The sequence below is a fragment of the Urtica dioica genome, chromosome 7 (genome assembly GCF_054948205.1).
Source record: "Urtica dioica subsp. dioica isolate 48M chromosome 7, U.dioica_male_clone48M_v1_H2, whole genome shotgun sequence".
Lineage (NCBI taxonomy): Eukaryota > Viridiplantae > Streptophyta > Magnoliopsida > Rosales > Urticaceae > Urtica > Urtica dioica.
The window spans coordinates 42,773,258-42,912,682 of NC_142762.1; the positions used below are offsets into that span (position 1 = coordinate 42,773,258).

The following is a 139,425-nucleotide window of genomic DNA, read 5'->3' on the forward strand; positions in this document are numbered from 1 at the left end:
TGTTCTAATTAATAAGATTAAAATTAATAATTTTTTCTTCAACCAGCACTCATATATATATATATATATATATATATATATATATATATACAAAATTACAAATAAGACTGCAGTATCTCTTGAAGATTATTGTTGAATGAAAAACATAATTATGTGAACTTGTTTTCCGTGAGATATATACTTTATTTGTTGATTAAGCTTTTTCTGTACGTATCACAAAGTATTCCCTCTAATTATATACATCGAAAAAAATATTATTTTATATATCAATATAAACTGAATGTATGTGGTGTGCATTGCTTTTTTTCAATTGTTATTGGTCCGATGCTTTATTGTTTGTTGACGGTCACTTTACCAGCATGCAGGTGATTCTCAGAATTTAGGTGGTCACTTTATCTCCCGAGATATCTCTAAAGTAAGAATAGTAAATCACACATATACCCCTAATATTTCACCCAGATTTTACTTTACGGCCTTCCATGTTGAAATCTATCACCTTTGGCCAGATTTTAAAAAACAATCTCATCAATTAAATTCTGAAACTAACAAAACCTTGACTATTTCTTGGCTAACCTGAAAAGAAGTGAATACGCCATAATTATAGCACATATATTTTTTTAATAATTATAGTTTTCTCTGAGTATAAGTTATAACAGATTTAGCCAAAAACGATTATTGTTCCTCATTTACTCTATATAAATTTATCCCTTATTTTAATTTTATTGATTTATTATTATTAAAAGGGCTATTTATAAGCCTAAATGGCTTAAATTATAAGAAAGGTAAATAAAATTCAAATTTTAAGAAAGTTGAAAGGTATATCACAAACACGATGATAATTAAAAAAAAAAAAAAATTATGGATTACCAATCGTTTCAAGTAACATGTAACTTTACCATCGCATTTTAGGGGACCTTCTTCGAATCAAATTACACTATAGAAAAATGGACTAAAACAATGTCGATCAAAGATTCGATGGTACAAAAGCCGTATTTAAAAAAAATATGGATTATATATTTAAACATAAAGCTATAAAAAAAATTCATTGGTAACGAGGTCAACCAAATTTGATTTGGACGATGGAGACGGACTAGCAATGATGAAGATGATGACAACTTTGGGCTATGGACGGCGGCCACAAATTAAATAATCAAGAATATACCACTTGTGAAAAATTTGACGGAAACTGGCGAAAACAAGGAGAAGGATAAAAAACACACATTCATGCACATCGAGAGTCCTCCGCTGGTCCATATTTTAAATTGGAATACTCTTAATTCGCTAAGATCCCTAAGAGATACGACGATACTAAACATTTAAAACCTTCGGCTTTTTATTTGTTTACTAAGTGGGTAGAAGTTCAATTTCAAAGTAATTCTTAAAAAAAATAGACACATGTTTATAAATTAAAAAATTATCTAGTTTCTTTTTTTATTTTAAAATTCATCAATATTAGATTTTGTATTTATCACGGTTAATTTAAAATACACTATGTATAAAAAAAAATCTTAACCGGTTTTAAAATAATCACGTCGTCGATATTCTAATTGTTACTAAATATATTAAAAATTGAGATCTAGATCATGAGTTATACATTTTTGTAGAATTCTCGAGGAGAGAGAATCGACAATAAATTAATTTATAAAATCTGTGAATATTAACTTCAGTATATCTTGAGAATAGAACTTGTGTTCAAACTTCTTATTTTGCTTTTCTTAAGAGCAATAATCTAGTGTTCGGTTCTTTTATAGTATTATTTATTCTCTGTGTATTTGCATGGAGTTTCAATTTTTTTAACTTCCTTTTTATTAGTTGTTAAATAAACAAAAGTTTGTTTTAAAAAAAAGTATTAGATGTAACATATGCAAGGAAGGAAACTTCAGTGGCACGCAAAATCCGTCATTTATCCCAAATAAAAATAGATGTATGATCCACAACTTTCCGATTTGAAAATTCAGTGATAAAAAAGAAAAGTTGAGTCTCTATATGCTTTCATATCTTACCACTTTATTTTTTTTGCTATATTTGGGAATAAAAGTAATTGATCTAGTTGTTACCAATGGCTTATAAAAAATATCAATATGCTTTATAAGATATAAAATGCTATGTTTATTTTGGAGAGTGCTTCAAATCAGTAAATAATTCGGAACTGATATATAAAATTATAAATGCTACATTGAAGTGAGGAAAATTGTTAGCTTTGATTAATTTTAAATGGGGTTATTTTTAATTTATTAGGTTATAAATAGATAATTCGTTGAAGGTTAAACAAGGGTAGACCGATCATTATGAAATACCAGCTTTAGGATAAAGATTAATCGATTTAACTCCGCTAACATTAGGTAGGGCTAAAAAGAATAAAGGGTGCTTTGACTACTTAGTTTTTTTTTTAGAATCGTGAAATAGCCGACGTTTTAGTAATATTTGCTGATTAATAAATCTTCGATGCATCAAGATAAAATTGCCTTTATTTTTTCCCTTCATTTATTGCCAAAAATAAATTAAATATTGAAAAGAATTTTATAATTTATTTATACCTAAATATACTCTCTCTCTCTCTCTCTCTCTCTCTCTCTCTCTCTCTCTCTCTCTCTCTCTCTCTCCGTCACATTTTTAGCTATGACGGATATTAAAAACAACAGCATCGTAATTGATAGTCGGTAATAACTGTTAATATGTGTCTACCAAAAACTATTAACAATTATTATAGACTATTAATTGAAGTTTTAATATTTTTGACCTTTCCATGGCGAAAAATGTGACGAAAAAAAGAGAGAGAGATAATGTAAGTGAAAAAAGAGATCTATGTAACTGAGATCCTAATAATTAAAAATTTAGAATAATAAATTGAGTTTTTTTAATTTCAAAAATAAATAATTAACTAATAAGGACAATAATGGTATAAATCGTGTGGCATATCAGCCTGTTAGTTATTTGTTTAATATTTTTTAAAATTTTTACTATAATAAATTCTCACGTTTGAAGTGGTCTAGTTAGTGATAATAGAACTTTTTAACAGCAATAAATGAAAATTATTATTCTAACCTTTTAACCACTTTTACTGCTTTGTACGTAATAATTTATAGTGTTATATATTTATATTATTTCTTATAAGTACATTAAATAAGTTTGAAAAATCATTCATTAAAAATTTTCTGTTAGTTTAGGAACTTATTCATGTAGGTAGTTATTGATTCCTCTGTGTGATGTTTTTATTATTTTGGTAAAATTTTATGCTGTTCAAAATTTCGCACAATTAATTAGTTAATTATATTTGCGTTATTTTGTCGCTTGTTCTTTTTCACGTGAATAAAACTAAAAAATATCCACATATGTTATTTAGATATTAATAAGGACAGTGTAGCAAAATAGCCAAAATGAAACTATGAAATTTATTTTTAGCATACGTTTACACTTTTTAGGAAAATAACCAACAGTTTTATGTGACAATAATTAAGGTCTGATTTGCTTTTATTTATTAACAAACTTGTCATTTTCTCTCTCCTACTTTTTTCTACATTTTTTTTTACATAAAAACTTCAAAAAACCACATCTATCTCATATGAACTCGAAATTGAGTGATTCCAAATGCTACGGATTCGTGACGCCGAGATCTTCAAAAATACATTGTGTTTGATGAAAAATCATGTTTAATATCATAGTTGTAGAAAAATCACGTTACTACCTTAAATATGAAAATAACTGAAATTTTTTGAAAATATCAAAAAATAAATGGAAACGTAAATATGATGCATTAAACATAATTTTTCATCAAACACAATAGGTCTATTTTTGAAGATCTCGACGCCACGAATTTGTAGGATCTAAAATCACTCAATTTCGAGTTCATATGAGAAAGATACGAATTTTTGAAGTTTTTATGCAAAAAAATAAGAGAGAGAAAGTGACGAATTTGTTAATAAATAAGGGCAAATCAGACCTTAATTATTGCCACATAAATCATTTGACTATATCCCTAAAAATTGTCAAACATAGGCTAGATCCAAAATGACATATTTAAAGTGGACTAATTAGTTACAAATCTCTATTAATAAATATAATCGGATTGCCTTAATTATAACAAACCCGTTCACTCTCTTGATTTTTGTTCTTCATCGATAACCAAGTATGAGAATTAAGTTTCAATCTCTGCGCGTATTATACTGTCAGAGACTTGATCGTAACGTGTGTTTACATTTATTTAATTGAGAAGATATTCAAGATATGGTTGTGTAGAAGAGAGAGGGATCGATGTTATGAGAGAAGTTTATATTACACTTCATTGGAAGTCAGGGGAGACGAGTATTGAAGATGGAGTCTGCAAATTTTATTCATTGTATCTCTGATTAATTATAGTGAATTGTTTTGTACCATCGGACATACACCACCTTTGAGATTAGGTGTTTCGTCACTAAATTGATTACCAATTTGGCGTTCTTCATTATTTTTCTACCTTGTTTATTGTTTGTTTTATTTGTCTCAAACAAGTTTAATAATTTTATTAATTATTGTTCTATGATAATGACTACAGGATATAGAAGTAATAGAACCAAAGCGACTTAACACTTTGACAAAAAAAATATTTTTAACTAAGAAACCTCACGTATATTATATGTAATATATTAATATTGACACAACTCCAATTTGAATACGCATATTATAAAATAATTCCAAGGATATTCAAAGATATACAACGTAGAAATTGGCAATAATATTGCCTAGCTAGATAAGTTTTTATTTCAATTACCAGTTAACTAAATATTCGTCTAATCATTGCTAATTGGCAACTTCCCCACCACACACATACATACTAAATATACTACGTATTAAACGCTCGTCTTGTTCTTTAATAACTAGCCTCCTTTATTTCAATTTTCAAAATTAAAACAAAAGGAATTTATACTTTGCAAAAGTTCAATCTTCAAACTATAAAGTACCACGTTGATAAATCATAAATTATTAGTAGCTAGGCTAAACCTAAGTACATATATCATTCTCTCGAATATATAAGTTAAGTCTCCACTATCACCTTAAAAAAATACATTAATTGTTTAAGCATTTATTAATTCAGCTACTAATCATAAGATCATGCTAAAACTTTTGACTATAGTGCTCTATATATATATATATATAAAGTGGGTTACTCCATGACCCACTTTGTGCTCTGCACGTAGTAATTAATCGTACTCATTATTGAGCCTAACGAATCCGCTTAGGTACTTCGTTTTGTCTTTGTTTTTGTATTATCTATTCAACCATGTTCATATATTCACATATAAAGCTTAGTTTATTATTAGCTTGAGGCTCATTAATTCTCTAAAGCGCGTGTGCCCTCACCATTTTAATCTGATCACTACTTTTCATAATTATTTAAACCTTTTATTATGTTTTGAGACGTCTTCTCCAAAATTCCACAACGTACATTCTTAGAAAACAAAAAATACAGCTAGAAACTCAGAAAAACACATGAAATATGACATTTGGATACCGCAAAATATACAAAATATAAAATAAATATAAATGATTTCGTTTTCAATGGACTTCGATCGAGAAAATAGTGTAAATTGAGCAATAATGACACATTTTGTGAAAGAGAAACAGTGTACTACAAATTTGATCAACGGTAAGTCTATGTTAGAGATAAAAGAGATGAGCATTATATTGGTGTTGGTTGATAAGCGAGGGTTAGAAGTGTTCCAACTTGATCATTATAATTAAGCTCAAAAGTATTACATTAAACATCATGCACAGTGGTAGCAATTCACAACCGTAGCTTTTATGTTTCAATTTACCTCATCTATCCACCAAATGTTTCAATGAAAGTCGAATTCTCTTGCGTGATAAATGAACGAGAGAATCAATTAATATATAATTAGCAGATTGTGTAAATTCACTCGGTTTTTATCATAATAAATGTCACGTAATGGTTGTCATAAATCAACGAACACATGATATGGGATTTTTCTCCAAATACCAAATCAAAGCAAACGTAGGTTAGGGTCGACGTATCTCTTGTAGGTTAGATCTTGCAAATAATTTTACGATATTAAGATCTTTTTAGCTCTAATTAGTTATTGCGAGTCAACAACTTAATCTCCTCCATTCTATACTCATCGATCAAAATCAAATCCCGGAAAATAAACCACATATTTATTTAAACAACAAAACTGACAAACATATAAAATAGTTAGTTTAGTAGGGAATGTTTTTTTTACTTACTCCCCCAAGAATGATAAATCATTCTTGTTTTTGGAAGAATGATATATGATATACGTACTAGAAAGCATGTTTAGAATTTTTTTTTTTTTTTACCCCTAGTGATATTCTCCATAAATTTTGTTTAAATTCATAGTATGATTGATTGAGTATGATGCAAGGATTAAAAAAAACTATTTTCTACCCATATAATATTTTTGAAAAGAAAAATATTATTTCTGAAAGTTCGGAGAAAACTGCAAGGGGTGGTGCAACAATTTACACAATCTATTTTCTAATTGGTGAGAAGTGAGGTAGCCTTTAATTAAGACGGTATTTTGAACAGACTCAAATTTGTTTTTTTTAGAGAGCTTGAAAAAAGGATTCTAGTAGCTAAAGATATTTTTAGTACAAAAAAAAGAGAAGTATGATTAAACTATAGTCTATTTACACATGTGGTCCTAAGAAAGCTTCATCAATGTCTTCCACCCCAAAGCCAAACCGTCATCTCTACTATTTTTTTTTTTTTTTTTTTTTTTTGTATTTTTAGCATTGAAAAATCAATTAGAGAGCATGTCCAAGCAGCGATGGCACTTCAAGGGAGTGAATGAACACATCCCTCACCAAATAATCATAGGGACCGATTTATTTGGTTTCATAATGTCACTTCTTTTTCCTTTTGAATTTAGGACCACCACTATAGTTTGTGAATTTTTGTCAACAACTCTTCTCATTACTTCACTTTATGACAATTTAAATAGCGAGTTATATGAATCCCTAACCAAGTAATTGGCATGCGTCCCAAACATTACTAAAAAGGAGGTATTAAAATCTTATAATTCGGTACCTCAACCGAATAATCTTAAGATAAAATTATTGACACACATATTTGTTTGTATTATAATTGCAATTGACAACCCTATTTGTCCCTAATCTAGCTAGCTTCCGAGGAATAATCACACTTAGTAATTGAATTTTTATAGGCAACAATAATAAAAACTAATTTAATAAAAACATAAATATTTCTCTTGGTTGTTGGAAACTTGGGATTGACACGGTTGGTGATGGAGGGAGAGCTTCCGCAAAGATTCAAGATAAAAGGGCTAAAATGCAAAATGAAAAAATAAATGCCAAAAAAAAGGGAAGGAGAGGAAAGCAAAGCGCTTTAATGGGTTCACTTTCTCTATTCCCATGGGCGAAGATCTGCCTTTCCTTTACCATCACAAACCTCTCTTTCATAAATCTTGCTTGTCATTGCGATCTCGAATCTTTCATTTTCCTCTCTCTTTTTCTTTTTTCCCTCCCTTCAATCAAACTGTTGTGTCAGAATCTATCTGAATGTTTTTGATCATCAAAGAATTAACGCATCCCCATACAACCCCTTCTTTTTCAGATATCAAGAACTTTTTTTTTTCCCTCTCTTTCTTTCCCTCTCTCCCTTTGAAACACTCACCCTGAAACTGAACGATATAGCAGAACCATGTCTTTGTTTTTTTTTTTGCTAGGAAGAACCATTTCTTTAACGGTACTACGAGGAAATATAAAATAAATGCAAAATAATAAATTAATTAAAATATAAAGTTCATAACCAAACCCACCGATTTGGACTTCCTTCACATAAAGATATACCGTTGGGTGTCGTCACAAGCTTTACCGTAGAAACATTTTACAAATGCTCAACGTCCTTCAACTCAATATCATATCATAACATATCATTTCAATCACATCACATCATACGATCATAAACATAAGTAAAATAAATGAATTCAACTTCCTTCTTTCGTATCATGTACAGAAGCAACATAAGCAATATTAAAAACTACCGATTTGACATATATATATATATATATAAATATATCCACATGCATGGGAGAGCGCAAATTTCTCTGTATCGAAAACATATTCGATCAAAATAATAAGGAAAAGAACACAAAGATATGTGTTTATTTCTACATCAAAACAAGCTTTAATACTGCTAATTAAGCAAATAAAAAGAACTAATTAGAAAATGGCGCGATTTCTATGAACACGAGTGGTCTCATACACAGGAAGTTCTTCTTGATACCTAACCGCTAGGTGATCGAGCTCGAAGAGATCGGAGCTCGAACAGCTCGCTGAATCATCATCGTCGTCTTCCTCTTCTCCGGCGACACTTCTGTTAGATTTAAGCCTGACAACTTCCTCTTTGGCGCCAAATTTATCTCTGAAGATCATTTGCTCGTTCTTCAACTGGTTCTGCTTGTACGCCCTCAGAAACTCCCTCGCCGTTGTCTCCGAGCCGTTTCCAGACCGGAATCTTAGACTCGAATCCTCCGCCTTCGCCGCCGTAGATCGGCAGTTCGTCGGTATCTTCCGGCGATCATCCCGGAGAGACTTGTGACCGCAAGGCTGAGAATCTTCGCCGACAATCACGCTCACAGGATAGAACCGGACCGATCTCTGAGGCGCACCGCCGAAGCTCCGGAGCCTCTCGCGCGTCGACGGCGAGTTCTTGCTTAGGCACGATCTGGAGAACGATGACGCCGAAGAGCAGGTCGTGCTGCTCGGAATCTCTCGAAACGACGGCGCCGCCGTAGTTGCGGCGGCGGCGCTCTTCGCGCCGCCGTTTTTGAACAGAGAGTTTAAGAAGCTCGCGAGCTTGCCTCCAGGAGAGATCGGCTGTTTCACCTTCTTCAGGTTGTCGTAGATCTTCAAGGCTCGGGATTTGGACTTAATTAGGGTTTCGTCGTCGTACTCGCCGCCGTGTGGTCTGTAGCAGGATCGATTTCCGGCGGCGCGAAGTTCGATTTTCTTTTTCTCCGGAACGGCAGTGCGGACCGGAGGCATAGGCTTGGCGGTGCCGAACATTGACTCCGTGTCCGACGACGAGAATCCGCCGGAGCTTGAATCGGAGGAGCTCGATGTGGAGCTGAAGAAAATAGCTTCGTTATTAGCGTCGTTGTATTTCTTCACGGATTCGGAGTTTTGGCGGTACTGTCTCCGCCGCTGCGCTGCGACGGCGTTCTCGCCAATTTTCCGGTCCATCCATTTCTCGATCAAGCAAGCTCTGCGTAAACTAGATGTTTCCTCGTCATCTTCTAATTCTTCATCTGCCTCCTCTTTTCTCCCGAATCCTCTGTTTCCGTAGCTTTTGCTCTGTTTCTTCTTCACCATTGTTTCCTTAAAGAACTTGAATTCGTCGCCGGTCTTCTGTGCGTCGTCGTCGATCGATCGGTAGATTTCCTCGAGGAGGCTCGAAGAGAACGAAGGACTTTCCTTCTCGTACCTCTCGAACCTGCCTTCTTTGCGCAGCGTTTTCTCGTGCCTCTGCATTCTCGTCGCTGCGAAAAATGATTACGAGTGAAGTGTTTGTTTCCTTGCAGATAGCAGATTGTGATTTTGCTTTCGGTTCTCTGTTTTCAAGGCCTCAAAGTGATACGAAATTAGTGAACTAGAGACAAATGTGAAAGAAGATATAATTTTTGTTTTGTGTTCTTTGGGAATGAACGAGCGAAGGAAAAAGATAAAAAGAAGGTTTCGGAGAGAGAGAGAGAGAATTGATTAGTAATGAGAGCACAAATGCACGCCTTGAAGTTGAAGCGAAGAGAGGAGAGAGGACCTTTTATACAAGGTTTCCACTATTTCACACGCGCGCGTGCGATTTCATTCCGCTACAAAACGACAGTCTGTCGATCTGATTACGTGGCAACAACCACGTGGATTTTTGTTTCCGGGTTTACCCCTGCATCTTTGTCCTTCCTTTTATCGAGGATTTAAGCCGTTGATTGATCTGAAGCGTACGCAAGGTTTCTATCCAGTGCGACCGTGACCACCAGAGATCGCGCTGCAATAATAGCGGGTCCAAATGTCGGCATGAGATTCGGATATTTTTTTGCTCCTAATTTATCGAAATCCCTAAATGTGCGATAATAGTCTCACTCTTTGTATATGTAATATGACAGTGTCAAAATTTAATTAGAGAGCATTAATGTTGTTTAGTAGTATAAATACATTTGACCTATGATGGCGGAAGAAATTTGAGGTAGATATACACTACTACTACATTTATTTTGATCAACTTTGGTTGAAACCATTAATAATTTCTTTGTGGTAAATAACTAGATCTCAGTAATAATTGTCACACACTTACTATGGTTCAGCTGAGCTCGTTATGTTTTTGTCGTATTCTTGCCGTGTAGCTGCTCTAGCATCGGCCCAAACCGTCGATTAGATTCAAGATCAGATTTTATATAATATTAGTAGAAAACGACGAAATACGAACAAATATTAATAATAAAAGGGAATTAAATTAGCTATCCCCAACAAACGAAGATGGAATTTGTGTTCTATATATGATAGGTCAATGTTGAAAGAATAAAGAAGGCAACTGTTTTTTTTTTTTTTTTTTTTTTTTTTCATGTTCGTCGTTTTTAGGTTTAATCAACGTTCTTTAATGAGCTGCGCTGGCGAATTGCAGTTGAATATAGTATTGCGAGTACGTAACCGATTTATAATCCAATGGAATTGAATCATAATGCTACGACAATAGAAGCAAATATATAATATAAGAATGATGCTATATGTATAGCTTAAATTTAATTTGTGTATTTTGGTCACCGCGTTTTTAGTATTAATATTATTTAAAAATAGAGACTTGACTTGCATAAAACATACGCTGTCAACAACTAAAATAGATATATCTTTTTTTTTTTTTTTCTTCTGAACAATATTTACTAGAAAGAAATTATAAATTACGTACACGAGTCAAACCACGCACTTCACCGCTCAATATGTGAAGTGTTTTATTCCATATATAGAATGTATCCATTTAATCTTTATATATAAATCATATAACTAATGAATACCGTAAACAAATTACGTTAGTTTAATTGGTGAAATTTAGGAAAGTAGCCTAGTAGTTTCCGCAGTTGAGAACGTTTATGAGTTTGACACAAAAAAATCTAAGCTGGCCAGTATAATTGATATTTCAAGAGCAACTCTAATACGGAAGTTAATTTTTTTTTTTTTTTTAAAAGAAGAGGAAATAGAATCTTAATAAGGAAATTGTTTGGTTGACATTAACTACAGTGAAAAGTGACGTGGGTATTTTCAAATTCGAAAAGTAGAAGCTCTTAGCTAATTATGAAACTCAGAATACTACTATTTTTTTTTTACCTTCGGTAAATTTCAAAAATATCCAAGAGCGCCTTAAAATAGTCTTTAGCTTTATCTCAAGTGCTGTTGGAATATTTTATTGTAAATGCTAATTTGCATATTTAGCCGCCATGAGTTTGTATTTTATTGTACAGGCTATCTTATTGTACAGGCTAATTTATCACCAAATCGACCAGCAACGAAGCCATGATTTGCCTTCAAGTGGGCTAAATATAAATTCGTACAAGGTCGGAGCTAAGAAAATCATTTTTTCTATTACAAAAAACTCTAATATTAAGTAATTTTTCTTAAATTTATCATTGAAGTTATAAGCTGTATTTGTTTTTTAAAATAAATTATGGGGAGGAATTATTTTTAAAAAAAGTTAAGAGGCTAAAGCCCCCTAGAGTGGATTTAGCTTCGTCCTTGGAATCGACTATATTTAGGTTTATAAAAAAAAATTATGTGATCGTACAACCTTTAAAATTTAAGGATAATTAATTAACCTTTTTTATTCCTTATTTGAATTGTCACATTAATTATGAATTAACCACAACCTACAAGTTCATGGAAAAAGTAGACGCGGCATATTGATTACGGTATCACAATGCAGAACCTTATATTTACAACAAGATATATGGTTGTGTGTACCTTACTACCTTAGTTACTTTACAAATCAATCAGACAAGCCTATATATGTACATAATTGCTATTCTATTAGAAAATAATCAAACAACAAGATATATGCTTTTGTGTCCTGCTGCGATGATCATGCTTCCTCAATATAATAAATACAATTAATCCTTATTATCATTCAGTACTAATTTAGTTGTACCGTTTCGTACGTAGTATTGTTTTCACACATACTCATTCGATTAATTACCTTACATTTACTATACATTTCTATCCACTCATTATGTGCTATTTGATAGAGCAACAAAAGCTTATATACAATATAATGTAAGTTATATAATATATATATATATATATATATATATATATATATGTGTGTGTGTGTGTGTGTGGATCGACACGAGAGCTATCTAAAATAGCCCCACACACCGCCACTGAAAGTAACTGAACCAAAACCAATCTGAACACTGTTCTGAGAACTTATTATAGCCAATTCCATGAAACCCTATGTATAGATGCATATATTATACACATTACATATGCACATTCATGGCACCATATAAATTGGCAGTGTACTCATAACTACTGTGCCCTAGTTGATGCAAAACAAACAGCATTATTAACTATGCTGAAAAGGATTGCCCTTTTGGAATGACTCTTACAATCAATAAATCATATATCCAAATAACAAACCCCACCAAAAAAAAAAAATATACATTACTCACTCCTTTGCCTCCAAAAACCTTGCCAACATCACATGATTTTCCAAGCATTGGTTCTCTAATGCTTACATACATACATATATGGCCATCCCTAGACACTCGCTATGATTCTTTCAACCCCCATTAACTCTTTATGCAACCCCCATTTAGTGGTAAAGTTAAAGAGTGTGACGCAGAAAGGTCAATTGATGATTTAATAATAATAATAAAACAAAAAAATTTACCATTGGGTTAAAATTTAATATAGGGTTTGAGAATGATTATGATCCTATGTGTACTTCCTCCGAAAATCTGATGGGATGGGTCGGCTTACTATTTGGTGGGACCAGTGTCTAGGGTTTGTGGTCTTGCATGGAAACAAAGCATTTGATAGTGTGTTATTGTGTATTGGTCCTATTGGAGGAATCGGTGCACTTTCCTTGTATAGTGACCCACGTAGCTTTTAATTCTTGGCCTTGCGTGTAAACCTTCAAGGAGTCCCGGTTGATATCGGCAATAAATATATCATATTTCACTCGTTTTCACCTGATTTATTATTATTCCGGGATAGGCAATGGAATGATCTATTTTGAATTATTCTACGTAAATATATATCTTTTTTTTTCATGCAATAGTTTACCCCTACTATAATTATCCGAGATCTCAACTGATCGAGTAAGGCCATGCAGTACATAAAAATGGAAGGATTTACTTGCATATTTTTTTACAATTTTTGGAAGTGCTTACGTAGTTTTTTGTAGTAAAAAAAAAAATCAAATTACGTACACGGACACATCCCCAATAATGCCGGTAGTTATTTATGAGTCTCGCTATGGTACAAGTAGTGGTTGTTTCATGAATGGAAAGATGTTCATTATTATGAGCCGTACGTGGTTTCTGATCAATATACATAAAAGTTACTATTTTTCATCCTTCGGTAATAAAATAACACTCATTACTTGTTCGATATCTTAAAAGAAAATCAGATGGTATTATATTTTCAAAGTCAATAGCAGCTCACTGGACCACATCTCTCTCAGCTGCAAATATTAAAAAAAAAAAAGAATTATTAAAGATGACTAGTTGGATATAATTTGAATGCCTTACCAGCTATATTATTTATACGTAACAAAACGATAGTAAACGATGAAATTCAATTTTTTATAACACAGTATTTTGATTATCAAAATTTACATGACATCATCATAGTAGTTTTTTTTTTCCGAGTCCTGAGAAGAAATAATAAAGAAAGGACTTAGCTGAGCTCGTTGGTGGTGGGATTAATTAGTTGAATAAAATTATGATAAGATGTTGAGAATGAACGGTCAGATCAGCGTGGGACCCACGTGAGAGGAGAGTGTGGAGTGGCACGTGAACCATTAACTAAAATACTCACTATTTGTCTTGTTTCACTGCTCACCCACTCCCTCTGACACGTGCGCTTATGGGGTTGTACAATTTTCTCCTCTGTTTCCATATATTATTATTTTATTGTTTTTTTTTTTCATTTTCAGTGCACGTCCTCATTTAATCAAGTTGATTACGCTTTGGCGACATTTTGTTTAAGAGCATTCATAATTTATGAATATGAAGATTTCAAACTTGGGCGTGAATCTAGGACAATCGCAGTTAACGTGTTATAGTTAGGTTAAGTTAGTTGTATAACTTGTGCACATTTTACTAAATTTCTTATCTTGAAACACGTAATCGCAAAACTTCAATTTATGATATGTATTGCTGATAATACTGATTAAAGAAAAAAAAAACAGCGAATGCTTAAACACTCAAGTATTTACGTTGGTCGCCTCTATAAAAAATAAAAAAAATAAAAAAAAATCGAATACTATATATATATATATATTTTTTGTGTGATTAGATAGGTGTTGATCATATAATAAATTAAGAACTTCTTGTCTTATTTAGACTACCGATTAGACTTTTGTTTAGTTTTAAAAAAATTGAGTCCATTTTCTTCAATAAATAAAATGTAAAATGGATTTTAAATTTTGACATGACTTTTCCTTAATACTGTTAACGAGACATAATAAATACATATCCCAGTTATACTATACTGTATTTTTTTCCCTTAGAATAGTTAGTTTTTCTGGTGTAATTTAATATCAATAGAGTAGGTTGAAGAGTTGTTTTCTTCATCTACAAGTCTTAACAACGACTCTACGATTTAATGAAGTGCCAGCCAAGCCAACAATTCCTTATTATTGACTAAACTCGTAGAAAGAAAAGAGCTTCTGATTAATAATAAGTCCTTTTTGAAATTCCAAGGTACAATATGTGAGCTACTGAATTCAATAAACAAAAAGCAATTCAAGGACGACGTCGTAGTAGTGGTGGATGTGGGTCCCACAAAAGGGGAACAGAGAGTCTCTTGTCTTGACCAGGAAAATAAAAAGAGGTGATGAGAAATGAGACCTCCGATGAAAGGCATTAATTGATTCTTCCGGGTGGGTGGGTCCCACAATCCCCGGCGTGCCCACGTGAACATGCATGGGCGTACATGCTTATTAGCTTCTCAGCACGGTTATATAGTTTTGCACCGTGTTCGGTGGGAAGGGAATGAAAATTGATAGGGAAATAATTAGGTATGAGGGGATTATAACTTCTATTTTGGGAAGACTTGATGAATAATATTTTTTTTGGAGGGGTTAATATTGAAAATAAGTATAATAATACTGGAAAACGACTTTAATTTTTATATTTCCCAAAAAAGTAATATAATAAGAAAACTCTTCTGTATTCAATTTTATAATATAATAACCACCGATACGGTTATCTCTAAAGTAACGATTCACATTTACGTGCTTTATCGTAAATTGAATATTACTATATTATTTAAATTTACCTTTTGTTGTGATCGTACTCTATAAATATCACAGTTATTTCAAATGTTGTGCGTCACTCTTTAAAATATTGATAAGGAGTGGGAAAGTGCAAATGTGACTGTTTGTCGTCGTTGATCTCAGAAGCGCATGATAGATTGTCGTAATTTTTCATGCAAGCGGACACGTGGCACAGGCTTTGGGTTCAGTTTTTCATATATACCCGTCAGAATCAGAGTCCCCTGAGCTGTGACGCGTGCTCAGCGTGTCGCACGTGCGTTCGTGGAAGTCTCTTTCATCACGTGCATGGCATGCCATGCCTGGGTTTTTTGCTTTGCCCTAGTTCCAACGTCTCTCTCAGTGACTCATTTTGGCTCGTGCCCTATCCGTTGGAAACTTCAAGAGACCCCCAAAAAAACGTTCATGGCCTACTTGAAAACGTTGATCAGCCCAAAATACAATGTCACTGGACATATACTTCAACTCAAACACTCCTCATTCATGCCCTGAAATTCAATATCGTACCATCGCTATGAGTGAACACATTTGGGTTCTCATCTCATGGGGTTGTTGTGCTCATTTATTGAGTCTTCTTTTTTTATCAAGTTGTGGGCTTTTGTCTTTGACTCATTAGAGATAAGAAAGTATACAATTATATCTTCCTCATCAGCATAGGAATTTGGAACTGATTTTCCTACATGATTAGTCGCATAAGAATGAATCAGTGTCGGTTTCATAATTATGTAACATTTTACATGACATATTCATTCAGACCAGTTTCTTTAGCACACACAAACTGTTTACACTAGTCTAATCAGCCACAAACACTTTGGACCCACCCTGTAAAATAATAAACTCCCATTACTCATTTTCAATAATATCTGTGGAGTTTGAGCTCGTTGACTTTAAACTATCTTTTCATGAATAACACCGCAACGAGACATGAAATGAAATAGTAAACCCAAATCCAAGTAGAGAAGATTGAACAACTTCCTCATGAACTATAGGTAAGTGCCAAAATGAGCCGTGTGAAGCACGCGCTGGGGCTGAGGATGGTGAAGCGGTCGTGGGAGGATGGGCGGCGGCGAAGACGGTTCCGCCGCACAGGGCGAGACCGAGGCGGCCGATGACTCATCGGCGGAGATTATGAGGCGGCAAACCCAAATCAGATGAAGAAGAGAGAGAGAGAGAGAGAGAGTGTCGAGTAAATTGGAGTTCTATATTTATTTTAATTTTATGAATTTGTTTTATTTATTTTGTAAGATTACAAATTTGCCCCAATTTAATAGGCACGTGACACGCACACGCAAAATTTAACTGACGGATTGAGAAAAATTTAGACGGAAGGACCAAAACGAAAAGATATTAAAGTTTAAACACCATTCAATCAGATTTTAGAGTCCAGGGACCGAAGTGACACAGTCGCCATAGTACAGGGTTAACAGTGTCATTTATTCTATCTTAAAAGCTTTCCACAACATACTAACACAATCTCTCCTTTAAACTTGGCCTCTTGAAAGTAAGCTCATTCTTGTTGGTTCAGCCTTTGCACATCAACCAACTGGTAGAGATCGCCTCGCCGTTGCTTCTGCAGAGGCAGGTTTGTCCTGGTAATTTTTAATTTATAAATAAAGAAAAAGAAAAAATGTTAGCCATTACATAGAGGTTTAAGCACCAGAAACAGTGAACAGCCATTGATTGATTAAAAGACATTTGCTAATCACCTTCTAGTCTCGAGAATCGAATAATCAATCTCTGCAATGACCACAGCTTCTTCATGTTCAGTAGTAGCCAGAACTTCTCCAAACTGTCACAGACAAGGTTTAACCAGCCCAAGGTTATGTTCATAACATCATAGTCTCTCCAAAGAGTACAAGCACGGTGATAAAAAGAGGCGGCCCGAGGGAATAAGGACAAGTTGGATAACCAAACCCAGGCTTAATCTTTCAGTTTTAGTTGCTTCTGTTCTGTAAAATAAACTGTGATTCTCGGATAGGAGAACCAACGGTTCTCTTGAATTACCCAGACCATCATTTAACCCTGTCTAATATACTTTTGATAATTTATTGTCTATCAATATATTAAGAATTTAATTCCTATCAAGCAGTAGATTTTAAATAAAATACGATATGGACAGGTATTTTTGTATTTATTGCAATATCATCGAAAGGACATACATTAGCGACTTCGGACTTTTGAGAGGTTTGTGCTCTCTGATTTTTTCCTCACTCTAATCTCTATGCTACTCCATAATTACCTCTTATTGTTCTTATACCCTCAATATCCAGTACCTAACAATCTAACATAATAACTGACTTACAGGGCCAACGAGGGTGGAGTGACCCCAAGCCACGTAACCAGCTCCAGAATCTCGAGCAGGTGAGCAAGTCGCTACATACAACTGACATTTCAAACCAATAACTATTTAGGTCACTCAAGCAAAAATATGTATCTTTTTTTTTTATTTTAGTTTATAGGAGTGACTAATTTTCTGAAAAAGATAGTATTAGTATCCTCCTAAAAATTGCAAGTAACAATGCAAAAGCAGAATATCGGTTATTATCACCTGATTATCTGTAGCCCTGCACATGACAGAGAAAGGGAAAATCAAATAAGAATGATAAATAAGAGCACGGATAAAATCATCTTGATCTCATAAAATCCCTATAAGAACGATTATTATCCTTTTTTCCATGTGCTTTTAGTAAGATTAAAAAATAAACACGTGGCAAAACAATTTCCAAAAGGGAGCATGATACCCAATAAGCCACCAAAAGTTTAAGAATTGCTAGATAGCCAACCTTTTGTAAATATTTTGTAAATAGTCACCTCAACTTATTTACGGCACTCAAAAAGAAAAATGCCCAAAAACATTCCCGCCTATTTTGGGCTTTTCTGTCTTTTTGAGTGTCGTAAATAAATTGAGGTGGCTATTTACAGAAAATTTTCAAAAAGTTAACTATTATACAAAACGCTATAAATCAAATGGTTATATAGCTAAAAGACCCTTTTTTTTCTAAAATAATTATATTTTTCTTACTTGTTCCTTCGGTAAACTCGAAGTTCTAAACATATATATATATATATATATATATATATCGATATTCTAAAACTAAATACTCTCCTTTCTGTGTCTTTCATGAGGAAAGTTGGTGATGGAATTCGTTATCAGAAAAGTTACTGCTTTCCCTGTAGTCAATTCTCATTTTCTATATACTTTTGATATTTCTTCTAATAACACTCGATCAAAATGGTCAACAGACCCCTCTTCCAAACTCTCGGTTGTTGTAAACAGACTCTTCCATCACAAAAAATAATTTCAACACCCTCCTCTATAAGAAGATGTCGGAAATGGTCAATAGTAGCCAAAATCGAATAAGTGCTTCATCGAAGAAGAGGAATGGTCAGCACAACCATATATTCTTTAAACTACTCTATGCCAATTTGGCTTCATGCCAGTTGATTTTTTTAAAGAATTTTCTGTCTCGGACCTAATTCGCAACCGGTTCACTGTTCTCGGCTACTGGCAGAGAGTTTTATATATTATAAATGAAAATGATGTTTCTATTAAAAAAAAATTATAAGAATGACCTGGCTCTCTGTAGTAATTCCCAATGCAATGGTCCGGTTGTCATGTTAAAAGCCCCCGGATAGCACAGCAAGTGAGCACCTGATCCCAAAAAAAATTTCACGTTGTCAAAAATCATTAACGAGCTGTTTTAGATAACCAAAGCAATCGATGTAGAGTAATAATAAATATTTCAAAAAATCGCACCTCTTGAGGCGTAAAGCATCGCCAATTCCTGAAACCGAAGGTCGTAGCAGATACCAATGCCGATCCTCCCAACATCTGCTCTCAAAACTCACTTTCCGATCAGTTAGCTCAAAAGAAAATCGCACTGCTTTTATTTTTTCTAGTAATGGAGAGCAAGATGGTCTGATGAACCTGTGTCAACTATCGTGGGACTGTGACCGGCGGTCAGAGTCTTCGATTCTATAAACGTAATCTTCCCCGGGATGTCAATGTCAAAAAGATGTATCTATGTGAAATCAATCCGATTATGAATCCAATGATCACTCAGGGAAAAAAAAAAAGGATAAATCTAAATTTACCTTCCTGTGCTTAGCTTTGAGCTCCCCATCAGCACCAAAGACACAGCAAGCATTGTATATCCGATCCCCACATCGCTCAGGAATAGACCCACCAACAATGGTGATTCCAAAATGACGAGCAGCTTCGGAGAGCATGGCCGTCGAGGGAGACGCGTCGCCTCCGGCCTCGATATCTTCCGCGTAAACGGGAAAGCAATCGTTCGAATAAGGACTGTTCCAAATTTCCTGTCACACAAATACTTAAACCCTAATTCCTTGACAGTTCGTTCCCCTAATGCCAAACAACTAATACACCAATCACTCTAGTCAATTCGCTCATCAGATTGTAATAAGAGACATACACAAAAAGAATCCCCAATACTTCCTATCACACATATATCAAACCCTGTCAAACAACTAATCAACCAATCACTCTAGTCAATTCGCTATCAGAGACACACATAACAAGAATCCCTAAAAAAAAAAGAAGAGTAAAACTGACGGGAAGAAGAACGAGCTTGGCGCCAGAAGAAGCAGCTTCGTTGATGGCCTTGCGAGCGTGTTGGATATTCCTCGCCTTGTCCGGAGTCACCGAAAGCTGACAAAGCCCGATCTTGAACTGAAAAAAGAAAAAAGAAAACCAGAAACACGCTCAGTGACTCAACGATGAGAGGAGACGATGGGAAGGAATGAGAAGTTGCCTGGGTGATGGGAGGGGCGGGCGAGGGAAGAGCCGGTGGGACCCGGGCGAGTTCGGGGGTGTACGAGGAAGCCATGGCTGTGAGAGAGCGAGGTTTTTGGGGCAAGTTCGGGATTCGAATGCGATGGGTGATCGAGAAGGGTGTGAGGATCGTCGAAGGTGAGCTGCGAGAGAGGGTGAGATTCTTGGAGCTTAGCGCCGATGATATCGCTGCTCTCATTTCACTCACTTTCTTTTCACCCAATTTTCTTTCTATCTTTATTTTATTTTATTTTTTTACTTTCCAGGCTTGACTCCGTTTGTGATGAGCTGACTTTCAAGATATTCTGGTTTACTAATGGTGGAGGTCGAGGGTTTTTAATTCACTTTTCCCTACTCACATCTCATGTGCTTGTACTTCGAAATTGTGGTAACTCTATTGTATATTATTATTAAACATTTACTTCATTTTAATACTTTTTGTCCAATAATTGAGGTAAAGCTTACTATTATTTCTAAAATTAGTTAAAAAGAAGAAGATCAAATCAATCTAAAACGGTTTAAAAAAATTAAATCAAATTAGACTAAATAGGAAAGAAAAAAATCGGAACCGACCAAATCGATAAAAATGATCCAATTTAATTTAGACTGTTTCAGACCATTTAAACTGTTGAAGACCATTTTTAATTTGAATACAAATCGGACCGGATCATTTATAAATATAAATAATATCAGACCGGATCATTTATAAATACAAATAATATCGGACCGGACCAATAAAATTGTATTTTTTAAATTCATATTTTGGTCCAAAAATCAGTGATCAAATCTAATTTACAGTGTCACCAAAAATCAATGTTACATCCACGTAACAAGAAATAGACATCAAATTAACAATACCCAAATTGATATCCACGTAATTATATAACAATATATCTCCTAAAAGATATAAATAATTAACTAAATACATAAAATAAAATAAAATAAAATTAAAAGACTCAAAATCGATGAAAGATAATAGTGTATCTTTAAAATACGGACCAATCTTTGCATCTGATTATAGATTTTAGATTATTGGATAGATAATTTTAAGTCCAAAGCCGAGAATAAGCTTAGACGTAGAGCCTAGAGTAATAGCCTAGAAATTGTTTGAAGAATAATATAGCATCTTCACGAGGTATTTATGTAATTTTTATCCTAAATTAAAATATAATAGAAAAGCTCAAATCCAATTAAGAGTAGACGAACAATAATTGTGAAATAAGTTTGGTCAATCGGTAAAAATAAAATTGGTTAATTTTAAAGTCGCTATGCTAAATAATTTCTTCAGTCAAATTCGGGTAATTTATCCAATTTCCTCTGTAACAAATCCGCGACCATTAAATTTATTTCTACAACACTTTCTTATCTCTATGAGAGAGCTCAAACATTTGTCCAATCTGGGAGTGACATGGAAGGTGGTGGTACGTACAACCCTCGAACGGTCGATGAATTTTTTAGAGATTTCAAAGGTTGGTAATTTCGTTTTTTTTTTTACCCTCCATTTTCCCTTTATAATTTTTTTTTTGTTCCTTCTCCTATTTCAGAAGTAGAAGAGTTCTACCAACAGTTCGAATTACAACGATCACAATTAAAAAAAAAAAAAAAAAAAAAAAAAATCAACCGTCGCTTTGTCCTGCCCAACGGTAATTAACTGTCTCTCGCGCCCAAACATATATATATATCGTCATTTCCTTATTCAGAACAACAATAACAACAACAAAAAAAAACTTCCTAAACCACCGATCAACTTCCCAAAATTCGTTCTTCTGCAATCAAACTACACTCCATTCATATCCCTCTGCGGCGGCGCTTAATCTCCACGCGCCGTCGCCGTAGGGCACAATAACTTAGAACCCAAGGCAATGGGCGACCACGAGGCTTTCTTCGGCACCAACCCCGTCCCGTCCCTCGACGACCTCTTCACCGCCCCAGCGCCTGCGCCGCCGGAGTTTCCGCCGGCACTGGGCGACTTGGACTTGTCCGGCGACTTCCGGTCGGTCTGGAATTCGCTCGGCGAGGCCGGTCCCTCGTCTTTTCCGGCGGAGAACGGCGACGGCTTGGTCGGAGATCAGACCACGATTCAAGCCTGGCACGCTCCTACTTTCAATTGCAACTACTGTCAAGTTCTCAGGACAATCATTCATGTTCACTATGGTGAGAGACATAAATATATAAATATACGTCTCATTACCTAAAAATTCCCTCGCTAATTATAATCTATTTCTCAATGGTTTTTTTTTTTACAAAGGATACAACCATCACATGAAACTGGAAATCCACGGAGGATTGGGAGTGATAAGCCACGCGATATTGGAGAAGAAGATCGCCTCGGACACTCAGTTCGAAACTCTCGAGTAATTAATTAATTAATTAATAAACTATTTCGTTTCCATATTTTTGAATTCGCGTCGATTGATAAACCCGAATGGAAAATCAGTTTCAGCGAGAAGAGCACAGGGGATGTGAAGCAGATTCTGGGGCAGTACTGCTGGGAGAGAAGCGAAGAGGGTTACATCAATATCTCCAACGACCCTTTGTCGCTCTTCTACGAGGCTCTCTGCGCCGGCGATCATCAGAATGATATTAATATTCCGGCGCAGCCACAACCACAACAAGGGATGGACCAGCCGGGGAACGGGAATAGGAATAGGAGGCCGAGGAATAACAACAATAATGATAATAATAATGTCAGAGTTCCGCTTTCAGAACAGGTTGGGTGGTAAATTGGACCTGCGCTTGGGTTTAATTAACTTAATTTAATTTAATTTGATGGGATAATTAATGTGGTTGTGGCGGTGAATGTGGGACTAGTACCGCAGAGGAAGAGGACGGCGACGCTGACGGTGAAGGAGCTGAGCAAGTTCTTCCATTTGGCGTTGGCCGACGCAGCAAAGAGCTTGGAAGTCTGTTCCACAGTTTTGAAAAAGATTTGCCGCCGAGATGGGATCCCTAGATGGCCTTATAGAAAGGTTCTTATATTTTTTTTTATACTTTAAGTTTGTTTTTCATGTAGACGAAATAAAAAGGGTTAAATTGAAATGTGTGTGTGTGTGTGTTTTTTTTTGGCGGTTGATAGGTGGATAGTGTGAAGAAGAAAATCGAGGCGCTGCAGCAGAATTTGTGCTCGAGACATGCTGCGGTTAGGGCTGAGGCTCGAGAGAAGATCAATAAGCTCCGACAAGAAGCCGCCGCCGCCTGCGGTGGATTTCTTGTTTTGTGATATACTTTTTTTTTTTTTTTTGGTACCATTTTGTTTTTCTAGGCAAAACTAGTCATTATTATTATATTTTTTTTAGTTACTTCAGGCGAAACTTGAATATTGTTATACTTCTACCCTAAAAACATAACATTATTTTTAGAAATAGGATCTGTATTGTAGATGATTTTGTGTGTAGATGATTTTGTGTGAGTAGGATTTTGCAATTTTTATTTGAGCTACTATGAAAAATCAAAGTACCTTTGGATGGTGGAGTAACAATTTTTATTTCAGCTATTGTGAAAAATTCAGAAGTCTTTGACGAATCATTAACGGGCTTCATATAAGCACTATCCTTTTTTTTTATAATATTTTAATTTTTATATATACCTGGGAGTTATTTATTTGCACGATAATTTTTTGTATTTATTATTATTTTCGTTTAGTCAAGTCAACGTCCTCTTGCGGGAATATATATTAAATGAGAAATTTCATTAAGTGGGCTTAATAAGCCATTAAATATCTAAATTAGACCCTAATATTGAAAAATATCCCAAAATGGACTTTGGTACCATAATCGGACAAAAATACCCTTATACTCTCTCATTTGAACTCATTCTCTTCGAATCTCTCTGTCACTCGCTCACTTCAAAACAAAAAAAAAACAAAAAAAAAACAAAAAACTCTACGATCGTGTACGAGGGCATACGACGGCATACGATCGTGTACGAGGGCATACGAGTCGGTACGATAGAGAACGATGGCGGACGGTGGAAATGCGTCGAGATCCGGTGGCGGTGACGGACAGAAATCCCGAGCTTCAAAACCAAGTAAAAAGGTAAGTTTTCATGAAATTTCTTGTTAAACTTCGTTGAAAATAGTTAGAATAGGGTTTAGGACTTAGTTATTACATGATTTGAGTTGATTTGAGGTGATTTGGGTCGGATTTAGATTGTTAGGGTTTGAAATTAGGGCCAGTGTACGATGAGATTGATGCATCGTACGATGTCGTACGATGCTGTACGATGTCGTACGATGAAATTCATAGAGCTCTACGATGCGATACGATGGTGTACGATGGGTTTATGTTTTCTAAAAAATTGTCGTACGACTCTGTACGATGTCGTACGATGCGGTACGATGCTATACGATGATTTTTTAAAAAACTTTAATTTCTTGTTTTACGATGACATACGATGCTGTACGATGCTATACGATGATTTCTTTAAAAAATTTAATTTCTTGTTTTACGATGATATACGATGTTGTACGATGCTATACGATGATATTTTTAAAAAATTTAATTTCTTGTTTTACGATGATATACGATGCTGTACGATGCTATACGATGATTTCTTTAAAAAATTTAATTTCTTGTTTTATGATGATATACGATGTTGTACGATGCTATACGATGATTTTTTTAAAAATGAAAGAGATCCCCGTATGCGCGGCGCGCGGTCTCGGGAAATTGAATTGTGATTCTGATTTAATTTTGTTGTTTTTTTAGGACAATTTAAACTACATATACAACGTCTCATTCCCGGGGCGTATCACGTACGGTGGGACGGGGATCTTGAAGCTTGTACGGAGTAGATTCGATGAGCTCGGGATAAAAGAACGAATCCTCGGGACTCCGTTCGAGCAATTTTTTACGGAGAGCGAGCTTGGTTTCTCACCGGTGCTCGTACATACTCTCCTTCAGAAGAAGATCGAGGCGACGGTACGGGGGGAGATACATTTTGGTATCGGAGGCAAACGAGTACGATTTGGACGCCTCGAGTACGCACTCGTCTCGGGGATGACTTATGAAGACGGTCCGACCAAAGCCGAACAAGACGAGCGAAAGAACGATGGATTGATCACGGATCACTTGAACGGCGTTGCCGGAAGCAAGTTGAGCGCGTTGATCAACGCGTTCACCATATGTCGAAGCCCTGACGCTGCGTTCAAGCTCGGGCTGCTCGTATTCGTCTATGGGTATCTTCTGGGGCAGCCGGCCAACAAAGCCATCGAAGAAAGGTGGCAGAAATTTCTATACATCGTTCAAGACCTCCCCTTCTTCTTCAAGATGCCTTGGGGAAATTTGAGTTGGGCAGAGACGTATTCCAGCCTGTCGGTGAACCTACGGCGTTATCACGAGACGTTGCAAAAGAAGTTGAAGGACAAGCCGGATGTGGCACAGAAAGAGGCCAAGTACACATTGACGGGTAATCTCCATACCCTTCATTACTGGGCGTACGAGGCTATCCCAGAGATCGGGATGAGGTTCGGGTCGAACCAGGGGATTCGTGTGCCCCGGATGCACTCGTGGTCTAGTAATGTGCTCATAATGGGCAAAGACATCGAGGCGGTCTTGAATAAAAAAACGGTAACTTTTTATTATTTATCGTTTATTAATGTATTTTACATTATTTTGGAATATTGGTAACGTTTATTAATGTATTGTAGGTGGGTGTTCTTCAAATGCTGAGACCAAGGGCACCAGAGAAAGAAATGTTCACTCTCCTCGAGACACAGACGAGCAAATGTCTGTATCCCATAGACGTCGAGGGAGAAGATGCGACGGAGCCGCGAGACATCGAAGAAGAAATAGATCGAGTCGCGACTGTTGCAGAAGATGCCATCGTCGGAGACTCCGACGACGAACACGTGTCAGACACTCCACGTGTTCGTCTTGCTAGTCCGACCACTCCCGCAATGGGATCGAGGCCCACAGCGACCTCTCGCGCCGACATTCCCGAGGCCTTTGTCATAACACGGGAATGTGAGAAGAAATGCGAGCTTCCCAAGAACAACTGCGAGCATCTCAAGAACAACTGCTAGCATCCCAAAAACGAATGATTCAGTCACAAGGGATAGTCTTACGTTCTCTTTGCACGACCGGCCGTAGAGTTGAGCGCATGAGTGTTAGACAGGTTAGATTTTGTGACAAGTTTAAATCAATTTAACGTTTTAGAGTTGAGTTTAAATTTAATTTAACGTTTTAAAGTTGAGTTTAAATTTAATTTAACGTTTTAGAGTTAAGTTTAAATATAATTTAACGTTTTAAAGTAGAGTTTAAATTTAATTTAACGTTTTAAAGTTGAGTTTAAATTTAATTTAACGTTTTAGAGTTAAGTTTAAATATAATTTAACGTTTTAAAGTAGAGTTTAAATTTAATTTAACGTTTTAAAGTTGAGTTTAAATTTAATTTAACGTTTTAGAGTTAAGTTTAAATATAATTTAACGTTTTAGAGTTAAGTTTAAATATAATTTAACGTTTTAGAGTTAAGTTTAAAATTTAGAGTTGAGTTTAAATTTTATTTTAACGTTTTAGAGTTAAGTTTAAATTTTTGTGACAAGTTTAAATTTTGTGACATATTTTATTACTTTGACTTTCAGCTTTCTATGTGGAAGAGGCTGAACATTTTGTTCGAGGACGCAACGGGCTTGCCTGGGGGTGAAATTCCCACGACCCAAGCTGATGGTCGTAAACGCCAGACCCCTCCTCCTCCTCCTCCTCCGGCGGCTAGTCAAAAGCCGGCGTCTCCATCGCATGAGGCAGAGCCGTCTTCTACGCATCGCGACTCATCGAAGAAGTCAGAGCCGTCTTCTACGCATCGCGAGTCATCGAAGAAGTCGAAGAAGCCGTCTTCAACGCATCGCGAGTCGTCGAAGCGATCGGAGATCAGGCCGGTGACTTCTCCCAGGTTGTCGACGTCTTCGTCGAGTCCTCGTAGAGAAGACATTTCGGATAAGCTACGCCCGCTCACAACTCCTCTAAGGAAAAGACAGAAGGCACAGCTTACTCCGTCACGTCCAGATCAGCAAGTGCGACAGAAGACGTCGCGTTGGGCCGAATTCACTGATCCGACGAGGCCCAAGTATTTGGAAAAGCCGATCCCCAAGTTCAAGCCGTTGAAAGACGCGAAGCAAAAAGAGTTTGATAATTTCGTTAAGTGGGTGCGGATAAAAAAGTGGGACGGCAAGTTCATGGAGTCTGTTCGACTGAAGACGTGCGACGGAGACACGATATTGACAGAAACCAGATGGCTACATGATTCGGTACGTTATTATATAATTTCACTTTCCCTATCAATTTAAAATAACGCTATATGTTTCTAATGTCTCAGCATATTGATGCTATGATTCACATGGTTCGGGCTCGCCAACGAGCTCTTGACGGATATCGGCAAGACGTCCGAATCATGGATTGTCGGTGGATCCAGCACGTGTACGGCCGATTCAGAACGGAAGAAGCGAACATCAACAAGGCCATCGAGCTGGGAGCAGAGCCCGAACCCGTGGACTGGGACATGAGGGCAACTATTAGCCCGATGACTGGGTATAGGGACACCGATATTTTGCCTTGGGATGGTGCTCGCAAGATCCTGTTCGTCGTGAACTTCCAGAACATTCATTGGTTCACATTTCGGATCGACATCGAGGCCTGGACAATTACCGTCCTCGACTGCCAAAAGGATCTCATGCAGTCGTCGAACCATCAAAAGGACTTCACTGAGCTGATGGAGGTACGTAAAATGTTATGTTATTCACAATTATTACCTTAGAGCAACAATTAATTAAATTATAAGGGTTACTTAACATTGTTAAAATGTTTATTATTCAGACTTGGAGTCGAGCATTTGCTAGGATTGTGGCCATAGGTTGTTTCTTCAAGAACCATCCCCACTCTTACCGGGAGACTGAGCATGGTGAAATTAAGTTCACTAACCTGACGTGGATCGTCGATGACAAGGTCCCACAATGTGCATACAGGTAAACATATTCTTTTAAAAAAAAAAATTTGACTACTTAATTGAACTTTTTTTGACAACTTTTAAACAATTATCTTTTTATTGACAAGTTATTTTACAAGTTTGTTTATTTTTACAAGTTCGTTTAAAAAAGTTTTTTTTACTAGTTAATTGAACTTTTTTTTGACAAGTTTTAAACAATTATGTTTTTATTGACAAGTTATTTTAGAAGTTTGGTTTTTTTTTTACAAGTTTTTTGACAAGTTTATTGAACTTTTTTTTTACAATTATGTTTTTATTGACAAGTTTTAAACAATTATGTTTATATTGACAATTTATGTTTTTAAACAATTAGTTAATTGAACTTTTTTTTTCAAGTTATGTTTCAACTTTTTTTGACAATTTCTTTTACTTATTCTTGTGTTGTAGCGGTGATTGCGGGATGTTCGCACTGAAGTATGTCGAGCACCTAGTACTGAACGAATCATTTGACACTCTTCAAAGTGTCAATATGAGAACGTTCAGGAAGAAATGGTGCGTGGACTTATTCTACAACCACCTTATCCCGTGATTTTGTATTTTTGGATGTTTATTTTTTATGTTTTTGGTTTTATATGTAATAGTACCTTATAAACATATTATCGAGATGATTTGTTGACTATTGATTGAATATGTTTTTTATTGTACCTTATAAACATGTAATTCAATGAAAGAGATTCACAAAAAAAAAACATAAAAAATTCACACATTCACAAAGGGTTTAGAACTCGAGACATTTGTGGACGAAAACGAGTCTTGGGACAAAAGCGAGATGAGATCTTCGTCGTTCTCACAGAGTTGAATTGCGAAAAGGTCCATGAGACGGATGACACTCCATTAAATAAAAGTCTAAAGTTAAAGTAAACGTCTTTGACATGACACAGAGTAAACGGTCACTCAAATAAACGTTAAAGTTTTAAACTTAAAAATAAAAATAACACAAAGTCTAAAGTTTTAATCCCTCCAAGTGCATGTTTTTTTGTTATGTCCCCTACCACCACATTTCCCGCATTTTCGCTGGACGACAATCTTTTCGCCTTGAGATGGGTATCGATTAATTCTTCTTCTTCCTTGTTTACTTTTCTTCGGTCGACCGGCTTGCTTCTTTTCAACGGGTTCCGAAACTTTCATGTTTTTTATCTCATCCGGGACATCCCATTGATCTTCATTGCCAACCGGATATATGACTTCCTTGTACATCTCAATCCACGTCTCCTTCAAATAAAAGTCACTGCATAACGAGTACACGTCCACGCTTCGATGTTGGGCTGCTGCGATAGAATGCTCGCACGGGATATTCAATTGTTGTGGTAGTCCGCAAGTGCATCTCTTCGCCATAAGGTCTACATCGAAATCACCTCTTACGTCTTTGACATGACATTCATATAGACTAAGTCCGTACGCATTGACAAACTGTGCCTTATTATTTAGCTGTGCGAGATCATTTTGCCACGTTGGTGTCAATTTTGTGTTCAACTTGTTCGCTATCTCTTCTCGTTCAAAAAACCAAGTTTGGAGTGTGAATCGAATAAACTCGAGCAACGTCGTAATGGGAAACGTCCTCGCATTCCTTGTTTTGTTGTTGAAGCTTTCTGCGTTGTTGCTCGTCATTAGGTCGTACCTATATAAAACATACTTGATTTATATAATCAACGACATAAAAAATTCAGTACAAAAGAAGTTCTAGACTCTTACCGTTTTCCAGGAAAGAAAGCTCTGGCCCACCGATCGACACCAACTTCTTCGAGATACTTTGCCATCTCGACATCCTTACGTCTCAACTGTCTAAAATTAGCTTCGAATGTTGTTTTACTGAAGGCGTAAGCCGCATCGTAAAGTTCAAAGCGACAATGATATGTCTTGAACTTGTGTTGGACATTCAGTTGTAAATGATGGTAACATGCTCCGTGAGGGATACCAGGAAACACAACCTCGACACCATGTATGATGCTAACGTGGCGATCGGATATGAACGCCAAATTAGGTACGTCTTCACCGATAGCTTCTCGCAATCTTCTCAAAAACCAAATCCAAGAAGCATGACACTCGCTATCTACAACTCCGAATGCAAGTGGATATAATTGTGAATTCGCATCCATTGCAATTGCGCAAAGCAACTGTCCCCCGTATTTTGTCTTCAGAAATGCACCGTCCAATGCTATGACCGGCCGACATGCTTTGAAGCCTCTACGACACGCCCCAATGGAAAAGAAAGCATACTTGAATTTGTCACCGTCTTGCACAAAGTCTGTTAACGTCCCAGGATTCTTTTGCTTCAACATGTACAGCCAAGACGGTAACTTCTGGTACGATTGTTCCGGCGTACCCCGCACGTACCCAATAGCTTTCTCCCTGGATCTCCAAGCTTTCAAATACGATATGTTCACACCCCATCTTGTCTTCACTTCTTCCCTGACGTTATGCGCCGAATACTCCGCCATAGAGTTAATTGAGTACTTGTCTTTAAATACGTGACCGATGACCCATGGTGCCGCTCCTCGATGGCCCTCTGTTCGAACAACACGCCCACATGAGTGTTTACCCTCGTACGACGTAATCTCCCACATCTCAGACCACTGCACGACACCCCTCAACCTCCATATGCATCTCTCGTTTTTGCATAGAACATACCATCTCTTTTTCGAAGAAGATTTCACTCTAAATTCGAAATTATGTTTCAACGCGTACAAGTGGATATGTTTCTTCAGTTCATGTTTGTTTTCAAATTGCTGCCCAATATATATTTCTTCTGAGCTACCTGTTACTTTCAAAGGTTAGTTAAACAATATGTGGTTTCATATTATACTTGAATCTCATTTGAATCCACTTAAATTACCTGTAGAAGAATGACTTGGATAATGACTCGGGTTTTCCTTCACAACATCATCGGCGCTGAACTCGGGTGCTTTCCATGAATAAGGAACGATAGGTGATCCGATCATCGGAGGCTCACGCTGACATTGACCCGATGGTTCACAATGACCCGTTGGTACCGTAAACGTTTCCACAAATTCTTCATATTCTTCGGGATTGGCGAATTCTTCAAATTCTTCACCTCTACCATTGTTATCTCCGTCATATCCATCACTATTCTCTTCATCACCATCGCTACCTTCGTTTTCATCATCTTCGCCACCTTCGTTTTCATCACCTTCGCCATCTTCGTATTCATCACCATTGTGTCCATCATCTTCGTCACTGTTGTGATTACAATCTCTATCACGCCTGTATACTTCGTCACCGTTTCCGGCACCCTTGTACTCGTTAAACAAGTCATCACAGCCACCGTCTTTGTTTTCAATTATAGGATCATTTTGTCGATCCTCGATAACAAGAGTATTCCGTCTCTTCTTCGGTTCATTGCGAGACACCATTCCAACTTCCACATCTTTCCCTTTACATACTCCTCGATACGCAATAGGTGCAATGACCTCGATCTGTTTCGGTACCAAACTTACACAGAGTGGAAATCTATTACGATATTTGTGCTTCATAAAATGCGAAACATCACCAGTGTCCTTCAATACGGCAGGACCTACTGGAATTGTACCGACTGCGTATGGGACTTCGAGTTTTAAATCGAACGCGAATCTGTCTAACTTGAACTTCTCGTATAAGAAATCTACTAACTCCGTGTACGTTACCTCTTTCGGAATTACGAATGCACGAAATTCTGCATTGGTGAAAACTCATTGGTGTCCTTCCTTCTCCCAAGTGCCGTTAATCATGACAAAAACTGCAAAAAACAGTCAAACTATGCAAAATAAGCTTCTATATCGTACATCATCGTACAGCATCGTATACCATCGTACACCATCGTACAGAATCGTACATCATCTTACAGAAAGGCATCGTACGGCATCGTACAGCATCATACAGAACGCAATTTTTATTCTAAATTTCATCGTACAAAAATTTAAATTTCATCGTACATCATCGTATACCATCGTACAAACAAGTTAAACCCAGATTTTGGACTTTGTTTTCAGATCTGATCGATTTTTTTTGCTACATTCTATCATATACAATCATAAACTTTGTAAAAATGATTAAGTTAGTAATCTTACCCATGATTCTTTTGAAACCCGCTTAAGTAGAGAGGATTTGAGTGGATTTGAGTGGATTTGAAAGAGTTTGAGCGAGTGATAAAGTGAGAGTGAGAGGGAAAGGCTCGTTCAAATGAGCTGATATAGTCACATGGGCATTTTTGTCCATTTTCGGTACAAAAGTCCATATTTAGATATTTTTAAACATTAGGGTCTAATCTTGATATTTAATGGCTTATTAAGCCCACTTAATGAAATTTCTCTATTAAATCCTTTCGGAATCTCGGATACATTGCATGCCTACTTTTTTTTTAATGCAAAAAAAAGGAGTAGTTTCTGAGAATGGTTTCAAGTTTTGTTTTTTATTTTTTTATGACTAAAAAATCAAATTTAATATAATGAAGTTGGGCCTCCTATAAAATAGATTGAAGTTGCTTAGTTCTTTTGTTAGAGGGTCGCTGGATACTCCAAAATGTTCGAACGAGATACGAAATTTATTGTGGGATCATAAAATGTCTATGACCATTGACCAACTACTAAAATATATCGTACTAGTTATAGTATCTTTGTGTATAATAGTTTATAGCTTTGTTGCTACGATGTTGCTTCAAAATGTATGGCTTAATACAGTTCGAATCTACCTTTTCTATAATTTATGAATTTCTACCGTAGGCTGACTCTGTTGTCATTAACTAAGACTTCGTCATTATACAACTACCAATATATATCGCATTTGCATTTTACATTGCTTTACTTATTTACAATGACAATCATATCAATTTTTTATTCTCAAATAATTTATGTAAGGTTTTACGATTTGTTGTTTGAATGTCACCGATGAGAACTCGAGGGTCATAAGTATACAAATCTAAACTAGGCTTTCGCTAGAGAGCTATTCAGCGAGAGAAATTTCACGTCAATACGCTTCTCGATGTATATCATTATTAATACACATATAACACTTAGGCCTTATTTGTTATGAGTGAAATATGGTGGATGAGGTAACATGTATGAATTAAACTATTAAAAATTAATTCACTGGTGCTTGGTTAAGAGGAGGAAAAGCAAGAGGAAGAGAATAAGAAAATATTGATATTCCATTAGAGAAATTTCATTTTATAGACCTAAAATTTAACAAAATATCGGGATTAGACCTCACACTTTAAAAATATCTAAAAATGGATTTTTGTCCCAATTTCGGACACAAATACCCTTTTGAACAAATATACTCATTTTACATGAGATATCTTCTCAATCCTTCATTCGATCTTTAACGCTCGATTCCGATGAGATATAACTAAATTCAATGAGATATGAGAGAATCCGACGAGCTATGATAACATAGAATGACCAAATTTCACGTGAATTTGACTTTTTCCGCTTAAAATGTCCAAAAAATATGAATTTTATCGTATAACATCGTACATTATCGTATGGCATCGTACGATGCCTTACGATGCGATAAGATACATTATAATTATAATATACGATAAAATTCATACACATTATAATGTACGATGCCGTACGATGCGATACGATGCGATACGATACATTATAATTATAATGTACGATAAAATTCATACACATTATAATGTATGATGCCGTACGATGTTGTACGATGTCGTACGATGCGATACGATGCCGTACGATGAGATACAATGTGAAACCCTCAAAATCGAAAACTGGACCATCGAAAATTCTAATCCTAGCGCAACCAATTCGAAGATGAAAAGAATTGTGATGAAAATGATTTGAAAATGAGAGAAAAATATGGGTTATTTGAATCAGGGGTATTTTGGTCCAAAATGTGTCCAAAAGTCCAATTACATATATTTTTAAAATGTGAGGTCTAATCCCGATATTTTGTTAAATTTTAGATCTATAAAATGAAATTTCTCTTCTATTAGGCACACCAAAATAATCCCTTCCAAATTTGATGAAGCAAGACGGATGGAAACCAAAAATTTACTATTATAAATATATCATTAATATGCAAAAAGATTGAGTTTCATATTCAAATGAACCCACAACCGTAAGAAAGTAAATTTTTTAGTCATGGCCCTATAAAAATAAAAATTTAGATAGGATCCTACAAGATAACCTTTTTTCAAAATCGGATGCGAAAATTTTCTTATATCCGGCTTAGGTAGGTACACAAAGGTGTTTTTACTTTCAAAATATAGAAAATCGAATAGAGATTTACTCCTTACTCAGTTTCCAAATAAAATCAAGATTTTTATTTTTATTTTATTAATTCTTAGTTTTTTTTATTAGATTTCGGATAGTTTAAATGGGAATATAGTAATTTTTAATACAATAAGCAAATTTATTTTTTTGCTCATAATACAATAAGCAATCATCATTACTCTCTATTTTTAGTTTAACAAACAAATAATTCTAGTATTTCCTCACATTATACCAATCAATTTTTTTAAAACTTTAGAATTCATTACATTCGTTTCTTTCTCTTCTATCAAACTTTCATTAAAAAAATAGCTCTTTTAGATAATTATGAATATTTCAGTTCAAGAAGTACAATTTTATTTTAGTTTTCTCTTATTAAGTTTTTGTTTTTTTTTTCCCATAAATATTTTATTTTTTTTAATACATTTAAATGGCGTTTTAATAATAAAATAGAAAATTTCTATATTTGGGGGGGGGGGGGGGGGGGGGGGGGGGGGTGGTGTGGTGTCTTCGGGCCCAAAACCCAAATCTAATCGGATTTTGGTACTCTATCAAATACGGTTAATTAATCCATTTTCTCCCGATTCAAATCCGCGACCACTTTCTTTTAACTCTGTGTGAGAGAGAGGTCAAATATTTTTCCAATCTTTCCCTCCTTTTATACAATTGTTTCTCTCTCTACCTTCTTGTCGATCTTCTCAAGCTCTCTCTCTCTCTATCTGGGTTTCGGAGAGTGACATGGACGGTGGTGGAACGTACAACCCTCGAACGGTCGACGAGGTTTTTAGGGATTTCAAAGGTCGCAGAGCCGGCATGATTAGGGCTCTCACTACCGGTAACTTCGCTGTTTTTTTCTTCTTCTCTTAATTTTCCTCGCGAATTTTCGTTTTGCCTACTTTTTAGTTTATTTTTGTTTATTTTTTCTTCCTATGTTTCAGATGTCGAAGAGTTCTACCAGCAGTGCGATCCTGGTCTGAGTTTTTCCTTCTTCTTTTTATATTTTGAACAATTTTCGTGTTAATTTGTGTTCTTCATGGAATTTTTTTTTTATTTTATAAGAAAATTTTAGAGAGAAGAAAGTGAGAGCAGGGTTGTGGGGTTTCGGAATTTCAAGGTGTTAAAATGCATTTACAATTAAACCCAACGAACCTACTGTCTTACCCCTTTCACATTCTGAAAGTAATGGTTTTTTTTTACTATCCTATAAATGTTGTGGGTTTGCTTATACTATTGCGATTTCAATTTTGCATTTAGTTCAATTGTGGTCATTCTTTTTTCCAGGACTTTATTTCGTGTGGTAATTCAAACATGCATGCTTTACCCATTTATAGAATAAAATAAAGAAACACGCTTTGAGTTTTATAATTTTTTATATTTTTATATGACGTTTTTCTGACTCAATTGTTTTCTGGGATGAATTCTGTTGGAGCTTGTTTCACGTCAAATGAAAGGTTGAAATCGGATGATTTACTCGTGTGTATTTGTGTCATTATGTTGAATGTTGTATCAAGTTATGTTATATCAGACAACAAGTTGAATGCTTTTTTTTTTTTTTTTTTTTTTTTTTTTTTTTTTTCACGAACTGTATTGGAAATTCAGCTATAAATAAAGTTGAATGCCTTTTTTTTATTAAACCCAGAGTGTTATTGAAATGCAATATGTAATCGTAAAGGGTTTCGTATTTTCAAGTGAAGAGTACTTATGATACACATTTTGGAATAATGCCTGAACTATATGTGTGTGGTGTTTGTTGACAGAGAAGGAAAACCTTTGTCTTTATGGGTTTCCGAGCGAGCAGTGGGAAGTGAATCTTCCGGCGGAGGAGGTTCCGCCGGAGCTCCCTGAGCCGGCGCTGGGAATCAACTTTGCCAGAGACGGAATGCAAGAGAAAGATTGGCTCTCCCTCGTCGCCGTCCACAGCGATGCCTGGCTCCTCGCCGTTGCCTTTTATTTCGGTGCCAGATTCGGCTTCGACAAGGCTGATAGGTTTCTCTCTCTCTCTCTCTCTCTCTCTCTATATATATATATATATATATATATATATACAGAACAACAATATCTGACACTCTTTTGCTTCCGCAGGAAACGGCTGTTTAACTTAATAAACGACCTTCCAACGATATTCGAGATCGTGACGGGAATAGCCAAGAAGCCAGTCAAAGAGAAATCGTCGAACTCAAACCACGGGAGCAACAAATCGAAGTCAACCTCAACCAACAAGGTAGTCATTCAATCAATCAATTAGTCGTTGTAATCAATCTCATATGACTGAAAGTTTGTTTGTTTGTTTTGTTTGTTTGTTTTTTTTTTTTTTCCTTTCCTCGAAATCTAGCGCGTGTTGGAATCTCAGGCCAAGTTTGCGAAGGCTTCGATGCCGGCGAAGGACGAGGACGAAGACGGGGCGGACGAGGAGGACGACGAAGAGCACGGAGAGACTCTGTGCGGAGCTTGCGGAGAGAACTACGCTACCGACGAGTTTTGGATCTGCTGCGATATCTGCGAGAAGTGGTTCCATGGGAAGTGTGTGAAGATCACCCCGGCTCGGGCAGAGCATATCAAGCAGTACAAATGCCCTTCTTGCAGCAACAAGAGAGTTCGACCCTGAAACCCCGTCTCTCTCTCTCTCTCTCGCTCTCTCTCTCTCTCTCTCTCTCTGTGATGATTGACTTCTAATTGTCTAGGTTGTCAGTTTTTTGTGCCTGTAATTTTAGGATTTTAATCGCTCTATGGTACAATGACTCTAGGTTGGGATATTTGGCTGTCCAGTTATTATTATTTTTTGGGTTTCTTATGTATTTGCCTTGCTATGTTAGGATATTTATAATCAATGTCAGGTTGGGAATCTTTTTGTTTTTTCTTCTCTTTCTCCTGTGTGTTATGTACATGGGAATTGTTATCCATAATGCATAGATTTTGCTCTGTGTAGTTGATGATATACCCATTTGCATATCTTTTCTCACATATTCTATGAGAGCATTATGTTGAATGATAAACCAAGCTCTTTTTCTGGGATCTGATATGGCATGATTTAGTACAGGCCTTTTTGAATAACGACAGAGTTGAAAGATAGAGTCGAACAGAGTGCTTTGTATGCCTATAGGCTACAGTTCATGCTGTGTAACAGAGGGAAAAAAAAGAGGTTTGGAATTTGGGATATATATTGTCTCACTTGGCTCTTCACTAGCGAGCTCGGAGTGACAATTGTTTACGAATCTTACATTTACACACCTTACAGCAATAGATTTTTGTTTATTGTATACCTCGTTAATCACAGTTATTTAAACATCAACATTATATTTATAATAAATGAAGTTTGTAATTGGATAATGACAAAATTGAAAAGGGACCACGTCATTGACCTCGAACTTTTTGTGGAGAAACAAGGTTCAATAATTTAATAAACATAATAGATAGGCAGCCATAGTTATTGGATAACGTGGGTCCCAATCAAGTGTTGGATGCTTCTGAAGTGGCAAACTGGGAAAAGAGTATAATACACTTGGTTGCATAGTTTCAAAGATTAGCAAAGCCTTCATTCACTATTTGGTGGTTCTGTTGTGTTGATTATAAATGATTCTAAAGAAGTTAATTAGCAGTTTCCCTTAAGGGAGAGATTGAGAGAGTGGTCCTCAACTTTTAAACACCGAAAAGCTAAAACAACTTGAGCCATCACAAAGTGAGACAAAGAAATGCGTGTCCTTTTTTTTTTTTTTTTTTTTTTTTTTGGTATGTGTTTGTGTGCGTTATTGGTCACCAGTTTTGTTCCAAACCACTGTTTTCTCTTCTAGTAATTATGGCAAGTGCGTCAATCAGTGGTCCCTTTGATGGATTTTGTTTTTTTTCCAGCCTATGGTTTCCATTTTCCTTTTTTTTTTTTCGTACAGTGACATTCACAATACAAGAGCTCATTCTCTTATCAATTTGCTTCTCGGCCTCAAACTCCTTCAAATACTGGTCTATTTCTTAATATATGCCGAGGATCTGAGATATCTCTTGATATGCACCAAGTGAGCTTTTTTAGGCTAAAAATCTCAACTACGCAGTGTCTCGGGCTATTTAAATCTAAATAACATACACTAACTTTGGTGCCCTGTCATCAGGTGAAAGGTTTTCATGATCCGAACTTCTTGGCATTATTATAAAGAAAGCAGAAAAAAAAAAATCCAAACTGAAAAGCAAAGATATTATCTTTGTTGTTTCATTGCCTCTTCAAACCTTTTGAGGTCAAAGAGCCAATGACCCTTTTGTTGATATTTATGGTACATAACATCATTATTACCATAACACAAAACAGACTAGGAATCATCACAACAACATTCCTTAAAAATACAACTAAATCATCATTATCATCATCATCATCCTAACTAACTCGTTCCTCTAAACCATAATTAATCGCTACTCATGACAGCATACCAAATGCAAGCATAAAGAAAACAACTATACAGATAATCCAAGAAAAGGCATGGATTGAAATTGAATTCAAGAATCACATGTAGTCTTGCTTGGTGGAGAGGCGTTTGAGGAACTCATAGGTGGTGATCATGGTCGTAGCGGACATAGCCATGGAGGCCCATCTCGGGCCCAATCCTCTGTAACAAGCCCAAAGCCCACCTTCGTTGACCAAATTCCTCGCCGTCTGAGCCATAGTCAACGCCCTATTTCCCTCTCCCTCCAAAACCTGAACCCTAGTCTTCACCGTATCCAACGGCATAGTAATCAAAGCCGAAACCCCACTCGCCACCGTGGCACTCACGCCCTGAACCCCGATCCCGGGCCCACCAAACTCCGGCCCAATCACTCGCTGGGCCAGAGAATACGACGCCCACCAAACCGCGTTCGACGGCGCGTAGGTCACAATCGAAGCCCCGAACCCTCGGTACAGTCCTCGAACTCCGTCGGAGCGCGCGATCTTGGCGAAAGCTTCCGCGCCGTTACGGTACTTACCGTGGACCATCAGCCTCTGACTCACCACGTCCACGGGCGTCCACACGAGCTGAGCTGCGACGGCCGAGCTCAGCCCCGCTGCGGCGCTGGAGACCGCGGCGGAGGCGGCGTCGGAGCAGCCGAGCTTCGCCGCGGCGGAGGAGACTCTGGCCTTGGTGACTTCCAGCGCCGCCATGTAGAGTGCCCTGGCTGGGACTGTTCCGGCGAGGGAGGTTCCGAATCCGCGGTAGAATCCGCGGAGGCCTTCGCGGCGGAGGATCGCCGCGCAGGAGATCGGCGTCGGAGAGACTTGTTTCCGGGTTTTGAGGACCACGGCTGGGTAGAGCGCGGCGGAGACGCCGGAGAATAGAGCGGCGCCGAGGATGAAGAACTTTGACTTGTCGAGCATGTGCCAGTCTATCTCCGCCGCCGGGATTCGGATCTCCCGGCCTGAATTTTCCTCCGTCGCCGCGCCGAGACTCATATTCGTCGAAAAAAATAGAAATCCTTTTGAGCTCAGATATGGAAAACCTAATTCTTAAAATTATTCTAATAAGCGTTTATAGGCAATGGTTTTTCGGCTTCTTTCTTTTCCTTAACTGGTTCAGAGATCGAACGTGGGCGACTATGAATGGTTCGACCATTAATTCTCGACGCAAAACGAAGCTGATTCTTTACTTATGACGACGACGATTGAAGTTACTACCGGAGATTGAGGAAGAATATGATTGTAATCATGGCCTCTCATCTTCGCTGATTGAAAACCACGATATTTTGAGATCAGAGATAGAGAGAGTGAGTTATGGAAGCTCTGAGAAGTGAGAGAGAAAAAGGGGGTTATATCATACTATTTACACACAGAAAGCGAAGTGGATTTTTTGGTCGACTGAAAAAAATAAAAAAGTGAAAGAGGACAAGATTTATGGATCGTCGCGTGGAGGGTTTTAATAAGATCGAGGTGAGTGGACACGTGTCGGTTACCATTTCGATTATATTGTTTTCTGTGGGTGACTCACTGTCACTTACCGAGTATTGTTTGCCAGTTTTATTTACTTTTTTATTATCACCATCAATATGGTTGTCTGTTTTTGACATTTTGTGTAACTTTTTTAATTTTATTTATTTATTTATTTATTAATGTCTGTTTTTGTGTACCGTTTTGCAGAAAATCATGTGGATTCTACGTTCTCTCACTTGTATAGCTGCTGGTTTTACTAATTTAGTCCTAGCTTATCCATAAAATAACTTAGTAAAATAGTAACTGTTTTCTATTATTGGATTGGGTCTACATGCTATCTGCCTGAATTCTCGTAACCAGCTATGATAATTAACTTATTAATTTAATGTATTGAGACTTATGAACTCTTTCTTAATTTAGCTTTGTGATTTTTCTTTTCTTATCAAACTTATTAAACTTTGTTCAATAACGAGATCCAAAAAGCGCATGGATATACTAATGATTGTAGGTCCATAATTTATGGGGTCCGACTTATTATATGGGGATTGAAATATTATTGAATCTTGCATCAACTAAGAAAGTATCTATTTTCTCGTTATTTTTATTATGTGTCACCATCAATACAAATGCACGCACCTATGTCTCAATAAATACCTGCATCTATTTGCAGTAGTACCAAACAAACAAAAAAACTTAATTCAACAAATAATTTTATTTATCAGATACTTATTTAAGTATATCTTAAAAGTGTATGTTTGCTCAATGTAACAGCGGTAGATTAGCTTACATTATTTGATGATTCATTTGAGCATCACTAAACTTGTGGATTTCCTTAGTTTGTTTTTCTATAAACTTTATAATATTTGTTCTGAAGATATTTGCGTATAGAACAATGAAACCGGCAAAACAAATTCGTATTTATATCGAAGTAGATGAGACATTCCGAATAGAAATTGAAAAATCTCCATTGAAGAATCTTATAATGGAACTAACGTTCTCAATTACAGATGAATCACAAACATACGACTCTGTGGTGAGAAAGAGATATATAGGGCTATAAGTCTAATATGGTCTAATGCTATTGAGCATCAGATCAGGCTGAGAATAAACGGTCAAGAACCACTTTCATACCTTATTGTCGCATGGTTATGAAAACGACACCCAAAAGATTCTCACAAATATAGACTTGGGCTTGGGCCTGAAGCAGCGATTGGGCTGCACCAAAAAGCATCCTAACAATATTTAAATGATTATTTATTTAGTTATTATAACAAGAGTATAACAAAATGAACAACACTAGAATAACTGGATAAAAAAAATTTGGTAACCCTTTTTTTTCTTCTTAGAATTTACTCAAAATTCTTAAAGGAGAAATTACATGAGTAGTAGTGTTTTTAAAGTGAAATATTTTTAAAATAGTGGGGTGTTTAAAATCCTTTCGAGAATAGTGTTTTTTCAAACAAATTGTAAACAATGAACTAATTTAAATATAGCCCAAAACAGTAAATTAAAATTTTAAATAAATTTAGAAATATAAAAAAAAATGGTTGTCCACAACTTATGTCATTTTTACAATTTTTGTTATCACATTATGCTTAAGATAAAAAAAAAACATGCAACTTAACGATCCCAATTCCCTTGTACCACAACGTTCCTTGCCATATGGAATTATAACAATCCAGTTTGAGCTAATTCCATTGCAGTTTCATCATGATTCTCAGACCAGGTCCAATTCAGAACACCGTTTTTTTGTTGTGAAAAAAGATATTAAATTTCACTATGTTATAGTTTTGTATTATATTTTATGCTATTTTTTTTAATCTAAAACACACATAGCAAAGTCATCAAAGCTTAATAATATTATGACCGAGAGTCATCAGCAATCAAGGAAACAGAGGACATAAAAAAAACGACTAAAATGAGAGCAACGACATTAATGCATTAAAACGACAGTGATAAGGCAAAGGCAAATGTAAGAAGCATCGCCAACGTTCTAGATTATCGTAGAAGAAAGCCAAACCTTCTGAGAGTCTCCTAGAACCTAATATCTCCTACATTTCTCCAGAAACTTCTTCGGTCATCCAATACACCCTTATATATACACACGATCATTCCCTTTCTCTTTCATCACCGATTACAAACAAACAGAAAAAAAAAAAACAAGATCACACAAAACGACAAAAAAAGCAAAGGAAAGATAAAAGAAAATGGATTTCAGAGTGATGGGACTGGAAGCACCTCTCATCTCCACGCTGCAGAACATGATGGACATCGTCGCCGCCGACGACGGAAAGTCAACATCGGTCAACGCGCCGACTCGGAGCTACGTGCGGGACGCGAAGGCCATGGCGGCGACTCCGGCGGACGTGAAGGAGTACCCGAACTCGTACGCGTTCGTGATCGACATGCCGGGCCTCAAGTCCGGCGACATCAAGGTCCAGATCGAGGACGACAATGTCCTCCTCATCGCCGGCGAGCGCCGCCGGGACGACGAGAAGGAGTCCGGCGGGGAAGCCAAGTACGTGAGGATGGAGCGCCGCGTCGGAAAGTTCATGAGGAAGTTCGTGCTGCCGGAGAACGCTAATACCGACGCCATCTCCGCCGTGTGTCAGGACGGAGTGTTGACAGTCACAGTCCAGAAGCTTCCTCCGCCGGAGCCGAAGAAGCCCAAGACCATAGAGGTCAAGATCGCTTAAGGAGTTTCGATTCTTCTTCTGCTTCTTCTTCTGTGAGCGGGTTTGGGAGGTGTGGATGAATCGATGATGAAGTGTTTTTTTTTTTTTTTTTTTTTTTTTCTGAAAGTTAGATCATAAAGTTGAGTGAGTGAATTGTGATTTGATGACATGAGATTTACAGTATCCCCAATCCTGTTGTGGCTTTAAATGTTTTTTATATACTTGTTTGCAATGTAGTCATGATTATCTACTAATCTATGTTTTTGAAATCTTGAATTCGGATTTCTCAAGGGAAAGATTCTTTAATAATCAAGCAAAGTTAGAACAACGGTTAAATAATTAGTTACTACAATTTGTGTGCGCTTAAAACTAATTAAACAGGGCAGGTCAGTTAATAGTACACGCTTTAAGCAGCGCCAATCACATTCTAATACAGTGAAATTCTTGGAATCCCACCATTATGTATTAATCGAATTTTTTTAACGTCGAATGTAAAAGTTAATTGCCTTGATATGCGCATGAAACATGTGTCGTGTGTAAACGTAATCAATGGCGGAGCGAGAAAAAAAATTTAAGAAGGGACACAAAAAAAATTTGAACAGCATTAAAGATACTAAGAGGAGAACCTTCTAACGCGTTCTTTCTATGAAAGCCGTCGACTCTATTTTTGTTTTGAAATACTTTTTCCTGTATTTTCATTTGAAAAAAACATATAACACGCAAAAGATTAGAAGAAAAACTTATTATTTTTAAAAGAATTTAAATGATTTTTTTTAGCACACACATAATATGCATTGATGAATTAAAAAACCCGAACAATGTAAATTGATAATAAACAATGCACACGTATAGCACTTACTTTGTTTAAACTAATAAGGGGAAGAATTGAAATGATGAAAATTAGAAGAAGAAAGAAAAAAAAAAAGAATGATCAGGTGCGTTTGTTTATCAACTCAAAAACTGTTTTTGAGTTTTCAAGAAGTAAAAATAGGAAACAAAACTGGAAAATGTGTTTAGTAAGGTGTTTTTGGAAAAAAATTTCAAAAAATTTTGAAGTTGTTTTGGAAAAAAGTAAACAAAACTGAAAACAAATAAAAGGTGTTTTTGAAAAAAAAATTCTTCTCTTCTCTCCTCTTTCTCCTCATCTTCTCTTTTCATTCTTTCAAAAACAAAAATGAAAACTATACCAAACATTTTTTTTCAGTTTTTTCACTTTCTCAAAAACAAAAATGAAAACTGTACCAAACATCTTTTTGAAAACAACTGCAAAATAATTTTTCAGTACAACTACAAAAATTAGAAAATAGAAAACAAAAACTTTTTGAGTTAACTACCAAACACATAAATATTTGAGGCTTTTGTATAGGAAACACACATATTCACATATAAAACACTTATTTTATTAATGATAAACTAGTAGGTGGAACGGGAAGAGTTGAAAAAGATAAAAATTAAAATAAAAAGAAAATAAAATGATAGATATTTGAGACTTCTGTATAAAAAATGAAAATGATGGAGTTTATTTATTATTTTTTTTGTCACATCATATAATAAAGAATTATTGTCACCTGAAAATATAAATATAATAATAAAAAAGTAATAAAATGACTATTAAAATCGCTGTTTGAGAAAAAAGAAAGGCCGAACTCGTTGAATAGGGGATTCTGTATTCATATAAAAAAAAAACTAACACATAAAAAATTAGAGGCAAAATTTATTATTTTTAATACACAATTCATATATATTAAAAAAATATAATTTTGATACTTTTGTATAAAAAATAAAGATGATGGAGTTGTTTTTGGTGACATCATATATTAAGGAATTATTGATGTTGCAATATTTTCGAACACGCAAGTACACGTGTCGCATAAGTAATATAGATTAGTGAGTACGGATGTCGAACCCCCGAAAACCTGTAAATCCTCATAAACACGCTAAAATAAATAAAAAAACCCCCCCGAAAACTCACTAAATTCAAGTCAAGAAATAGGAGTTTAACACGTATGTAACGCACCTATCAACTGCCACCTGAAAATATAAATATAATAATAAAAGAGGTAAGAAAATGACTTAGAATTGCTGTTTGGGAAAAAAAAAATGATGAAACCGCTGAATAAGGGATTCACACTATCCCCTCAAAGTGCATGTTTTAGCCAAACAATCAACTAGGCTTTTCATGTCTTTGTTAGTAAACATATTGTAATTACTAATATATAATTATTTTTTAATTTTCAATAATTATACTTTATAACTACTAATATTTTTTTAGTCCGAACCAATGGAGACCCATGCACCCATTGATATCCACTTGGCTCTGCCCCTATGTATAATGAGATCTTTTTTTACGTCGAATAAAAATATCTAAAATTGTTTGCACGCTAACATATTTCAAGTTACAACTCCTAAACCATATTTTCTCTCATTTTTTTCTCTTTTAAATTTCAATAGCCTACAACAATTTTCTTTCATTTTATTTTCTATTTTGTTATCTCTCGTTTCCTTGTCTCCATTAACGTTTATAATACCGCACTATTGTTTTCGTTAAGCTTTTTTCCCTTCTATCTCTCTCTTTTTTTTTTCTTACTCTAACTCTAATGTATGTTTTTTGTTTTCCTCTCTTTCGGGAAACCTTGTCCCTGTTTCTATCAACAAGTTTTACTCCGACGAACGTGCACTATATTTTCAGGTAAAGCTGTTATTTATTCAATATTTTCTCTTACTATTTTTTATTTTTTTTATCAAGTTTTCACTTTTTATCTATTTTTTTCTTCTTCTTTTTCTTTCTTCTAGGACTGCCCGTCTTCAGATTTATTTTTATTGTTTTCTTGTGGAAATTACCTAAATATCTTCTTTTCAAATTAAATTCCCCAACTTCTCATTTACTATTTTGTTTTATAAATTATTTTTTACGATATTTTTTTTATCATTGTTTACAATTATATATATTTTTTTTAATTTTATATTCTCATTTCCTGAATTTGATTTGGAATAAAAATCATTTGTTTAAAATAAGATATTTGAAGAAGGTTTGAAAATATGGATTATTTTTTAAATTAATATTAGCGGAATTTCTTTGACATCTTTTGTGGTGCTCTCGAAAACCAACCTCTAATATAATTTCACGTCCATTTCACACCATTGTGGAAAGTTAAGAAAATTAGTTTTTGACCTAATAACTTATTCACTTGTACTTATTTTAAAAATAAATAAAAGGGAAAATGACTCTTAACAGAAGTAGCCGATGGCTGTAAAACGACAAAGTGTGAGAAAAACGACACTATTGCATTGAAGACATTGTGAAAATAAGAAGAAGAAAAAATATTTTCACGCCTAGCACACACAAATATAAAAAAGATATAGCAACATAATTGTAAAAAAAAAAAAGAAAAAAAAAAAAGGAAACATTGCTGTATTGTAATTTGAAGTCAAATGTAAGAAGCAACTCCAACGTTCTAGATTATCGTGGAAGAAAGCCAAACCTTCTGAGAATATCCTAGAACCTTTTTATCTCCTACATTTCTCCAGAAACTTCTTCTCTCGTCTCGTCTAATACACCCGTATAAATACACACGATCATTCTCTTCCTCTCTCATCACCGATTACAAACAAACAGAAAAAAAAAAAAACACTCAAAAAGCAAGATCACACAAAACGACAAAAAAGAAGCCAATGGATTTCAGAGTGATGGGACTGGACGCACCTCTCTTCTCCACGCTCCAGCACATGATGGACATCGCCGCCGCCGACGACGGAAAGTCAACATCAGTCAACGCGCCAACTCGGAGCTACGTGCAGGACGCGAAGGCCATGGCGGCGACTCCGGCGGACGTGAAGGAGTACCCGAACTCGTACGCGTTCGTGATCGACATGCCGGGTCTCAAGTCCAGCGATATTAAGGTCCAGATCGAGGACGACAATGTCCTCCTCATCGCCGGCGAGCGCCGCCGCGACGACGAGAAGGAGTCCGGCGGCGGAGCCAAGTACGTGAGGATGGAGCGCCGCGTCGGAAAGTTCATGAGAAAGTTCGTGCTGCCGGAGAACGCTAATACCGACGCCATCTCCGCCGTGTGTCAGGACGGAGTGTTGACAGTCACAGTCCAGAAGCTTCCTCCGCCGGAGCCAAAGAAGCCCAAGACCATCGAGGTCAAGATCGCTTAAGGAGTTTCGATTCTTCTTCTGTGAGCGGGTTTGGGAATCTGTGGTGTGGATGAATCGATTATAAAGTTGAGTTTGTGAATTTTGGTTTGATGAGATCTTCTCTCAGTTCCTTTTATGCTTCAATGTTATCCAAGCAGTAGTACTTGCAGTAAGAAAAAAACTCTCTATTGTAGTAGTAATTGATCGATGTAGTAGCTGTTTGACGGTAATGAAAAACTAGTTTCCCAGTTCCTTTTTTTTTTTTTTTTTGCTAGCAATGAATAGTTTTCCATTTTCTCCTCATCAATTTTGTTCCCTGAAATTTAAGTCTAAATGAGCACCAACAGAACAAGCAGATAAAAACAACTACATAATTGATTTTACTATGATAGTATTCGTTTTCAAAACCACATTTTATAAATCACCATATTCACTGTATATAACTGATTTTTAACGGAAATTTTATCAAGGTGGGTAATGTATTATAATGTTAAAAAGCTCAGACACTAGAACCAGATCTTAAAATAATGAGAAAAACAAAATCTATTGGAAAGTGGCGGAAACGATTACAAAAGAATTGGAAGATTGTGGATATAAAAGAGAAAAACTCAGTGTCCCATATTTAACCGGAATCTAATAAATTTACTAAAAGCTAGAGGAACAACATTCTCTCTCTTGTTGCGTTTGGAAGCTGAAGAGGAGTCTCCGTTAGTGGCTCTGTTTCTGACGAACAGAGAAATGAAAAAGCCTTCCTTGTCCTCCACCGGATCCGTCCGAAGCAGATTCTCGGCTGCGACGAGCCAGAAAGACAGCCAAATTTTAGATGACAGTGAAAGCTTTTGTGTATCTTTTATATGCTTCAATTATTATAAGATAAACACTCCTACCAAAAGCCTAAGCTTTATATCCTATATCTATATTCATCCCCAGATGTATCACTAATTACTCTGAAAGAGAAATTTCAGATATAAAACCGAATTCGACCCATAATTATACATATAAAATGAGATTTTTCATCTTAAATGACCTCTCTCAACTAAACTACTAGCGATTACGAACTCTAAAGACGTTATTACGACTTACATCCCTGGAAAACTGGAAGACCACGGCGCTGCCACTGCGGGAACGGAGGCTCGAGATGAAATCCGAGTGAAGTTGCGAGAGTCATGACAGAGTTGACGACGTCCTCGTTCTCTGTCTGGTGGACAGAGCAAGTGCTGTACACTACTCTCTCTACCTCTGGAACTGCCATCGAGCGATTTTTTATTTTTTATTTTATCAGGAAAGTTACATCTTTCGCCTACCAAATGCCTGAATCCATTATTTTATTTGTGTGTGAGTGTGTGTGTGTACTTACAAGACAATGCATGTTCCAAGGCTTTTCTCTGAAAACCCGCGAGTTTGTTTAGCCGTCCCTCGTCGCCTCCAATACCTCTATCGTCACCTACGCAATTTGGAGCCGGAGTTAGAAAACTGAACAGGTTTAGAGTTTAGCGAAAACTCTATCACTGGAGTCTGTTTGAAACCGCGCTCATTTTTACTAGTGGAAAATAAGGATCAGCGAATTTCCTTCCCTTCCCTTGAACTCTATAACAACCAGCCTCCTTTCTTTTTACCAAACTATCTCCTAGTTATTATAGATTTAACAACTTTTAACCATTTTATATTTTGACCCCTAATTAGCCATTGATATTTATAAACCGTAGTTGAAGAAACCAGAAGCACACCTGGTGCAGAAGAAGGGAGAAGGTGGTCTAATCTCGTGGAAGCAGTGCCAGATCCGGAGCATGAAGGATCCAAAAGAATTGCTCGAACCTTGAAGTTGGCGAACACGCACGAGTAAGTATCATTGAAACTCGAAAGTGAAATCTGCAGTGGGAATATCTGAGATTACCTTGGAATACGGAGATTCGTTTGGATTTAAGCTTAAGAAATCCCCGTGCAGTACTTGTATATCTACGAAATTATGGTTTAAGGAAGATACAGCAAAGAAATACAGGTAACCTCGAACGAGACCCAAACGGCCCGAGTGCAAGGATACTCGAAGCACCAGATAGTTTAACTGTGTCGTTCAACCGTTTGATCCTGTCTTTGTTCAGTTCACACGCTATGATCTTTCCATTCCCTCTCATCAGAGCAGCAAGGTGAACCGTCTTGTTCCCCGGGGCTGAACATGCATCAAGTACCTTCACAAACACACATATATATATATAACAATGGTAATTGATTGGCTCCACAACTTTCAGTCTATAGGAACTAGTAGAAAAAGAAAAAGTAAATACCGTCCATCCCGGTTCTGGACTTAGGGCCGCTGCTACCATGGAACTCCCCTTTCCCTGCTCAAACAAACGACTATTATAATCACCTTGAGAAGGGAAAAAAAGAAAAAGAAAAAGAAAGACATTGATGCTTGGTACCCAATTTTCGTAATTAGCCATGACAAAGAAACATGAAGTTAGTTTCTCAGTGAACAAGAAACTTATAAAACCGCCATCGACAGTCAGAATCAGATTGCAATTTCTTACTGCAAAACCGTTTTTACTTGTTTCTGTGAACTCGGAATCTCTCTTACTTGCAAGAATATTCTTCCGTTGGTAACAAGACGATGATTGTGCAAATCGGTTCCAGGTGGAAGTACTAGCAAGTCGGGAACCATGTCATCCTTTTGAACCTATGATAAGAAGACATTACCAGATGAATGAAGAACAAGAGTAAAAAAAAATGAATCTTCAAATAGTAGGGAAGAAAAAAAATGACACCGGAAATGATATCTCCAACTCCAGTTTTGCAGATTCAACGTTCATTTTCAGAGTATTTACACGAACATATCGAGGCATCAGCATATCCGCACCTGAAAATATTGTATATGATCACTACTCAGAGTTAAATTATAAACATGAAAGCAAATGATCAGAAAGCCGAGTCTCAATGACTCTCACACGCACCTGGAGTCTGATGAAGAGCTATCAACTCTTGAACGTTCTTCAGCTTTCTCTGCTTCAAAATCGAAGCCACAGCATTGACTAATTCTTCTCTTCGACGCCATAGAAACTTCTCAGCGTCACCGGTGGAAATAACTGACTGCGAATTCACAGAGACACAGATAGATAAGTCCCAGAATCTCAATAGTATTCGATATCAATGGAAAAAAAAAATTGCAATCACCTCGCCGAAGAGAATGTCGTAAGTTATTATGTACATCAATTCCTGTTGCTTCTGCAATGCCAAAAACGCCATTTTTTTTTTCAATTTTTTGTTTAAAGAAAATCAATGCACACAAAGTGTTTGTTGTAATGCTTGAATGAGATTACCTTCCATTTGCTATTGAGTACGTCGGCGGAGTTTAACACTTCCTTTATGACAGGAAGATCTGCAATTTCAGAGAACGTAATAAGAGACCACACAAATTACAACAGCGATTCTCGACTATTTTCGTGGTGGTGATTAGTTATACGTACGCTTTAGGGTTTGACAGACAAGAGCGAAAGTGGCTTTCTTGTTCCTCACGGAGGGACTAAGAACGAGCGACTTGATTGAGCCGACGGCTCGGCGCCGGGCGTCTCCTTGGAGGACGAGCCGTAAGACCTTCGCCGCTTCTCGCCGCGCGAAGTGAGCTGACCTCTCTGCGCCGCCGCCAATTCCGGAACGCAGTTTGGAGGAGTTCTTGGCGGCGGAGGAGGGCTGTTTGGTATGCACCACCATTGCTTAGCCGATACACAGCTTCGGGCTTCTGATTTTTTTTTAGAGAGCTGTGTGTTTTGCTCTTCGAAACTTTCCTAAAAATGATGTCGTTTATGTTGGGGAAACTTGGGCCATGTTTAATATTCCTCTCAAAAACAATTTTTTAGTTTTTGAGTTGAAAAAATTGAAAACAAAAATTGAAAACATGTTTGGTTTAAGTTTTTGGAAAAAAATTTCAAAATTTTTTTAAGTTGTTTTGGAAAAAAGTAAAGAAAACTGAAAACAAATAAAAGGTGTTTTTTAAAAAGAATTTTTTCTCTTCTCTCCTCTTTCTCCTCATCTTTTCTTTTCATTCTTTCAAAAACAAAAATGAAAACTATATCAAACATTTTTTTTTTCAGTTTTTTCACTTTCTCAAAAACAAAAATGAAAACTGTACCAAACAGATTTTTGAAAACAACTACAAAACAGTTTTTCAGTACAACTGCAAAAATTAGAAAACAGAAAATAAAAACTTTTTGAGTTAACTACCAAACACAACCTTGGGTTTCTTTCCATAAGCATAGGATTAATTATAGGCTATCACAAATTTACAATGGTAACACTTCACCGCTCCCTTATTATTTCAAATTGTTATTTTATTTTATTTTTTTATTTTTTGGGAAATCTTATGTCTATTTTTTTTGCTCACATTATTTTTAAAATGAAGATGAACTCGTAATCTTAAAAAAAAATCCACAATAAAAAAATAATCTCTCTCTTTTCCTCTTTTTATTCTTCTTCGCATGTTTTAATTGATGGACAAGCGTATCTAATGTGGATGGATTTTCTACCATGGATTCCATTGGTAACTAAAGAGCATTTTGTTCCCTCTACTACATATCGTTGACGATGCCTTAGAAACGTTCTTTTATTTTGATGATACCGACATAATATATCTTGCCTCTCGAGTTGAGACTCTTCTTGATGAATGTCTCAACCATTACATATTGAAGGTCAAGACTCGCTGCGGTATGATTTCTTCGCAAGACTCGTGTTTCTAATTTATAAATATGGTTACAAAATCTCAAATTGACTTGCTATTTTTTTTTGCTTTTTTATCAAATTGTGTTGTCTCGAAATACATATATTCCTACTCTTCCTTCTCTAATAAGATGAACGTGGTCAAAATATCACAATGGATTCAAAAGAAGGAAATGTCAAACTCTATGCAAGGGAAGTCTCAAATTCGTACACTGGAGTAGGCTCGCCATAAGTCCCAAGGTCTTCAATCCCAACAACAGGTTGCATGAATGCATTCGGACTTGGTGACTCTCATTCACGATACTCGGATATAGGAGATAGCATGTCAGGAACGATCCTTGTTGGATTAACGGCACATCCAATCTCATGGGTGTTTGGAGTTGGAGTTGATCCAACTCGTGGAGAAGAAGGCCCAGCCATTTATCAATCTACATGTGACACTTCACTAACCTCAACCACCAGATTCAATTTCTTCTGGTTAGCTTCGTTCTTTTCTCAAACATATAACATCGCAAGCTTTCATTGTCTCGTATACTTAGCGGTATAAAACCGCCAGCTTCGTGTTTGACGACGATCGAATGCGTTGCAAGAGTCAGCTTCAAACGGGCGTACAATATTTGCATCAAGTTTGGGTAATCCAAGGTAGAAGGCAAACAAAGTGCTAGAGTACCACCCTCTTTGTATATGCCTGATTGGATTCACTTACCGCTATGCTTAGCAAAAATAAATTTTCCTCCACGTCTGCAAATTAGATACAAGTGACCGATTAGTCAAGAAAGTTCAAAATTTCGTGATTGATTTCTCAGATTTCGTGATTCATGTGTCACGAAATCTGCAACATCTAGTAAATCTCATAGTCTAAATCTCACAAACGCAACTTTAGTAAATCACGAAACGATTTGGTAAATCGAAACTTGGTGTACAAAAATTGCACAAAATCGTGACAGAATGACTGGAAGAACTAACCCAAAGCATACCGTGTATTCGACCTCGAGGAAGAAATGAACTAACCCAAAGCTTCTAGCTCGCGAACAAGAGGAAGAGACAAAGTTTTGGAGTTACGCCCAACTTCTGCAATTAGGGAGAAAGAGACGGAGATTGAGGTCGCTAACATCCGGTGAGATTCCGACGATTTCTTCTGATTCAAGAGGGTCGTCAGATTTTTGGCTGAGAAAAGAGAAGAGAGAAGAGAGAAGAGAAGAGAAGGTGTGCAATCAAAGAAAAAATAAAAAATAAAAAAAAAAACGAAAAAAAAGCTCAGACCTAAAGGTTGGGAAGGGATTCAAGAGGGTAAAAAGGTAAGAAAAAATTTATCTTTCCTCATTTTACAAATAGATCTGTCAAATTTTTTATTTTGGTTGAAAATTGGTAAATGCAACCCAAATATTAATATCGCTGTCAATATCTCTATTTAATACTACAAATTTTTAAGTAACTAATCCACTAAAAATTTGTGAATTTATAAATAATTAACCTTTCTTTGATTATAACTATAGATAAAAATCCATTCTTGGATGATAATAACATATATTTAATTCATTTTGCCTCGTTTAGCCCGGAAATGATAAAATTTGGATTATTACATTTCGAAGCCCTATTATTCACTTTGATAAATTAAAATGAATTAAATTAATTATTATACCACTAACCATTCTATTCTTTCCTTAAGGATTTATCTAAGTACATCAAATTAATTATTATAAAAAATTCATAAAAATGAATTTCGGCCAAACGTTTTAATTTATGACCTTCATGTTCGCAATTGATAACTTTAGTATGTAAATTAAGTTGAAAAACATAATACGGTAAATTAAGCAACATTATTTTTTTTAAGTTATTCTACAGTTAGGCTAAAAAGTTAATATATGGATCCAAACAATTCACCTGTGTAACTCTTCCTATTATTTATTTATATTATAAGAATAAAGGATTATTTATTTAAGTTTAGTATAAATGTATTTTTCAATAATATATTGCTTTTTATTATTTGCATGAGTTTAGTATATTATAAGCAACATTATTTTTTTTTAAAGTTATTCTACAGTTAGGCTAAAAAGTTAATATATGGATCCAAACAATTCACCTGTGTAACTCTTCCTATTATTTATTTATATTATAAGAATAAAGGATTATTTATTTAAGTTTAGTATAAATGTATTTTTCAATAATATATTGCTTTTTATTATTTGCATGTAAATATAATTTTATTTATCCAGTTTTGTTGTCCCATATTGATAAAAAAAAAATGAATTTGATTTTTTTGTGTATAATATAATACGAAACATAATGTAAAGTTTCAAATAAAACTGTAAAAATAAGATATTTTCAAGTTGAAGGTAACAAATTATGGGCTACGAATTTTGGTCCAAGTTGACTTCAAATTCAAATTTGTCTTTCAAACTCTAAACCCTGTTTCATTTCTTCAAAACATTCTCTTCGCCGATTCTTCAACGTTTCGCTGATTCTTCAAAACATTTTCTTCGCCGATTTTTCAAAACATTCTCTTCGCCGATTCTTCAATGTTTCGCTGATTCTTCAAAACATTCAATTCTGATTTTTCTATGTTTCGTTGATTCTTCAAAATATTCTCTCCGTCGATTCTTCAAAACATTCTCTTCGCCGATTCTTAAAACATTCCTTTCTGATTCTTCAAAACATTCTCTTCGTCGTCATATTCTTGAAACCATCCCGTTTCTTCAGGTTTCTTCAAACCATGCCTCACAAACATACAACTGTAAATCACAACCTTGTGGCTCGTCCGAACCCTCTCGCATGCAGTTTGTCATTATGCTTCAACACGTGTTAGAAGAGGCACAGTTATACAAGATGTCCAACAACATCTTTTACACCTGGGATGGACTTTCTACAAAGTCATGTATAAGGGGTGTCATATGTATACAAGTACATACCGGTCGGAGAGGGAAGACTGTATACGTCCCTTCTAAAGGTCTGTGACATGCTTGTCGCCACTGGAAGGGTTGGGAAATCCCAAATTTTAAGCTTAATTAAAAGGTTAAAATATTGGTGTTCGAGTGACGTTAGTATTTTTTTTTACATAAAGTAGTAGTGAATGATTTATTTATGTGGTAGTTTTTTAAGTTTTATTATTTTATGTGTACTTTAGAATGTTTTTAAATTTTAATGTACTCTTTAGATTATAAAATATGGATATAATATATAAGTTATATATTATAAATAAGTTATGTGTGTATATATATACATACTTTGCATATATTATTATTTAAATATATATATATATATATTATAGTTATAAATTAAAGATAATGTGCACATAAGTAATATATATATATATATATATATATATTACATTATTTTATATAATATAATATAACATAATATTAAGTAATACATACGTTACTTTCAACGCATGTGTATATGTTTTTATAATAATAATAATAATAATAATAATAATAATAATAATAATAATAAGAAGAGTAGAAGTAGGATTATGTTTGAACTTTTAGGGTTTGGACTTTTAGGGTTTAATCAAACTTTATATATAACGTCAAATCTTTTTTTTAACGTTTTTTCTCAGTCCTCTCTCTCCCCTTTTCTTCTTATTCTTGGAAATTCGTAGCTCTAATTAGGAAACTAAATCCTTGAAAACAAATAGGTATGTATTTCTTCTGTCTGGTTCGGATTCAATAAAAATTGTTTCTTAAAACGCTTACTATGGTTTCAAAAATCGTTATTTTGCATCGATTCTTTTTGGAAAAGTTAGGTTTAAATGTATTTTATCTAAATCCTTAATCAAAAAATATTTTTATGAGATACAAAATATTTTCTGATTATTTTCAAATCAGTGCGTAGACCTAATTCGCTGGTCTGACTTATTCCCGATTTTCAGACTTTAAAACGTTTACTGTGGATTCAAAAAATTTTATTTTGCGTTGATTCTTTTTGGAAACGCTAGTTTTACATGTCTTCTTTTTAAAAAAGTAATCGAAAAATATTTTCATGCTATACATAATATTTTTTTGATTATTTTACGATCGATCCGGAGACCAGTTTTTTACAAGTTTTTAAAGTAAGATGTTATACTTGTTTTATTTTTAAGAAATATTTAAATGATGTTTTTGGCTGTGATTCCTTTACAAAAAGTGTTCAAATTTATCTTTTATAGTTACCCTTTTTTTACATAATTTTTTACAGATTTTTATTTTTTCCCTCGGAACCCTAGTAGCCAATGGTATTTTAGTAATTTCACGTTGAGTGTCGTTTATGAAAATTTCCAGAATCTAAAGTATGTCTTGAAATTCGTTTCTAAGCTGATCCCCGAAAATATTTTCCGTTCCATTAGGATACGAGCCGCTTAGCTTTTCCGAGTTGTCTAGTTTTTCCGAGCCGTCCACGACCAACGGTCGTACTTTCCGATATCTAGGTGAGAATAATTTCATTGCAACACAGATTAGTTCAAAATAAAATACGATAAGTATGTGATCTGTATGAGTTAATAATACTTTTTTTTTAATTGTTATTGTGTGATTGTTTGACATATGTGTGGTATTGTATGATATGATATGATAAATTATGAAGGGCAAACTAGCAACGTAGCCTTTTTGAAACGTGGTATTTAAGATGTAGCCCACGTTTGATAAATTTTGTAATCTAGCCATTTACTGAAATTTATGACTATGAAATAACGAATATACCCTTGTGTGGTTTAAATGAGTGAAAATAAAACAGTAGCTAACGTTTGAGTCCTACTAATAAGAAAGTCAACAACATCATCTGGCTTAGTACACGCTTGGATTCAAATTTGAATATTTAAAAGGAAAATCATTAATGAATATAATATAAGAAACAAATTAAATATTGATTAAAATAAGTAACTTGTGAATCGTCAATAAATTTTCGTTAATTTTTATTTATGCGTGTAATGAATAAACGAAAATAAACCAAAATAAATAGGCTAGATATTCAACCGACTTTTAAACAAATGATAAACATGTAAATTGTTAAATGACTAATAAAAGCCACGTCATCAATTGTGGCTATGTTTGAAACTTAGCTGAAACGTTGGCTAGATTGCAATTTCCATGTTTCAAGTGGCTTAGTCCATATAATTTTTCAATTATGAATGATATGGCATGTGTGCTGAGTTTATGATATGATATGGTATAGTATGTTATGTAATGATATGATATGTTATGTGATGATACGTTCTAAATTAAAATATTTATATCATATTCTTATTTCTAGTCATGTTATCATGTATATTTTATGTCATACGTCATTCATGCGTGTAACGAAAAAAAAAAGTGAAAAGATAAAGATAAGCAAGAGAGTCGTACTGCCTCGAGCTACGGAGGTCTTAAGGAGAATTTATCGAGCCGACTTATGGGCCCAAATGGGGAAATTTCTCGGGCCGAGGCCCTAATATGTTTATTAGTTAGAGCAAAGTGTGAAACCTTGCAACCCCATATATTTGTCTCTAAAGTGCGCGCTGAAATATGTACGACTACCCTAGGGGCACCCCGAACTAAAATTTGATAGAATCAAGAAAAGAAATATCAAGTCACCAATATTCATACACTCTTGGAGTTCACAAAGTTGTTCTCCCTTTCCCATGTTAGACTTTCTTCTCTCCTATTATATTAGGCTCCACATCTTCTAACAATCTCCCACTTGGAGACTAATCTCATCACGTGTCTCCATTTTGCAGCGGTGTCTCAACTCATCAGGTGATGAGTCCAACTGAAGTCAAGCACAACTTCAGTTTTTCATATGGCACTGACTTCCTCAACATGTCAGCTGGATTCTGACTGCCTGCGATCTTCTCGAGTACTAGCCCCCCATCTTCCAATGCCGATCTGATGAAGTGGTATCGCATCTGTATATGCTTCGTCCGAGCATGATACACCGGGTTCTTTGCCAACTGAATGGCACTCTGGCTATCATTGTATAACACATTCCCATCGTGGTCTTGATCCAGCTCGCGCAGAAACGTTTACAGCCATATCATCTCATTCGTGGCCTCGATGATGGCTACGTACTCCGCCTCGTAGCTCGACAAGGCAACAATCTTCTGCAACCTCGATACCCAGCAGATAGCCATCCCTCCGAACGTGTAGACGTATCCAGACGTTCTCTTCCTGTTGTCGACGTCACCACCATTGTCAATGTGAATTGTTGTGAAAATTGAATAAAAATCGGGTGTATTTATAGTGATGAAAGTGTAAAAAAATTAATTAATTTCGAACCTTAAACTGTAAAAAAACAGACAACTTTTTTCAGCCTTTGATGCCCAAACGGTAATAAAATGAATGACTGAGATTGGCCAAAAAAATTTAAAGTCTAACGTTCACATTTAAACGGTATTCATCTCCTCTTATCGTCTTCCGCGTGCAAAGCCCCACTTCTATCAAGTGTCGGAAGCACTCTGCCAATTTTCGTGCTTGTCGGAAGCGGTACTTTCATGAGTCCCAAAAAGTGACGCGGCAGTGATATTACCGTTAAGTACTGTTCCAAAAATCCATGATGAAACTTGATATTTGGCTAAGTAAATAGCCTTTTGTCTGTCACAGTTCACAATGATCTAATCTTGTTTGAAACCTAGCCCTCAGTGGCCTAAATTATGGCCATGAACCGTATTTGATAATGCTACTGCTAACTGAGAAGTAGATTTCCAACATTTTATATATAAAAATAACAAAGAACAAAGGAACATAGACTCAAAACTCCAAATGAAACCTCGTCTTCCACAGGGAACTCCAAATAATTGCTCCAAATCAATGTCACCGTCTCCGAACAAAATCTGCGTTCGAACCACCAGAGCGACATTGGGGATCCTCAATCGGAGAGTGTTTCTGATAGGACTCCCCCGTCACTAGACCTAATAGTTAGAGAAATATCAATAATGGGTCTCTACTTTAAAAATATATGAAAATGTACTTTTATTCTTATTTCGAACAAACATACCATTTAAACTTAATCTCTCTCTCTCTCTCTCTCTCTCTCTCTCTCTCTCTCTCTCTCTCTCTCCGCATTGACATATTACAATAGGCCCAATTTCAATTAAATTTAGGTTTTTATTTTGAAGCTATGTTCCTTTGAGAAATTAACAGACTCAATTGTCATAAAGTTTGAAAGAGAGAAGCATTAGACAACAATCTCAACCCAGCCTTTGTCCTCGACGATACAGTTTTAGAATTCCGTCTTAATTCCGTCGTAAGAGCACAATATAGTTGTCTTTTTAAATTTTTGCTATTACTATGTAAGCTACTTGAAATGTGTGGATTTTATTTTAACCAACATTTTATTAATAAACAATAGCCATCATGCTAACATCACATATTTTTATACCCTTATTTTTATGGGCATTTAAGCAAAGTTTTCTTTTTAAATTTTTGCTATTACAAAAAAGCCATAGTTTTACATAAATAACCAATGTGTTCATTTAATTAATTTTTTTTTTGTCTAAATTACCCTTCAGAATTTCGAATTAAAAACTAATTCATATTGAAGATATTTTTTTATAATTTACTTTAAATTCGAAATCAAATATTTAATTTAGTAATGAAAATATTTATTACACACATAGATATTTGGGGGATTAAAAGTGATTTCTTGTTTGACCAATTAATTTGGAAGAGTTATAAATACACTACAGAAACCAATGAGATGAAGAGGCTGCTATTGTTTTTCTATTTGCATTTTTTTTGTTAATGTTTTTTTGCTTAACATTGAAATTGTGGATTGTGATGATAAAGTGTGCATAATTGATATATATATATATATATATATATATATATATATATATATATATATATATATATATTTGTCTTCATTTAGTATACATTTTTTTTTCTTGTTATGTCTTCAACAGGTATACAAAATTGTTATACATTTTTGTTATTTGTTTTTATTTATTCAGTATTATTATTATTATTTTTTTCCGATATACAAATTTGTCCAGTTGATTTCTTGATCTTCATACTGATGAGTGCGTTTTTTACGTACAAATCGCTTGTTCCCATACTTGAATCGAAGCGAATCCTTAAGTGTTTTTGATATATTTTATGTTTTTTTATTTGTTATTATAGGTTTTCATGATCTAAAAGTGTTTTGAGGGCAATGGAGCAACTTTGTGATGATTTGAAGATTTTTCGGACGAGTTAGAGCTAATCAAGAAACATGGCGTCTTCTTCTGCATGATTTGAGATTCTGAAGTGATGATTCTGGATAGATTCTTTCCACCATTGGATAGAGCTATCTCTTAGCTTTCCAACACATATTTATTTGCGAAAATCGGACATCGGAGCAAGAAGATACGGCCAAAACAAAGAGAGTGTGCGCGTCCGGAAGCATCCTCGCGCCGCGAGGAAAAAAGTGCGCGCCGCGAGGATCTCCAGACTACCAGTGCGCGCCGCGAGCATTTGACATGCGCGCTGCGCGTTCCTTCGGGTTTTGACGGACTTTCTTTCCATGTTTGATGTTTTTGGGCTATTTGAACCATTCCAAAGGCCCAATATGCTCCGAAAATCACCCATTGACCTATATATTCGACTTTAAGCTCTAAAAAACACATCTTCCCTTTTGTTTAAGTTTCTCTTTTATTGTTTGGTTGTTCTTGAGAGCTTTTGAAATAGGAAAAAAACGTTCTTCAACGGAATTGACAACCCGACGAGTTCTCCTTCTCAGAATTCATTCGTTATTCTTTCTTCTCTTCCTTTATTTATTTTATTGCTCTAAATTATTGTTGAACATCAATTTTATTTAATATGAATTCTATTTTGGTTTCAATCTTTATTTTATTGCTTTTAATTATTCTGTTATGTTTAGCGTTGATTATGAACACCATTAGAGGCTAAGTTTCTTATGGGGTTGCGATGTAGCCGGGATTGATAATGGTTGGGGGGCTTGTTAGGGTTAGATAATTATTGTTTGCTTCATTATTATGGATTGCTTGATATGAATTGTTCCTTATGTTTTCTAATGCTTGATCACCATTAGAGTTGTTATCTAGGATTGTTTAGCTGCTCGAGAGAAAGTAAATAATCGTGCTTTTGTTCATGTCTTCATAGTTGATCCTAGGTTAGAAAATCTAGGCAATTTATGTAATCGTTTGAACTCTTATTTCATTGCGTGTGATTGTTTTAATAGGATTAGATGCCGAGAGGATAATAATCCGTCAATTACATAGGTTTGCTTGAACACTCGAGAGAGGCTAGTGAATAATTTTGATAGAGTGAGATTAGCATCCATAGGAGTAGATTTTGTTGTTCAAACCCGAAACCCCCCGACCTAGTTAGCTCCGGTGAAATCGCGACCCCTACTTTCTCTTCTTGCAAAACTCATATTTAATTCTCTGCTTTAGTTTTATTATTACTCTTGCTGCAAACATCTTCTTAATTTTATTTGGAGTTAATTTGCGTCAAGTTTTAGGAAATCGCTATTTCACTAGTCTCTGTGGATACGATACTCGAATTTACATTCTATATTACTTAAGCGACACACGTTTGCGCGAGTTATTTTGCAACACATACATAACCTCCATTAACTCCAAATAGGTCATAAGTTTCGGTAGTACAACAACTTCAAACCGCACTTCATTGACATACTTCCACTCTTTACCCAATAACCATCATATAAACAACATATGTTCACCCGTGGATCTGTTTGATCTCCACAAACCAACGAAAGATCCACGGGTGCCTTTGTATGAATAGCAACAGAGTTGAAAGATGAAATGGAACATAGTGCCTTTGTATGTCTACAAGCTATAGTTCATGCTGTATTTAACAGAAAGGGGAAAAAATAGAGCTTTAGAATTTGGGATCTATATTGACCACTCTCTCTTCGTGGTGGCCGATTATTCTCTCCCTTCATCTCCCTTAGAATTCGTATTCTAATCCCAAAAACACGACACGATCCGAACTCGTAAATCGGTAGTTGTTGTGAGATGACGAGAGAACCCACACTTTATTACTATTCATTTGGATATTACGGCTCAGAAGATTACGGTGTCATCCATCGGAGATCCAAACGACGAGAGTCCAGTCGTTGTTTCCGAAGATTCAAGACCGGATACCAAAGCTTGAAGATCGAGTAATTGGAGCTCAAAATTGGATCTTGAAGAACTTGATTCGAAGTTTATGTAGCTGAACCCAAACCCGCAAGTATTATGATATCTCATTCATCTCTTATAAATTGGTTGCTTGAATTGCTCTCTAGTGTTTACTACTTATTTAAACAAATCTAGATCATATAATCGTATAATTAATTAGCTAGATAGCATAATTATTTATATTTCGCATGGTTATAGGGTTATGCATTCCCAAAGATTACTTCATGCAAAAGTAATCAACGGCTGAGATTAGAAGATGGTTTTTAATGATTATTTTATCTTGTATAAACGGAAAAAAATTAATAGAATTTTGTTGTAACTCCATTCACCTTATTAGTTGCGAAATCATTAGCAAACACTTAAGTGAATTCTTTGTGTAAGGGAAAATAAATTGGGAAGTGAGTGAGAGTATTGAAAACCTAAAGTGATAGTGATTTTGATCTTCATTGCTGGAGTAGGCACATTACCGAACCAGGGTATACCTTGTGTCATTCACTTTCCACGTTGATTTATTGAGTGTGTCGATTCTGTGGTTGCTTGTGTCTTAAGAAACTCAAGTGGTTCGAGCTTTCATGAGCAAGATTCACAAACACCCAAAATATAGAGCTCAATAGATTTCAGAATATCAATTTCTTCCCAATTCTTCGATATTCTAACAGCGAAACGTCTTTATTTACGGATAGCGATCGGTCTCCTCACGCATAGTAAAATCGGGAAATGATGGGGTAGAAAATTGTGTATAAACAAATTACAAAACTCACACAATCTCTCCATTAAATTCTTCATAACGTATGGAATGGTAACGGTCGGGTCACCGCATTCTTGAAATAAAAGGATATAAATATCACTCATATTGTTTCAATCCTTTTCAGTATTCATATCCGTCTTAGGCACAAAACGTAGACCACGTAGCTTCACCTATTTTATATCTCAATCAGGCCATGACATTGATTCTTCTTGTGTACATACAACATCATTCATATTATCGAGAAAAAAAAATATACTTTGATTATACTAATACACGTAAATTAAAGTACAAAACTTCAACAAAATGATTAATTAATGGATAAAGTGTCATTGTAATATAAGGGTTTATTTAACAATAAACAGATAGTTGATGGTATAATTGTAATCGAGTTGAAACGTAGATTACGGGAGCATCGTTTGACTAAAAATTCAATGGATGCTGATGATAATTTGTCATAACTATATACTTTGGAGTAGTATAAAATTATTTTAATTGTCTATACAATTACATTAAAATAAATATTCGACTTTTAGTATGTTATATTTTTCTCTAAAATGGTATACATAGGGTACAAAGTACAAACGCATTCAAGATCTCCACGGGCCTGGCCGCACCACAAGGTCCAATTGCACCGGGTCCAGCCGCCACACCACCCGGTCCCGGCCCTGGTCCCTGATGAACACCTCTGCCACAGAGTTCAATATTTTGATGGATTGATTCCGATTCTAATTATGAACCATATTCATTGATAACAACATGATGTACAACCTCTAATTCGAAATCACAATTATTTTAGAAGCGTAAATTAACTTTGCCACGACTCAAAATAAAATAATTCGCATTCGGGGCCGCTGAACGTGATGATCATTTAATCATGATGAGGAAGAGGGCCAGGAATTCAACCAAAGATCTACTGGCTTTTCGATGTGGACAATGACGTGAGGAAATTCACAGTAGTCTTTTTTAATTATTAAAAACATGGATGGATTTTCATAATTTATTTTTATTTATTTATTTAACTAGTAGCGAGTAAAATTATCATATAAATCAAATAACGCAAAGTGTCACGTCGACATTATAGGGATTTGTATCATTAATACTAGTATGAAATCTAATTAAGAAAAAAAGCATGAGTTTCAAACAAATAAAAATTAAGACAATAAGCACAAAATTACAAGTTCTTTACTGAGATTGTTAATGTCAATGAGACCGAAAATCCTATCGTGGTTTATCAGTACACCATGCATAAGGATCTTGGCAACCTCACTGCGGAGGTCAGAGGTCACCTTGGAGGACGAGCCGTAAGACTTTTGTCGCAAGTGATCGCCGATTGCTTGCGCCGCCACCATAGCTTCGACGATACATAGCTCGGGGCTTCTGATTTTTGAAAGAGCTGTGATTTGCTCTTCTACATTAAGTTTCTAATTCGAATTTTTTTTTCTTAGGAAAAGGGTCTAATTGAAAAATATACAAGTTTAACATTTGATAATGTTTAAGTTTAACACTCAAATTTGTAAATTCATTGAACATTTTAGCATTTCATAAAAATAAAAATAAATTATACTAAATAGTCAATTGCAATTAATTAATTAAAAAAATAGTTAAAGTTTCAAATTTTTAGCAAAATAATTAAAGTTATATGGTTGGAATTTTTTTATTTATTTATACTATGATTAAAACTTTTGAAAAATTTATATACGTAATTGGTCACTTTCAAAAAATTAAATTCTTGGGTCATTTTTTGTTGTTAAACCTGATATTCGTACATTTTAGCTATTTTATTAATTTTAGATGAATTTTAGCTATTTTATAAACCTATAAATATTGTTTTTGTTGGTTTGCTAAGTGGTTAAGAAGCCCATGCTGTGAATTCATCCCCAAGGAACTCTCAGAAAAGTTAACCGTCGAAATTTGCCTGGAATGCCCTTTGAATAGTTCCCGCTTAGTTCCACATTTCAGTATTTAAAAATATGAAAAAATAGTGATAATTACAATTAATCCCGTAAAATAAAAAATAATTAGACTAAAAAAGAGAAATTATAATTAAATTTTTTAATGGTATCTAGTATAATTTAGTTAGTATTCTACACCACCTCTCAAATAGAGATAGTAGGTTCAATCCTCACTGGTAACAAAATTATCTTAAAAGAAAAATTATTCTTTGCAAATTTTCTGTGTTTATTTGTCAAAATTTTAGTTAGCATATATATATATATTAAAAAAAAAATGAGGTGTCTTCGTCTATAAAAATTCAAGTTTATCTATATAAGTCTATCCCGCTGGTCAAGTACCACATGTAGTTTATTAAATTCTTTCATAAATTTGTTATTTTATGTTATTAACTTTTATTCTATAACTATACTAATTTACCTTTTTTAAAAATTATTTAATTCTCTCTTTGTCATTAGGTAGTTACAACAATTTTTTCATAAATATAATAAAAATATAATATTTTTTAACGACAAATCAATACAAAGTAACACTTTGCACGAAGTTGCAACAGATTCAGATAACTATGTATCAGTGGGACAGATAACTATGTATCAGTGGGGACTAGTCAATATTCATGATATATTATATAAATACATGTGTGTGTAAACTGTCTATATATTGTCCGATTCACATCGACGCATCAGCTGGGCTATCTCCGAAATCACTATCACTTTTGACTTGTATTCGTCTCCGTTGTGAAGGGGTTGGTCATCGCACGAGACCCCGAAAACAACACTCTAAAGTTTATATTGATTCACATTCCAAAATAATACAAATACAAAAAAACTTTAAATAAAAAAGTCGCATATATAATAAACAAAATATATTTTGTAAGATTAAAAAAAAAAAAACCCAAGTCTCCCCTCAAGTCATCCCTACCCCACACCCATATTTATAACACCACGTCGATAAATATTTTATTAATGATATAAGAGCACTTATAATAGTTATATACTTTTACAAAACTACAAACTACCAGTTCTTCTTCCACTCAGAATTTGCCTTTGAAGCTTCCTTATTCTTACGTAGGAAGCTCACCTTTTAAAAGCAGCCATGTCACCAAAATATGAAATATAATCTCTCATTCTCACGTACATATTATATATATATATGGTGGATCGATCATTATATACTTGCTACTACTACTATCTATATATCAATTCTATCTATATATGTAATATAATGATCTTTAGTACTACCACAAAGTACACATCTCTAGATCTTATTAATAATAATAATAATAATAATAATATTAATTATAGCAATCAGTATCTGAACATGTCAAGCGGCTATCACCTCCACCACTCTCCGGACGACAGCTTTCCGGATTTTTCAATGCTCGACGATCTGTGGCTCGATGACGTGCCGGCGGGACCCAGTAGCAGTACTCTTCCGGTGGAGGATGATCATGATCACTCCACCAGCCACGTGATCGGAGGATCTACAAATGCCGAGAGTACGTAATATTAATATGAATCATGATTAATGAATTGTCCTATATGTATGTGTTTGTTCATGGACGAGCCAGAATTTTTATTAATTAGGAGTGCTTATTTTTAAAAAAAAAAAATTCAAAATAGAAGCGGAGCAAAATTTTGTAACTAAATTTTTGAAGATTAAAATGAGAATAGGTGTATTCACATTCAACTCCATTGCGAATCTTTTTTCTTATTTATTTATGTAATTGGATTTTTTTTTAATAAAAAATTATTAGGTAATTAGCTGAAACACTACTTAGTTCAGCTCCTGATCAGTCTTGCCTGTGTGTGTAGTGTAATGATAATTTGTTATATGATTTTTTTTTTTTTTTATAGGAGAAGGGAATGAGAGCGGTAATGATAATATTGGCGGGGCCCGGGGAAGAGACGGAAAGGAGAGAGTGGCGTTCAAGACTCAGTCGGAGGTTGAAATACTCGACGACGGCTTCAAGTGGAGGAAGTACGGCAAGAAGATGGTCAAGAATAGCCCTAATCCCAGGTCGGTCAACTAAGCACTCCAACCGTTGACCTACCTAATCCTATAATATTACCTAATTTAATATACGTTTGATTGCAAATGTAGGAACTATTATCGGTGCTCGATTGAGGGGTGTCCGGTGAAGAAGAGGGTGGAGAGAGACAGAGAGGATCCGAGATTCGTCATCACCACTTACGAGGGAATCCATAACCACCAGAGCTCTAGTTTTCATTAACTAACTCATCTCTCAACTCTCTGGTCAGGTCAACGGGTCAGCGCTCTCGGTTCTCTTTGTATGAACAGAATCATATATAGGGGACCAAGTGCTAATATAATCCGGCCAGAGTATATTTCGATTCTGATCTCAGTTACTTGTAGGATAACTAAGAGACGGTGGCTATATTTTGTTATCTCCGTTTATTTTATTTACAGTTGATTATGATGTATTTTCATGAAATCAGATCACCAGGGGATTTTTCTTATCCTTGCTGCTATTTTTTTTTTTGGGGTCACATAATTGACTGGGGCTATGTTTCTGAGAAGTAGCGCAACAAAAGTAACCATGAATATGGTACCTTGTTTGACAAGAAAGGTATTTTGATTATTCTTCTTATTATTACCATTTTTAGTGCTATAATTCATGTATAATATATGCATCTTTCATGATTGGATCAGAGTCAGAGTCAGTGACCCAATGAAGATTGGGTCAGAGTCAGAGTCAGAGTCAGTTTTATTTGTGTCACATCACGTGGGTCTATAAATTGGGATACAAGTTTCTGCGCAGGTGCAAAAGGAAAGTCTCGTACTTAACAAGTATTTGAAATTTAATCCCCGAGTTCGTTTACCAGTTTACACTACAAAAGTCCTTTATTGGATACATACCTATAAATCCAAATAAATACTATAGAGCCTCTTGACTTTGACTTCCCCTGATTGCCGGCAGATTAGATGTGTGCGCGACAAGTCACCAAATTCAACTGATGACTTGCTAAACAAGCCCAAGGCATGAGTGTATTTTCACCAACCAATCGACAAAGCAAACAAAATCTCACTTTTACATCGTGTAATTTTTACAAATATGATATGTTTTCACTGCGCAAACAAATTTCTATACACACCAGAGCAAACCCTCAAAACTGCGAGCTAAGCTTAGCTGCTAAGCACGAATAAAACATCGGGGTTTCGATCCCGCGAAGCTCCACGCATGTTTGACGATACGCTCCACAAGATATCCCGCGGGAGCGACCCAGCGAATCCCAGCCGGGACGGTCCCACTATCGATTTCGATTTCGAGGCAAACCCAGCCGCGGTGGTTCTGGCCAGGCCACTCGAAAGAAGCCACCGGGCCCCGGATTGGTGCTGCGCCGAGGAACCCCAGAGCTTCTCATCATCGGGGGAAGATAATCTCACGCCGGCTAAGTGGGCCCCAATGGCCCGATACCGAGCCTCCTCGGCTCGCTGCACTTGGATCAGAAGCAGCATTGGAGAGCCCACGGGCTCGTGGTTTCTGAGTGGGTTCAGAAGCTGCACCAAATGGGAAATCGTGAGCTCGTTTCCCATCGCCCAATGGTCGATCAGGATCTTCGACAGAGTGTCACTGGAGTTTCCAGCTTCTAGACTCAGCCACTCGTCTAGGGTCATCGAGAGGCTAACTAAGTCGGTGATGGCTTCGCTCGTGCTTTCGGATCGAGGGAATATGCAAGAAGGAGACTCTTCGGACGACATTTGAGACTGTATTTTCAAGCCTTCCAGAAAAAGGCTCTCGACCTTGTTCACGACCAAGGGAGAGAGGTCTTTTAAGGATGAACATTCCAAAGGTGCTCCGTCAACAAGATAATAATCTGATTCCGGGTCGTTGATCGCTTTCCTGTGAGAGAATTAGGAAAAAAAAACCTCATTTTTAATGCATATTGATATATGAAATGAAAATAACATAGTCAAATAGGGTTTTAAAAAAAAAAATCACAGACCTGAGGTCCGAAGCCGAATCTCGAGCTACTGTGTTGGATGCTACTTGTTTGATGGTCCTTCCCGTGATATCCTCTAACGGAACCAGTTTATTGATTTTTTCGTATAGAGATTCAGCTCCAACTAGTGCCAAATTTTGTACAATTTCCATGACATCGAATCCCATTTTCGCCGGAAGAACAGCTGGATTGGAGACTTGTATGATTAAGTTCCCGCCATTTTTAGCATTCCCGAAGAGTGAAGGATTCATGGACCTCAAAAAGCCTCCGTTCTTCATTTCAACAAAGGAACCAAAGCCTTCTTCGAGTGGAGGTCGCGGGCGTATCTCGTCCGGTGGAAACTCAATCGGACTTCCGAATCCACCCGAATTAGAACGCGGAGAGCGTCCAAAATCGTTCTCGTTCAAGCCCCACTCTCGCATCAGAGCTTCGGTTTCCAAGTCTTCGAGAATCTTGGCATTCCTTCTCGTTAATAATCCACCACCGACCCTTTTGTGTTCCTCTTCAGAGTCGTAAATAACCAGAGACAGCTCCGATTCTTCGACGAGCCAAGGCGATTTTGTTTGAGGAATACGAGACTCCTCATGCTTTGCATCGAAATCGAAAGCAAACTGACCGGATGCTAGAGCCTCTTCTTCGAACTCTCTCAAGAGACGCTCTCTTGGAGACTCTGGATCACGATCGGAACTTGCACGGAACGATCCGCTACCTAGTCCCAGCATTTTAAAGAAATCACTTGCAACACTTTCAGCAACAGCGTCCAAGCTCAGAGACCGCATAGCTGACCTGCTTCTCTTGTACTTCGCTTTGGCATCCACGGGTGTCTTTGGCTCAACACACTCATTTGAACCTATCGGAGACTTCGAGTCCATCGACTCTGAATTCCGGCTATTGAAAACTGAGTCCGTTTCTTCAATGGTCAATCCTTTTGTGGAGTTCTCCATTTCACCTTTCAGAACAATCATTACACCCTCAGATTTGCTATCAAAATCTACTCTATCACCTTTGCTTATTTCATCCACATCAATTCTCTCAATCGCAGCTTGGTCTAATTTCAAGTGTTCATTTTCAGATGTTTCAGTGCCCATTTCAGTAATGCTAAGCTCTGTAATGTCCCAATCATACCCATCAATTTCTTCGGCAGAAATGAAGCCGAGATCAAGCTTCGCCTTGTGCTCCTCTGGTTGTCGAGAATCCGTCTCATCAGAAATGCGCAAACTTCCCTCATCGAGTTTCTGATACAGACAATTTATGGAGCTCGAAAGCTCCAACCCGGTTCTCAGCAGTACTTCGCGGCAAAGCTTTACATCAAGAGACCCGCGTAACAAACCAGACCCGTAATTCAAAGTTCCGGTTACACCATTACCGTTTTCCGGGGAAGATCGGTTGCTTTTCACCGTGTTAAGCAGCTCGGGAAATTCAGAAAAACTATTCGAGCCGGGTAATTTGTCACGCATGACCCAGAACCCAAAACTAACGTTAAGACTAGCGCCTTTAGCTTTCCCCGAAAGGTTAAAGCTCGTGTTCCATTGGCCTCGGCTCTTTTCCCCTTCTAACTCCTCCAAAGAACGGGGCAAGAAGCTTGTGAGATCGACCCATTGCTTCCCGATATCCAGACCCGGAGCTTCGACCACGGACGGGTAAACAAGGAAATGCTTCGACTCGTATTTCACCGGATGGTTGGGACCGCCGTTGCTACCGTAAACCGAGCACCGGGTGATCAAAGTCTCCTCGAATTCGACCACGCCATGGGAGACCTTCGACGAGGAGGTCTGAACCACCTCGTTCTTCCTCTTCCATCGAACACAGAGACTCAGGTCCTCGAAATTCCCGGGAAGTCCTTCAATCGAATGGGCGTGAAGGTAAAACCGACAGTGGAACTTCTTGTCCCCAATGTGAGCGAGAGCCTTCAGTGGCTTCTTCCAATTCCACGCCAAAGACGATTTCTTGTCCTTGTGCAACGAATCTGCTCTAGATATTCTCTGGTTCAGACTCGATTTGGACTCTGATAATCGGACTCTTCCGGTGGATTTAGACCTAGCGTTGCTTGAAGGGCTTTTGTGCAAGTACAGCGCTTTGCTTATTTCCTCAATGTCTCGCAACAACTGTCCGTTATTGGAATCACCGTCTGTGTTGTTACTATTTCTGTACTCCAACTTGTGCAACATGATCTCAACGATCCAATGACTGGTCTTTGCCTAGCGTAAATCACAAAACTTGCATACACAATACGAACAAAGAAAATACAATTCATATATCAATACACTAAGCGTACACAACAAGACTGATTGTGATCGATCATCATACGGAAAAAGAATGCACTAAAAAGATTAACAGAACTAAATAAAGAAAGAACAAATAATCAAGAAATTATTGCAATACTAACCTGTGCTTTCGTGTGATCAAGCGCCACAACTGAGTAAAAGAGAATGCAAGACTGGAATAGAAAGAATATAAAGAAAAGAGAAAGAGAGAATCAAGCCCAGGCTTTGGGTTGGTGATTTCACTACACGAATCACGGAATAAACTTTGTTTTCTCTTTATTCATTCCCGGAATATCATCAAATCACGGACCAAACGCGAATGAAATATAATTGCTGTCTTTATTTTCTTTTAATTTTTTTAATGTTTTTTTTTTTTGTCAGTACCTGGAAAATGCAGCAGAGTGGGTAATTGTCAAAGTTATTCGTATGACTCTGATCACCACGCCGTTTACATACAACGGGTGATAATATTGTGCGCTCAACTCCACCGTAACAAACAAAGGAACAACCACGTGTCGTCTTTTTGAGCTGGTCTCTCAAATCACTACTACAGGCCCAAAACCAAGCCCAAGCCCAAGCCAAACACTACACCTTATCGTCCTTATCGTCACTATCACACTGACGAGATAAATCTTACGCGCGCATTTCTCTCTCAGAAGACTCGGAGAAAACTGGGGTTCGTGAAATCTGATCGAAGCTCGAGAACGAAGACGAAAATGGCGGGGATTTTGAAAGTTCCGTACGACGCGACGGTGAGGCTATCACTGGCTTCGCTAGAGCGGAATCTGCTTCCCGACGCGGTCATCAGGAGGCTGACGCGCTTGCTCTTGACAAGTCGTCTTCGCTCCAGTTACAAGCCTTCGTCGGAGCTCCAAATCGCCGATCTCCTCCGATTCGTACAATGTATCTCTCTCTCTCTCTCTCTCCGTTTCTTCTGACGGATGTTTTTGTGGTGTTATTAGTGTTAAGCCGTTTTTTGGATTAACACTTACGGACACGTGACGTGAGCGGACTTGGCCACGTGTCTTCGAATCTGTGAGATTAGTTATGGAATATTCCTCTTATTAAGTGAAGAATTTGAGAATTGATTTCTCAAGATCTTGGACACTCTTGTAGAGGGAATATAATTTGGCTTGGAGCCTTGGGTTTAGATAGAGAGTAAGCTTCTCTTCTCCCACTCTAAAGAGAATGGAAGTAGATTGTTCCTCTTTTTTGTGTGAAAAGTGGCTTTGATCCTCTTTGTTCTTGATTTCGGTCTCAAAGGTGTTTTTAGAGAGAGAAATAGCTGATTAGAGAATTTTGTATATTCTAGTTAGAGAGAGAAAAAGCCAGCCCTTGACATGAGTTTGTCTTGGGTATTTATAGTGAGGAGGTGAATGTTGGGATCGGGGTAGTCGTCATTTGGCTGTTATTGGAGGGACGGTCCTGTTTGGGAGGGGACGGACGAGATCTACCGAAGGGTCAGGAGGTGTCATACGTCTTGCCAGAGGGTGACGAGACTTGGCGCGTCCTGCTAGGCGGTAGGGAGGCTTGACCCGTCCTGCCAGGGGTGATGAGACGTGACGTGTCCTGCTTGGTCGGGTAGCCTGCCTCGTCCTGTCAGGTGGCTCGCCCCGTCCTGCCAGGGGAGCTCGTCTCGTCCTGCCAGGGGGGACGAGACATGACGTGTCCGGCTTGGCGGTCGGGTGGCTTGTCAGAGACTCCCTCGTCTCGTGGCTCGTCGTCTCGCCGATTGCGTCTCTCCTGTTTATATTTTACGTGTCAGGCTTATCCGTCTCGCCGGGCGATCGGTCGGGGACGCCGTCTCGTGGCCTCACCGAGCGGCCCGTCGGAGACTCCCGCGTCTCGCGGCCACCGCCTCGCCGAGTACGTCTCTCTTGTCCGTCTCGTGGCATGTCTCCTCGCCGAGTACGTCTATCGCCGAGTGGTCTGTCGGAGACCCACGCGTCTCGTGGCTCAGCGCTTCGTTGAGTACGTCTTTCCTGTCCGTCTCGTGGCCTGTCGCCCCGCCAAATATGTCTTTCTTGTCCGTCTCGTGGCGTGTCGCCTCGCCGAGTACGTCTATCCTATCCGTCTCGTGGCGCATCGCCTCGCCGAGTACGTCTATCCTGTCCGTCTCGTGGCGTGTCGCCTCGCCGAGTACGTCTTTCCTGTTCGTCTCGTGGCGTGTCGCCTCGCCGAGTACGTATTTCCTGTCCGTCTCGTGGCGTGTCGCCTCGCCGAGTACGTCTATCATGTCCGTCTCGTAGCTCGTCGCCTCGCCGCATAGTCCATCGGAGACTCGCCCGTCTCGTGGCACGTCGTCTCGCCGAGTGGTCCGTCGGGGACGCTATCTCGTGGCTCTTTGTTCGGGGCTCGTCGACTTCGAACTCCCGGTTTCGTGCTTCGAGGATGCTCATTGACTTTGAACTCGCGACCGACACGGGTCTTCGCGGTGGTCGTGCTCGCCGACCACGTCTTCGCGGTGCTCGCCGACCACGTCTTCGCGGTGGTCTCCGACCGCGTCGTTGCGGTGCTCGCCGGCACGGGTCTTCGCTCGGTTCTCCGGACCGGCCTTCGCGGTGGTCTGCGACCACGTCTTTGCGGTGCTAGCCGGCATGGGTCTTCGCTCGGCTCTCCGGACCGGTCTTCGCGGTGGTCTCCAACCACGTCTTCACGGTGCTCGCCGACCACGTCTTTGCGGTGGTCTCCGACCGTGTCTTTGCGGTGGTCTCCTACCACGTCTTCACGGTGCTCGCCAACCACATCTTCGCGGTGGTCTCCGACCTGTCGGTGGTGTCCGACCGTATCTTTGCGGTGGTCTCCGACCGCGTCTTCACGGTGCTCGCCGACCACATCTTCGCGGTGGTCTCCGACCAATCTTTGCCGTGTTCGCCAATCCCGTCTTCGCGGTGGTCTCCGACCTGTCTTCGCGGTGGTATCCGACCGCGTCTTCGCGGTGCTCGCCGACCACATCTTCGCGGTGGTCTCCGACCGCTCTCTACCGTGCTCGCCGACCACGTCTTCGCGGTGCTCTCCGACCGGTCTTCGCTCGGCTCTCCGGACCGGTCTTCGCGGTGGTCTCTGACCACGTCTTCGCGGTGCTCGTCGGCACGGGTCTTTGCTCGGCTCTCCGGACCGGTCTTCGCGGAGGCTCGTCGACTTCGGACTCACGTCGGTTCACCGGCCACGGACTCGCGGTGGCTGGCCGGCCCACATGTGCTTCGCGATGGTTCGTCGGGACGGAGCTTCGCGGGGCTCGCCGGCCCGGAGGTAGGTGGCGCTTAGTCTCCGGCTCCCGGAGTCGCCGACATGAGGGTCGCCGGAACGTGGTCGGATTCTTGGTGCGGATTCGCCATGGCGCGGTGGCTCGCGGTGTCGACGACGGCTTGTTGTGGCTTTGCTCACGAGTGGGTGTTGAAGAATATTTTATTCTTCTTTTCTTTTTTTCTTCATGGCTGCTGTGTGTGTTGTGCTCTTTGCTGAACTCTGTGTGTTGTGCTCTTGGCTGGAGAGACTTTGAGAGTATTTTTCTCTTTTGCTTTATTTTTGTCTGGTGGTCGTGGGAATGACTCCATGGAGGGCAAGCCAGATTTTTCTTTGCCATTTTCTTTGGCTGGATGTAAGAGTGAATGGGAGAGAATGTCATATTTTATTGTTCTTCTTTATTTTTGTGGCTGCTAGAGCCAATGGGAGAGAGAAAGGGAAAAGTCTTCTTTTTTGGATTTTTTTGTGGCCATCTCCATTTGTTTTCCCCCCGTCCCCTCATCCAATCTTTTCTTTTCCTCTTTATATGTCACGGCCAATCTCAATGAGAAAGATAGGTCAAGCAGGTTTAGGGTTTTGTTTTTTTTTAATTTTGTCAATGGCCCATGCCCATTTGTTTTTGTGGGCTAGAGAAAATCTGACCCAACATTAACCCCCCAGTTTCTCGTGCGACTTGTCGTGCGAGAAATTTAATTGCTCTGGGGAGTCTTTTATTTGTCCTTTTTCTTCAATGGCCATTGTGTGTGCTCTTCTACACTGCGAATGATCTGAACTTGAGCTTTTTGTGGCCGTGCTCATCTGGATCGTGAAGGATCTAACTTTGAGCTTCTTGAAGCAGTGCTCAATGGATCGCGAATGATCTAACTTCATGTTTTTCTTTTCTTGTTGAGTTTTCTCCGAATCGTTGGAGCTGATATGATATGAGCCGCATTTGGTTGGAAAGGAAGATCGAACTCGACTGTGACCCAATTTTTCTGACGACTGATGAAGTGTACTTTGAGTAGTTCAACAACCCGAACCTCTTATAGCTCAAGTTAGTCACCCTTTTGGCTAAGCTCGCTAGTACCTCCTTGGCTGGGGCTTCGCCTTTCTTTGGATTGTCCCGTGCAACTTTGGGTACGGGATGTTACGTTACTTGGTGATGATTTCACCCAAGTCACTTGAAGTTGGGGATCAAGTAGTGAGAGCTAAGCTTCCTATTTCCTTTTGAGAATTAGGACTTCACCTATCTCGGTGCTTCATTGTGCATCGTGAGATGTCTTTTGGATCTCGCCGGATTTCGATTCTCTCTGGCGTTCTTTCGGGCCTTCGCCTCTCCAGCTTTGTGAGATGTCCTTCGGCTTTCGTTGGAGTTTGACTATCTCTTTAGCGTTCTTTTGAGCCTTGGGCTCTCCCGCGTTGTGAGATGTCATTCGACTATCGCCAGGCATTGACTGTCTCTATCGCGTTCTTTTGGGCATTAGCCTCTCTCGCGTCCTGAGATGTCTTTCGGCTTTTGCCGGATTTTGACTGTCTCTATGGCGTCCTTTCAGGCCTTGGCCTCTCCCGCCTTGTGAGATGTCCTTCAGCTTTCGCCGGATTTTGACTGTCTCTCTAGCGTTCTTTTGAGCCTTGAGCTCTCCCGCATTGTGAGATGTCATTCGGCTTTCGCCATGCATTGACTGTCTCTCTCGCGTTCTTTTGGGCCTTAGCCTCTCTCGCATCCTGAGATGTCTTTCGGCTTTCGCCGGATTTTGACTGTCTCTATGGCGTTCTTTCGGGCCTTGGCCTCTCTCGCCATGTGAGATGTCCTTCGGCTTTCGCCGGATTTTGAGTTGGTATGAAAGCTGTTTTTTATGTCTCGCTTGCATCGTGTCGATGCTTATTTGGCGAGTATGGGATTTTTATTATGGAGTGTCACTGTTATCCCTTTAGCTCTTCTTTTAGTCTTTTGTCTTGGTAAGGATTTCGTCGCTGAAAGTTCCTTATTGTGTCACGTGAATGTCTTAGAGCTTTTAGGTGGGGGTTCCTTGTCCTGTCGAGAGTTTCGCCATCACTTCGCAAGATTTCTCGTGTCTCCAAGAGGTGGTCGAGCATTCAGGCGATATACCTTGCACTCGTGGCTCGCTGCCAAGCGTTCATCGTGGTGTGGTGTTTCGCGGTGCTCACGCCGACAAAGTACTCGTCGTGGCTTTCCAGCAAAGGGCTCGCTTTGTGGTGACGCCCCAGGAAATTCGTGGTGCCTCTAAGAACTGGTCGTGGCTCGCCGGTCACCTGCTTTGCGATGGCACCTTCGGACACCCGACTAAGCGGTTTGACATCTGGTGGAGACCTCATTGCCCTAAGTGGAATTTTATTAGATTTTTGTTGAAGTTTTTCTCACGGAGGAAAAAAAAAATAGTTGCTGGTGGAGAGCCCGTGGTTGTTCTCGGGGAGCCCTCCTTCTAGCGCCAAAATGTTAAGCCGTTTTTTGGATTAACACTTACGGACACGTGACGTGAGCGGACTTGGCCACGTGTCTTCGAATCTGTGAGATTAGTTATGGAATATTCCTCTTATTAAGTGAAGAATTTGAGAATTGATTTCTCAAGATCTTGGACACTCTTGTAGAGGGAATATAATTTGGCTTGGAGCCTTGGGTTTAGATAGAGAGTAAGCTTCTCTTCTCCCACTCTAAAGAGAATGGAAGTAGATTGTTCCTCTTTTTTGTGTGAAAAGTGGCTTTGATCCTCTTTGTTCTTGATTTCGGTCTCAAAGGTGTTTTTAGAGAGAGAAATAGCTGATTAGAGAATTTTGTATATTCTAGTTAGAGAGAGAAAAAGCCAGCCCTTGACATGAGTTTGTCTTGGGTATTTATAGTGAGGAGGTGAATGTTGGGATCGGGGTAGTCTCGTCATTTGGCTGTTATTGGAGGGACGGTCCTGTTTGGGAGGGGACGGACGAGATCTACCGAAGGGTCAGGAGGTGTCATACGTCTTGCCAGAGGGTGACGAGACTTGGCGCGTCCTGCTAGGCGGTAGGGAGGCTTGACCCGTCCTGCCAGGGGTGATGAGACGTGACGTGTCCTGCTTGGTCGGGTAGCCTGCCTCGTCCTGTCAGGTGGCTCGCCCCGTCCTGCCAGGGGAGCTCGTCTCGTCCTGCCAGGGGGGACGAGACATGACGTGTCCGGCTTGGCGGTCGGGTGGCTTGTCAGAGACTCCCTCGTCTCGTGGCTCGTCGTCTCGCCGATTGCGTCTCTCCTGTTTATATTTTACGTGTCAGGCTTATCCGTCTCGCCGGGCGATCGGTCGGGGACGCCGTCTCGTGGCCTCACCGAGCGGCCCGTCGGAGACTCCCGCGTCTCGCGGCCACCGCCTCGCCGAGTACGTCTCTCTTGTCCGTCTCGTGGCATGTCTCCTCGCCGAGTACGTCTATCGCCGAGTGGTCTGTCGGAGACCCACGCGTCTCGTGGCTCAGCGCTTCGTTGAGTACGTCTTTCCTGTCCGTCTCGTGGCCTGTCGCCCCGCCAAATATGTCTTTCTTGTCCGTCTCGTGGCGTGTCGCCTCGCCGAGTACGTCTATCCTATCCGTCTCGTGGCGCATCGCCTCGCCGAGTACGTCTATCCTGTCCGTCTCGTGGCGTGTCGCCTCGCCGAGTACGTCTTTCCTGTTCGTCTCGTGGCGTGTCGCCTCGCCGAGTACGTATTTCCTGTCCGTCTCGTGGCGTGTCGCCTCGCCGAGTACGTCTATCATGTCCGTCTCGTAGCTCGTCGCCTCGCCGCATAGTCCATCGGAGACTCGCCCGTCTCGTGGCACGTCGTCTCGCCGAGTGGTCCGTCGGGGACGCTATCTCGTGGCTCTTTGTTCGGGGCTCGTCGACTTCGAACTCCCGGTTTCGTGCTTCGAGGATGCTCATTGACTTTGAACTCGCGACCGACACGGGTCTTCGCGGTGGTCGTGCTCGCCGACCACGTCTTCGCGGTGCTCGCCGACCACGTCTTCGCGGTGGTCTCCGACCGCGTCGTTGCGGTGCTCGCCGGCACGGGTCTTCGCTCGGTTCTCCGGACCGGCCTTCGCGGTGGTCTGCGACCACGTCTTTGCGGTGCTAGCCGGCATGGGTCTTCGCTCGGCTCTCCGGACCGGTCTTCGCGGTGGTCTCCAACCACGTCTTCACGGTGCTCGCCGACCACGTCTTTGCGGTGGTCTCCGACCGTGTCTTTGCGGTGGTCTCCTACCACGTCTTCACGGTGCTCGCCAACCACATCTTCGCGGTGGTCTCCGACCTGTCGGTGGTGTCCGACCGTATCTTTGCGGTGGTCTCCGACCGCGTCTTCACGGTGCTCGCCGACCACATCTTCGCGGTGGTCTCCGACCAATCTTTGCCGTGTTCGCCAATCCCGTCTTCGCGGTGGTCTCCGACCTGTCTTCGCGGTGGTATCCGACCGCGTCTTCGCGGTGCTCGCCGACCACATCTTCGCGGTGGTCTCCGACCGCTCTCTACCGTGCTCGCCGACCACGTCTTCGCGGTGCTCTCCGACCGGTCTTCGCTCGGCTCTCCGGACCGGTCTTCGCGGTGGTCTCTGACCACGTCTTCGCGGTGCTCGTCGGCACGGGTCTTTGCTCGGCTCTCCGGACCGGTCTTCGCGGAGGCTCGTCGACTTCGGACTCACGTCGGTTCACCGGCCACGGACTCGCGGTGGCTGGCCGGCCCACATGTGCTTCGCGATGGTTCGTCGGGACGGAGCTTCGCGGGGCTCGCCGGCCCGGAGGTAGGTGGCGCTTAGTCTCCGGCTCCCGGAGTCGCCGACATGAGGGTCGCCGGAACGTGGTCGGATTCTTGGTGCGGATTCGCCATGGCGCGGTGGCTCGCGGTGTCGACGACGGCTTGTTGTGGCTTTGCTCACGAGTGGGTGTTGAAGAATATTTTATTCTTCTTTTCTTTTTTTCTTCATGGCTGCTGTGTGTGTTGTGCTCTTTGCTGAACTCTGTGTGTTGTGCTCTTGGCTGGAGAGACTTTGAGAGTATTTTTCTCTTTTGCTTTATTTTTGTCTGGTGGTCGTGGGAATGACTCCATGGAGGGCAAGCCAGATTTTTCTTTGCCATTTTCTTTGGCTGGATGTAAGAGTGAATGGGAGAGAATGTCATATTTTATTGTTCTTCTTTATTTTTGTGGCTGCTAGAGCCAATGGGAGAGAGAAAGGGAAAAGTCTTCTTTTTTGGATTTTTTTGTGGCCATCTCCATTTGTTTTCCCCCCGTCCCCTCATCCAATCTTTTCTTTTCCTCTTTATATGTCACGGCCAATCTCAATGAGAAAGATAGGTCAAGCAGGTTTAGGGTTTTGTTTTTTTTTAATTTTGTCAATGGCCCATGCCCATTTGTTTTTGTGGGCTAGAGAAAATCTGACCCAACAATTAGCAGGCACGTAGTCAATTAATTTGTAAAGGAAACTTACATAATAAACCCTGTTGAAAAAATATGCTCAGATTAGTCCCTAAATTATGATTTCTGACTCCGGAGCTGCTTATATCGGTAATCTAATATTAGTTCTATGATGTATATGTTTGAGAAGAGACTGTGAAAAGCGGATGTGTATGTCGATTTTAATGAAATGGGAATTTGGTACTACACTGTAGAAAGCTCTTGTATTCCATTTTTTTATGCCAAAATTCTGAGTCTTGAGTCTTTGATCACAGCGCTGGTAGAGATGCCTATAGCGATAGAGACGGACCAGGCCAAAGCTCAGCATTATGAATTGCCTACGTCGTTCTTCAAGCTGGTGCTCGGAGAAAATCTGAAATACAGGTACTTACTTCTCTCCCATTTATTTCAGTTCGCCATTGCAAACTTTGTGTTTGTTATTCACTGGTTTCTTTTGGAAACTAGTACAGCTGTTGTTACTTCGACGACAAGTCGAGCACATTAGAGGACGCTGAGAAAGCGATGCTGGATCTGTACTGCGAGAGATCGCAGCTGAAGGACGGTCACAGTGTTCTTGATGTTGGGTGTGGTTGGGGTTCGCTCTCGGTGTACATTGCCCAGAAGTTCGGAAACTGCAAGGTCACTGGGATTTGCAATTCTACCACACAGAAAGCTCATATTGACGAGCGATGCCGGTCCGTTGTTTCTGCGTTTTAATCTTTCATTAAGCTCTTCCCAGACTGACTTGGAAAGAACCTCTTTACGCTGTTTTTCTAGGGATTTACAGCTAGAGAATGTGGAGATTATTGTTGCGGATATTACCACATTTGAAATGGAGGGGTCGTATGACAGGATATTATCGATCGAAATGTTCGAGGTAACAATTGCTCTGTGCTTTGTTGTTGTTGATGTAAAACAAATTGTCTTTACTGTTTGTTCGGAATCATAGCACATGAAGAACTATAAGAAACTTCTGAAGAAGATATCGGCGTGGATGAAAGAGGACGGACTTCTATTTGTTCATTATTTCTGCCATAAAACATTTGCTTATCATTTTGAGGTATATATTGCTGAATTATGCTTCACTCCCATGATCATAGAAAATGCTGTTTACAGATACAACACGGTCTATTGTTTACCAAATGTAGGATGAAAGTGAAGATGACTGGATTACTAGGTACTTCTTCACCGGAGGTACAATGCCTTCTTCAAATCTCCTACTGTATTTTCAGGTGATCTTTTCGCTTTTTGTATTTTTATGCGCTTTTGAATTTATTGTTTCCATTTCTTAATGGGAAACAACTTTTTCTCTCAGGACGATGTTTCCATTGTTAATCACTGGCTTGTGAACGGGAAGCATTATGCGCAAACAAGGTAAGGATGAAATCCAAATTTGTGAAAAAAAAACAATAATAATAATATTTATTGTGTAATATAGAAATCACTCAAATTCGAGACCTGTTGAATCTATCCCTGCAGCGAAGAGTGGCTCAAAAGAATGGATCGGAATTCGGCTTCTGTGAAACCAATCATGGAATCGACTTACGGAAAGGATTCGGCTGTGAAGTGGACTGTTTACTGGAGGACATTCTTCATCGCAGTCGCTGAGCTTTTCGGATACAGCAATGGTGAAGAGTGGATGGTTTCTCACTTCCTTTTCAAGAAGAAATGAGAGGCCTAGTTATTAAAGCCTCTGAAAATAAAAAGCTACCTCCTTTGTTGTTTGATGGGTTTTCTCAGTATATTGCTTTTGATTTATATTTGTCATCACTCTATTTCAAGTTCAACACATAAATAAAGTCCTCTATGTGGCAATAAAAAAAAAAGATTTATAGTAACGTAATTCAAAGTAGATTTATTTCAGCAAAGCTTCTACTCTAGATTCCTCAACAAAGTAACGTAACTATTTTGTATAGTAAATAGTAATAACTTTTATGCCGGTAAATCCTGGGTCAAAAACTATTGAGGCACACCATCGTTGGCCGAAGAAGCAGAAGAAGAAGAAGACTCAGCTTGAACTGTAGATCCTTCAGCTTCCAAGAAGCCACTAAAATGCTTGTCTTTCAAATGTTCCTTCCAAACAAAAATTTCAACAATAACAAACTTGGTGAAGCTACGAATGTTTTAAAAACTCTGACTAGTCAAACGAGTATAGAAAAAAACATACAGAGAGGCAAGCTTTGTATTTCTCCCATTCGGAAACGCACTCCTCTTTGTCCCATTGGCCCTTGACAAACTTCTCAGTGTACCACCTGCAATATTTACGAATACCCATTTTACTTCCCAAAAAACGTCAAATCAAACTAGGGCACAACAAGAAGACAAAGCAGACCTGTTGAAGCAATTGTGATATGCGGCTCTGAGATTGTAACACGGAGAGGTTACAGAAGAAGAAGACTCTGCGCTTTTCTTGTCTTTCCTTAGAATCCCCATTTTCTCTGTCCGATAAATATACACTCTCCGACGCCTACCTAACTAATCGTCGCCTTCAATTTGGGCTTCTTTTCTTTGGGCCTCTCATTGGCCTCTCTTTTTTAATCCCGGCCCAAGTTCACATATGACAAATCATTAAAAAAAGATACTCTAGCCAATAGCAAAATTTTTGTTAACTTTGCACGATGTCGAGAACCGGAAGCTTGGGGCTAATCGAGAACTTGACATACTCCTTCTTCTACACGTCTTGAGAACTGGGTGGATCATGAGCCCGACCACAATCGCTCCAACGCTCACCACGAAGAGATTGAGTTTGAGTGACGATGGAGAGAGAGCACGATGCAAATCAGGATCGTCGGATGAATGCACATCATCATCACGACGACGGTCCCGATCGTGATCTTGTAAAGCTGCGAAGCTTCGGTGCATCGTCGTCAGTGTTGTTGGAGAAATTGGAGATCACCAGTATATGTTGCTCCGTCGTCTGTGGTGTGTGTGTGTGTGTGTGTGAGAGAGAGAGAGGGAGCGAGAGAGAGAGAGAGTTTGTAATGTACAATATATACGATTGGAGAGAAAAAAGGGTAATAAATGGATTTTAACGTACAATAAATATGAAGCAAATATTTCAACTAATTTTTTTATTAAAAAATATTTAAACAAAAAAGGGCAAAATCGGAAGAAGAAAAAATGGTTTAATTGTCACATAATCAATATTGGCTATTTAAACAAAAAAAATTTGAAACGTTGACTAGTTTGCAATTTCAACGTTTCACGTGACTTAGTTCATGTAATTTTTCAAAAAAAAAAAAAAAAAAGCGCGCAGACCCTCGAATCTGATAGAGAAGCTGGAGAATGAAGATGACAATTGCGGGGATTTGGAAGATGTCGTACGACACAGTGGTGAGGCTAGCGTTGGGATTGCTGGAATGCGATCTTTTTTCGGACGCGGTTATCCTAAAGCTGCTATGATTTCTCTTGACAAGCCGCCTTCGCTCCGGCTATAAGTTTTCCTATGAGCTTTACATCTCCGACGTTGTAAGTATGTTTAAAATCTAGTCACATTTGGTGACGTGGTCTCATTAATAGAATATAATATTTTACATAATTACCTTTTATATTTAATTTTGGTGAAATAACTACGGCGCCTTTTTTTTATTATTTCTATCCAAATGTAAGATGTAAATGAAGATGACTGGATTACTAGGTACTTCTTCACCGGAGGTAAAATGCCTTCCACGAGCCTCCTGCTATATTTCCAGATGACGTTTTTTATTAATTAGTCTCTTGATTCATTATTGAACTCGAAAAACCATAATTTAATTGCATACTCAATGGTAATGAAATTCTCCTTTCAGAATGATGTTTCGATTGTTAATCATTGGCTTGTGAAAGGGAAGTATTACGCGCAAACGATGTAAGGGTGAAACCAATTTCTGTTGAGACCATTTAGATATTCAGGGCATGTTTGGTTTGAGATAATGAGAGAGGGAATGGAATCATGATTCTTTAAATTGGGTCATTCTAATGTTTGGTTTTAAAATTAAAATAGGAATACTTATTATAATGTAATCCCAATTCACCAATTTTACGTGAATAAACATTCAATAGGGGTATCAGTAGAATGACAAATCCATTCAAGTTTCATACTTACACTCCCCAAATTAGCCTCATTAAACACACACACAAATACATTCCCGATAATAAAGCTAAAGACATAACCCTAGCCCCAACAAAATTGTTCCACTGAGTAAATTCACAGCCACCAAAATCTTTGCCAATCTCCGTCACGGCCGCCGTCCGACGCCTTCTCCGACATCGTCTCTGACGCCGCCCTCCACCAACGTAGTCGTTGGAGTTGCTTCGCCGTTCACCAGGTTTGTTCTCTTTGTACCAAATACATATATCTCTTCTCCGGCGACCATTTTTTCCGACGATATTTCTTTCTTTAGATTGTTGTGTGTTTGAATTGATGTGTGTTGTCTTTGTTGTTGTATTTATATGTATATGTTCTGATTTGTAGAAGATTTTTTTTCTAGCTTTTGCCATTTTTGAATTTGAGTTTCTCTGTTTCTTTCGCCTCCATTAATTCCGGTGAATGTCCATTCCAAATTTTTTTAATTGCTGCTCTTAATTTGTTGATAAGTTAAATGCCCTGTTTTTTTTTTTCTACTTTGATTTCACTTGTCTTAGGATTTATATGATAGTGTGTGACTTTGTTTTTTTTATATCTTTTTTTTATTATCATTTTATATAAAGAAGAACATGTATCTTTGCTTATTTGTGTAATTATTTGTTGTAATTTTCTCAGAATATCAATGCGAATCGTTAAGGAAAATATCAATAACCAATGACGTTGTTCTACTTATTGTAGGATAATGGCTCGATTATCTTTAGTTCAAAGATAAATAATGACTCTTTATTCACAGTGCTTGACCATTTTGCGTAGTGTTGAGTGGTTCTTAAAGTTGTGGGAGACAATGATAAAAGATTATATCACAACCAACTCTCTTAGATGAAAACTTTATTTCCTCGACATAGCTACCAATAGAAAGATTGTTTATGAACTAGTTTATGAGAATGATAACACGTGTAAATACCAAGTTAGATTGAATAGGCAAACCTTCACAAATATGTATATTGCTTGAAACTAGGGGTGGACTAAAAACATATAAGTATGTACAAGTCGATGAGCAAGTGGCTATGCATATATTGGTTCATCATGTTAAGAATAGAGTAATCAAGTTTCAATTTATTAGATCCGGGGAGACGGTTAGTAAGTACTTTCACAATGTTTTGCATGCAATTATTCGATTACATGGAGAGCTGTTGAAAAAACCTGAACCTATATTGGAGAATTCAATCAATGAGAGGTGGAAGGGGTTTAAGGTTTTTTTTTTTAATTTCAAATTTTTTTCCATAAATATTGTAGCTAACTTATATTGTAATTATTTATGTAGAATTGTTTAGGAGCATTAGATGGACATATATTAAGGTGAAAGTCCCTATGATACAAAGACCAAGATATCGTACTCGTAAAGGTGATGTAGCAACAAATGTCTTATGTGTGTGCTCAAATGATATGCTATTTATATACGTATTACCCAGATGGGAGGGATCAGCGGCCGATGGTAGAGTTTTACGTGACACAATATGTAGGAGAAATGGTTTGCAAGTTCCAAATGGTATGTCAATGATCATACATAGTTTATAGTATTCAGTATCGGTTGAAACACCTTATATACCGTAAAATTTTGTTCTCTAGGTCAATATTACCTTGTAGATGCTGGCTATACTAATGGTCCAGGATTTCTCGCTCCATTTCGAGGTCAACACTACCACCTTACTGTTGTCAATGGTGCCCACAAGAAGAGTAGTAGTGTCTATTTATGTACATTTGATGTCATATAGTCTTACGAAGACTCTTGCTTGTAATTGCTTATTCATTAATAAAAAAGTTGAAACGTTCATTCAATCTTCCTTGTCTGAAGCTTTATGATAAAACCATAGTCTTTTTGTCCATAAACAAACTTAACAACTTACGAAGAGACAAATGTAGATTTGCATGAACAAACTCTTCGTAGTTTGCTTAAAACGATATATTCGCAATCTTAGGGTCAAAGGACTATTGACCTCAGTATGATTGTTAGAAGAATCTATGATGTCTGGTTATGAGGCATTGAGAGTTGGGGACTCTATAGTTCTTCTAGGTATCTTCCGAAGGTACTGAATTGACCAGTGCACTTCTAGAGACAATATAAGAACAAACCATTTAACCTCTTATGTCTCGAAGTCACTATGTATGAATTGCATCATGCTTACCTTAATCCTGAAATGAGACATGCCATTTCACACCTTAGTATTCTCATTTGAGAAAGTCAGAGTTCGGACTCACTATGTCATTCCGAACAGGGCCTATTGGTGAAATACTAAGTTGTGAGTATGTCATGAGTAACTTTGTGAAGTTCTCATAGATATGGAATTCATGTACAAGATTGCTGAAATGCAATGTATGTCACCTCATGCTTTGTTCCTTGGAGTGTGAATAAATGAACTGGCCAGTGTCCAAATTGAGTCCTGACTCTTTTGGATGAAACAATGTGACTTGTTAGCTCCTCGTCAATACATTGTTTCTAACTTATTCACAAGCGACAAAGGAGTTGAGGAAATAACAGCTAGAAGGGTAAAATGGTAATTTAGTAAATCCCGACTAGCTGATGACATTCATGAAGGGTAGCATAGATAATATTCAGTGGATCCGCTCATCATAATTAGGTCGAATTCTTGAGTAGAAAATAAATTCATTTGAACCGAGAGATTTTCAGTGTCAGCTCTTTAGTGGAGTCAGTTGGCATTAAGCTAAACTTGGAAAAGGTTTGTGAACTTTTGAGTCCAAGTGTTTAGCTCAAGCTTTGTTCATTTGGGTCCATGAGGTCACTGTCACGAATCACATCGATAGGAATAGTTAAACTGGAAGCTAAGTCAAAACAAGAACGAAAATAGTTAAAAGGGTATTTTTGTCTTTTGAGACAAAGGATGAAATGAATGTCAATAAATTTTTTGACAAGTTCATTTGATGACTTAATGTCACTCGGCCATGACTTGATCATTGGGCCTTGTGAATTAATTTCATTTCATAAGAATTTTATTGAAAATTCTTAATGGGCCTTTTTCATGTTGTCATGAACAAATGGAAAAGCTTCTAGAAGGCCTTTCTAGAGTGTAATAGGCGCCCACTACCCAAAGAGAAAGAGAGTTCCTTTTGTGCATTAATGTATGAAGATACTTGCCAAAAGAAAAAGAGGAAACAAATTTCCTATTCAAGGCAATGGGAATTTCGACCAAGACAAGTCAAGGGAGAAGAAAAATAAAAGAGGAAACAAATCCAAGGTGTCATGAAGGCTTATGTGGCCGTGTGACTTGGATAGGAATGGGAAATAAAGGGTTGCTCATAAAGGCTTGGAAAATAAGAGGAAACTACTTCTTTCCAAGGCCAACCCTTCTCCTATAAATAGGACCCTCATTCCCCTCATTTTATTCATTCCACATAAGTTAGAGATTGAGAGCTTCTCTCTCTAGACCTTGTGGTGGCCGAAATCCTCTCTTTCTATTTTATTTTCGATTTTTCTTGTTTTGGCACCTAGGTCCTCACTCGACCTAGTGTTTAGCTCTGCGACTTCAAGACTCGTTCTTAAGTCATAGTGTTTAAAAGTGCCCACTCACTGATTCCTTCTTTTCGGGTGATTTAGTGATAGAAACTTTCGTGGTTGCTCGAGGTGCCGAGGAAAGAAAGAGAGACGTGCTGCGAGGGGAGACGAGCGTTGCAAACTTTCCACAAGCTTCTTCAAAGTTCAAGCTTCAAGAAAGGTTAGTAAACTTCTAGCTCATATTGGTTTTTAATTACATGTACTTGCACTTGTCTAGGTTAGTAAAAACTGTTTTACTTGTAAAAGAAAATTTTTAAAATTCCGCCGCTTACCGAAGCGTTAATTATTTTCTCAAACCCTAGATCGATTCCAACAAATGGTATCAGAGCTATGGTCAAAGAGATGCATGTACATGTTTTTTAAAATTATGAGCTTGAAAATCGTTTTCGAAAGTTTACTAATTTTGTGACAAGTTAGAATTGTTATCTTAGATTTTTTTTTTTAATTTATTGCTCATGTCTTTAAATTAAAAAGCATGTTGATTTTCTATGAGTTTGGGATGTTTTTAAAACACATTAGAATCAGTTCTAAAAGTTTTTAATTTTTTATATTGAAAAACGTGTTTTAAAGGTTTGAGAAATTTCGGTAAATTTTGTGACTAGTTACTTTGTCTTTCTAGTCTCTTTTATTTACCGTATTCGTTTTATGCTTGTTGTTATTTCTTTTATTCTATGTTATTACCCTGCTAATAAAACACAAATAAAAGCTTTAAGCAACATCTTAAAACGTTCCGTTACACTTGATTCTTTTTCGCACCTAAATAGGACCAAGCTTTAATTTATTTCTTTTTCTTCGAGCTGGAGTAAACCCGCATTAAAAGTGGCATAACTCTCTGCTCAGAAATCGAAATTTAATGATTCTTGAATCAAATTAAAGCTCTGTCTGTCCTCTATCCAATGCCACCGGTTTCGGCTGAAAAGGACATCGGAGCCGCCAGATATGGCGATTTTACTCCGAGGTGCGCGGCTGTCTGAAACTCCAGTTTTTTAGAAATCCGGATTTTCAAACCCCACTACCATGAGTTATAGAACTCTAATGAGAAAATTTTCTTGAGCAAAAATGTTTTTCATATGATTATAAACATGATGTGTAAGATTAAAATGTTTTGATTTTTGAAAGTTTAATTGAAATCGAATTTTTACAAAACTAGTTTGAATTTTGAAAAACCGTTTTCACTTTCAAACTTGAAAATATTTTGTCATCCAAATCAAATAAATTTTCAAAATGTTTTCAAAACTATATCTATATCACATATGTTCAAAATCTATATGCTCTTGAAAATTTGAGTGGGAGGTCTCCTTGTAGACAAGCCGAAAAATAAAAAGATGTGTAATCTCAAAGTTTCAAGTGTTCGAGTGAGTTGAAGTTCACACTTCCCTCACGCACTTTCCCGAAATAGAAAATAGGAAAAGATCGAGTATGTACCTTGTGCCTTTATGCACTAATACTGCTCTGAACATGTCGATCTAGGATTCTCTTCTAGTTGTCCGCTCTGTCGCTCTCTAACTAGGAAATTTGTTTCCGAACTTATAAGAGTCGATGAACCATCTCCAAAAACTAAGTGGGAGGGTTATATTCGTTGTTTGTAACCCGCGATCCCCAACACTAGTGAAAGATGCAATAACGTGGGACTAAGAGCCGCTCTTGCGACCCTCACTTAAATGTGAGTACTCCAAGGCGTTATTGCTTCGATCATTGCTCAATGAGCTACGTCCGAGAGTGATGCAATGATGACAAGGCCTCCCCTTGGGGGATTGTTTTTCAAAGCTGATCTTTTGGACTAAGTGGTTGGTTGCACACTTAGGCTCAATCCCTAGTATCCTCCCTTGAGGCTCTGCGAAAGGATGTGAGTGATGAAACCAATTTAAAAGGTGGCTAGTCAAAATAGATGTATTGACATCTTGGCTTAGCATTAATGATGTGTCATTTACTTATAAATGGAGATTTTTTGCGGCCTTCTCTTGAGGGAGTAAATTATCGTTTGGTTTATAACACCTTTGGATTTTACAAAAGTCTTAATAAAACTTAAATCCTAAACCAAAGACTAATCATAAACTTGTTTCAGCTTATATAGGCAATATGTCTCTCAACCATCTCTCTATCTTTCTTTCCTCGATCAAACTCGAAAACGAAAACTACGTAGATTCGAAACGTAACCTCGACATAAAACCTACCGTTAACAAGCACAAATGGGTACTCACCACCCCGTGTCCTCCTCTGACGAATGATGATTCAACTCAAGAGGACAAAGACGCCTTGGCGGCCTGGCTCTGCTCCGATGAGATTGTGAGGTGCTATATCTTAGCATCAATGAACAATGTGTTACAACAACAACATCGTGACATCGAGACTGCCGCCGACATGCTCACCAATGTCCATGAGATGTTTGTAGGGCAAAGGCGTCAAGCAAGGCAACAAGCAGTCCGACAGTTTATGAACTGTCATATGCAGGCTAGGACTCCTGTTGGAGACTTCATGATACTGATCATCAGTTTTCTGAATAAAATGGAAATCCTAGGATCTGAGATTGATGGGAAGAATATCATAGATATGATCTTAGAAACTCTCCCCGCATCTCTTGATACCTCCAAGATGAACTACTTCATAAACAAGCTAGAGTACACTGTTACCAAGCTTATGAAGGGACTTCACACTGCTGTAGGTCTCACGAAGAGAAAGAGGAATCAAGGAGAGGCACATGCTACTGAGCAAAAAGCCTCCACCTCTGGAACTAAGAAGAGACCTCACAAGGCCGATAAAAAGAACTGTCCTGCCAATCTCAAAGCAAAGGAACATAGTATTGTACTAGTAACCGAAGCATGCTTAGTAGCTGATAATGTATCAACGTGGATTCTTGACTCCGCTGCTACTAACCATATTTGTTGTTCCTTGAATGGTTTCAAGAAAACCAAAAGCTTAGAGGAAGGCGAGTTCTGTTTCAAATGGGGTGATGGGAGCCTGGTGTCTGCGAAGGCTGTGGGATCCGTGACGCTGTGTTTTGAACACCGCACTTTAAACTTGAATCATGTTTATTTTGTTCCTACCTTTGGGAAGAACTTAATATCCGTTGCTCGTCTTCGTGAGCAAGATTATTGTTTAAAGTTCATTAAGAATGGAATTCGTATTTCATTTCCTGATAATTCTTTTGTCACTGATGCATGTATGAAGAATTCTCTTTTTTACATATATCCCACTAAACCTTCTCTCTTAGACACCGAAATAGATAATGATCTAATTAGGGAGCCAAAGAGGATCAAAATTTCTGAATCCTCCAATCTAACAAAATCAACATACCTTTGGCACTTAAGACTTGGTCATATCAGTCTAGATAGGAATAAGAGACTTGTGAGGGACGGTCCACTCCAAGCCTCTGCAATAGGTTCACTACCTACTTGTGAATCCTGCATAGAAGGAAAAATGACTAAGCGACCTTTCTCCGATAAGGGTCGAAGAGCCATTGAGTTGCTGGAACTAATACATTCTGATGTATGTGGTCCGCTCAGCCAACAGGCACGTGGAGGATACGAATACTTCGTTACCTTCACTGATGATTACTCACGATATGGGTTTGTCTATTTGCTCAAACACAAATCCGAGACCGTTAACGTATTTAAGGTCTTTAGGGCTTTAGTGGAAAAGCAAACTGGCAAAGTGATCAAAACCCTTCGATCCGATCGAGGTGGTGAGTATATGTCTGGAGAGTTCGATGACTTTCTTAAAGAAGAAGGTATCGCTTCTCAGCTTACCGCACCTGGCACACCTCAACAAAACGGAGTGTCAGAGAGAAGGAACCGAACTCTAATGGAGATGGTTAGATCAATGATGAGTTATTCATCACTCCCTCTTTCCTTTTGGGAATATGCCCTCGAAACAGCCGCTTACATTCTGAACCAAGTTCCGTCTAAAACGGTTCCTGGTACTCCTTATGAACGATGGACTGGCCGTAAAGTGAATCTTGGCCGCATCCGAATTTGGGGTTGCCCTGCACACGTGCTGAGGCAAAAGACTAGCAAGTTGGCTAGTAGGTCAGAATTGTGCCTGTTTGTAGGATATCCGAAGGAAACCAAAGGTTTTACTTTCTATAGTCCCGAGGACGATAAGACTTTCGTTAGCACGAATGCTCGTTTCCTCGAGGAGAACTTTATGAAAGATGCAAAACCTAGAAGCAAAATCGTGCTTGAAGAAAAGTTGAGTGAGGAAGCTTCTACCTCATCTGTAAGAACTGTTCTTACCCCAACTAAAACACAACCTAACTCATCAAAATCTCGTCAAGTAGTACTTGGACGTAGTGGGAGGGCTACTCAAAAGCCTGACAGGTACATGTCTTATGGAGACTCTCTTGTAGCCGTCTCCGACATGGATGACCCTGTTTCCTATAGCCAAGCGATGGCTTGTTCTGAATCAAACCTTTGGCTTGACGCCATGAAAGTTGAGATGCACTCGATGTATGTCAACAAAGTCTGGAAACTTGTAGACCTTCCTGAAGGGATTAAACCCGTAGGGTGTAAGTGGATATACAAGAAGAAAAGGGGTCCTGATGGGAACGTCGAGACGTTCAAAGCACGACTTGTGGCGAAGGGTTATACCCAACAAGAAGGGATTGACTATGAAGAAACCTTCTCGCCAGTCGCGATGCTTAAATCCATCCGCATACTCCTATCCATAGCTGCAGCTCTCGACTATGAGATCTGGCAAATGGATGTCAAGACAGCCTTTCTGAATGGCAATCTTGACGAGCGCATTTACATGGCTCAACCAGACGGTTTCGTGGATGAAGGTCAAGAGACCAAGGTTTGTGAGTTGCTTAAATCCATTTATGGACTAAAGCAAGCATCTAGGTCATGGAATATTAGATTCGATGAAACTGTAAAGAGCTTCGGCTTTGAACAGTCAATAGATGAGCCTTGTGTTTACAAGTTAATACACGAAGGTAAAGTTGTGTTTTTGGTACTATATGTCGATGATATACTACTCATTGGTAATGACGTGGGTAAGTTATCTGAGGTTAAGGTCTGGCTAGCAAAGCAATTCGATATGAAGGATCTAGGAGAAGCCGCATACATTCTGGGAATCCAAATCTTTCGAGATAGGAAAAACCGGACCCTGTCGCTCTCTCAAGCATCTTATATTGATAAGGTGATGGATCGCTTCTCGATGCAAGACTGCAAGAGGGGTCAAACACCCTTTAGGCATGGAGTTTCACTCTCTAAGGACCAGTCTCCCAAGACTGCACAAGAGATTGAAGATATGAGGAAGATTCCTTACGCCTCTGCCGTAGGAAGCCTCATGTATGCTATGCTTTGCACTAGACCTGACATCTGTTTCGCCGTTGGCGTAGTTAGTCGTTTCCAATCCAACCCTGGACCCGAGCACTGGATTGCTGTTAAGCATGTTCTTAAGTATCTTCGAAGAACTAGGAACTTGATGCTTACATACTCAGGTACTGACCTGACTATGACGGGATATACCGACTCCGATTTTCAAGCGGATAAGGATTCCAGGAAATCCACTTCGGGATCTGTGTTCATCCTTAATGGTGGAGCTGTTGTGTGGATGAGTATTAAGCAATCTTGCATTGCTGACTCCACAATGGAAGCAGAATATGTGGCTGCTTGTGAAGCATCCAAAGAGGCTGTATGGCTTAGAAAATTCCTTAAGTATTTGGAAGTTGTTCCAAACGTCGACGAGCCCATGACCCTTTATTGTGATAATAGTGGGGCTGTCGCTAACTCAAAGGAACCTCGAAGCCATAAGCGCTCTAAGCATATTGAGAGGAAATACCATTTGATTCGAGAGATCGCGCAACGCGGAGACGTGGAGGTGAAGTAGATCTCTGGCAGATCCATTCACCAAGGCCCTAGCGAACATGGTCTTCGACCAACTTCGAGAGGGATTAGGCATGTAGGACTACTCACATCTTCTTTGAGTCAAGTGGGAGTTTGTTGTCAATGGTGCCCACAAGAAGAGTAGTAGTGTCTATTTATGTACATTTGATGTCATATAGTCTTACGAAGACTCTTGCTTGTAATTGCTTATTCATTAATAAAAAAGTTGAAACGTTCATTCAATCTTCCTTGTCTGAAGCTTTATGATAAAACCATAGTCTTTTTGTCCATAAACAAACTTAACAACTTACGAAGAGACAAATGTAGATTTGCATGAACAAACTCTTCGTAGTTTGCTTAAAACGATATATTCGCAATCTTAGGGTCAAAGGACTATTGACCTCAGTATGATTGTTAGAAGAATCTATGATGTCTGGTTATGAGGCATTGAGAGTTGGGGACTCTATAGTTCTTCTAGGTATCTTCCGAAGGTACTGAATTGACCAGTGCACTTCTAGAGACAATATAAGAACAAACCATTTAACCTCTTATGTCTCGAAGTCACTATGTATGAATTGCATCATGCTTACCTTAATCCTGAAATGAGACATGCCATTTCACACCTTAGTATTCTCATTTGAGAAAGTCAGAGTTCGGACTCACTATGTCATTCCGAACAGGGCCTATTGGTGAAATACTAAGTTGTGAGTATGTCATGAGTAACTTTGTGAAGTTCTCATGGATATGGAATTCATGTACAAGATTGCTGAAATGCAATGTATGTCACCTCATGCTTTGTTCCTTGGAGTGTGAATAAATGAACTGGCCAGTGTCCAAATTGAGTCCTGACTCTTTTGGATGAAACAATGTGACTTGTTAGCTCCTCGTTAATACATTGTTTCTAACTTATTCACAAGCGACAAAGGAGTTGAGGAAATAACAGCTAGAAGGGTAAAATGGTAATTTAGTAAATCCCGACTAGCTGATGACATTCATGAAGGGTAGCATAGATAATATTCAGTGGATCCGCTCATCATAATTAGGTCGAATTCTTGAGTAGAAAATAAATTCATTTGAACCGAGAGATTTTCAGTGTCAGCTCTTTAGTGGAGTCAGTTGGCATTAAGCTAAACTTGGAAAAGGTTTGTGAACTTTTGAGTCCAAGTGTTTAGCTCAAGCTTTGTTCATTTGGGTCCATGAGGTCACTGTCACGAATCACATCGATAGGAATAGTTAAACTGGAAGCTAAGTCAAAACAAGAACGAAAATAGTTAAAAGGGTATTTTTGTCTTTTGAGACAAAGGATGAAATGAATGTCAATAAATTTTTTGACAAGTTCATTTGATGACTTAATGTCACTCGGCCATGACTTGATCATTGGGCCTTGTGAATTAATTTCATTTCATAAGAATTTTATTGAAAATTCTTAATGGGCCTTTTTCATGTTGTCATGAACAAATGGAAAAGCTTCTAGAAGGCCTTTCTAGAGTGTAATAGGCGCCCACTACCCAAAGAGAAAGAGAGTTCCTTTTGTGCATTAATGTATGAAGATACTTGCCAAAAGAAAAAGAGGAAACAAATTTCCTATTCAAGGCAATGGGAATTTCGACCAAGACAAGTCAAGGGAGAAGAAAAATAAAAGAGGAAACAAATCCAAGGTGTCATGAAGGCTTATGTGGCCGTGTGACTTGGATAGGAATGGGAAATAAAGGGTTGCTCATAAAGGCTTGGAAAATAAGAGGAAACTACTTCTTTCCAAGGCCAACCCTTCTCCTATAAATAGGACCCTCATTCCCCTCATTTTATTCATTCCACATAAGTTAGAGATTGAGAGCTTCTCTCTCTAGACCTTGTGGTGGCCGAAATCCTCTCTTTCTCTCTTTCTATTTTATTTTCGATTTTTCTTGTTTTGGCACCTAGGTCCTCACTCGACCTAGTGTTTAGCTCTGCGACTTCAAGACTCGTTCTTAAGTCATAGTGTTTAAAAGTGCCCACTCACTGATTCCTTCTTTTCGAGTGATTTAGTGATAGAAACTTTCGTGGTTGCTCGAGGTGCCGAGGAAAGAAAGAGAGACGTGCTGCGAGGGGAGACGAGCGTTGCAAACTTTCCACAAGCTTCTTCAAAGTTCAAGCTTCAAGAAAGGTTAGTAAACTTCTAGCTCATATTGGTTTTTAATTACATGTACTTGCACTTGTCTAGGTTAGTAAAAACTGTTTTACTTGTAAAAGAAAATTTTTAAAATTCCGCCGCTTACCGAAGCGTTAATTATTTTCTCAAACCCTAGATCGATTCCAACACTTACCGTATGGAGAGAAGGACTTCAACCAAATAGTCTTCAAGAATATTTCAATATGAAGCATTTGTCTGCTAGAAATGTCAAAGGTGTTTCGGTGCCATTAGGAATCATTGGACGATTCTTAGGAGTCCTTTTTATCCAATAAAGACTCAAAATCGTATCATATTGGCGTGTTGTCTACTACACAACTTTATTCAAAGAGAAATGTCAGATGATATTCGAAGTGAATAGATTGATATGGAAGAAGATAATATTGAAGATGAAGAAAATATTGATGATGACTTGATAACAAATATTGAGCCATCCGAAGAATGGACGACATGGAGAAATAATTTTGCTAATGAGATGTACAACGAGTGGAGAACACGTATATGAGTAGATTGATAATGACTTATTTGTATTTATAATTATTACACTAGTTTTCTTAATGTTTATGAGTATTTATTTGGTGGTTTTCGGTACTGTTTTGTTTTGCTTGTACATGTATTTATGGTGTTTTGTATCTGAATTTTTCATATAATGCATTTGATTTGTTTCTAGACAGGTTTCTTTATGTGATTGCCATTACTGTTCTTGTTTTTTTTTTCTTTTTAAATGAATTGAATAGGTTTGTTGGTCAAATTTTGCTTTATCATTGATGTGTTGTTCATGTATTTATGGTGTTGATGGATAGGATGACAACTTCAAAAGTAAGAGATCCTGGTCAAAATAAAAGGTTTTGGACCAAAGAAGAAGATAAAGCCTTGATTAACTCCTTGTTGGAGTTACCCGACAGAGGAAAGTACAAGGCCGAGAAAATTTTAAAGCTGGACACTTGAAAGCTCTTGAAATAAAAATGCATAAGAAGATACCCGGATGTGACTTAGAAGCTAATCCGAACATGTGTCAAGGTTGAAGACGTTGAAATCTTACTTTCAAGTCATTCATGAAATGTTGAGTTGACCTAATTGCAGTGGATTCGGATGGGACTCGGAAAAGCAAACCGTTACGGTCGACAAACTCGCATAGGATGCATATCTCCAGGTAGTTTTTAAGTTCATGTGCTACTGTTTGTGGAATTTATAATGGTGTTATCTTAGTAACTTATTTATTTTATATATAAAAAAACAGAGTCACAAGGATGCAGCTCAATTTTGATATAAGCATTTCCCATATTATGATGTTTTCAGCTTGATTTATGGCAAAGATCATGCTACTGAAAAACATTCAGAGGATCTTATAGATGTGGTTTAGGAATTAGAAAGGCATGGAAAAGAAACTAGCAAAGAGAATGATGTTGACGACCATATGGAAGGTGATTTTGTTGACAGTGCTGATAATGTGCAAGGTATGAATGAAGCTCAATCTCTGCATTGATCCACTACACCTCAATCCGAAGGTTCATCTAAGTCGTCTAAGAAAAAGAGAAAAATTTCATAAAGAGAAGATATGTGTGAAGCCCTCAAAGAATCATCTTTGATAATTGCACAAGTCATTGACAAAGCATCTACTCGTTTGAGTAAAGCTATTGGGGAAGACATGAATGAGAAACATATTAACCTTGGCAAAGAATTGGAGAAGAACACGACTATTTCAAGTATGGAGCGTCATAAGATAGCTCGTATGATTATGCAAAATAATGCTCTAGTTTCTTACTTTTTTAGCATTGCAGATGAAGATAAAGATGAATGGGCGAGAGGTCTTCTTGTTGGAGATTTATGAAGTGTCTGCAAAGCTTAAACCTTGGTAGATTTTGGTAAATGAAGTTTGGTTGATAGAAAATATTTATATAGGATATTATGAATTAGATTAGTAGTATGGTTTTGTGGATCTCATAGACTTATTTTGGTACACAGAAGTTGGATGGTGTTATAATTATTGTAATTAAAAGACAATGAATTAGATTAGTGGGATGGTTTTGTGGATCATATTTTGAGCTGAGAAATTTATTTTGGTACACTGAAGTTAAAGTTGGATGATGTTGTAATTATTGTAATTATATATAATGATAATCTGATGATATTATGAATTATATGCATGAGCGTGTAAAGTATTTTAATATTATATATATATATATATATATATACACCAGTATATAGAAAGTAGAATTACCCACTATGTATTATTATATGCGTGAATGCATCTGTGTATATACAAGTATATATACATTTGTATAGTATGTAGCATATACATATGTTATTCTTATACAATTTTTATTTATTAATTTTTTATCTGAATTTTAGTTTTAAAATAAATTAAAAATAAATTTAATAAATTTATTTAGTAATAATAAGGGTAATGTTGTAAAAAAAAAATTTAATTCCATTCTATTCCAATAATAACCAAACATGTTATTGTGTATTCAATAAGTTATTCCAATATGCTTATCAAACAAAATAATCAAGTTTTGAATCTCATTCTTATTAACATTCTCATTCCCATTACACCAGTTCAACAAAACATGCCCTCAGTGCTTGAATTAAAGTCCGAATTAGGAAAGTGACGTGCTGTTTAAGCATCCGATGACGTCGGATACGGAAACGGCGCCGTTTCCTTGGCAAAGGTGAAATCAATATCTATAAAAATGTATCCTCTGTAGGTCGTTCTCACTCTCTAGTTATTTAGTTGCAAAAGTTTAAGCAAAAACCAAAGTAAAAAAAAAATGGATGAGTTCAAAGGCCAGCCTCGGCTCCCGAAATTCGCGGTACCGAAACGGTACGATGTACGGCTCAGACCAGACCTCGTCGCTTGTGAATTTTCCGGTACCGTCTCTGTCGACGTCGATGTTGTCTCCGACACTCGTTTCCTCGTCCTCAACACCGCGGATCTCTCTGTCGTCCCGGGTTCCGTGTCGTTCTCCGGCAAGAACTCGTCTGAGGTATCGTCGTGATATTCCGGTTTTTCACTTTGGCTGTTCGCGCGTGCTTGGGTTGGGATCGCAGGGAAATGATTTTTTTTTTTTTTTTTTTTCGTTGTGGATTTTTTTTTTTCGATCAAGGGTTGGATTTTTTTTGGTGAAGCGTATTTCTGCTCGGATTTCAGACTTTTCTGTTCTACTTTGGACTGGTGTGAAATGTTAGTTGTGAGATTAGAATGAGTACAGATTTCCAATTAGGAAAAAGTTTGCAAGTAATTTTGTTCTTTGGTTTCAAAGATGCCTTTTTTTTTTTGACGAGTTGAATTCTTCGGACAGGTGTCCAAGCCTTCGAAGGTGGAAATTTTCGAAGAAGACGAGATTTTGGTCATGGAATTCGCAGAGTCGCTCACTATAGGTGTCGGAGTTTTGACTATTGAATTTGCAGGGATTTTGAATGACAAAATGAAGGGGTTTTATCGAAGGTAGCACGTCTAAATGCGTTGTTCATATTCTATTCAGTATTTATAGATGAATTGGATTACAATTGTTCTATTGTTACAATTTAAGCGCGAGCTTTAGACTTGCTGATTTTTCTGCACAGTACTTATGAGCATAATGGCGAGAAGAAGAATATGGCAGTGACACAGTTTGAACCAGCTGATGCCCGGAGATGCTTTCCCTGTTGGGATGAGCCTGCTTGCAAAGTATTCCTCTCTTTTTGCGTTTCTTGCCCAAATTTAGGGTTATTGTAGGTTTGCTATTGATGAAGCATTTATCAACTTTCAACCATTTCATGCATATAAATCTGGATTGGGAATTATTTTTTTTTTCTCCTATGGCGCTATACTGAGTGTTTATTATCCCCACGTCTTTACAGGCTATATTCAAAATTACATTAGAGGTGCCGTTAGGATTAGTAGCCCTTTCTAACATGCCGGTTATTGAAGATAAAGTGGATGGACAACTCAGAACAGTCTCGTACCAGGAATCACCAATAATGTCGACATATTTGGTGGCGATCGTTGTCGGTTTGTTTGATTATGTGGAAGACCGTACTTCTGACGGTAAAATCATGCAAAATGTTTACTATCGCATTTCGGAGAGTGAATCTTGTATTTATACTGCCAATTAATTTCACTGCAGGGGTCAATGTTCGAGTGTACTGTCAAGTTGGGAAGTCAAACCAAGGAAAGTTTGCACTACATGTTGCTGTTAAGACACTCGACTTGTACAAAGAGTACGTTTTGTGTTAAAAGAGTGCTCTACAAGCTTCTTGGTCATCCTACAAGCTCTGGTTTTGGTTCTTTCAATCTTTATTTTATTTGACTGATGGAAACACGTCTTCAGATACTTCGAGGTGCCATATCCTTTGCCCAAATTGGATATGATAGCTATTCCAGATTTCGCTGCTGGAGCCATGGAGAACTATGGTTTAGTTACTTACCGCGAAACAGCTTTACTCTTTGATGATCAACATTCTGCAGCTTCTAACAAGCAAAGGGTAAGCATTTGAGACCTAGTCGTTTGCTTACATAGTTAGATATGATCCATTTGTATTAAATGTTTTGTTTTTTTACTTGACCATTTCTGTAAGGTGGCAACTGTTGTAGCCCATGAGCTGGCACATCAATGGTTTGGCAATCTTGTGACGATGGAGTGGTGGACAGATTTATGGCTGAATGAGGGATTTGCAACATGGGTTCGTAATTTTTTTCAAGAAAGCTTCTTTATATGTTGCCTGCTTCACTTGCTAATTTAGAGAATTCTTTAAATGGATAGGTGAGCTATTTAGCTTGCGACAGCTTGTTCCCGGAGTGGAAAGTATGGACTCAGTTTCTTGATGAATCCGTTGGTGGGCTCAGGCTGGATGGACTTGAAGAGTCTCACCCGATTCAGGTGCTTCTTTGTAGATTGAGTTTCAACTATTCAGCTGTACATTTTGGATTGGATATATAACTTTCAGTCAATGTGTGTATGTTTTATTTTATTTTATAATTAATTATTAGTTCTTGTTTTCAGGTGGAGATAGGGCATGCATCAGAGATTGATGAGATCTTTGATGCCATAAGTTATAAAAAAGGTGCTTCTGTTATTAGAATGCTACAGAACTATCTTGGTGCTGAAAAATTTCAGGTTTGTAACAATCAATCTCATGACAAATGTGCCTTATGGGTTACTAATATTCTATTACTACGTGCAATCAGAGGTCACTTGCTTCGTACATCAAAAAGCATGCCTACTCCAATGCAAAGACAGAGGACTTATGGGCTGCCCTTGAGGAAGGATCTGGGGAACCTGTGACAAAGCTGATGAATACCTGGACGAAACAACAAGGATACCCTGTCGTGTCAGTCAGTGTGAAAGATCATAAATTGGAGTTTGAGCAGGTTTATTTTAATGACTTGTTTCTATTGTGTGAACAATAACTATATTTCTTCATGTCTTTTCCCCTCCAATTAGCGAACACTTTATCTTATTTTTTATGTTATGCATTTCAGACTCAGTTTTTGTCTAGTGGCTCCCCCGGGAATGGGAAATGGATTGTCCCAATAACGATAATATGTGGCTCATATGATATCCGCAAAAGTTTCCTGTTAGAAAACGATACCACGACGCTGGACATGAATGAATTCTTGGGTTGCTCAATTTCCAAGGACAGCATTGTTGAGTCTGGAAGTGGAGAAAAATGTGGTGGAAACAGTGCCAAGTGCGGTTGGATAAAACTCAATGTGGACCAGGCTGGTTTCTACAGAGTCAAGTACGATGAGGACCTTGCAGCTAAGCTCAGACATGCAATAGAGAAGAAATATTTGTCAGCATTAGACCGTTTCGGTAAATTTTTATTTCATTTATGCTTACTTTGGATTTATGGAGAGAACAGTGACAGAATTGCATTATGATATTATGTATCAGGCATTTTGGATGATGCATTTGCCCTCTGCATGGCTCGCCAGCAGTCTTTTGTCTCTTTGATTACGTTAATGGGTGCTTACAAGGACGAAACTGAGTATACCGTCCTTTCCAACCTAATCAGTGTATGTCTAAGTCTCAGTCTGTTCTTAGATCAATACATGGTATTTGGATTTAGTTCTCATTTTGTTCCCGACTCATACAGGTAAGTTATAAACTAACAAGGATTGCTGCTGATGCCGTGCCTGAGCTTCTGGGTCTTGTGAAGCAAACTATGATAAATCTTTTCCAAAGCTCTGCCGAGTAAGTTATTTATGGCAGAAGTATATATTTCCTAAGCTAGTGGTAGTGTGAGTGAGTGTGTGTGTGTGTCCAACATATCCATTGCATTTCACGTGTAATCATGCTGAGAAGCTTTGTTGGAGGAACTGTTAGTACGCAATGACGAGCTTGTGAAATCATTATGAAAATTTAATTACTGGCAAATAAGTATGTTAACTCTTACAGAAGTTGGGTCATGAAGGAGTGGGAGCGTTTGGAAAACCGGCCAGAATATTTTCTGTTTGAAAATACGTTATTTTCTTTAACATCACTTACCATACTTCAGGAGGCTTGGCTGGCAGCCTAAATCTGGTGAGAGCCATTTAGATGCGATGCTGAGAGGTGAAATTTTGACAGCTCTTGCCATATTCGGGCATGATCCGACTCTCAATGAAGCCGCTACACGTTTCCATTCATTCCTAGAGGACAGAAATACGCCGCTACTTCCTCCTGATATCAGAAGGGTTTGTATCGAGCAGTGTAAAACAATAGTAACACTGGTAAATGCCCATATTAATGGGGTTTTTTTTTTTTTTTTTTTTTTTTTTGCGGAACGCGCTTTTGCAGGCAGCGTATGTGGGTGTAATGCAGAGAGCCAATGCATCAAACAGATCAGACTATGATTCTCTTCTCAGACTCTACAGAGAGTGTGATTTGAGCCAAGAGAAAACACGCATTTTGAGTAAATATCCGTTGAGATTTGTAACGGATTAATTTCACAAGGATTAGCTTCAACATTTTTTTTCCTTCTTTTATCTATCTTGTAGGTTCATTAGCATCTTGTCCGGATCCTTGTATAGTACAGGAAGTTCTGAACTTTCTGCTCTCTTCTGAGGTAACAATACGCTCAACAGTTTATCTCCAGTCCAGAATCACAAAATTTTATTCGGTGCGCATAATATGAGATATCTAAACCTGAGTGTATTGAGCATTGACTTCACTTCAAATTTGTTCAGGTTCGTAATCAAGACGCCATTATGGGACTTTCTGTTGGCATGGAAGGACGTGAAGTAGCTTGGACATGGTTGAAGGTAAAAATCATTTTTTGTCTGTAAAATAAAAATACACAAAACTTACTCTTTTTTTTTTTTTTTTATTCGAAACCACACATGCCTAAGCACTTGATGATCCAAAATGCAACAATAAATCTCCGTTCAGCCCTTTCATAACCTGCTAGCCTTGGTCTTTTGTAAATACAGTTATTTAAAAAAAAAAAAAAAAAAATTGTTAGCCTTACACCGGTGAATCACCGGGTGTGTTAACAGGGAAAGCCGAAGGCGGTTGCCATCCCTGTCAGGGGAGATGCCAACCATCTCTCCTTTCTAAGAACACTGTAAATACAGTTATAAATGCAAACAAAAATATAAATTGAAATAAACCGAGTAGTAATCGACGAACAATAGAAGTAAAAACATTCCACTTGAAAATGGTGTCATATTTAAGTTCATGGTATTCTTAACAAAAACAAAGTAATTTTTTTTTTAAGATCAGGAATTAAATTACTCCCGATTTATTTCTATTTTTTTTCTAACTTCCAATGTTTGTGATTGTTTAGGAGAACTGGGATTACATCTCAAAGACGTGGGGTTCTGGCTTCTTGATAACTCGTTTTGTCGAAGCAATCGTCTCACCGGTACGTTCTCTTCCTTTTTTTCCTTCTTTATTTTGACTCCATATCAGCGTCTTTAACTTTTCTCTCGTGGCACAGTTTGCTTCGTTTGAGAAGTGCAAGGAAGTAGAGGAAGTGTTTGCAGGGCGTACTATCCCGGCAATGGCTAGAACGTTGAAGCAGAGCATCGAGCGAGTCCGCATCAATGCCAGCTGGGTTCACAGCGTTCAGTACGAGAAAACCCTCGCCGATGCAGTCACTAAGTTGGCCTCTAGGAGTGATCTCTAGAAAATCCTGGCCTTCTCATCATATGAATTGATGACTTGTTTTCTCATTAGACCATGTTTTGGATTCAGCCACAACCACAACAATAGACTTATTTCTCTACTTTCAATTCTGTAAAATTTAGCTATCATCCATTGTAAATAAAAGGCCTGATTCGAGTGAAGAATTAGACAGAATACACTGGTTTGGTGTTAAAAACTGATTGTTCACAAATTATGTGGGTTTGTTTTTTTTCTCATTGCTTTTGCTACAAATACAATACATTATAAAACTACAAATACAATAGTGGTACCTACCATAATTTAATCGTTAATTACACACCAGAGTTCAATCTGCACTGACTTTGTGTCTTTCAAAAAAAAAAAAAAACTAAAAATACAATACAAGTTTAACATATATATATATATATATATATATATATATATATATAATGAAATACATACAAATATACGAGTAAAATGTTATTATACATGCATATATATCTATTAACATATATATATATATATATATATATATCTATTTAAAATATAATTGTTATAATGATTTTTTGTACGAAATAGCCAATTTAAACTAAGTGTTAAGCAAAATAGTCAAAGTTTCATAAGTTAATGCATTATAGTCACTCATAGTGTAAAATACTACAAAAAATTAGCTACGTAAGTCACTTAAACTATATGAATTGTAAATTAGCCAACCTTTGGTAAATACTTTGTAAATAGCCAACTTGCATACGTGGCAACCTATTAACTACCTAAAATATATGTTTAGTTGTGTTAAATAAAGCTTTTATTAATCTGTTAATAAGTTTACTTGGCTATTTACAAGAAATTAACCAAAGGTGGGCTATATCTCAATCCACTATATCCGTGTGGCTATATAACTTAATAACCCAAAATACTAATATATCTTTGATATTCGAGTGAACCCGTTTTTCAGGATTTCAAAATAATTATTCTAGTTGTTCAAAATTTTAATCCACTTTTTTACAATGCACTTTTTATATATACCAAATAGTTTCAAAATTAGTTTCATTGTCAAAATTAGGCAACAAATTTTCAAAAATTTAATCATGCCTTCAGTTTTGTTGATCTATTTCAAAACACACAAACAAGTTACATGATTTCATAAATTTAATTGTGCCTTCGGAATATTTAATTCACCATCTAAACAGGCAACAAAATGTTTGAAGTCTAGCCATCTGCAACGTGAAGGCTACGAAGTATCAAAATATTTAATCTTGCTTCCAAAATATTTAATCTATTCTTCTATGAAGAAGAAGAAGAAGAAGAAGAAGAAGACGAATACATTGATGGTGGTGGTGATGACGATCGACAACGATATTGATGACCATCCATTAAAATTATAGTCAGACAATTTAACTAATTGACGAAATAGCCCAACGTATGCCTATGTCTCCATTATATGATGCATGCGTCATATATTAGTTTTGTCTATATGCCTAATTATGATAGCATTTGAATACTATTTTATGATTTGTAGTGTGTATTTTTAATTAATTTGTTATTTTGAATATGTAGCATTTGAAACCTATTTTATCTTTTGAATTTAGAGACCTATATATATACATATATATTGGATATTTTTAATTATATTTTGTTATATGATTTCCATAGATATATCGGTATACAAGGCCGGCCCTGGGCTAAGGCGAGCTAGGCCCAGGCCTAGGGCCCCATATGTGGATGGGCCCCAAAAATTTACACTTTTTGCCTATTTTTAAGAAAATTTACGTTTTTTACCCTAAAAATTTACACTTTTGGCCCATTTTTTAAAAAAATTACACTTTTTACCATGAAAATTTAATTTTTTATTAGTATTTTAGGGCCCCAAAATATTGATTCGCCTAGGGCCCCCGGTGAGTTTGGGCCGACCCTGTCGGTATATATCATCAATATCATCAGTAGTCGGTATTCAAATTATTATAGGATATCGATAGTCGATATATCAATAAAATCAAAATTTCGGTATCAGTATTTTAGTCTTTGGTCCGGTGTACAAACGACTGCATTATGCATTTAAAAATTACTAATAAAATCTTTTAATATTAAAAATGTTTTTCGTAAAATTCAACGCAAAAATAAAAGAGTGCCATCCAGGTGGGATTTAAAGTAAATTGAATACTACATCTTCATATTTATTGACATTGGAAAGAGCATTGATCATATCCGAAAATAAATAAAGATATATAAAATTATAAGCTTTTTTTTTTTTTTTTTTTGGATTTTCATGCAGATTTTCAACGTGCGTAAAAACATATTTTTAGTAAGAGAGTTGGCTCATTGTCATAAGTTGCATCGCCACTCACACACTCTCTCTCGTCAATTGTGAGAGAAGAAGATGGAGCAATTCAAAGGCCAGTCCAGACTCCCCAAATTCGCTACACCCAAACGCTACGATGTACGACTCTCACCAGACCTCGTCGCTTGCCGATTCTCCGGCACCGTCTCCGTCGACCTCGATGTCGTCTCCGACACTCGCTTCCTCGTCCTCAACGCCGCCGACCTCTCCTTCGTCCCCGCCTCTCTCTCCTTCTCTTCCGAGAACTCCTCCGAGGTGTTTGAACTTGAATCAGGCTTTTGCTTTTGCTTTTGCTGTATTGATTTTGAAGCTGCTTTAGTTTTTAATTTCTTTCTTTAATTGTGAATTTTTGTCCTGATTTAGATTTGCGAATGAGTGTATGGAGTTTACTAGAGCTGCTTCTAGGGCTGAGCTTTGCAAATAGTTTCTATTTATGCGTGTGAGATTGATGAATTGATGAGTTCCTCGGAGAGGAGAGTAAAGTTGTGTCTTTTTTTAGATTGTGAAATGAGTGTTAGGGACTCAATGAGAGCCATTTCTATATGGCTGAGCTTTACAGTTAGTGTGACACTGATAAATTGAGTTTACGGGACAGGCTCTACAGATTATAAAAATGGGAGTTTTTGAAGAAGATCAAATTTTGGTCTTGGAGTTTGCTGAGACGTTACCAATAGGAGCTGGGGTTTTGACTGCTGGGTTTGAAGGGATTCTGAATGACGATATGAGGGGCTTTTATAGAAGGTAATTTTATAACATATATATAAAGTCTTTCTAAGTCCGTTTATAAAGTTGGGATGTTGCTTCTTCTGTATAGTACTTACGAGTATGAAGGCAAGGAGAAGAACATGGCTGTCACGCAGTTTGAATCAGTCGATGCTCGTAGGTGTTTCCCGTGTTGGGACGAACCTGCTTTCAAGGTCATTTTTTTCTTTTTCTTTTTTTCATTAATCCACTTGATATTATGTGCTTATATATCACCTCGCTTCTTTCTGATGTGATACTCGTGATTTAGGCTAAGTTCAAAATTACATTAGCGGTGCCATCTAATGAAGTAGCCCTCTCAAACATGCCTATCCTTGAAGAGAAAGTAGATGGGGATCTCAGAATTGTTTCATATCAAGAATCTCCGTTAATGTCCACGTATTTGGTGGCAATTGTTGTTTGCTTGTTTGATTATGTAGAAGATTATACGTCTGATGGTAACTTAGATCCACGTCCAATAAAGTGCAAATTTCCTTACTGAAGTGTATTATTCTTGTTCTCAGCTGTGCAATTTTGCGTGTTACCTTAGGTATCAAAGTTCGAGTGTACTGTCAAGTGGGTAAGACGAAGCAAGGAGAGTTTGCGTTACATGTTGGTGTTAAGTCACTTGAATTCTATAGAGAGTATGTTTCAGATTAGTGAAATTTTTAGTTTTTCTTAGTGATATTCTGTTAATTATTTTTTCTGGTGTAACTTCTTGCGGTCGATTTTCTGTTTATATTGTGTACTCAATAGATTCTTTGGGATTCCTTATGCTTTACCCAAATTGGATATGATTGCAATCCCCGATTTTGCTGCTGGAGCCATGGAGAATTATGGTTTGGTTACTTTCCGTGAATCAGATTTACTGTATGATGATGAACACTCTTCAGCTGCGAACAAGAAAAATGTAGTCTTAATCTTCAGTTCATAAGTTCCAATCATTTATATGTCATGGATGACTATGGTCTGTGATATCTGATTATTTCGCCTTGCTGCTTCAATGAAGGTTGCGGTTACTGTTGCCCATGAACTGGCACACCAATGGTTTGGAAATCTTGTAACTATGGAATGGTGGACAGACTTATGGTTAAACGAGGGATTCGCAACATGGGTGGGCTATCTTTATAAGAAAAAAATCGTTCATATATGATGCATGTCGAGTATACTAAGTAAAAAAATGAAATTGATTGCTTTTAGATGAGCTACTTGGCTAATGATAGCGTGTTCCCGGAGTGGAAAGTATGGACTCAGTTCCTTGACGAATTAACCAGTGGGCTCAGGCTGGATGGACTTGAAGAATCTCATCCCATTGAGGTATACTTCTATGCAGACCAACTTGACAATATTTTCTGTATGCATTGTTTTTTACTCAAAGCTTGTATATTTTTGTTTTGTTTCTAGGTGGAGATAAACCATGCATCTGAGATTGATGAAATATTTGATGACATAAGCTATAGCAAAGGTGCTGCTATTATTAGAATGTTACAGAGCTATCTTGGTGCTCAAAGCTTTCAGGTTTGCACTACAATCTCGCTTTGGATAAGTTTGCAGGAAATTAATTGAACTTTTCAACCCACTGATGGCTGCAGTTATGGTGACCATGATAATTATAACTGAATTAGCACATATTTAAGTTGGATTTGAAGTTGTTTGCGTGTTTAGAATGTTCAGGTGAAGAGTATTAAAAAAAATCTAGGTTCACTCTATTGTGTTGTCCTGGGTTATATGTTAAGACTCGAAGAAATTTCCTCTTAGTATGAAAATCCTTGATGACAAATATGAAAATTCCACGATGCTTGCCCTATTCTTATTAAGATTTCCGTGTCTCTTCTCTGATTGTTGTTGACTCAAATATACATCATGCAATCAGAGGTCACTTGCCTCATACATAAAAAAGCATGCGTTCTCAAATGCAAAGACAGAAGACTTATGGGAATCCCTTGAAGAGGGATCTGGAGAGCCGGTGAAGGAGCTAATGAATACATGGACGAAACAGCAAGGATACCCGGTCGTGTCTGTCAAAGTCAAAGATCATAAGTTGGTGTTTGAGCAGGTTATCTTGTCTCCAATTTCTCCATCCCAATGTCATTTCGGATCTACTTTCTCCTCAAATTTATGAAAATTTCATGGAGAACTCACTTACTGGCAACATTATATTTTTCAGTCCCAGTTCTTGTACAGTGGCTCTTCTGGTGATGGGCAATGGATTGTCCCGATAACATTATGCTGTGGCTCCTATGATGTCCGCAAGAATTTCCTATTGAAAACCAAGTCTCAAACACTCGACATGGATGCAGTTTCTGGTTGCTCGATTTCCTATGACAGCTTGGTAAATATCGCGAAAGATGACGAAAATGGTGCTACATGTACTTGGGTAAAAGTCAATGTGGATCAGACCGGTTTCTACAGAGTGAGATATGATGAGATCCTTGTAGCTGAACTAATACATGCAATAGAGAAAAACTACTTATCTGCAACCGACCGATTCGGTAATTTTGATATTTACATCAACTTTTTTTTTATGTTGTACACTACTTTACTGAAATAGGGGCATTAAAAATCACTATGTTTCTCTCAACAGGAATACTTGACGATTCATATGCCCTTTGTATGGCTGGCAAGGAGTCTTATGTTTCTTTGCTTACCTTGATGGTTGCTTACAAGGATGAAGTTGATTATACCGTCCTTTCAAACTTAATAACTGTAATGTCCAGCTCTAGATCCTTGTCAAACAGGCAGCTTCTTAATTGATCCCATCTGGACCTTAAGTTTTTACCTAAAGTAAATTTTTTTTACAGGTGAGTTTCCAATTAGTACGGATCGCATCTGATGCTGTGCCTGAGCTGTTAGATCCCATCAAACGAATTTTTATCAACCTTTTTCTAAAATCTGCAGAGTAAGTTGTGCTCTTCTGATACCTCAATAAATTAAAACCTAACCCGAGATCATATGGAAACTAACTTTAACTTTCATCCAGCCGTTGAAGATATATTTCTTTTAATTGGCATTAAAAAAATCTCAAAGATATAGCACTAGAACAAGTTGTATCAATGAATCAAAATCATTCTATCATGAAGTTATGAGGGAGACTGTCACAGAACATAAATTCAACTATTGCCTTTAAAATTTAATTCAACTTTTGAGATCTCTAACAATATTTCAGGAGACTTGGCTGGCAGCCTAAAGCTGGGGAGAGCGATTTAGATGCAATGTTAAGAGGAAAAGTTTTGACTGCCTTGTCTATTTTTGGACATGACGCGACCTTGGACGAAGCAAGTATGCGGTTCCATGTGTTCTTAGATGACAGAAATACACCACTCCTTCCTCCGGATTTAAGAAAGGTAACGTCCATTAAAGATTTCATCACTCGATGAAATAATTAATTAACTGTTTAAGGTCAGAATTAGTATTATTGAGAGTTAGTCTATAAATAGAAGCTAAAAATAATAATTTAGAGGGGGGTGATTAGTTTGGTTTAGGCTTAACCTTTTAGGAGAGTTACGGGTCTCTTGAATACGCGGTTATCTTATAGTCTCTATCGTTTATCAATGGAATTCAGATGTTTTTATCATATTGTTTACAGGCAGCATATGTGGGCGTTATGCAGCGAGTCACTGCATCAAACAGATTGGATTTCGATAGCCTTCTAAAAGTTTATAGGGAGAGTGGTTCAAGCCAGGAAAAAACCGTTATTTTAGGTACGCTATTCAGAATTAATTAGTCTCATCTGCATGTGTATTATACACCTGTTTATTTTTATTTTTTTCATTTGCGTGCAGGTTCTTTGGCATCTTGTCCGGATCCCAGTATAGTTTTGGAAGTTCTGAACTTTTTGTTGTCATCGGAGGTGACATTTAAGATTTTTTTTTAATTTTTACATCGAGTTAGAGCTTTTGAATTTCAATGCATGTTTCATAGTGAGCTTGAGTTCTCTCCAACCCATTTAGGTTCGTAATCAAGATGCTTTTTACGGAGTTTCTGTTAGCATGGAAGGACGCGAAGTAGCTTGGTCATGGCTGCAGGTAATGCATGCTGTTTAAAAGTACTTGCATTCAGGCAAAATGAGATATAATAACAAATAAATCAGATAAGTATGTTTCCCAGGCATCTCAGTATTGAAAATTTCATTACGTTTTTTATCTTCATTTTTCGATCAAGATTATGAAATGAGACCGATGCCTTTAATGCAGAGTAACTGGCCTTACATATCAGAAACGTGGGGATCTGGATCGTTGATGCCTCATTTCATCAGTGCAATCGTGACCCCGGTTTGTTATCGATAATTCTCTTTGATCCACTGTTTTAAGATTCTTACATAGAGATGTTCAAGTGACTCGATTCCTATACCACAGTTTGCTTCACTAGAGAAGGTTAAGGAAATAGAGGATTTCTTTGCGGACCATTCTATTCCGTCGATCGCCAGAACCGTGAAGCAAAGCATCGAGCGTGTGCGCATAAATGCAAACTGGGTTCGGAGTGTTCAGAGCGAGAAAGATCTCTCTGATGCTGTGAAGCGGCTGGAAGATAATAGTTGCGTTGCGCTCAAGAGGGAGCCACGCCGTTCTCAACACGTCCCACTCAAATTGCAGTTATGTTTTTGCTTCCTTTCGATCTTTCCGGCCCTGAAACTTGACTGTGTCTCGAGCTTCTTGAAAAAGTTGAAGAGCAAACTCGGTTAAAGACTGTTCGGAGAAAGGAAGATCTTGATGATACTGTGAAGCATGAGGATTCTTGTACAGACTATCACCAAGATTCAAATAATGCACGCTCAGAAAAAAACAAGTCTAATTTACAATAAATGATCTCTCAATCGAGATCATGATGCCGAGATTTATGTTCGAAACAAATTGTTGATGTAAACTTTCTTGTATTTTATGTGCTGAAAATAATTATGCTTATAGGAATGGTTATAAGTAAGCATTATAAGAAAACAATAATACTATTTAAAATGCTGTTCATGATCAAATGTCTGTGTTGGCCATTATTTGGCTTTTAAACAGCATAACGAACTAGGTCTCATGTTGTCTCTGGAGATAAAACTTTGAATAGAATATAACATTGCGGCTCAAGAAAAGTATATATATATATATATATATATCAAGTATGTTGACAATTAGCGCATTATCATGTGAATCACCGACTTAGATATGACGTCAATGCATAAAGATTATTGAAAACAGATAGCATGAAGAAGAGACAATTAAAAGCAAACAGTCACGAGGCAATTATTCAAGTTTTGCTGCTACTTTTCATAAGCACCACGTGGACTTGAAACTTGAAACAAATACCAAGTAATTAAACAAAGAAACCCCACAGAGGCTTTTTAACTCGGGAGTCACAGTAAAAAAAATACATTATTTTAGCCCATATGTGAAATCCCATCAGAAATTGTCCTTCCTTTCTCTTCTCTACCCATCTCTCCTATATTATTATTTATTTTTTTCCTCTACTACAGCCAAAGCGTCTACCATTTACACAGCCAGCAACTAAAGACAGTTCTTTCTACCAAGCCAAAAATTTAAATCATTCTAGAAATGGCGGCTTGACATTTGTTCTATATTATATAGTACACATATATAATAAGCTTTGCTAATTCTCATTAAGCAATTGAGAGCCCTGGTAAAAAAAAACATATGGGCAAACTAAATCAAATTCTTTTAGACTAGTTTTTTTTTTCCAATTTTTAAGTTCTTTTTTACACTGCGGTCGGGTCAGACGTCTTAGATTTGATCTTTCTTTGAGACTTTAAATCGACGACGACCACGGTGATGTTATCCTTACTTCCTTTCTGGAGCGCCCGGTTTGAGAGATATTCTGCCGCGGCTTGGGCCGCGGGATCAATCCCGTGTCCCCTCTCTAAGGGGACCGAGCCGGCGTTTTTCTTGTGCCAAACCTGAATGCGCCTCCGAGCAAGCTCGCACACTTCTTCGTTGGTCATCACGTCCCACAGACCGTCGCTCGCCAGAATCAAACACTCGTCCTCTTTCGCTCTCGCCACGAATGTCACTTCCGGATCCGGAATGATCCACGGCTTCAAGTACCTATCCCCTGCAACCACCACCACCACCAATTTCATTCATAAATCAATTTAGAAATGAAGGAACTGTATGAATTAGTTGAATGACTACTTTCAGTAAAATTATAAGCCCAATTATCCAAATAGTAAAAGTAGGTGTTACGATTCCCTTAAAACGAGGTAAGAATGCCACAATTTGATTACTCAGCTTACGGAAACCGAAGTTCATGAGGATTCGTTCCGGTTTTTTATGAAGTCTTTCGCTTGGTTTGAGAGGAGGTTCGGAGGATGATTTTGGTTTTCGTGGATTTCAGTTTGGTGTTTTGGTTTTCCTACGGAACAGCGAGCAGGGAGCAGCGGACGGGTTTTTGTTTTGCAACTCTAGGAAGTTTTTTCTCAAATAGGCTCGTAGGAAGTTTGCTTTTGGGGGGTCCCTTTTTCTTTTTTTTCTTTGTTTCCTTTTTTGGGGCTTGTTTCGGGTTTTTCCCGTAGCCACTCTTGTAATCGGTTTTCGCATGTTTTTAATAGAATGATGTTCTCGTTTAAAAAAAAATGGTGATTTAAAAAAAAAAAAAAGAAGCAAATTATGCTTTATTTTAAATAAAAAGACTATTAGTGCAATTAATAACTCAATTTTTACATAAAATATGGTTTTACTGTTGTAAAACGAAAAAGAAAAAGAAAAAGAAAAACATTATTATCGTGCTCAATCAAATACCGGAATGCGAGAATTTTATTGAGAATTTATCACCGCCAGGCACACGCTATATTTCTAACTATCTCGATACAGTAATATAATGGATTACTAGTAATGATCAAGAAGAGCTCACCAATAGATCTTGACATAGCAAGAACGCCGAAGACACGATGTCCGTTCCACTGTATGACCTTCCCTCCAGCGGCTTCGATCCTCGCATATTCGTCTTCCCTGTTTGGCTGCGAAACAACGCATTCTTACCCATTTAATCACACAGTTTTCAGCCACTAAATATGACATTCAAAGCACTAGACTTGCGATCACTTATTGATTTATCAATCTACCTTATGATCAACCGACAAGGCGATGGCTTCTTTCCCGCGGCAGAGAACAGCCCGCGAGTCTCCACAGTTGGCTACCATGATATGAGACGAGCAAACCACGGAAACCACGGCGGTGGTCCCCACAGTTTCGGGGGCAACAGGGTCGCCGATGCCTTTTCCTCCAACTTCGTCGTCGACCTTAAGAAAGCAGTTTGTGAAAGCCTTCCTCCACTTTTCTTGGCAATCCTCCACAATGCCTTCCTTGACCGATTCTTGTATCTCATCCGCCAAAGCCAAATGGATTCGCTCCCGACAGTAGTTCGCAACCTTGAAAAAAAAAACGAAAGAGAAGTAAAAGCAAATTAAATGCCTAAAAAACTGTACCAAAAAATCCATTTGAAACTAATTTATTAGCAAAATAGCCATAGGAAAATGTTAACATTGTCAATAAAAAATTTGACCTTTGTCTATACGCAATTTACCCGACTTGCACATTTTTTTAAAAAAAATTAGCTATTTCACTAATTTTAGACAAACAATCAATTAGTTTCAATTGGCCAGAACGCTCTTAAATCCTACGATTTCGTATTCGGTAATATTAAACACCAACGACATAAGCAACGAGATTGTATACCTGCGCGCCTCCGTGGCCATCGTAGACTCCGAAGAAATGGCCGTTCTGGTGAGTCAAATAATTGCTCATTCTGTCGATAACCGAATCCCCGACGAGCATCCGAACGGGAATTTTGAAGAATTGGGGTACGATCGCAAACGCGTCTTCCATCTCCGGCCTCCTTCCACATACAGACGTGGATCCCCAAAGAGGCACGTAATCGACCTCGAACACGCTTCGCACCAGAACCGCCACCCCTTTCTCCACCGGCAACTGAAGCGCCGCATCCAACGATTTCGAGCTACTAGAACCTTCCCCGACCTCTCTCGCGACGGGGGTGGGATCGCTCGCGATGTTATCAGTATCAAGATTCGCCTCTCGGAACTTGGTGATCTTGGCGACAATGTCGAGCCCGTCGACAGAGCTCGACGTCCCAACTTCGAAACTAGCCTCGAACCCGAAAAAGTCGTCACCGCACAGGCTGCTCGTCTCGCTCGCCACAGAGCAGTCGAGAATCGGATCGCCCTCCACCGAGAAGGAATCGTCTTCCTCGCTCTCTCGCGCCACCCAATTGCTCTTACTCTGAGACACCATATCAGAGTCCCCAGTAGTAGAAGTAACACTCACTCCGTTATCAACACCACTGCAATCACAATCCTCATCAGAACCCACGAGCCTCTCAGCGGATTCGTCGTCGGGCGAGGAACCAGACAGCAATCCAGTCGAGCCTTTCATGACTTCAAGTCTCGTAATACCAGCGTGGTCACTAGCTATATCCGAGCCGTCAAACGCAGAATTGCCTACCCGAAATGGCACCGTAGCCACCAGAGAAATCTCCTCCATAAAAGCCTTTATCTTGAGAGTACAGAAATTTAACCCACAACAACCCCTTCAGAACCACACAGCATGTCATTATTCCGAAACCAACCTATGACCTTATAAACTCCCTTTTAAGAATCAACCCATGAATGTGAATGGTGGGTTTTCAAACAGACCATTTTTCACGCCTAACAAACCCAAAAAGCTCAAGAGGAAAAAAAAAAAAAAAAAAAAAAAAAAGCAAAAAAGTTTAGGCTGAGTTTAGGGTTTTAGAATGTGATTGTGAGCTAAAAGGTGGTGAAAAGGAAACGGGTAAGTCAGATCTGGTCAACAACATTGAATCCCAGCTTCCATACTTGTTGGAAACTTATTTATATATGATGACATGTATAATATAAAATAAAAGTCTCCCACACAAGTGCTTAGTTAGGCCTTGTCAACTTCCTCTTCTCGACTCTTCTCTCTCTCTACCTCCATCACCTACAAAAGAAGCACTTAGAACAACAACAACAAAACAAACAAAAAACTTGGGTAACGCATTAAATTGGTAAAGAGAAAACAAACAAACATAAACTTGGGTAGCATAAACCAATCAAAAAACTTGAAACCAACACCTTATCTTTAAACACAGGAAAAGAGTCAGATGAAAAGGTATCATGAGAAAGAAATAAGGAAAAGAAAATCACAAGAAAAAACCCACAAAGAAAACTTTTTATGTTTTTTCCTTCTCTTCTTTCTCCTCACATATCGCCTATGGACTTGGTAACCTGGATCTGAGGCAATCCATATTAGCCTCTTGTAATTGAGACTCTCTCTGTCTCTGTCTCTCTCAATAATTTATCACAATCCTTAAAAATAGCAACAAAAATTAAAAAAAAAAAAATAGAAAGGAAAGAAGCGAAAAGGAAAGAAAGTTACCTAATTTTGTCAACTGTCTCTGAGCCTTCGTCTTCGCTCTTTATTTACTTCCCAATAGAGTACAAATAATACATCCAATTTCTCAGACAAACCGTGCTCTCGTAAGAACAACGAATCAGAGAAATGAACAAATAATTGTTGGCCGTTTCTTTTTTATTTCTTTATTGCATCTCAAAGACGCTCTTTTATTATTTTTTGTTTTATGCTGCTGAGTGATTCTTTTGTATCTATAAATCTGGGGTTTAAAATTTGGTTTAAGGAGTACTAAAATAGCAAGGAGAGAGATAGAGAGAGAGAGAGAGAGTATTATTATTATTATTATTATTATATGGGAAAAATAATTAATTAAAAAAATATCAGAAAAAAATAATAATTAATAATTGAAAATTAAGAAAAAGAATATTTGGACAGGTGTCAAAATTAAGAAAAGAAGATTTGGACAGGTGTATAATCTAGAAGAGCATATTAAAGCATCTCCACCCATCTTTCATGCTTTTTCCTTTTTCAATTCATATATCCAAATCTGTCCAATGTTCTTTTTTTCTTTTTCTTTCTTTACCTCTCTGTTTAAAACTCTACGGAAAAGGTAGATTAAGTGGCCTAGCTTTAATTTTCCTAAAAAAAAAATAATAATAAATAAGAGGCTTTAAATAATAACTAAGTTGTGACTTGTGACTGCCAATTATTAAATGGGATATACCTAGTTTTATAATCTGGGTGAAATTGTAGATTCCTTCCCTTTAGTTAATTAATTTTAATTAGTCTTATATATATTAAGAGTTAAAGGTTAAGTAAATGATTGGTATTTTTATTTTTGTAAATTTAAAAATGTTAAACTTGTATAAAAAAAAATAACGAAAACTTATATTATGTTTCGTTCTATATAAAACAAACAAACAAAAAAAAACAAATTCAATTTATCGATAGTGGATATATTTAGCCAACAAAATTAGATAAATAAAATTAAATTATATTCAAATGCTAAAAATAAAAAAGGCAATAAGGTCGGTAGCCCAATAACTCATACTACTTTTAAAAATAGTCAAAATTTCATTTTATTAAGAAAATAACCTATCAGATCGAAGTAAATTAATTAATTGGTTTAGTTAATTTAATTTACTTAGAAATATAGACCACCGGACCAAAGTAAATTAAATTAACATAAACAGTTAATTAATTTACTTCGGCTTGATTAGCTATTTTCTTAACAAAATAAAACTTTGGATAGAAACTTAAACGAATCTAAAGAATTGACTAGTTGCAACAAATTTTTCAAAATAAAAAGCAATATATTACAAAAAAAAAAAACATTTATAATAACGAATAAATAATTAATTAAACTTAAAATATAAAAAATAGAGAGAGTTATGTAAATGATTGATTGGATCCGTTATATTAAATTTTTAGCTTAATTATAAAATAAATTAACAAAGTAATACGATGTTGCTTGATCCCTTTAATATACTATGTTTGTTAATTAATTTGCTACGAAAAAGTTTGACCAAGATTAATTTAGATGAAATTCCATTGAGAGAAGATAAATAATATACTTTCATTCTCTCTAGAATGAGAGAAGAAATATTTATTCTCTCAAAAACATTTTTTCTCATAAACCCATTGCTAACCAAGTCACTCTAAAAGTGTCGATGAACTTGAGAAATTAATTCTCGTGCTCTTCACTTAGTAAGAGAAAAATCTCATCGATCCCTTGCACGATTCAAGATCATCTGAAGCTCTTGGACGCGTTGGACCTTGTCATAACCTTTCTCGAGCAATATGGCATATTCAAGAGTGATTTCTCCTCCCAAAACACGATTCAAAGACTTCTCTGAAGCTCTCGGATGCCTTGAGCCTTGTTCTAAACTTCTTTGAGCCATTTGGAATCTCGAACAGTGATTTTGGGCTCATCAAAGATTAGGCACATGACTATTCCAAATTATTAGAATGTCCCACATCGATTGGGTACTTGCTCCTTATAAGTGTTTGGCATCCATCCACTCTTGAGCTAGCTTTTGAGTGTGAGTTAGGCCCATAGTTCTAATATGGTATCAGAGCGGGACCCGATTTCGATTGTAGGACCACCCGTGAATGTTCATTCATACAAACTTCACACTCAAGTTGTCCATCATGGACGTGAGGGGGTGTATTAGAATGTCCCACGTCGATTGGGTACTTGAGCAATGTGCTCATTAGTGTTTGATATCCCTCCACTCTTGAGTTAGTTTTTTAGTGTGAGTTAAGCTCACACTTCTAATACAAACGCACCACTTATCGATAAATGTTAAATCCAAAAAATGGTTTAACAAGTGTTAATTCGAAAAACAGCTTTAACATTAATGTTTTGCGTGCTTAAAATATATATAAAAGCCATGCCCATTGTAACCATCGCTATCTATTTGAAAACTACTTTAAAAATATAAACAAGTAATTACTTTGTGACCTGATCAAGACCGGAAAAAGAGAGATAAAAAATAAAGGTAATGAGATATAGAAGAAATTACCTCAACTATCACCATTTGATAAGTTTTTTCTAATTTCCCACCAAAAGCTTAATTTGGCCAAAATACTAATAAGTCATTAGTACAAATACAATTTTACCCTCAACAATTGATGTCAACAATTTATGTCAATTGTTGATATAGATGTCAACAATAGATGTCGATTGTTGACATCTATATCACCAAACAGAAAATTCAAAACTCACAGACATCAATAATAGATGTAAATTGTTGACATCTATGTCAACAATAGATATCAATTATTGACATCATGTTGAAGGTAAAATTGTATTTGTACAAATGACTTAGTATTTTTTATCAAATTAAGTTTCCGGCTTAACAAATAGTGGTAGTTAGGTAATTTCTCATGAAATTGTGTCCCGGCTTTCTCATTCAATTGGGTTGACTTATTCACTAAGTTACCAATTATTAAGATTTTTTCTTCTTGTCAAGCACCAAACTATATAAATGATAATTACAAAACAACAAGCAAAAGAGAGGACGTCACAAGGAAAGACGTCTGTTACAACTTATTAACAACTATCACCGAAACTAACAGCTAATAATGTAAGAAATAATTTTAATATTATAGATAATAATTGTACAACATAATGTCAACTTTCTATGTGTTAATTTTGCTTTCTTATTAGTGAAAGGTGATTTTTTTTTTAATGACACAAAAACTTAGCTGAGACCAAGACAAGTGTGATACATATCTGATAAAAAAAATGTGATACATTTCACTTTTCAGTCACACCGTAGTAGTAGCTAGTCACACACATTAACAATAATATAAACATAAAAAAGGGATTATATACTATACGACCACTACACTACATATATTATTATAAATCTTCATTTAAGTTCAGACTCTTGACGGTTGAAGGCTGTTGAATATGACACATAAAAGAAAGTTGTTGAATATTAATATAGATATATAACAGTTAAATACAGTTGTGGATACATGGAAAGAAAGTCCAAATATTAATGATTCAAAAGTCAAAAAAAAAAAAATTAATGACTCGTAACTTGGAGCTGAGCTGACAAGGAAAATGAGATTGTGTAGAGTATTTGTCACTATCATAAGCTTTTGAAGTCAATAATAATCAGCTACTAGAAAGCACGAGAGACTTGAAATATTAATCACCTACTAGAAAGCAGGAGACTTGAGAGTTGAGAGGAAGGAAACAGTTTATGGTGTTGTTTGTAAATAAATTAATATTTCATACTAAACACAACATTTCTATTAGGTCTTATCAAGGAACAGCCACATCAGCAAGACGACACTGGGACTATGAAAAAGAAAAAGAAAATAACACATCTAAAACGGCCGATAAAATATCAGTACATATCTACTGTTAGACCGGAATCATTATTCTTGAATGATTACTACGTCACTTCCTTAGAAAGTTTAGAGGGAAAAAAAGTTTAGGAGTTTGAATTTGAGGTTGTGTAAGTAACACGTTTACTATATTACTATATTGAAAAATGGTCGAAATAAATTGCCTCTCATCAAAGTTATTTAGTGACAAAACTGTCCTAACTTAGCTCTGCTACGGTCACCCAGCTTCGAGACCGCTGGACTTCATGACTGGCCGGCCATCGAAGGATGCCGAAGAAATTTTGTTCAGAATTCTAAAAAAGACAATTATTTCCCAGAAACCCACAACCGACTAAAAGTGGGTGATAGTGGCAAAAATACCAGCGGTTATTCGACAATTAATTTAGTATTTTCAAACTTATAAAAAAAAAAAAAAAAAAAAAATAGACTAGTTTTTTCCTTATTATAAATGAAATTATACCACAAAAGAAAATTACTAATTTAAAAAAATTGAATAAAACTGTAAAAAGAAAAAATACTATAAAAATAATTATTCATCATTAAAAATAGTTAACAAAGCATTTGAAGAATTAAGTTTTAAAAGAGGGTACGAGAGATAACTTCTTCTTTTTATTTAGGAAAAATATCAATAGTATCCCCGTATTTAATCGAAATACGAAATTTATCCTTTCGATTTCTAAAATTATCAGATATATCCTTTCAGTTTAATATAAATGACATATATTTCCTCTAAAAAAAGTTATATTACAAATATCACCATTTTCGTTTATTTTTTAACTCCCCAAAATACCCTTAATAGATTAAATATTTATTTACTATTTTATTAAAAAAATCAAAATCTCTCTTTATAAAAAAAAATCCTTAACTTTTTATAAATAAATTTTTAATTTAATTTTTTTGTATATAGAATAGAAAATAAAAAATTATTTCATTAAAAGTATTTTGAGGAGTTCAAATTATTTTTTTGTAAAAAATAAACAAAAAATGTGATATTTGTAATATAACATTTTTTAGAGGAGGTATATGTCATTTATATTAAACTGAAAATATATGTCTGATATTTCTAAAAATCGAAGGATAAATCTCGCATTTCGATTAAACACAAGGGATGCTCATGATATTTTCCCTTTTATTTATTTAAGGGAATCCGAAACTCGAGCTTAATAAGAATAAGCTTATCTAAAGACCCAATTCGGCATCAGTAACCATAACGACACTGCAACAACTATTTAACACTCGAACAACTGAGGCAAGAGCTTTAAAACTATTTTTCATGGGCAATCACTCAAAAAAAAAAAAAAAAAAAAGATTTCCCTACCACAAAGCTGATAAAATTTATGTAAAGGCCTTGCGAGTTTCATATTAATATGTTTGTGTTTTTATCCTTGAATTATGCTTTGCCCGGATACTGCCACAAGCGAAGGCGAGTACAGTACTGCCAACCTGGGCAGCCAAGAAAAGCTCCACAACCATATGTCCTAACTTCTAAAATATAATGCACAAAAAAATTTCAACTAAAAGTCTCATAAGCCCTCGGATTTTATGGAGCTCTTCAGAAACTACTGTACATTTATAATGGTGTTCTTTCGGAAAATAGCATTGGCGCCAAAAGTCCACAAGTAACGCAGAGAATAGATAAGCGCTCGACCCATTTTAAGCAGGCGAGCGCAACATCTGCATCTTGGGCTTGCCATTTTTTCTTTTCTTTTTGTCACATCATGTCGTAAAATTATGGTAACATGGGATCACCCGAGGATGCAAGCATTTCTACTTCTATTCCCTCCGGGGATTGGTTTGTAGTACCATGATTTGCCCTAGCATCGCCTGCAAATTATACCCACCATCCAGTCAATTTAATTTCCTTTTAGAAAGAAACAAGGTAAAGACATATCGTATCTACAACCAAACTTTGAGAAATTAAATTAAATTGGGTTTACTCTGTTGTACTATCTCTTACATGGCCTAAGAATTTCTAGGAAAAAAATGCGTTATTTCATTTGCTTGTTCATAGACAATAGTAATTATGAAACAGAGTAACCTATACAAGAATAATTTTTCATTTTGCGAAAACTTAATAAAAAAGTAACCGATTGATAATCATCTCAGAGATGACAAGACTCATGTTGCTGGCAGTTACAAGGAAACGCTACTATACATGCGAGACTGAGGCCCAAGCTTATACGGCAATCACATATACAGTAATGCACGACTAGAAAACCTTAGTCTACTAATAAATTCACCTTTTTCTTTTCTTTGAGTCCAATAAATTAGGATGTAGAAAGCAATAGTAATGTAGTATCACATACCAAGAGATTGGCGAAGCCCTTTCACAGCATCGAAATTCTTGTATGTATAGCCAACGAAGTTTAGATCCTTAGGTGTTAAAAGCAACTGCATGAAATCGTTAGATAAGTATACATCATGTTGAACTATAAAAGCTAAATAAGAAAGAAAAAAAAAACCAAATATCCAGGTTTGCAGAACAATTGCATTTTTCAAATTTAACCTTCGGAAAAACAATTTGATAATTTTTTTTTTCTTCTTAACTATTATCAGATCATTTAAATTTAGACACACATTATTCATCATGTTTGGCTAGTTGAGGATCGGAAAATAAACTTTTTTGTAAATTAAATTGTGTGAATAAGTATTGATAAAGCAACGCATCAAGTGAGGACAAAGAAACGGAAAAATAGTCACAAACCTTCCTTGAGGGTCCTGAGCCAGTTCTTGCTGCAGTTGGAGGATTCAACTGCAAGAAATTCAAATTATATGGTTTGTTAGTAAGCTAAGAAAACCAAGACTGACAATATAATGAAGAAAAAAACTTCATCTTACAATTTAGGTTCTATGTGCATTAATACTGGTTATCACAAAAACACAATTCCTATAGTAGAAAAAGGAAGGAAAGAAAAAAAGAGACTGGAAAGGAAGAGATATAATACTTCATCAAACTTCATGAAATTCTGGGTATCAAGCTCTCCGTTCACTTCTGGTTTGAACGCGGCATCCATGTCATAGAGTTTATCCCACGTGACACCATGGAACCAAGGGTGAGACTGGTCAAGAGTAAAGTACATATAAGACTGCATAAATTGATAATAAAATATATATCCCAAGTCAATCAAACAAATTTTCCTACTTTGATTTGATGTGCGCCTCCAGTGCCCAGCCTATGTTCGACATCACAGAGCAACCTACAGATCAGATCTTTAGCCTCTGGTGTCAACCTGGCATCTTCTGGGAATTGAAGGTGGGTTTTCCAATGAACAATCTAAGACAGGTTGAAAAAACAAATTGGTAGATGATTAATGATACCTATGTATTAAAAGTAGCAGACATGACAAGTAGCAGTAAAAATACAAATCATCAAGTGGACAGCCTACTGCAAAAATGCGTATAACTACAATCCCATGAAAGAAGATGTCAGTACTAATATATATCATGGTATCAACCTAAGAGGTGTTGGTCTAGTGGTCAGCTTCCGGTTTCACGTCCCCACTAAAGTACCCACCTAGCAATTGCTGGTGTTTTAAGTTCTCCAAATACTATGGGATCAAGTGGGGGACATACGGGGCTAAACCATAGTTTAAAAAGAATACCTGGCAGTAAAAGACCCAAACCCGAAAGCCAAAAAGTCATACTACAAGGAGCTATCAATAATGTGATTTCGAGGGAAAGGTGACTTGCTTTAGAAACAATTTGAGCCTAATATTACTCAGCCTTCTTTTTTTCACTTATAAAGATGGGGTTACTTGAAACTCTGCTTCTTAAATCAGGTTTGTCTTTAAAATTGTCGACCTATTCTAGTGCATTACTTTACAGAGAGCCAAGCATAAATTCCGTTCAAGTACAACCATATCATTAACTTACCTTTCTGCAAGTAGTTATTGGATCGTCTGAATAGAATGGTGGGTAACCAACAAGCATTTCATACATTATCGCTCCCAGTGACCACCTACACCAAACCCCCACGACATAAATCCATATAGCAGAATAGGGTAAATGAAAACCTAGTACACCAAAACATAGACCACCAAAAGGTTTTATTTTAATACACAAGTTACTAGTTAAGACTCATATAGTTTGTTTATTTACTCAGACAGATATTTGTTTACACAGATAGACTTACAAACATAGGAGAAACCAAGAAATGGGACTATGGAACTGGAAGAGCTGTATATTACAGCTTTAATGTTGGCACCATGGTATGAAAAAATGTGTAGGCAACCAAGATCATATTCGACGAAATGCTCTCAAATGAGACCTTTAACTATAAACAACGAATGACTGTATTCATGAAAACCTAAAATGGGGGACCGGAAAAGAAAACAGAAACTGACCAGTCACACTCGACGAAATGCTGTTAAAGGAGACCTTTAACTATAAACAACGAATGATTATATTCATGAGAACCTAAAATGGGGGACTGGAAAAGAAAACAGAAACTGACCAGTCACACTCCATTCCGTATCCTTTCTTCAAAAGTACTTCAGGAGCAATATAGTCTGGTGTTCCAACAGTTGAAAATGCCTGAAGAAGAAAATGGAAATTAAGTGAAGGAAAAGAAAAACATGTTGACATCCAAAAATGGTGATAATCAGCACTAAAAATATTGTAACGAGGTGCAATTTTTTTTAATAGGGTTTAGTCTCTAGGTCCCCTGCCTGACTCCACAGGATTTGGGGACCCGGAAACATTAGCAATATTCAAACAACAGAATTAAATAAATGGGTTCTCTTACTAGTGAAGTTGCTTATGTGTGGGTCATACTATCCATATGAGCCAATATAGATGATGTGGCTTCATCTGAGCACACCGTTTCAGATGTTTAGTAAAGACTAAACCTACCCCAAGGGGTTGATCTACTGGTAAGGACGATTCTTGGGACCTTATTAGTCCCCGGTTAATTTTCCTTAGACGCAACAATTGGGGCCACTGAGGTAGTCTCTCGGGGATTGAAGTCGGGTTAAGTCACCACGGTAATTTAAAAAAAAAAAAGTATTACCAAATTTAAAGACAGGTGTCAAATATATAATCTATTTTGGTAAAAGACCGATCAATAGTTTTCTTGATAATTTTTATAACGAGAGAGAAAAAAAAAATGTGGGAGCATGAGCAAGCCCCAAGATTAGCTCAGTCATACAAGCTAAGCATAAATTAAGTTCACACTGGGAGAAACCAAATTATAGGAATCTGGTAACTGGACTTTATTGAACTAATTTTCACATAGAAATTAGTAAGTGAGGGTGTCTCTCTTAAAAAAAAATAAAAAATAAAAAATAAAAAAATTTTGGCTTACCAATTTCCTCCTGTTCATCTGCCAATGTTGAAGCTGTTCGCGAGGGCTCCTCCAGCTTTTTCTATTACCCGCGTCGCTTAAACCCCCATCAATATCCATTGGTTCTGAAATGTTTTCATCACCTAGAGTTCTATTTTCATGCAGCGCAGGTAAAGTTGTACAATCAAGAGGCTTACAGAGGCCAAAATCAGAGAGTTTCATGTGACCATTTTTATCCAGGAGGAGGTTGTCAGGTTTGATGTCTCTGAAATTACAAAGGTTTTACTGGTTAGTCGACTTAAACACATGCTGTATTACAAATATTTAAAAAAATCGCATCAAAGAGAATATTTAATGACCAAATGGATAAATAAAAACCTGTGAATGTAGTGGTGCTTGTGAATAGACTCTATAGCCAGCACGCTCTGTGCAATGTAAAATCTAGCAACATGTTCAGATAAGGTGTCTTCTCTCATCAACAAAGTCATCATGTCACCGCCAGGGAGGTATTCCATGATTAAATACAAGTACTCGGTATCCTGGAATGAGTAATAAAGTTTCACTATGCAGTGGCTGGCAACTTCCGCAAGCAAATCTCTCTCAGCTCTAACATGTTCCACCTACAGAGAAAGAAAAACCAACTAGATCAAATCCATATCTTGTCTGAATACACACGAAGTAGTGGATCAAATCAGGAGGCAATATTCACAAGCTGGGCATATTTTCCTCTATCATACAAAAAGGAATGGTGTCAAAGTGTTTTATTCTTACAAGGTTAGAGTACATCTTAAATGTCTTATAGGTCATAGTAACTCTATCTCAGTAAATGATTTACAATACCATTGGCAAGTTGAACAACTTATCAGCCATATTTTTAATATTACATGTTGAAGTTGGGACTTTTTTGGGTTCCCTATGTAAATAGACCTTTTCTGACAGTTTCGGCTGATGTATCGTTTTTGGCTTGTTTTCTGGGGTTCGCGTGCTGGACTGGCATTGGATCCTAGGATTGGCTTCTAACGACTCATCTTTTCTGTGTAAATCAGGCTTTTGCCTCTATTAATACAAGAAACTTATTGTTTCAAAAAAAAATTTACATGTTGAATTGCCATCTATCAAAACCACATTGAATATATTAAGGGGCAAAGGAGATGAATGTGTTAGGAGAGCTTAGGAAACTGGAATGATAAGATAAACAGCAGAATGGCTGTTCAAATTTATGACACCCATCTTCTATAGGATTTAAATCAGACACAGATGTGAGTAAAAACAAAGAGAAATAAGGGGTTTCCAAATACTGGTTGTATAACTCCTATAATATCAATGCAGTCAACATGCTAGATCATAGACGTGTAACCCTCACCTGTCCTCTTATCAGCATTTCAGATTTCTTCAACTTCTTCATCGCATAAATATTGCCAGATTTTTTCTCCCGACATAATCTAACCTGTGGAATGAGACTACACGATAAGTATATGTAATTACATAAAAGAAGACATAAGTTGATTGTACCAAAATAATGAGCATACAATCATAAAAAATTGCGTAGCAAGGAAATCATACTCAATTACCAACCTCTCCAAAGGCGCCTCTACCAATTATGGTTAAAAGCTCAAAATCATCCACACATATTTTGTGCCTTTTGAGACGCATAAACTCTGTTTCCTTTCTCTCCAAGTCTTTGATCAGATTGATCTGTACGTCTTCAGGGACATCTGAGGAAGCCAATTTTCTTTCTAAATGCCAACGTCTGCGATAAAGATAGCTCATTAGAGACTCATAAACAAAAATTTTGGGCCAATGGATCACAAAAATTAAAAAAAAAACTAATCAAAGATTCTGTTAAACTATAGCACTCGGATTTCCCTTAAGCTTCTTATCTCACATAGTTCACAATCATAGCACCCCACTAAGCAGCAAGCATCAAAGAAAAAAAATCAACAACTATAAATCCAGCCAGAATTGCTGGATCAGATTTGACAACATCTCTTATCTGATATCTCCAACAAGGAAGGGAACCATACTTCCTCATTACAGTGTATTCAAGCTGCATTAAAAGCCAGAGCAATTCTTCACGAATCAAACCTTCTAATTGCACAAAACACGGCAATTGAGGTCCAATAATGAAGTAGAATGGGTAGAATCTAGTTGTTCTATCCTAATGCGAAAATTCACTACTACAAGTGACTCAAAAACTTCGAAGCAGCAGAGCAAAATAAAAGATTTAGTTCTAGCCCAACGAGGAAGCTAATTTAGAATCAGAAAGAAAGCGAAAGCTTAGCATTTCTGTCCTCGCAACTGTTTCTCGGGAACCAAACAAAGCGAAAACTCGAAACGAGGAACAACAAGATCCAGCCTAAAAAAAACTACTCAGGTATGCAGAGTTCAAGAAGACGAACTTTGCCAAACGCTATTTTCTCAGTAACCAGACCAATTAAAAGTTGCCTACCTCTCTTTTCGCTCTTGAATGTTCTTCATCTGAGCTCTGTAGTGATTCTCAATGAACTGCTTCGCAGCGGCGACTTTCTCCATGGTCAAGCTGGAGCCCTGAACCTCCTCTTCTCCGTTTTCTTCCTCGGGTAAATCCTCCATTTTTTTCTGTCTCTAAGATTCTTCGACTAGTTCCAAGCTTTCTCTCTCTAGAATTGGGAAACCCAGTCCGTAAGCTCTTTTATTTATTGCAACAACGATGAGAGAGAGAGACGATCGAAGAGGAACCTCAAAACCCCTCCTTCGCTGCTCTCGGTCCTACTACCAAAATAAAAATAAAAATTTGTTTGTGCACGTCGTTTATTCAGTGTGCGTTCGGCCAGAGAGCAACACTGAAGGCGCGATATTCCCCCAGTAATAACGCGCCACGTAAGACCAGTTCCGTGGCGGTACTTTATTGGAATCCTTCTTTGTGGGTGACGATGTTTCGAAATACAGAAGACCAGAGCTCATTGTATTTATTTATCAATTGGCTTCACGATTGCCGTCAATGAGTGAGGTCAGACTTCACGCGCATACAGAGCGCGTTTGCTGTGGTGTGGGGAATAAGTGTCGCGATCACATTTTAATTTTACCCCAGACGCATTTTAGAAAGTGCATGAAAACTACGGTGGTGGGCCAATTCCTGACGTGTAATTGGTGCGTCTATTCACGCGTACGGAGTAGAGCGTGATGCAGATAAATTCTCCGGTAGTGATTGGCTGTCTTTGCTTTTCACACCCTCGTGGCACTGTAAATTTATTTTTTTTTCCAAGATTTAGGAGAATAATATTTCCCATACTTTTATAAATTTGTAACATCTTGTTTGACTGACCTTAGCCATATAAAACAAAACAAAAACTTAGTCCACTAGTTTTTTCGAAAGCTAAGGGCATGTTTGGTAAGCAACTCAAAAACTGTTTTTTAGTTTTTTAGTTGAAAAAATTGAAAACAAAAATTGAAAACATGTTTGGTAAAGTGTTTTCGGAAAAAAATTTCAAAAAATTTTGAAGTTGTTTTGGAAAAAGGTAAAGAAAACTGAAAACAAATAAAATGTGTTTTTGAAATTTTTTTTCTTCTCTTCTCTCCTCATCTTCTCTTTTCATTCTTTCAAAAACAAAAATGAAAACTATACCAAACACTTTTTTCAGTTTTTTCACTTTCTCAAAAACAAAAATGAAAACTGTACCAAACAACTTTTTGAAAACAATTACAAAACAGTTTTTCAATACAACTACAAAAATTAGAAAACAAAAACAAAAAACTTTTTGAGTTAACTACCAAACACAACCTAAATATCCCATTTAGTGGTAAAAAAAAACTTAATGAACAAAATCAGAATGAAAACATATAATGCGTTCTATAAGCATGTTATCATTAACGTGAATGAGATTCTTTAGTTTATAGTCCACTCATTTATCCAAATATTATTTGAGATCAAATGTAATCAATAACCACGGCGAAGAGTTTATTCGGCTTATATGGAATTCAAAAATCAATAATTATATATTATTTTAGTCAAGAATGTAAGATTATATTATATTTTCTAACATTTGTGTATAAACTTTTCTCCGAATATCTGTGTCACTAATTTTATTATAAATTCAAAGCTAGATTGCTACACAATAGTGTTTTTTTATAAACAATGAATATGGATTTTAAATACATTTTATTGTGTTAAACTACACTGATATCCTAAATTTTATCCAAAAATCTAATTATTTGTCTATCAAGAAAAATTGATCATATAAATCGATATCAATGCATTCAAAATAACAAAAAAAAAAAAGGCTACGAGACAAGAATATGCAACAAAAATAGTGATTGGAGCACTAATGCCTATTATAAATGAAGAAGAAGAGAGAAACGGCGCATATATCATTGGTGACAACTTTAATAGTTGGTGACGATATACGACGAGTGTTACGGGATAAATTAGTCAGACTCCGACCTGGCTAGTCGGACCGCCGAGCAGAAATACGAATCCAGCACCGAGCTCAGGTTAAGTAAACCCAAGGGTCATCCATTAAAAAGGAACGAACCGTTCATAAGTTAAGAACGAAACCCACCGATCAGAACTTCGAAGAGAAGAGAAGAACGTGGGTCAAAGACTAGTCAAAACTAATAGAAAACATGTTTCAAGCTCTAAAACGCACACCTCGACGGTTCGGAAACCGCACGAGGAGCATTAACCGCCTACCTCAGAGAGAGGCGAAAAGCAGTTACCCATAACCGTCCAGAACGTGGGATTGATCACCCCACGTTCCTCAAAATAACCGTCAAAGACACGACCAGACGAGTATAAATAGAGGCAGCAGCACAGGACGAAGCACGGACTTTTTTACACACTTTCTTTCACTTAAAATCTCTAGAAAACATTGCTCTCTTGTATTAGATTCGTCTGTATAAAGAGAAAGTCTTGCCTAAATCACCTCTGTACTCGGAGGCTTTGTACTCGGAGTCAGTATATTTTCGTGAGATATTGTTGTACTAATTTTACAGGTCAACAGTTGGCGCTAGAAGGAGGGGGACCAGCTGAAGAATATGGCTAGTTCGTCCGCACCCGTGAACGCTGTCTCTAACCAGGAGACGGAGATAGAGCACCATAACCGCACCCTGCCTCTCACCTCGGAAGAAATAGCTGAGCTCCTTCCGGAACCCAGCCTCGAAGAACAATTCAGACAGATGCAAGAGCGTCTCTCGGTCTTAGAGGCAAATAACAGGGACTTGAAGAGAAGGTTACAGGCAAAAAGGGTCACACTGCGAAGTGCAATAGTGATCCCAGATGAGGAGCCTTCGCACCGATCAGGGAAGGAACCCATCGGGCAAGATCCGCAGGTTAAGAAACCTCGGAAACATGCCAGAGATCGGTATGAGAGGATGGAAGATGTTTCTGAGTCCGAAAAGGAGCAGTACAGTCAGGAAAAGATTCCTGATCGGTACCAGCCCAGCATGGACAAAGGATATTCAAGCACTTTCAGGCACAGCTTAGACAGCTCAGAGACTGAAGACAGTGCAAGCACCAACAAAACAAACCTTAGAAGGTTGGAACGTCGGATTGAAGAGGTAGCTCTAGGTCAGAAGGAGTCTGTTCCGAAGGTTGGAGAAGCTATCTCCCCGTTCACGGCCCGCGTGTTAGAACACCCGTTGCCTGATCGGTTTAGGATGCCAAGCATCCCAGTATACGACGGAAAGACCGACCCGGGAGACCATATAGACACTTTTTCCTCTTGGATGCTGCTGCAAGGAGCCGGACCAGAAGTTATGTGCAGAGCTTTCTCTATCACTTTAACTGGCTCAGCCAAAAGATGGTACAGAAAGCTAAAGTCAAACTCCATAGGATCCTGGAAACAGCTGTCTAGAAAATTCATGGAACAGTTTGTCGGCTCCAGTTCAGGAAAAACTCCCAAAGAAAGGCTGCTGGCGGTAAGACAAGCCCATGACGAGTCCCTAAAAGATTTTATTAATCGATACTCGGAACAAGCACTTCAGGTTGACGATCTGAACGAAGACTTTAAGCTCTTCGGCATCTCTTCCGGCGTCCGAACAGAATCAGAATTCTGGTGGTCTCTTCAGAAGACTAGTCCAAAGGACTACAACGATTTCTTGAAAAGAGCTCAAAAATATATCAACGCGGAAGAAGCAAGACTGGCGGCAAGAAAAGCAAAGCCGCCGAAGAGCTACCGAGAAGAGCATAGGGAACGACATTCTGAGGACCACCGCCCACCAAAGAAGAGCCGGTCAGGAGCGGGACCTCTGAAACCTTTTTCCAGTAAGTTCGACAAATATCATAAGCTCAATACCCCGATAGAGGAGATATTTAGTCTTACACAGGACAAGGAAGATTTCCCCAAGCCAAAGCCGATCAAGAAAGATATCTCGAAGAGGGATAAAACAAAATATTGCGCTTTCCACGCGGACATCGGTCACCGTACTGCCGATTGTTTCAACCTCAAAGAGGCCATAGAAGCCCTGATCCGAAGAGGAGCATTGAAGAAATTCAAGGCCGAGCAAGGGGAGCAAGAGGAGCAGAAAAGAGAGGCATATGCCGAAATCTCACTCATAGTCGGAGGACCACATGTGGGAGGAACATCAAGGAGCGCTCAAAAAAGCTATGTGAGGGAAGCCTACGCAGGACCCCGGCAGATCTTGTTTACAGCCGAACAGAGGCCTAACAAGATAGCCAAGTCTAGCTCGGAACCTATCACCTTTACAGCAGAAGATGCTCGGTGGGTGATGTATCCCCACAACGACCCATTGGTCATTTCGGCCTTAATCGGTAACAGGAACGTACACCGGATTTTGGTGGACACTGGAAGCGCTGTTGACGTACTCTATGAAGACACATTCAACAAGATGGGTCTTAAGCAAGACGCGTTGGCTCCTTCCCCCGAGAATCTCTATGGCTTCACGGGAGATTCAATCCAGCCCAAGGGATTAATCTCACTCCCAATAACTGTGGGAGAAAACCCGAGGAATAAAACCATCAACACAGCATGGATAGTGATCCCCGGGAAATCTTCATTCAATGCGATCATTGGCAGGCCCACCTTGCAGTCTCTCGGGGCCGTTACGTCGGTGGAGTATTTGAAGATGAAGTTCCCTACCGAGCATGGAATAGGTGAAGTAGTCGGAACTCAGGCTATCGCAAGGAGCTGCTATGCGAATTATCTCAAGGAGAGTCAGGACAAAGATGTTCACAAGGTTATGATGATCGATCCAGATTTTGACCCACGCCTCCCGAGCCGAGAAGAAATTGGCCCAGGAGACGAGGTCGAGGAAGTCGCCCCAGATCCAAATCAACCTGAGAAGAAGCTAAAGATTGGAAAGTATCTTGAATCAGGTACCAAAAGTGACTTAATTACTCTCCTATCTAATAGTTTAGATATATTTGCTTGGTCGCAGTCCGACATGACAGGGATAGATCCTCAAATAGCATGTCATAGGTTAAATATAGATCCTAAAAAAAAACCTATCAGACAGAAAAGAAGAGCTTTAAACTCCGAAAGGTATACTGCTCTGAAGGAAGAAGTAGATAAACTAATTTCTAACGGATCAATAAAAGAAACTAAATATCCTAAGTGGGTGGCCAACCCCGTCTTGGTTAAGAAACCCAACGGGAAGTGGAGAACTTGTGTGGATTTTACAGATCTGAACAAGGCTTGCCCAAAGGATAGTTTTCCTATGCCGAGAATTGATCAGTTAGTAGACGCCACAGCAGGCCATGAAATCCTAAGTTTCATGGACGCCTACTCTGGCTACAATCAAATTCCTATGTACGGTCCCGACCAGGACCACACGGCATTCATAACTGATCGGGGGCTATACTGTTATACGGTAATGCCTTTCGGGTTAAAAAATGCTGGAGCAACATATCAAAGATTAGTAAATCGAATGTTCGCCGAATTACTCGGGATCACAATGGAAGCATACATTGATGACTTGTTAGTTAAGAGCCGAAAAATAGTTGAACATACGAATGATCTTAGAAGATCATTCGAACTATTAAGGCAATATCGCATGAAATTGAATCCTCTAAAATGTACATTTGGTGTGTCCGCAGGAAAATTCTTAGGTTTCATCGTTCATGAACGAGGCATTGAAGTGAATCCAGAGAAGATCACAGCCCTATGGAACATGAGACCACCACGAAATATCAAAGAGGTGCAAAAATTGACGGGATGCATAGCTGCACTAAGTCGCTTTATCTCTCGGTCTACCGACCGAAGTATTCATTTCTTCAATATACTCAGAGGCTCCAAAGAATTTGAATGGACCAAGCAGTGCGACGAGAGCTTCGAATCTCTAAAGGAACACTTGGCATGGCCTCCGACTTTGAGAAAAGTACAGGAGGGAGAGCCCTTGGAGATCTACCTAGCCGTCTCGGAGCATGCAGTAAGCTCAGCACTAATCAAGAATGAGGGAAAACACCAAGTCCCGGTTTATTATACTTCGCGGCGTCTTAACGAGGCAGAAGGAAGATACCCGGAACTCGAAAAGCTAGCTTTCGCCCTCATCACTGCCTCTCGGAAGCTAAAACACTACTTCCTTGCACATCCGATTACGGTCCTCACCAATTTCCCACTGCGCCAGGTGCTGCAAAAGCCTGACGTATCCGGAAGGCTAATGAAATGGTCAATTGAGTTGACACAATATGATATACACTTCAGCCCCCGACCAGCAATAAAAGGACAAGCAGTCGCCGACTTCATTGCAGAATTCACATACAGGCCAGTCGAATTCCCGATTTGGGACATGTATGTAGACGGAGCAGTCAACGAAAAGGGGTCCGGGGTCGGAATTGCGCTATCCAGTCCAGAAGGAGACAAGGTAAAATTCGCATTAAAATTCAACTTTAATACTTCAAACAATGAAGCTGAGTACGAAGCTATGATACATGGGCTGCAAATAGCAAAAGATTTAGAAATCAAAAAGCTCAAAGTATATTCGGATTCTCAGTTAATTGTTAATCAAATGAAATGTGAATTTCAGGCAAAAGGCGAAAAGATGTCGCTATATGCCGAGAAGGCCAAAAACTTAGCAAACGAATTCGAACTTTGCGAGATCACTCAAGTCCCAAGAGCCATGAACGTAGAGGCCGACGCGTTAGCAAAGCACGCCACTCAAGGATCAGACTCAGAGTCAATCCCAGTGATCGAAATTGGGCAGCCCAGCATCGAGCAGGCCACCCACGTGCTTCATGTCGAGCAACGAAAGTCTTGGCAAACTCCGATCAGAAAATACTTGCAGCAGGGAACCCTACCCAACGACAAGAACGAGGCTAGAAGTTTGAAGTTCAGAGCTGCCCGATATTTCCTCGAAGGTTAGAATCTCTACAAAAGGGGATTTTCCCAAGCTCTACTCAAGTGCCTAGATGAAGACGAAGCCGAGTACGCTCTCAAAGAAATCCATGAAGGGATATGCGGAAGTCACATCGGAGGCGGAGCATTGGCGCAAAAGATCATCCGACAAGGACTCTACTGGCCGACATTAAAGGCCGATGCACGGCACATAACGCAAAGATGCGTCAAGTGTCAGAAGTTCTCAAACATCCCGAGGCTTCCACCTAATCCGCTCATCACCCTCTCATGCCCGATCTCATTCGCAGAATGGGGAATAGACCTAATCGGAGCTTTGCCAACAGGCCGAGGAGGATGCAGGTATGCGATCGTAGCCATCGACTATTTTTCAAAATGGGTTGAAGCCGAACCCTTAAATAAAATAACGGCCCATGCAATTGAGAAATTCGTATGGAAAAATATCATTACTCGTTTTGGAATACCAGTCAAAATTGTATCCGACCACGGAACCCAATTCGACTGCGATTCTTTCAAAAGCTTTTGTGACAAATATGGCATTAACAAAGTTTTTTCTACACCAGTCAGACCACAATCCAATGGATTGGTGGAGGCCGTCAACAAAACGATAAAACACGGCCTGAAAACAAAGTTAGACGAGCAAAAGTCAGAGTGGGTGGATATGCTTCAAGAAGTCCTCTGGTCATACAGGACCACCGAGCACTCCACCACAGGCGAAACACCTTTCTCCCTCGTATACGGTTCCGACGCGGCCATACCGACCGACGTTTTGATACCAACAATGAGAAGGGAAAAATACTCAACAAAGGTAAACAACGAAATGCTTGAAATTAATCTAGACCTGTTAGAAGAAAAAAGAGAAAACGCCAGATTAAGAAATCTAGCTAACCAGCAAAAGGTTTCTCGGTATTTTAACAGGAGAGTCCGACCAAGGTCATTCAAAGTCGGCGACAAAGTCCTCAGAAGAGTTTTTCTCCACACCAAAATCCACCAGGAGGGAGCCTTCAACGCAAATTGGGAGGGACCTTACATCATCCGAGAAGACTTCGGAAACGGGGCCTACCGACTACAACAGTTGAACGGCGATATGGAGAAAAACCCCTGGAACGCTGAGCATCTTCGTCGATTTTACGTCTGATTTGTTTATTTGTTAATCTTTCAAAAAGCGGCTTGGTCGCATGTATCGCGTTTACAAATTCAAAAAGCGGCTTGGTCGCATGAATTATGTTCACTTGTTAATTTTTCGAAAAGCGGCTTGGTCGCCAAACTTATGATTTCAAGTAATTTTCTATCTTTCAAATTTTCTACTCGGAGTTTCGAGTAATCACGCGCTTATAATTTCAAGTATTTGTTCATCTTTCTTTCCTCTGTTCGCAATTACTTATGTATCGCATTAATCATCTTTCAAAAATTTCGACAAAGTAAACTGGGCGGCTAGATAACTAACGAACAATTTTTAGAAAAATTACCTAGTAATAGTAGTACTTTACTTTACCAAATTTTTGAAACTAAATTTACACAAAATATAGATCCAACCAAGGATCACTTGTTCAAATCCCGAAAGGGAAAAACAAAAATTACAAAATGAAGATCCGACCTCGGACTGATTGTTCAAAACCCAAGCGGGTTAACAGAAATATAAAAAGAATATATAAAAACAACAACTATAAATCCTATTCCTGGTCGCCCTCCTCGCTAGCCCTTGACTCCGAGTCGAGATCAAGATCCGTCGCATCCAGATTAGGATTCTTCGGACCAAGAAGCCGAACAGCCTCGGTCATCCCAGCGGTATAGAGATCATCGCGCATATCACGATAATCGTCGGAAGCTTTGTACTCTTCCACCGCCGCTAGACGAGCAGCCTCGAGGTCTTCTCGGAACTTTCGAGTTAACTCAGACCTGACCTTGGCTGTCTCATCCTTGGCAGCATCTCTCTCCTTGAGAAATCGATCATTCCTTTGTCTCAAAGAGGTGAGCTCGGAGCCTAGCAGTCCAACTAGCCCGGTCATACTGACAAAATTCTGCAACGATCAAACGATCAGCCACAATGAGTTATCAAAAGAGAAGAGGTACCGACTAGACGAGTCAAAACTTACCGAAATCGCCAAGTCAGTGGCCTGGTTAAGCCTCTCCAAAGGCTCGAGCCTGAGAACCTCCTGAGCCTTCTCGGCAGGGAAACGCTCGCGGAAGAAAGAAACGACCGGAGCCAAAGGATCGGAGGTAGATGAAGGCTCGGCCAGACCCTTAGCGGGAGAAGAGCTCAGAGGCTCCGGAACCTTCGAAATCGACGAGGAAGCCCGTTTGCCGGCCGTCGAAGCCTTAGAAGCCTTGACGCGTTTCGGATTGGGAGGGATCAGCTCGGGAGCAGATTTCTTTTTTGCCATCTGGGCGATCTCTGTTAAGAAACGAAAAGGAAAATGAGAAAAGAACATAAGTAAACTGAGAAAGGACAGGTAAAATACTTACTTGAATAAGGGTAATAATAATATTGGTCGAGCAGGTCCGGGTCCGACAACAGGAACGTCGACCGATCAGCCTCTGAAAGATCAAAAATTTCCGAGTGAAGTGGTCGCTCCTCCTCGGAATATTGCGGAAGGGGACCTGAAACCAAACATAAAACATATAAAAACCCAGAACAAAAGCCCGGCTCAAATTATCAGGCAAAAAATTCTGGACCAAAATCACACCCAATTCCGAGAACGGAGCCCTTATGGGGCATCTTTCATAAGAGGCGTTCCCTTCGACCCAGAAGAAATGATCTTTCCAATTTTTCTGGCTGGTCGGCAGGCGAGTAACCACCTTAGACTGATCGTCATTAGCCCGAGCATAATAGTAACCATGCTGCCCTGGGGCCGACTTAAAAGAGTAGTATTGTGAGAAATCTTGCAAAGTGACAGGGCGATCATAAACCTTCGCCCACAACACGGCCATCCCGACAAAGATTTTATACACGTTGGGGACGAGCTGGGTAGGAGAACAACCCAGGTCGGACACGAACTGGGAAATGAGTGGATGCATTGGCAACCCTCCGATCACGTTCAAAATGGCCCTATTGAACGCAATCTTTCCGACGGGAGGCTGATCGGCTCTCTCGTGTTCCAAAGGTGCCGAGAGAGTAATTCCCTCAGCTATCTCGAATTCCTCCCTCAACCCTTGTAGATATTTCTCGGTAACCCGAGAAGTCCAAACTTTGGCCGAAAACTGGCCCTCTTTCCGTTCAAAGACCAGGGCCTCTTCCTCTTCCTCTGGAAGATCAACCCCAAAAGTCCTCCCACTTGGACCCGGAGTGCCGTGAGAGCAACCCTCTCCTCGGTCTTGCGAAAGAGAAAGGCTCGTCGTATCACGAGATTCCGACCCGCTCTCCTTCGAAGAATCAGACGAGGACGATAACTCCACGACCATAGTGTCCCTACACGACAGGGAAGACGAGTCAATAACCTTTTTCTCGTTATCAACCCCCTCGGACTCAGGATTGGGAGGCACGCATGACTCATCATATGCCATTACAGGACGGTCCCATCCGATCTCTGGGATATGATACCACACGGGACTTCTGAGGAAAGGAAACTTGGACCCATCCAACAAGGTAACACTATCGGGATCAGGTACCGATCTCCGAACGACGCGAGGATCAAAGCTCAGATCAGGACGCGCAAGTCCACCCATAGCCCTAATGAAGTTGAGAAACTAAGATTCCTAAAGTCCGAAGGGTCCGAATACAATAAATAAAGAAGATACCGATCGCCAAACAACAATCTCAAAACAAAAGGAAGATACCAAAAACAATAAAACAAAAGAGAACAGACCTTACCCGCAAGATTGGAGGTCGGAAGATCCGAGCAAAAACGAAGAAGTCAAGAGAAAATCTGAATAAGCAGGTCAAGCCGAGAACGCTCTGAGATCAGAATTCAGAAGAAAAAAGCGAAATGAATTCGAAAGTTGAGGATAGGCCTTATATAAAGACTTCATGAGCGGTGGAGATTAAGCTTGTCCAGGAAGCCAAACACATCTGACCGTCGAAGCAAAAGACGCTACGGTTCAGAAAGGCCCGATGACAAACGACGTCGTCCTGTAAAAAGAAAGAATGAAGAATTCTACTCGGATCATCCCGAGACAAGTAAGCAAAGATGAACACGGTCACGAAGCAAACCGAAATAGTTCCTTACCATTTTTGCTAAAGAAAAAACCAAGAAACTGGGGGGTAGCTGTTACGGGATAAATTAGTCAGACTCCGACCTGGCTAGTCGGACCGCCGAGCAGAAATACGAATCCAGCACCGAGCTCAGGTTAAGTAAACCCAAGGGTCATCCATTAAAAAGGAACGAACCGTTCATAAGTTAAGAACGAAACCCACCGATCAGAACTTCGAAGAGAAGAGAAGAACGTGGGTCAAAGACTAGTCAAAACTAATAGAAAACATGTTTCAAGCTCTAAAACGCACACCTCGACGGTTCGGAAACCGCACGAGGAGCATTAACCGCCTACCTCAGAGAGAGGCGAAAAGCAGTTACCCATAACCGTCCAGAACGTGGGATTGATCACCCCACGTTCCTCAAAATAACCGTCAAAGACACGACCAGACGAGTATAAATAGAGGCAGCAGCACAGGACGAAGCACGGACTTTTTTACACACTTTCTTTCACTTAAAATCTCTAGAAAACATTGCTCTCTTGTATTAGATTCGTCTGTATAAAGAGAAAGTCTTGCCTAAATCACCTCTGTACTCGGAGGCTTTGTACTCGGAGTCAGTATATTTTCGTGAGATATTGTTGTACTAATTTTACAGGTCAACAACGAGTAAATGTGATTTCGTAACAATTGGCAACGATGACACGATGATATGCCATGTGTTACGGTGAAGATTTAAAATAATGTGAGTGTTTCATCGAGTTTAATTATAAATGTGTGTGTATGCGTGCCCGCTCGTGTATATATGTTGTCGTAGGATATTGTAATTTATCATGATCAGATTGTTTTCAAATGAAGATATGTAAATAATTTTGCAGTCATAAGTAATCAACAAATACGATGTGTTATTGTGAATAAAATAGTCAAATAACTTTGTATTTTTCTTTGTTTAGGATCGTTCTTATTTATTCATATCTGCATTTTAATAAAAAGACAACTGATTAGTTGAGTATTTGATACTAATTAAATTTACATGTCTATTTTTTTTTTCTTCTTATCTCTAACTAGAGCTTTAAAACTCATATATGATCACCGTCATCTTCGAGGTGTTAAACGCCCTGATTCTCACCCTCACCGAGGTGCATTTGGATTTAGGAATATT

General features: G+C 37.9%; 18 protein-coding genes and 1 non-coding gene across 21 annotated transcripts; 10 read left to right on the forward strand and 9 right to left on the reverse strand.

Annotated features, from left to right (window-relative positions):
- Positions 1-7,974: 7,974 nt before the first annotated feature.
- On the reverse strand, positions 7,975-10,001 carry LOC149391803 (protein BIG GRAIN 1-like B). The gene has a single exon (XM_089618668.1). The coding sequence runs from the start codon at positions 9,505-9,507 to the stop codon at positions 8,197-8,199; it is 1,311 nt and encodes a 436-aa protein (XP_089474794.1). The 5' UTR covers positions 9,508-10,001; the 3' UTR covers positions 7,975-8,196.
- Positions 10,002-16,834: 6,833 nt separating this feature from the next.
- LOC149391804 (Nitrilase/cyanide hydratase and apolipoprotein N-acyltransferase family protein) lies at positions 16,835-20,611 on the reverse strand. The gene is made up of 10 exons (XM_089620169.1): positions 20,293-20,611; positions 20,094-20,210; positions 19,613-19,837; positions 19,446-19,539; positions 19,275-19,349; positions 19,091-19,169; positions 18,066-18,081; positions 17,820-17,900; positions 17,224-17,306; positions 16,835-17,106 (listed from the first exon to the last, which is right to left on the reverse strand). The coding sequence occupies exons 1-10, from the start codon at positions 20,509-20,511 to the stop codon at positions 17,025-17,027; spliced, it is 1,071 nt and encodes a 356-aa protein (XP_089476295.1). The 5' UTR covers positions 20,512-20,611; the 3' UTR covers positions 16,835-17,024.
- A 1,563-nt stretch (positions 20,612-22,174) lies between these two features.
- Positions 22,175-23,532, forward strand: LOC149391805 (RWP-RK domain protein). The gene is made up of 5 exons (XM_089620058.1): positions 22,175-22,466; positions 22,561-22,666; positions 22,750-23,023; positions 23,132-23,281; positions 23,389-23,532. The coding sequence occupies exons 1-5, from the start codon at positions 22,175-22,177 to the stop codon at positions 23,530-23,532; spliced, it is 966 nt and encodes a 321-aa protein (XP_089476184.1).
- An 11,612-nt stretch (positions 23,533-35,144) lies between these two features.
- On the forward strand, positions 35,145-37,452 carry AL4 (alfin-like 4). The gene is made up of 5 exons (XM_089620560.1): positions 35,145-35,352; positions 35,456-35,488; positions 36,275-36,503; positions 36,600-36,738; positions 36,850-37,452. Exons 1-5 carry the CDS (start codon positions 35,256-35,258, stop codon positions 37,120-37,122), a joined length of 771 nt encoding a protein of 256 aa, XP_089476686.1. The 5' UTR covers positions 35,145-35,255; the 3' UTR covers positions 37,123-37,452.
- Positions 37,453-38,686: 1,234 nt separating this feature from the next.
- LOC149391807 (uncharacterized) lies at positions 38,687-40,354 on the reverse strand. The gene has a single exon (XM_089620559.1). It carries the CDS (start codon positions 39,922-39,924, stop codon positions 39,004-39,006), a length of 921 nt encoding a protein of 306 aa, XP_089476685.1. The 5' UTR covers positions 39,925-40,354; the 3' UTR covers positions 38,687-39,003.
- A 2,165-nt stretch (positions 40,355-42,519) lies between these two features.
- Positions 42,520-43,111, forward strand: LOC149391808 (17.9 kDa class II heat shock protein-like). Its single transcript, XM_089620561.1, has one exon. The coding sequence runs from the start codon at positions 42,606-42,608 to the stop codon at positions 43,092-43,094; it is 489 nt and encodes a 162-aa protein (XP_089476687.1). The 5' UTR covers positions 42,520-42,605; the 3' UTR covers positions 43,095-43,111.
- Positions 43,112-46,660: 3,549 nt separating this feature from the next.
- Positions 46,661-47,464, forward strand: LOC149391809 (17.9 kDa class II heat shock protein-like). Its single transcript, XM_089619420.1, has one exon. It carries the CDS (start codon positions 46,746-46,748, stop codon positions 47,232-47,234), a length of 489 nt encoding a protein of 162 aa, XP_089475546.1. The 5' UTR covers positions 46,661-46,745; the 3' UTR covers positions 47,235-47,464.
- A 274-nt stretch (positions 47,465-47,738) lies between these two features.
- Positions 47,739-51,584, reverse strand: LOC149391810 (S-adenosyl-L-methionine-dependent methyltransferases superfamily protein). Its single transcript, XM_089619419.1, has 14 exons — positions 51,436-51,584; positions 50,672-51,019; positions 50,525-50,583; positions 50,379-50,429; positions 50,159-50,294; positions 49,973-50,064; positions 49,786-49,884; positions 49,496-49,549; positions 49,255-49,399; positions 49,108-49,169; positions 48,941-49,028; positions 48,571-48,657; positions 48,297-48,458; positions 47,739-48,003 (listed from the first exon to the last, which is right to left on the reverse strand). Exons 2-14 carry the CDS (start codon positions 50,913-50,915, stop codon positions 47,822-47,824), a joined length of 1,461 nt encoding a protein of 486 aa, XP_089475545.1. The 5' UTR covers positions 50,916-51,019; positions 51,436-51,584; the 3' UTR covers positions 47,739-47,821.
- A 14,260-nt stretch (positions 51,585-65,844) lies between these two features.
- Positions 65,845-67,550, forward strand: WRKY50 (WRKY DNA-binding protein 50). The gene is made up of 3 exons (XM_089621198.1): positions 65,845-66,203; positions 66,562-66,724; positions 66,809-67,550. The coding sequence occupies exons 1-3, from the start codon at positions 65,858-65,860 to the stop codon at positions 66,936-66,938; spliced, it is 639 nt and encodes a 212-aa protein (XP_089477324.1). The 5' UTR covers positions 65,845-65,857; the 3' UTR covers positions 66,939-67,550.
- A 163-nt stretch (positions 67,551-67,713) lies between these two features.
- On the reverse strand, positions 67,714-71,303 carry LOC149391812 (light-independent protochlorophyllide reductase subunit). The gene is made up of 3 exons (XM_089621192.1): positions 71,057-71,303; positions 68,674-70,886; positions 67,714-68,570 (listed from the first exon to the last, which is right to left on the reverse strand). Exons 2-3 carry the CDS (start codon positions 70,836-70,838, stop codon positions 67,853-67,855), a joined length of 2,883 nt encoding a protein of 960 aa, XP_089477318.1. The 5' UTR covers positions 70,839-70,886; positions 71,057-71,303; the 3' UTR covers positions 67,714-67,852.
- Positions 71,304-71,534: 231 nt separating this feature from the next.
- LOC149391813 (S-adenosyl-L-methionine-dependent methyltransferases superfamily protein) lies at positions 71,535-81,382 on the forward strand. The gene is made up of 8 exons (XM_089621197.1): positions 71,535-71,837; positions 79,833-79,941; positions 80,028-80,252; positions 80,335-80,434; positions 80,507-80,617; positions 80,706-80,789; positions 80,873-80,931; positions 81,037-81,382. Exons 1-8 carry the CDS (start codon positions 71,651-71,653, stop codon positions 81,227-81,229), a joined length of 1,068 nt encoding a protein of 355 aa, XP_089477323.1. The 5' UTR covers positions 71,535-71,650; the 3' UTR covers positions 81,230-81,382.
- Positions 81,383-81,397: 15 nt separating this feature from the next.
- On the reverse strand, positions 81,398-82,124 carry LOC149391814 (protein phosphatase). The gene is made up of 3 exons (XM_089621199.1): positions 81,890-82,124; positions 81,725-81,809; positions 81,398-81,630 (listed from the first exon to the last, which is right to left on the reverse strand). The coding sequence occupies exons 1-3, from the start codon at positions 81,988-81,990 to the stop codon at positions 81,517-81,519; spliced, it is 300 nt and encodes a 99-aa protein (XP_089477325.1). The 5' UTR covers positions 81,991-82,124; the 3' UTR covers positions 81,398-81,516.
- A 15,779-nt stretch (positions 82,125-97,903) lies between these two features.
- On the forward strand, positions 97,904-103,513 carry APM1 (aminopeptidase M1). The gene is made up of 19 exons (XM_089619270.1): positions 97,904-98,173; positions 98,489-98,634; positions 98,754-98,856; positions 99,030-99,216; positions 99,296-99,389; positions 99,500-99,653; positions 99,747-99,851; positions 99,932-100,048; positions 100,172-100,285; positions 100,357-100,539; positions 100,651-100,984; positions 101,066-101,187; positions 101,268-101,365; positions 101,670-101,847; positions 101,951-102,065; positions 102,151-102,218; positions 102,340-102,414; positions 102,939-103,016; positions 103,092-103,513. Exons 1-19 carry the CDS (start codon positions 97,958-97,960, stop codon positions 103,278-103,280), a joined length of 2,676 nt encoding a protein of 891 aa, XP_089475396.1. The 5' UTR covers positions 97,904-97,957; the 3' UTR covers positions 103,281-103,513.
- Positions 102,599-102,715, reverse strand: LOC149391816 (U6atac minor spliceosomal RNA). Its single transcript, XR_016300430.1, has one exon. It is a non-coding gene; the product is annotated as a U6atac minor spliceosomal RNA (small nuclear RNA).
- Positions 103,514-105,585: 2,072 nt separating the features above from the next.
- Positions 105,586-111,298, forward strand: LOC149391817 (aminopeptidase M1-like). Its single transcript, XM_089621193.1, has 19 exons — positions 105,586-105,851; positions 106,192-106,337; positions 106,411-106,513; positions 106,609-106,795; positions 106,888-106,981; positions 107,094-107,247; positions 107,347-107,451; positions 107,538-107,654; positions 107,742-107,855; positions 108,211-108,393; positions 108,505-108,829; positions 108,922-109,043; positions 109,139-109,236; positions 109,504-109,681; positions 109,924-110,038; positions 110,120-110,187; positions 110,288-110,362; positions 110,531-110,608; positions 110,693-111,298. Exons 1-19 carry the CDS (start codon positions 105,636-105,638, stop codon positions 111,017-111,019), a joined length of 2,805 nt encoding a protein of 934 aa, XP_089477319.1. The 5' UTR covers positions 105,586-105,635; the 3' UTR covers positions 111,020-111,298.
- Positions 111,299-111,526: 228 nt separating this feature from the next.
- LOC149391818 (protein phosphatase 2C 53-like) lies at positions 111,527-116,019 on the reverse strand. 3 transcript variants are annotated; one of them, XM_089621194.1, is made up of 5 exons: positions 115,727-116,019; positions 114,011-115,288; positions 113,398-113,703; positions 113,187-113,292; positions 111,527-112,388 (listed from the first exon to the last, which is right to left on the reverse strand). In XM_089621194.1, exons 2-5 carry the CDS (start codon positions 114,830-114,832, stop codon positions 112,036-112,038), a joined length of 1,587 nt encoding a protein of 528 aa, XP_089477320.1. In that variant the 5' UTR covers positions 114,833-115,288; positions 115,727-116,019; the 3' UTR covers positions 111,527-112,035. The 3 variants fall into 3 exon arrangements, with proteins under 3 accessions (XP_089477320.1, XP_089477322.1, XP_089477321.1); XM_089621196.1 differs by having other exon boundaries at positions 114,011-115,302; XM_089621195.1 differs by lacking the exon at positions 115,727-116,019 and adding an exon at positions 115,509-115,678.
- Positions 116,020-120,866: 4,847 nt separating this feature from the next.
- Positions 120,867-127,605, reverse strand: LOC149391819 (AGC (cAMP-dependent, cGMP-dependent and protein kinase C) kinase family protein). The gene is made up of 12 exons (XM_089619169.1): positions 127,297-127,605; positions 126,423-126,597; positions 126,211-126,294; positions 125,226-125,467; positions 124,869-125,112; positions 124,020-124,099; positions 123,440-123,524; positions 122,709-122,840; positions 122,512-122,625; positions 122,271-122,318; positions 121,873-121,957; positions 120,867-121,390 (listed from the first exon to the last, which is right to left on the reverse strand). The coding sequence occupies exons 1-12, from the start codon at positions 127,437-127,439 to the stop codon at positions 121,296-121,298; spliced, it is 1,527 nt and encodes a 508-aa protein (XP_089475295.1). The 5' UTR covers positions 127,440-127,605; the 3' UTR covers positions 120,867-121,295.
- A 2,591-nt stretch (positions 127,606-130,196) lies between these two features.
- Positions 130,197-132,891, forward strand: LOC149391820 (uncharacterized). Its single transcript, XM_089620059.1, has 5 exons — positions 130,197-130,446; positions 130,564-130,693; positions 131,141-131,921; positions 132,090-132,653; positions 132,880-132,891. Exons 1-5 carry the CDS (start codon positions 130,197-130,199, stop codon positions 132,889-132,891), a joined length of 1,737 nt encoding a protein of 578 aa, XP_089476185.1.
- A 932-nt stretch (positions 132,892-133,823) lies between these two features.
- Positions 133,824-134,144, forward strand: LOC149391821 (uncharacterized). The gene has a single exon (XM_089620060.1). The coding sequence runs from the start codon at positions 133,824-133,826 to the stop codon at positions 134,142-134,144; it is 321 nt and encodes a 106-aa protein (XP_089476186.1).
- The last annotated feature ends 5,281 nt before the right edge of the window (positions 134,145-139,425 follow it).

Excerpts from the sequence above, each read along its gene's own strand:
- LOC149391803 (XM_089618668.1), bottom strand. The coding sequence starts at position 9,507 with ATGCAGAGGCACGAGAAAACGCTGCGCAAAGAAGGCAGGTTCGAGAGG.
- LOC149391804 (XM_089620169.1), bottom strand. The coding sequence starts at position 20,511 with ATGAGAGCAGCGATATCATCGGCGCTAAGCTCCAAGAATCTCACCCTC. Across the intron at positions 19,540-19,612 it reads TCAAAGCTAAGCACAGGAAG|ATACATCTTTTTGACATTGA; the intron begins GTAAATTTAGAT and ends GATTTCACATAG. Across the intron at positions 19,350-19,445 it reads TCCCACGATAGTTGACACAG|ATGTTGGGAGGATCGGCATT; the intron begins GTTCATCAGACC and ends TTTTGAGAGCAG.
- LOC149391805 (XM_089620058.1), top strand. The coding sequence starts at position 22,175 with ATGGGCGACCACGAGGCTTTCTTCGGCACCAACCCCGTCCCGTCCCTC. Across the intron at positions 22,667-22,749 it reads ACTCAGTTCGAAACTCTCGA|TTTCAGCGAGAAGAGCACAG; the intron begins GTAATTAATTAA and ends ATGGAAAATCAG. Across the intron at positions 23,024-23,131 it reads GAGTTCCGCTTTCAGAACAG|AGGAAGAGGACGGCGACGCT; the intron begins GTTGGGTGGTAA and ends CTAGTACCGCAG.
- AL4 (XM_089620560.1), top strand. The coding sequence starts at position 35,256 with ATGGACGGTGGTGGAACGTACAACCCTCGAACGGTCGACGAGGTTTTT. Across the intron at positions 35,489-36,274 it reads CTACCAGCAGTGCGATCCTG|AGAAGGAAAACCTTTGTCTT; the intron begins GTCTGAGTTTTT and ends GTTTGTTGACAG. Across the intron at positions 36,739-36,849 it reads AGTCAACCTCAACCAACAAG|CGCGTGTTGGAATCTCAGGC; the intron begins GTAGTCATTCAA and ends CTCGAAATCTAG.
- LOC149391807 (XM_089620559.1), bottom strand. The coding sequence starts at position 39,924 with ATGAGTCTCGGCGCGGCGACGGAGGAAAATTCAGGCCGGGAGATCCGA.
- LOC149391808 (XM_089620561.1), top strand. The coding sequence starts at position 42,606 with ATGGATTTCAGAGTGATGGGACTGGAAGCACCTCTCATCTCCACGCTG.
- LOC149391809 (XM_089619420.1), top strand. The coding sequence starts at position 46,746 with ATGGATTTCAGAGTGATGGGACTGGACGCACCTCTCTTCTCCACGCTC.
- LOC149391810 (XM_089619419.1), bottom strand. The coding sequence starts at position 50,915 with ATGGTGGTGCATACCAAACAGCCCTCCTCCGCCGCCAAGAACTCCTCC. Across the intron at positions 50,065-50,158 it reads AGCTCTTCATCAGACTCCAG|GTGCGGATATGCTGATGCCT; the intron begins GTGCGTGTGAGA and ends CAATATTTTCAG. Across the intron at positions 49,550-49,785 it reads ACGGAAGAATATTCTTGCAA|GGAAAGGGGAGTTCCATGGT; the intron begins GTAAGAGAGATT and ends TTGTTTGAGCAG.
- WRKY50 (XM_089621198.1), top strand. The coding sequence starts at position 65,858 with ATGGTGGATCGATCATTATATACTTGCTACTACTACTATCTATATATC. Across the intron at positions 66,204-66,561 it reads AGGATCTACAAATGCCGAGA|GAGAAGGGAATGAGAGCGGT; the intron begins GTACGTAATATT and ends TTTTTTTTATAG. Across the intron at positions 66,725-66,808 it reads AAGAATAGCCCTAATCCCAG|GAACTATTATCGGTGCTCGA; the intron begins GTCGGTCAACTA and ends TTGCAAATGTAG.
- LOC149391812 (XM_089621192.1), bottom strand. The coding sequence starts at position 70,838 with ATGTTGCACAAGTTGGAGTACAGAAATAGTAACAACACAGACGGTGAT. Across the intron at positions 68,571-68,673 it reads GATTCGGCTTCGGACCTCAG|GAAAGCGATCAACGACCCGG; the intron begins GTCTGTGATTTT and ends ATTCTCTCACAG.
- LOC149391813 (XM_089621197.1), top strand. The coding sequence starts at position 71,651 with ATGGCGGGGATTTTGAAAGTTCCGTACGACGCGACGGTGAGGCTATCA. Across the intron at positions 79,942-80,027 it reads GGAGAAAATCTGAAATACAG|CTGTTGTTACTTCGACGACA; the intron begins GTACTTACTTCT and ends AAACTAGTACAG. Across the intron at positions 80,790-80,872 it reads ATCTCCTACTGTATTTTCAG|GACGATGTTTCCATTGTTAA; the intron begins GTGATCTTTTCG and ends TTTTTCTCTCAG.
- LOC149391814 (XM_089621199.1), bottom strand. The coding sequence starts at position 81,990 with ATGGGGATTCTAAGGAAAGACAAGAAAAGCGCAGAGTCTTCTTCTTCT. Across the intron at positions 81,810-81,889 it reads TATCACAATTGCTTCAACAG|GTGGTACACTGAGAAGTTTG; the intron begins GTCTGCTTTGTC and ends TAAATATTGCAG. Across the intron at positions 81,631-81,724 it reads AATACAAAGCTTGCCTCTCT|GAACATTTGAAAGACAAGCA; the intron begins GTATGTTTTTTT and ends TTTGTTTGGAAG.
- APM1 (XM_089619270.1), top strand. The coding sequence starts at position 97,958 with ATGGATGAGTTCAAAGGCCAGCCTCGGCTCCCGAAATTCGCGGTACCG. Across the intron at positions 100,049-100,171 it reads AAGAGTCTCACCCGATTCAG|GTGGAGATAGGGCATGCATC; the intron begins GTGCTTCTTTGT and ends TCTTGTTTTCAG. Across the intron at positions 101,188-101,267 it reads TCCTTTCCAACCTAATCAGT|GTAAGTTATAAACTAACAAG; the intron begins GTATGTCTAAGT and ends CGACTCATACAG.
- LOC149391817 (XM_089621193.1), top strand. The coding sequence starts at position 105,636 with ATGGAGCAATTCAAAGGCCAGTCCAGACTCCCCAAATTCGCTACACCC. Across the intron at positions 107,856-108,210 it reads TTGGTGCTCAAAGCTTTCAG|AGGTCACTTGCCTCATACAT; the intron begins GTTTGCACTACA and ends TCATGCAATCAG. Across the intron at positions 110,188-110,287 it reads ACTTTTTGTTGTCATCGGAG|GTTCGTAATCAAGATGCTTT; the intron begins GTGACATTTAAG and ends CAACCCATTTAG.
- LOC149391818 (XM_089621194.1), bottom strand. The coding sequence starts at position 114,832 with ATGGAGGAGATTTCTCTGGTGGCTACGGTGCCATTTCGGGTAGGCAAT. Across the intron at positions 113,704-114,010 it reads ATGGCCACGGAGGCGCGCAG|GTTGCGAACTACTGTCGGGA; the intron begins GTATACAATCTC and ends TTTTTTTTCAAG. Across the intron at positions 113,293-113,397 it reads CCTTGTCGGTTGATCATAAG|CCAAACAGGGAAGACGAATA; the intron begins GTAGATTGATAA and ends GTTGTTTCGCAG.
- LOC149391819 (XM_089619169.1), bottom strand. The coding sequence starts at position 127,439 with ATGGAGGATTTACCCGAGGAAGAAAACGGAGAAGAGGAGGTTCAGGGC. Across the intron at positions 126,295-126,422 it reads GTAGAGGCGCCTTTGGAGAG|GTTAGATTATGTCGGGAGAA; the intron begins GTTGGTAATTGA and ends CTCATTCCACAG. Across the intron at positions 125,113-125,225 it reads AAGCACCACTACATTCACAG|AGACATCAAACCTGACAACC; the intron begins GTTTTTATTTAT and ends TTGTAATTTCAG.
- LOC149391820 (XM_089620059.1), top strand. The coding sequence starts at position 130,197 with ATGGAAGATGTTTCTGAGTCCGAAAAGGAGCAGTACAGTCAGGAAAAG. Across the intron at positions 130,447-130,563 it reads TATCTCCCCGTTCACGGCCC|GAGCCGGACCAGAAGTTATG; the intron begins GCGTGTTAGAAC and ends TGCTGCTGCAAG. Across the intron at positions 131,922-132,089 it reads ATTTGAAGATGAAGTTCCCT|GTCGAGGAAGTCGCCCCAGA; the intron begins ACCGAGCATGGA and ends CCAGGAGACGAG.
- LOC149391821 (XM_089620060.1), top strand. The coding sequence starts at position 133,824 with ATGTCGCTATATGCCGAGAAGGCCAAAAACTTAGCAAACGAATTCGAA.